The sequence below is a fragment of the Haliotis rufescens genome, unplaced genomic scaffold (genome assembly GCF_023055435.1).
Source record: "Haliotis rufescens isolate VD_foot unplaced genomic scaffold, xgHalRufe1.0.p SCAF_86, whole genome shotgun sequence".
NCBI classification, from domain to species: Eukaryota; Metazoa; Mollusca; class Gastropoda; order Lepetellida; family Haliotidae; genus Haliotis; species Haliotis rufescens.
The window spans coordinates 1,045,237-1,187,335 of NW_025964379.1; the positions used below are offsets into that span (position 1 = coordinate 1,045,237).

Here is a 142,099-nt window from a genome sequence, read left to right on the forward strand (position 1 = left end):
GTCACATCGGCAGTATCTCAGCCATATAGTGACGAGAACAAATTGAAAGATAAATATCTGCCACAAAGGACAGTAAAACATTAGCATGGTATCACAGATTGAAATCTAAGTATTCATAAATGGTTTTCGCAGATATCTTCCTCAGCTAGCATACTGGCCTTATATGTGGCATTCTTTTGCATGACATATACATGCAGTGTTTCTTTTTTTTATGAAAAAAAGATAATGTAGTGATGATGGCTGTGTTATTTAAGACCTTCTCAATAGGAACAACTGCAATCTTGTTATGTAGGGCAGCCAGAATTTGGATGACAGCTGGCTGTGACAGAATGGATGATTACTTACGAAGACAAATAAGGGAGTTGAGTTGTACACTCACATTATCGTGGAGGAGCACCTTGTTTTTACTTCATATGCTTAAAGAAACAGATCCCCAGGAAACCAAATGGCATTAATTCCACTTGTCGCGAATACTTTCTGTGAATATAAAGAAAGTTCTTCCTTGATTGTATTAACGATTGGTCCGTCTTTGAGACCGGGATTTGGTGGTACAGTTGCTGAACCCAACGATATATGTTTTAAGGAGCTTTGGAATCCAGTGCAAAAGAGGAATGGATATATCTTCAGGTTTTAGAGTCAAGTCAAACGTTTGCAGTTCTGATTTATTGTTTTGGCAGATTTCTTCCTAGGTAAACATACTTGCCTTATATAGGGCATTATTTGATAAATCATTTATACCACGTTATTTGATCAAACAATTAATGTAGTGATGCTCACATATAATGGCAGTGGGCACGGGTGGCCCAGTCGTCTAAGGCGCCGCGATTCGCTGTGCAGAGTTGCGTCCCTCAGGCACGCCTAAAAACCTATGATTGTGGGTTCGAATCCCGGTTTGCCCCGATTATGTTTCTAGGTTTGTCAGCACTATACCCGTGCTCGTGGGTTTCACCGAAGCGGTAAACGTCTGAGACCTGCATCACTTCGGGCTTTCCTCCCACATTAAGCTGACACGCCGTGATATGACTGGAATACTGTTAAAAGCGGCGTCAAACCAGACTCACTTACTCACTCACATATAATGGCTATGTTATTTGACGCCTCAGCTAAATGTAGTTCCAGTATCCATGACAATTCATTCTTCTCACACGGTGTAAGACAGCCCCTGTGGTGTTGTGGATCGAGGGCCTTAAAATTAAACATGGACAGGTGGGCTCACAGACGGTACACTGTGGTCAAGCACTATACAATCAGGAAACGTCCGAAGCACGCACACGCACACACGCACGCACACACACACACACACACACACACGCACGCACACACACACTTACATGCATGTCACTATATAATCTTTAACACGACGTCAAACCCCACTAATACAGGCACACACACAGACACACACACACACACACACACACGCACACACTTACATGCAAGTCACTATATAATCTTTAACACGACGTCAAACCCCACTAATACAAGCACACACACACACGCACACACACACACACACACACACACACAGACACACACACACACATCCATACCCCCCCCCCCCTTCTCCCCCCCCCCCCCCCCCCCCCCCCCCCCACACACACACACACACACACACTTACATGCATGTCACTATAGAATCTTTAACACAACGTCAACGTCAAACCCAATTCCCTGTTTTCTGTTTTGAGATGTGAGTAATTTTCTGTCATGTCAACAGAAGATATCAGGTGAGTCAAACGACACATTGTCCTTTTTGATGTTTTTATTTGTTTATCTCACAGTCAGCAACATATCACTTGTATGGCAGTAACATGTGGGTAAACAAATCGGAACGAATAAAACCAGTCCTTGATATGACAAGCTAACCTGCATCGCAAGGCTAAAATCACCGACGCACAGCTTCTCCTTTCTGGCACTTAATACTTCAGTAACTAATATCCGATCTTACAAATGTAGTCGATGAGGCAAACAATTGTCTGGCACTCATACGAGGTCAAACTAACCGTTAAGTCGATTGTTTCAACAAGCACATGCTACTGAGGATCTTTAATGTCCTCGGTTTGTTTTGGTTTGGTTTGTTGTTTTACGCCACACTCAGCAATATTCCAGCTATATGACAGCGGTCTGTAAATAATCGAGTCTGGACCAGACAATCCCATGAGTGATGTCATGAGCATCGTTCCACGCAATTGGGATCGATGACATGCCTCAACCAAGTCAGCGAGCCTGACCACCCGATCCCGTTAGTCGCCTCTTACAACAAGCATAGTCGCCTTTCACGACAAGCATGGGTTGCTGAAGACCTATTCCACCCCGGATCTTTACTGGTCTAATGTCCTTGGATCACCACTCAGTTGTACATGAAACCATGTTGAGACACCTGAGCTGGTTATCTGATTCAAGCTCTGTTAAGGAGCGTTTATTGATTATCTGTCGATCTACTATTTCTTAGATGTAGCAAAATACACTTGTCTAGAAATAGCATTGATGTGGAAAGGCTAATTCACTTGTTTCTGTTATTTTTGGCTGAGATGGGTACATCTTTGGAAGGGACTTTTTTATTTGACTGTTATTGAACGATATTAGATCATGAAGCAACTTTAAGCATGCACCAAATTTCTTGGCTAAATTGCCATATTTTGATTTTGCCAATCCGAGCAAGAGGTCTGACTCGTAAAGAAACAATTGCGAGCGCCATCGGTGTCCATGGAATCAAACCCGACTGAAGACAGTTCTAGAAACAGGATTAATAGGTATAATTGGTCTGGTGGATTGCGAAAGTCATAATCTTATCATAATTCATAATGTACCCGTCCACCCTGGGAGAGCCACTCGTTGAAGATGGCGACAGTTTGTGCCTGAGAGCAGCATTTGGCAGCCGAATGATAATAAATGTGTCCAACGTGTGTTTTTGTGATCTTTGTGTGAATAGAAACACATGAAAGTTACGGCCTTGAGCATATCATGTTAATTCGGAGTTCATTTCTAAAACATGGTAGTTTCGATAGTTAGGATAGGTTCATATGCGCCTGACTACATTCCTGCCATAGATAACAGAGCAGTTGGGTCTAAAAAGATAATCTAACTTACCTTCCTTTTAAGTTTTATCTTCAATGCATATATGTAATCTTCAGATTTTGAGTGTCTGTTGGTTTGTGGTTTAGAGTCGCACAATATTCCAGTTTTTTGTTGGCGGAATGTAAATAATCTAGTCTGAACTGATGAATCCTGATTGATATCATGAGCTACATTCTACGCTGTTGATGTGCGATGGCAAGCCAGTAACCATGTAATCGAACCTGCCCCGCCCAATCCACGAAATCTCTTCTTACGAACAGTTCTAGACTTGGATCCCCAAGGGGATATTCAAATTGAAAACGCACCCTCCTAAGAGGGTCCACATTGGTTTTACAAATGAGCTTCATATTGAAACATACCATCGCGTCATGGTAAGCGAATATTAATTGTGCCACGTCTCAAATTAACATTGTCTGCTTAGTGTAAAGTAAAACGAAAGGAACAAGAGACATGTTCTTGGTCCAACATTTTTATAATGTAAAATTATTAACACATTTGAGACGAAGTTGATTTCGGCTCCCTAGAAAGCTATAGTTGTAAGTGACGGCTAAATGTGTCAGGTGATCTGGCTCGGTGGCTTGTTGACTGTGTTTGATCATACCACGACATCGAGTGAGTTAATGCTTTACGTCACATGGGCAATATATTCAGCCGTATCGTGACGAGAAATTATACATTTTTAATACATATATTTTAACTAAATTAAAACCTGTCATCGATGGACAGTAAATTACTATAATATCACAGATTAATATTTAAAACTAGCATACAACTATAAAAAGATATCATTATAAATAACGGTACAATATGAAAAAGGGCTGTAGATCGCCAGCAGCTGAAGGTAGATCACCATGCTAGGACCACGACATCGAAGAGAGGAGAAAATGTTTTCAAATAAGCTCAGGTCACAAGATATTATTATATCCACGTTAGAATCCTCACAGTAAAGACAAAATGATATCATGCTTTTGATAAGTTTGTGGACAGTGTATCAGCTGAAATGTGCAACATTATGGCGAGTTATCCTATGTTTGGAATAAAATGTGAATTGCTAGGCGTACATGTGAGTACATTGGCCTCCAGAGAGCTCACCTGAAACACGTCTGTATAAAAAACGTAAGTATCGGGTCGATTCTGACAGTAAGAAACTGATTTCCACGGAGGTCTAGTTGAAACTAGAAAAAGGAAAAGTAATCTAAGTCGTTGTCTTTGTTTATTTCCGAAAGTATGATTGTATAGACCTTGTATATACCTTAGACATTGGTAAATACTATCATCTTACTATGTTGAATGAGTGAGGGGGTTGGGTTTAACGCCCCTTTTAACAGTACTCCAGTTAATGTGGGAGGAAAACCTGAAGTGATGCAGATGCAAGAAACCCACGAGCACGGGTATGGTGCTGACAAACCTAGAAACATAATTGGGACGAACCGGGATTCGAACCCACAATCATAGGTTTCTGGCGTGCCCAAGGGACGCAACTCTGCACAGCGAATCGCGGCGCCTTAGACGACTGGGCCACCCGTGCCCCCTTTCAAATTTGAAGGGAACATGTTTAATGCTAAGAATATATTATCTAAGGTTTTAAACGTTCGACTGAACTACTTAATCAAGTGGTTAAAGCGCTCGTTCTTCACTTACAAGGAATGGGTTCATCCCCTACATGGACCTTATGTGCGTTGTTCCTTTCTGGTGTCTCCCGCTGAGATATTGTTGGAATGTTACTAAAAGCTGAGTAAAACCAAATCCACTCATTCGCTGTAAAAACAAGGTTGTTTGCTGTCGCCTCTATGATGCTGATGATATTATTTTAATATATTACAGAACTTCAGATAACGCTTGACTGTCACAGTACGTGGTACATATTTACAATATGTGTGTAAATACTAATAAATCATATGTGGTTCAATTTAGACCGCAATTAGTCATAAGTATGCGATGATCTTGAAACTGTAGAGAGTTACTATTATCTAGGTGTATTGTTAACACAGAACATTAAGATTCCGCTCCTATTGTTAAGGCACCTTCTACTTCAGCCAAATGAGCACTTGGTGTATTAATTACAACGAATACATTTTATTTGGGCTGGAGTGTCGGTGTAGTCTCTTTTTGCCTGCACTTTAATTGGCTATAAGCGGATTAGGATTAACAGTCCAGTGCCTGCAAAATTTTAGTCTTTTCAAGTAAGTGGAGTTCACTCACTGACCACAGTTTACTTAAATGTATATGTAAAAAAAATGTGATAAACTGTACTTTTTGAATTTGTGTATTATGTCATGTATATTTAGTAAATTAAAAATATAAAATGTGTTATATGCAATTAAAACAAAATGTGATAAACATTACTTTTTGTCCCTTATTTGCCTGCATACTTGCATTTAAAATACAGACTATAGCCGTAATCCCCATTGTTCTAGGGATTTAGTACGGGCCACTGATTTTATGAGTATTGGTTGATAACAACATCTGGTGTCACATGACACAAAATAATATGTGTATGCCTGAAGTAGATCATATTTTATTCAGGAAATAATAGCTAGAATTGGTTACCCGAACAGACTAAATGGTTATATTTCCCTTTCATAATCTATTTTTTAAAGTAACCCTCCTTACATTAAAGATAACTATTTAAAGAATATAGTACTTAATGACATTGCAACAAACCGAATAATCAGGGGGGAGACTTTATACTGAGGGGGGAGCGAAATATATCCGCCCGGGGGAGATTTTATTTCAGAACAGATTCGCCGGGGGAGAATCTGTACCGGTATACAATCTCCGGGGGGAGAATTTGTACGGGGGAGAGTTTATACCGGGACACCGGCAAAAAGAGAACACCCCGGAGTGTCGTGGGTTTACAACTTTATATGACTCGAGGGTTTGGAATGTTGGATCCTATATTTAGGGTATTAAGTCTCATGTTTTATTGTTTCAGAGGTTAAACACTTAGTGTTTAATGTGTGTAAACAAGGACGGAAAAGTGCAGTTACGAAACCTGCAGTTTCATCTGACAAGAGAGGTATTGAACTTAGATTGTCTTGCCGTATAGAACACAGTTCACGAGTGTGTTAATTGCCCTTTGTCCCGAGCCAACATCAGCACCACAACAAAGGAAGAGGCACTGCTCCTAAAACGCACATTAAAATGTCACATATAGAAATAGGGTGGTATATTTGTATACAACTGGATAATGGGAAGTGGTTCCATTGTATGAATCTTGCTGGGAATGAGTGCCACGTTGAATAGAATTGTCCTGTTTACAATGTTCAGCGTCGTATACTTTAAAACAGTTGTCTTGATAAGCAGCCTGTGTGATATTGAAATATAATAATTAATTTTGTCTTATGATATTTTATGCCATGTAACTATCATGATACAAACAAGTGCAAAAGTGAGCGTGGCTAACTAATACCCCCGAAAGGCCGAGAAGGAATGAAGCAGCAAACGTGCAAACGTTTTTTTTGTCCGCTTGCCTTGGTTCCACAAATTGTATGCCATTGGGTTTGATTTCTAACCCGCATTTTTCCAACTGTGTCTTCCCTTTCTTTGGAAACTAATGTTTGAATCTGGCGGTAACTGCCCATGTCATTTGAAACAACCGCGTTATCCCGGACATATTTGTTCCGGTTCGTTACAGTCTGATTCTTACTGTTCTTCTCGCCTCTTGCCTTGCTTGACAGGTCCTATAAGCTTTGTTTTGATCCTACTCTCCGTTGATTGGCTGCTGACTTTGTGGGCATGTCAAGTTATGTGCATAAATGAAACAATCGACTACTATTGTAGATAAACAAATATAGAATTGACTTTAACTTTATTTGAGTTATTTGGAGTATGAACCTTCATGGAGTGAGGGCCAAACAAGCTCCATCAAGTATAGTTAAGATACTGTTAACATTCTGTGTCAGTTCTATTAGTTTTTGTGGGACACGGGTGGTCCAGTCGTCCAAGGCGCCGCGATTCGCTGTGCAGAGTTGCGTTCCTTGGACACGCCAGAAACCTATGATTGTGGATTCGAATCGAGGTCGCCACGATTAATTTTCTAGGTTTGTCAGCACCATACCCGTGCTCGTGTTTTTCAACAAAGTGGCAAACGTCTGATCATGAGACCTGCATCACTTCGGGCTTTCCTCCCACATAAAGCTGACATATAACTGGAATACTGTTAAAAGCGGTGTAAAACCAAACCCACTCACTCACTCTATTAGTTTGTAATCACTTGCGACCAGTAAAAAATGCCAATTAAAAAATAAATGCCTCTCCACCTTGACTTGACTTAACCTACAAACGGGCCAGGTTACTGATCACAACTGTCAATGGCTGCAAGTGTTGCTAATGACGGTCTCCGTGCTTCTGACACGTTAAAAGAAGCACCATGACAACCCCGATCTATGATGTGGTTGAACAAGGATACCCCTTTTCAACCAAAAGAAATCCAGCATTCATCAATGTCGAAGTAGAATTGATTATATTCTGGAAGTAATTAGGTAATATAATATTCAAAGTAATATTCATACCATTATGGTTTGGATCCAAAGCTTGTATTAATTTATAGAAGTGGACTGGTCTTTGGGATTTCCATACACCACCTGTTAAGAGAGCATATGACAACTTTGACACGTGGGCGTATAATTATATCCAATATTCATTTTGGCAGTGTTTGTGATAGGCTGGAACTAAATCAGAATCAGATTACATATACATTCTTCAAACCATATTGAATTTGTGACTATTTCAATATCAGTTTACATTGTAATCAATGCAACCCGTGTCATGTTTTTTATGGGAGAAGTGTTATTTATCATATCCGACACAATGTACTGGACAGATTATGGTAAATTTGGAACCAACAAGTATGTTACACCGACACCACTTTCAACTTCTGATTTATTGTCCCCAGTGAGATGACGTCTTTCCACACATGCATATTATCAGTTGTGAAGTTTGGTATTGTATATCTCTTACGTTGACAACCTAATACATAATTTGTATCCCTCTTATAGCATACATACGATATGGAAAGGCGGTTAGATGATGGGAAATGGGGTTTAACGTCGCGTTCAGTATGATTGCACTTCTATAGCGTCGTGCAAACACGTGTTTTTGTGTAGCTAGTAGGGACTAAGGTCGAGTTTATAGTGCTAACATACTCAGATACCATGCCACAGTTTATTATGGACACCCAACTCAGACAAAGCATACTGACTCCAAGCGAATAAGTTCTTGATTTAGCCCCTTAGTGCCGAACGACAGTCAGGGTAACATCAAGTACCATCTTGAAACATTTTTTGTATGACGCGGCCGGGAATCGAACCCCTACCTTCCACTCTCCAGGCAGATTTCTACCACTAGATCACGAAGATGGTCGCAAAGACGCAAAAGTAATAATCTCCTTATCATAAAATGTCATGCTCAAAATGAGTGAATGTTAAGGCACATTGTTATTCACTTTTGTAGCTGTAGCAACCATGTTGGAAAAAAGTCTCAGTCTTAGCCTCATGTATGATATAGTGGCAACTGTTGTACAGCCATGTATTTGCATAATTACTCACATAACAGGAAAACGCTGTCTAATGATTTAGGGAATGCTATGCAGCTTTGGTACAAATATACCCCACATCAATGTCAGCACATCAGCTTATTAAAAGTAGTTCCTGCCAAGTGACGTCATTTGCATGTTTATCTGATCGTTATACAAAATTTACAGGGTTGGATTTCACATCGATGACACTTATATTCACTTGATCAATCTTTTCCTGGTGACTTAAGTAAATGGTATCTTTCAGTTTTGTATCGTGCCTCAGGAACATATATACCAGTGTCCTCTCGTAACATCTCACCCTCTCTTCGTAAAACATTACTCACGTAGGATGTGCATAAAAACAAACAAACCATTGTTTCTAAGAATTTTATCTACTGAAGTTTTCCAGCAACGAGTGCGACGGATGTCACGTGGCCACCGTTTCCATCATAGGTCATGCTGACGGTGTTTGTTGTTTTCATCTGAGAGGGGGGGACCATGAACACCCACACGTTCCATTTTGTTTTCCCCACAATCTTCGAAGCATCAAACAGCATGTAGCTTGTAGACAGCGTGTGGCCATTGAAAACAACACTATGAGGTTTTGCATTGGCATTCTTGTCTCTGCTAGCTCCCACTCTAAGATAAGATGTATGGTAGCCAGAGCTGGGTAGATGGATGGTTGTCTGCGCATGCCCGTTGCTGATGGGGATGAGCATGTCCTTGCCATAGTATGTGATCTCGTTATCCGTGCGTATTCCGTTAAAGTTGTAGTTGGTTTTAAACTTGTAGAAGCAGGTTGAGGATCCGGGGAGACCAACGGTGCCATGAAGCTTAGATCTATCGAAAGAGTAATCGGAATTCATAGTTGGCTTACCGTTTTCGAACAGAATGCATGTTTCTTCACCTGTAGAAGGGTTGATCCAACTGTTTGGAAAGTCAAGTTTTACATTCTCAAATTTGCTGCCATAGTTGTGCAGAAGAACTACCATCTCTTTGGTGTGAGGGTTTGCAAGGGCAAGTGGTGAAACTATTCGCTCCTGTCCATTGTATTCACTTGAAACTCGGAGAAACCTTTGATCATAAACAAAGTTTTTCCAAAACAGGAAGAATTTGGTCATTTCAAGGGGATGACCATCCTTTGTAAATAGGGAATTTCGAAGGGCAGTATGACCCGGGAATTGCTCATTTGAGAGGAGAAAGATTGTAACTCTGTCTATAAACTCTCTCAGGTTAAGGAAAGTAAACATGAAGCCGTTTGGTTGATAAATGGTTTCAAAGTCTGTCATTGCATTTTCAAATTCGCGGTCCACTCCTACCAGGTTATCTAAACCTAATCCAAATTCTGTGTTGACTAACTGAACATTTTTTCCTTTCTTTTGATGAGAGTAATTCTCTACCATGTCAAGAGTAGCAACCAGACGAGCTTCGTTGATGCCAAAGAAGGTGTGGTTTGCACCCGCCATTTGCAAATAGTTGTAGGAATGGAAAGAGAAAAAGTCCAGGTGATCAAGAGACATGTCCAGAAACTTAGCAGTTCTCTTCCAGTAGGCGAAGTTATTTTCATCTCCTTGTCGTAAGGCCATACTGGTGTACGATGGCCCCGCAACTTTCATTCCAAATCTTGATTTCAGCTTGTCGGCGACGGCCTTGTGGAAGTCTATATTCGTTTGTGGGTTAATAATGTTTTCCACCCAATCAGGTTCATTGAGGGCTTCAAACATGTAGGGAAGGCGTCCTGATGTGTAGTCCTTGGCACTCTGAACCATCAGTGACACAAACTCTGACGCAGCGTCAACGTTGTTTGGAAATTTTCCATTGTGGTGAGACTTATCTATCCAGCTGGGCCAGTGCTGACCTGTGAAGATGTAACATATACAATTAGAGAATAAGTCAAACATATTCATTTTGTGTTGAGCTACGTGATGGGTATGTCAATGTGAGTAGATTGGTGACGTTGCAGATATTTACAACTGTTGGTGAAATAAAATAGCATGTGTATTCTGCAGACAGTGAGGTTAGCAGGGAAATAGGATTAGTGACTGAGTGAGTTGGGTTTAACCCCGCTTTTAACAGTATTCCAGTTATATGGCAGCGTGTCAACTTAAAGTGGTGGGAAAGCCCGAAGTGATGCAGGTCTCAGACGTTTACCACTTCGGTGAAACCCACGAGCACGGGTATGGTGCTGACAAACCTAGAAACATAATCGGGGCGAACCGGGATTCGAACCCACAATCATAGGTTTCTGGCGTGTCCAAGGGACGCAACTGTGCACAGCGAATCGCGGCGCCGTAGACGACTGGGCCACCCGTGCCCCCGAAATAGGATTAGCTTCAACGAGGACTGAAACAGTACTTAAAGGCTAAGCCCAGACACCTTTAACACATTTTCTTTGTCTCCAGTTATTTTTGAAAAAATTGTGTCTCTTTTTAAATCCTAAGATTTGATGACTTGTGATACCTTCTATGTTCCAGACCATGTTGTCGATGTAGTTCCCATATTCGTTCAATTGTTGCACATACCATCCGAATGTCTTTGCTTGGAGTGCATGGTCCTGGAGGTAGGCAGGATCTGGGTAACCATGGCGATGTGGGTTTTGAGGCCACTGAATAAAATACAATAATATAGTATAGATTTTCAAGTTTTCCCAATCAACTAATAAATGTTCATTTTGCATGGCTTCCATGTTGGGAGTAAATGATCATACATTATCCCAGAACAGCATTGTTGAAACATTCATTTGTTTTGAGAGGGTCTTCAAATATGTTATTAACAAATAGATTACCATATCGTCATACATTTTGGTAGCTGAACTGCAGTGCTACACTGTATATGTAACATTTAATAATACTGTTATCGCATAATTTTGATGGACCATATCTGTACTCTATATAAGACAAGTAGTGTTTCCAGCCACATCATAACAACAAATATTTATTTATGTTTTTTTTATAAAGAATACATTGATTGTATAAATATCTGCAAGAATATGTTCCAACACTTAACCCATAGACCTATGATTCGTCATTGGTGTCTAAGGGTATTGCTTGCACCATATGCTATTCACATTCATTTTAAAATCATCAGGTGATAAATATAGAGTTGCGTTTCATTGCAAAGCATTTTAAGAGTTGATTTGCTTTACTCTTCATGGGTGTTCATTCAATTCATATATCAAATAATCATGCAGTAACACCCATTTCTGGTGTCCCCCGCCGTGATATTGCTAGAATATTGCTAAAAACGGCGTAAAACTCACTCACTCATGCAGTAACATGTTTGATCTGAGATTGTTTCCTGCTCTTTACAATGTATCAGTGATTGCAGGTATAGACTTTACAGATCTAAGGTTACAGTTGGTGTGGATTTGAAGTGATGCAACTCAGCGATTTTCGGTGTTTGAAACCACTATGCCACTAAACGGCAACCTGAATTCAAAAGTGATTGAAACCAACAAACATTTGCAGTAAAGGGACACATTGAGTGACATAATCTGAACTGCACGGTGAGCATTTATAGATACATTAGCTCACACACTTTAACCATCTCATTCCAGTTTCAAGGTAGGTAGGAATACGGCTCCATACAATGTACCCATTAAAACATACTAGAATACTAAAATCATACATGAATCATATCATTGCATAAAGTTATTTCTGCATTCAAGATGCGTCTTGGGGCGGTCGTGTAGCCTAGTGGTTAAAGCGTTCGCTCGTCACGCCGAAGACCCGGGTTCGAATCCCGACATGGGTACAATGTGTGAAGCCCATTTCTGGTGTCCCCCGCCGTGATATTGCTTGAATATTGCTAAAAGCGGCGTAAAACCATACTCACTCACTCACTCACTCAAGATGCGTCTTACTTCATACGTACATTTGGGAAGAGATCATCTCTCAGGTCTCTGTTTACCCAACGTCCAGGAGCGGCTCCGATAGATTTAATCTTTGGAATGAGGTTCAACTGCGTGAGGCCATTAATTTTGTTCCATCTCTCAACTTCATAATGGAGACGTCCACCCTGGGCGAGCCACTCGTTGTAGATCGTGACGGTTGTGTCAGAGAACGTCTCTCCCCACAGCAACAAGGTGCTCAGAACCAGTAATAACATTCTTCTGTGAAATTATGTTACTTCTGTTCACCTTCATGGACTTTCAAACGTTTTATTTAAGGCTGTAATCTGCGTGTGAAAGCACCATAAGATTATGCTAATTAATTGATAAGGAAATGTGTGTCAAACTCAACAGTCGTTCCCTATGCTCTTTCTACAACATTAGGGGCGGTCGGGTAGCCTAGTGGTTAAAGCGTTCGCTCGTCACGCCGAAGACCCGGGTTCGATTCCCGACATAGGTACAATGTGTGAAGCCCATTTCTTGTGTCCCCCGCCGTGATATTGCTGGAATATTGCTAAAAGCGGCGTAAAACCATACTCAGTCAGTCTGTCTACAACATTAAAGTTTGATATGGAGTTTTCGTTCACTTCTGGAAAAAAAAACCTATAAACATGACCGTAGTGGCAGTAGCATTACATGATATCAAGTTTAGATCATGAAAGATGTTTAAATGGTACATTCTGTTTGCCCGTAGCCAATGCTGCAGTGGCGGCACTATACTACATCAACAGATTGTGACAATATCTGACGACTACAGTCCGAACCATGGATAACTCCACGTACATTCCAAGTTAGTAATGAAACAGTCACCAGGAGAGCACACTATGCTCATTATGTCTCTTCAGGCAGGTTGTAACACAGTATTTTATTACTGGAGAGCCTTATTAGACAGCGAGTGAGTGAGTTATTATTTTACATCGCATCGGGAATATTGCAGCCATATAGCGATGAGAAGAAGTTGACAAAGGACAGTAAAACAGCAAGGTGAATATATCTCACTTAAAACACACCTGATCAAAGAATTGTTCACTCAATAAGTTAATATAAATAAATACCAGGCTTTTGACCACTGGCAATCACAGCTAGACCACCCAAATGGGGGTCATGGGGACTTACGTTGCTTTTGCTTCCTGTATGATTCCCATCAGGATTGATGCCATCACTTTGGTCACCAGTGGTTGTAGGTAATGCTAACGAATATTAAAAATCTACAATCAAGATAACAAAGCACTAGTCACAATTATATACTTCAGTATGGATGGACTCACGTACCACTGTTGGGGGACAACAATTTTACACTACTTTAACCCCCGAGTGGCACTGCGTTCAATAACATCCGTTGATGATAAAATAACACTATTCTAAAATTATTCAAAATTTATCAAATAATTCAATGTCTCTTAAAAAGTCAAAAATTAAACGAACACTGACAAAAGTAAAACGATCCTTTAATGAGATTGAATAACAAAAACTGTCCCTTGCGATAGAACGTCTACACAGTCAACCAAGATATGCTTGACTTATGAGACAGCGTCCGGTTCTTGGGTACATAGTCGGACTTCAATACCTGGAGGCCAGAAGTCTGGATTAATATGTCCTCATAGTTCATGTACACCTGCACACTGTAGGTGTGTCAGTACTTGAAAGATTGATTCTTCTTCATTAGTCGAATAAACGTGGCATCCACAGGCCTATCCTGGGCGAAATCGTACATGATAATTTGACAGAGCCAAATGGTTCATTAGCTTTGAGGTTGTACAAAACTAATCGTTTTGTCTGGAATGTCGGTACATTCTGTCTTTTAGTCAGTGATCTGATGGGATGCAATATCTATTTGTCGTAGGTGAGGTTGTAATCGGCGGGTTCTGCTTCAACTCGAACACAGCTCTGTTTCACGAAACTAATCCTGGTAGGTGAAGTCTTTGTCGTAGGTCAGCTCAGTTAGATCAAGGTAATTGTGTCTTGATTTATCCCTGGTCGCAGCGATGATATCTTGTCTCACATTCACGAAGTTGGGTGTCAGAGTGAGTGAGTGAGTGAGTTGGGTTCCGGGGTAGAATAGGTCTTCAACAACCCATGTTTGCCGTAAAAGGTGACTCTGCTTGTCGTAAAAGGCGACTGACGGGATCGGGTGTTCAGGCTCGCTGACTTGGTTGATGCCTGTCATCGATCCCAATTGCGTGGATCGATGCTCATGATATTAATCACTGGATTGTCTGGTCCAGACTCGATTATTTACAGACCGCCGTCATATAGCTGGAATATTGCTGAGTGCGGCGATAAACAACAAACCAACCAACCAACTTAATCTCCTCATTCGAGCGCATATAAATATCTGATAATCCCCAGTGAGACCATTTCAGTTATTCATACTTCACCTAAATGATAACACATTACATAAAGACAAGTAAAACAACAAGCAATTTCAAAATGCACTGTCATTCACGTCGGGCGATTACCTAGCAATAATAAGTCTCAATGATCTTTATTTTTTAAAACATCATCGCTCCAGTTGTACCAAAAATGAGTGTTGTTCAACGCTGCAATCAACGATTTTCTCGATCTGTAAATAATCCAACAATCCCATATTTTACACTATGGGCATCGATCAAAGCCGGTGCTCAGTTTGAAAATGAAGTGGCCTATGTTGATATGTTGGCATGTTGGTTGTGATTAACTGTTACTTTTTAGTTGTGGTTAGTCTACAGTTGGTGATATGAAGAGGTATATTTGGCTTATTATTTATCATAACACATTTCAAGGTCTGGAACAACTGACGAATGGTACATGTGACGTGTAAGCGCTTGGAGTTGCCACTCTGTATAGGAATACACAATGCCATTTAGAAAGTGGTCAAATGTAACAAATGTTATATTTGGGATAACACTTTCGGCCATGGGAGCCGTGCCAATTTACACTTGTCAGAGGGGTACTCAAAGTACGTGATCTAGACTACCAGTTGTCGGTGGCTGAGTGGGTTAGATCGCTGACTTTGTGTGCTGGCGACTAGGTGCCTCACTCTGGCAAGTGTGGGTTCGAATCCCCGACGGGACTCAACCAAAAAAAAGTACGAGAATCTGTACTTTACTAAGAAAGTGTTATCCCAAATATAACATTTGTTACTCTCTGTATAGGTTAACATATTAGATCTTGAGGACATATAATAAAAACTGCAAACAATAACAAAGACAATGTTGAGTGCAAGTACCATAAAGACTCAATAATAGTCAGTCCTGTTCACTATATTTGCTACGTTAAGTAAGCAACACTTCATTTTCATAAGCAATGCATAGCGGACGGATATGATATCGCAATAAAATTGAGTCTGAATTCCCCAGGTTTCAAATCCTCAAACTGACTTATCAGCAAAGCTCGCTGCCCTACGTTGGACAGATCCGAGAACAAAGACTGCAACTGCAGTCAGAAAAGAATGAAACCTACTGCTTTCTAAAGTTCTAAAGGAAGTGTCTGGTATCGCGTGCGTCAAGGGATAGGCGCATTTATACAAGGCACAACAAAGGTTGGTTGGTTGGTTGGTTGGTTGGCTGGTTTGTTGTTTAACGCCGCACTCAGCAATATTCCAGCTATATGACGGCGGTCTGTAAATAATCGAGTGTGGACCAGACAATCCAGTGATCAACCAAGTCAGCGAGCCTGACCACCCGATCACGACGCTGACAACTTAATCAAATTTACTGATGGTTTCGGACGTTTTTTTCCCGCCAAAGAATAAACATCCAAACACACCCCCCCCCCCCCCCCCCCCCCCCCCCCCCCCCCACACACACACACACACACACATCAACCCACCATCCAAAAAAGCCCTCAAAAACGGACAAAAGGACGGTATCGTGTCTGGAGTGAAAGTTGCAAACTACGATTTTCTGTCCTGGACAATTATTTCTAGCGAACATTGTTGTTCCCCAGAGTACAAAGGGTACTGACAACTACGATGCCAGCGTTGATTCCCAACATGGTGCATTGTTCGAAGCCAGTTCTTAGTGTCCCAGACTTCGAGGTGGATGTGATGTTGCAAAAGCAGCTTTTCAATTTAGTGTAGAAACGTGACCGATTGACACGTGGTTTAAGAGATAAAGCATGTGTGACAATATGGAACTCAACATGTGCGAACAGCGACATTGAAGGAGAAGGTTATGGTGACATGGATCTTCAAGGTCCGAAATGGGGTCGGCAACAAGTTGTTTGCCTGCGTTGGTCATTAATCTGAATTTTTTGCAGGGATGTTTGTTATATAGAAAGATACTACACGAATGTTAGATACCTTTTATCTTACGAGTTAAAGCGATTTAGATACGCTTTGAAACAACGAGTTGTAAGATAAATTGAATCTTACAGGCACGAGTGCAGAAATCTGTTTCTAACATTGCCATTTTAGCATCGAATCGATGCATTTTGTATATTCCTATGATCGCCGGGGCGCATAAATATATACTGAACCAAAGTAAAAACTTCACAATCCTAAAATTTTAACATTGTGACCAGTTATCAATATGGACCCTTATTGTGTATTTAAACACTAATGGCCACGTATTGTCTTCAGATAACACCCGTTTTTGTGCAGGTGAATCGATCAAAATCATGTGCACAGCACTATAGTGGCAAAAGTGTTTATTCACGTGCAACTGGTCACGTGGCCATAATACCGCACGTGTTTTCAGCCATACTTGTTAGCAGTCATTAAAAACGAGAGAAAAATACAAGAAAACAAAAGTCTTTACGGCCATTCGTCATGCCACGCCTTTCAAATGTGCAACGTGAACGTGCCATCGGCATGTTGCAGACGGGAACGTCCGTAGCTGAAGTCGCAAGGACGATGGGTTGTAGTCGACGGACTGTTTATGATTTACAGACGCGTCTACAGCAAACGGGTACCACCGCTGATCGCCCTCGGCCAGGTCGACCACGTGTGACGTCACATGCAGAGGATCGTCAGATTGTCTTACGTCACCTCCGTAACCGATTTTTAACGGCTACACAGACGTCAACGTCATTTGTAGGCACAGCGACACTTACGATGGACTCTGAAGACGACTTTATTCCAATTCCTCTGTGATGAATCCCGATTTAATCTTCGATTTGCTGATGGTAGGGCGAGGGTGTGGAGGCGCCGTCATGCACGTTACGCCCAGTGTTGTGTACAGGAAGTTGACAGATTTCGAGGCGGAAGTGTCATGGTGTGGGTTGGGGTGCTTTCTGTGGCAATGCACGTTCCAGGCTTCTTGTCATCCGTGGCAACCTCAACGCTGCCGCTTACCGCGACCAGGTACTGGCACCAGAACTTCTGCCTTTTATGGAAGCACATGGACCCGGTTTGATCTTCCAACACGACAATGCCAGACCCCACACAGCAATTTTGACAAGGAATTTCCTTCAGAATGCGGGAGTCAACGTCATGGACTGGCCGTCAAGGTCTCCCGACCTCAATCCCATCGAACACGTCTGGGATGCTCTTGGCAGAAATCTGCGCGCTCTCCAGAACCAACCACAGAATTTGCAAGATCATGGCACCATTTTGCAGCAACAATGGCGTCGTCTTCCAAATCATGTGTTCACAAGCATCACAAGGTCCATGCGGAGGCGTTGTTTGGCAGTTGTCAACGCACATGGTGGCCACATACGCTACCGAACTTGTGTGCCATCAGATTCTCGTGCTTGGGACTTATGATTTAAACTGTTGATGTTATTACCGAATACCGTAGGTGCTTGGAACAAATTATGGTTACCACAGTTAATTAAAATCCTTCTTTTGACATTTATGATTAAAAATTACCTTCTCTGATACATTTGTCCGTTGTATATCATATGTGGGATTACTTTTAAAAATGTGAAGTTTTTAATTTGACTCAGTATATAACACAACGGTTATGAGTGACATGGGGCGGTCGGGTAGCCTTGTGGTTAAAGCGTTCGCTCGGCACGCCGAAGACCCGGGTTCGATTCCCGATATGGGTACAATGTGTGAAGCCCATTTCTGGTGTCCCCCGCCGTGATATTGCTGAAATATTGCTAAAAAAACGGCGTAAAACCGTACTCACTCACTCACTCACTCACTATGAGTGACATCATCCGACGTACTGCTTACTACTCATAAATAATGTGACCCTACACGAAAAGGTTTCCGCCATATCCGTGGATTATCAGGGCGATGGTGATAATGCAAACTAGATAAAATCAAAGAACACGCTGGATGCCGAGTTAAAGGTTTTCATCTCAAAGTGAGTGAGTGAGTATGGTTTTACGCCGCTTTATTCCAGCAACATCACGGCGGGGGACACCAGAAATGGGCTTCACACATTGTATCCCTGTCGGGAATCGAACCCGGGTGTTCGGCGTGACGTGCGAACGCTTTAACCACTAGGCTACCCGACCGCCCCTCATCTGAAAGAAAATACCAAAATACAACAATGTTAACTACCGGTGACCGGCTCACAAAATGATGTATTCACTGACAACAGTTCGCGGGATTTTCAGAGGATTTTTGTTGATTGAGGGATCGTATATGCATAAATGGTTTAATGTTAGTAATCAGAAACAATCTGACAATCTGCGTACTGTTATTTGTTTCATGTTTTCAAATGTAAAGATGGGGCACGGGTGGCCCAGTCGTCTAAAGCGCCGCAATTCGCTGTGCAGAGTTGCGTCTCTTCGGCACGCCAGAAACCTATGAATGTGGGTGCGAATTCCGGTTCGCCCCGATTATGTTTCTAGGTTTGTCATCACCATACCCGTGCTCGTGGGTTTCACCGAAGTGGTAAACGTCCGAGACCTGCATCACTTCGGGCTTTCCTCCCAAATTAAGCTGACACGCCGCGATATTACTGGAATATTGTTAAAAGCGGCGTTGGCGGAAAGTGCACTGAAGAATTATCATTTGTGATTTGATGAAATTCAGGTACCCGTGATCCCTAATGCTAGATTTCTAAACACACTGTTAATAACGCTGTGAATGGTGATTTAGTAATGTATAAACATGGCAAGATTTACGATGTACATAATTTTTAGAGGTTACTTTCAGTAATGTTGCTTTGCCTAAATGACAGTGGATGATCACAGAAAAGGGGACTTTCAATTCAAAACTGTGAAATGTATTAGTGTGCATGATGTATTCTAAATTGTATTCGACTTCGAATTGAGGGTTGAAGAGGAGGGACGTATATGTCGCTGTGACATCCCGGGGGGTTAACGCTCCACGAAAAACATAACGTTCAACACAGACGTAGGTGGACACTGACTTGACTTGAATTCGATTTCACACATATGTTTTATACCAGTTATCTCAAATGGGTTTCTGACCACCGTCATATAGCTGGAATATTGCTGAGTGCAGTGTTAAACAACCAACAAACTAACCAAGACATGGTTATGTTTCGTTATTGGCTGACCTAAGAGAAGCATGGGTAGTCATGTTTGTTTGTTTTTTTGTTTGTTGTTTAACGCCGCACTCAGCAATATTCCAGCTATATGACGGCGGTCTGTAAATAATCTAGTCTGGACCAGACAATCCAGTGATTAATATCATGAGCATCGACCCACGCAATTGGGATCAATGACATGCATCAACCAAGTCAGCGAGCCTGACCACCAGATCCCGTTAGTCGCCTTTTACGACAAGCATGGGTTGCTGAAGACCTATTCTATCCCGGAATCTTCACGGGTCGGGTAGTCATGTGATTCTCCCGATAAATATTTAAAAATAATAAGGACACCTTCAGATACTTTCTCACAGTCACTAGGCCATCTAAAATGTTTATAATAAATTCATCCTTGAATCAGCCGATCCTTGAATTTCAGTCTCCGCGATTAGCTGACCAGAACTAGAAAAAAATAAAAAAGAACATGTATTCATAGTGTATGACCTTATTCGGTGAGAATGTAAATACTTGTTCATCCTATCAAACTTGTCTGTATAATCGATTAATTATGACGAAATGGATCTGTTTTTAATGGATATTTTTGTTTGTTTGTTTGTTGGTTAACGCCTCACTCAGCAATATTCGAGCTATATGACGGCGGTCTGTAAAATAATCGAGTCTGGACCAGACAATCCAGTGATTGACATCATGAGCATCGATCCAAGTAATTGGGATCGATGACATGTATCAACCAAGTCAGCGAGCCTGACCACCCGATCCCGTCAGTCGCCTTTTACGACAAGCAGAGTCACCTTTTATGGCAAGTATGGGTTGCTGAAGACCTATTCCACCCCGGAATCTTCACGGGTCTTTTAATGGCTGAGTGTTAAGTGTTGAACCTAGTGGGCACCACGGGCATGTGCATCGTCGTGTGATTTAATATTGTATGTCCTTGTTAACAGGACACCCAGCTTATCTGTCTACCATGACAAGACTCCAAGGTCGTGAGAGTCGCTACACATGGCATGTCACTTTGTGTAACTCAACATGCAGCTCACATGCTACCAAGTATCATGGAGTAGGTGTGTTACAAGAGAGGTGCACCAGATAAGTGAACAGGTTTTGAACCGGAATTTAATTTAATCTGCCCAGCAAAACAAAGTATGTTCTTGAAAATGAACTGACCAAACGCTATCAAAACGTCTGTTGTTTGAAAACAGCCACCGCCACATATATAAACGGACAAGGTGCACAACACAACTGTGTTGCACGTATATAATATATACATCACCATCTATAATCATGCAAGGTTTGTTTCATTTTATCCCGGGGAGGATAAATAAGAATGTGTCCTCAGCACCCAATTGCTGTTGGTTGCGACCTTGTGTCGGGAGGGGAAGGGAGTCTGGTGGTTGAGCCGGTGTCACGAAATATATTCGCCCCCAGAATAAAATCTCCCCCCGGCGAATTTATACCGGTACAGTACCGGTTCAGTAGCCTGTATTAAGTAATATATTTTATATCTTAAATCAGAGTATAACGGACAGCCTGAGCTGGAGGCGGGCGTGGATATGTGGACAGTTTTTACGTAGTTAGTGTTAAAACCGAATGTTTGCGAGGATTAATAAGATTTCTGAATTCAGTTACAACAGTAACCGTACATGTATTTGTCACATTAAGTCATTTTATTCAAATATGTTTGGTGTGATATATGTCTTATTATTATTTTAGGATGGAAGGTACAGTTACCAAATAAAATATGCTGAAATATCAATTCATTATGACCATATTTCATAATCTATTTTTTAAAGTAACCCTCCTTACATTAAAGATATTCATTTAAAGAATATAGTACTTAAAGACATTGCAACAAACCGAATAATCAGGGGGAGACTTTATACTGAGGGGGGCGCGAAATATGTCCGCCCGGGGGAGATTTTATTTCAGAACAGATTCTCCGGGGGAGAATCTGTACCGGTATAAAATCTCCGGGGGGGGGGGGAGAATTTGTACGGGGGAGAGTTTAAACCGGGACACCGGCAATAGTGCTCCTTAGTCCAACACGCCACTTCGACACTTACTTTGCCTAGACGGGCGGTAGAATGGGCCCGATTCTATCATTCGGCTGGTCATGTCATGCTCTGTGCATATACTATTTCACACTAGCGTTTTGTATTTAAAAAAAATAATAATTAAAATGTCTATACCGTATTCGATGTAATAAGCGTCTAGGGCGCTCTCAAAATTAGAAAAAGGGGGCTCTTATTAGAATATAGTTTTGGTAAGTAAAAAAGAGTTGAAAGATCTGTAATATTGTGGTTTATGTTGACAGCCTAATATGATACAAAAGAAAAGTCTGTGCGTATTTTACACGACATATATATTTTCAAGAATTTAAATGCCAATAATTAATGGTGCATATAACACACGAGTGCGTATTATGCGCAAATAGATAAGTCTTGTGTACACTGATCAATCGGAAGGGGTGCTAATTGGGATTGTTCACCAGCCAATATATTAGCAAATATCACCGTGGGCGCTTATTAGAGCAGGGCGCTTATTACGTCGAATACGGTAATATCTGATTGTATCTATAAACTTGTTTAGAGCCCTAGTCTAGAAGGCAGTGGCTCATCGGCCAATCTGGTGATGCTGACCTTCGAATGATATACTCCCCCAATTGATTGTCATGGGCCGAACCAGCCTGGAAGAACAGCTCTTCCAGTTAAAATTTGCTGGAGTATACCACCCCTTCATCTTCGGTCTTTGTAGCTTGGAGATCCGCTGCAGCATAAGACTGTCCTTGTAGACACTTCATGGTGGGTGGGGAAAAGGGGTGCTGAATCTGTTCCTTTCGACATGGCTTCCCGACACCCTGGTTGAAAACGTAGGAACATAGAATCTGACAATTAACCTGACGAAACTACCCCCAACCAATCTGGCCACGTTTTTTGATTATCGAAGCTTGTTCGCGAAAGGGTTCGCTGCCTGTCCGGCATGGCAGAGGATGGAATAGTCAAAAACGCTTGTCCAACAGTCTGTCACAGCTGTCAAACGATTTACTGCATTTTTGCCTTTGTTTGTTGTTTAACGCCGCACTCAGCAATATTCCAGCTATATGACGGCGGTCTGTAAATAATCGAGTCTGAAACAGACAATCCAGTGATGAATGTCATGAGCATCGATCCACGCAATTGGGATACCATGATGTGCATCAACCAAGTCAGCGAGCCTGACCACCCGATCCCGTTAGTCGCCCCTTACGACAAGCATAGTCGCCTTTTACGGCAAGCATGGGTTGCTGAAGACCTATTCTTGTCGTAACAGGCGACTAACGGGATCGGGTGGTCAGGCTCGCTGACTCGGTTGATGCATGTCATCGATCCCAATTGTGTAGATCGATGCTTATGATGTCAATCACCAGATTGTCTGGTCCAAATTCGCTTATTTACCGCCCCCTACCACATAGCTGGCATATTGTTGAGTGCAGCGTTGAACATCAAATAAATTAACAAAAACAAGGGAAAAAGTCCTTGAAGATTTTATCTCAAACAATAATTTATGCATCTTCAATGATTGTATTAAAACATATCTGCATCCTGCCATTGACACATACTCCGCCCTAGATCTCTCACTGACAGATTCAAATAATTTTAATGAATTTGAATGGTCCGCCCATGAGGACCATTGCGGAAGTGACCATTTTCCAACAATACTTACATATATATTAATCCGTCTGATGAACCGTCTTCAACAAGATGGAACTTTACAAAGACCAACTGGTCTCTATTCCAAATACTATGTACTGAAAAACTAACACCTGACAGTTTTAGGAATGTTCCTGTTCCTTTTCAACTTTTTTCAAATATATTAAATGCTATAGGAGACGAAAAATGAGACATTGGTGATGGTAAAATATTTAGTGCTGTAGTATATCCAAAGGTGTTTAGCCTTGTGATTGACGGAAGAGTTTACTTACGCCTTTGTCCAATGTAAAGTGGGGCCCTGGGTTATTCTAGTGATTAAAGTGTTCGTTCGTCAGCCCGAAGGTTCGTACAAGTGAGTAGAGCTCATTTCTTGTGTCCCCTGCTGTGATTTTGCTGTAATATTGCTAAAAGCAGGGTAACGTCATTGTTATTCCCTCGAGGTAAAGTTTAAACAAGGCTGGTTGTTGAACATACATGATTTGTTTCAAGTCGTGTCCGCTGATGACACTGTTGTACAAGTGTTTACTCCCCGGCCGCTTCATACCAAAAAGACGTTAAAAGATGGTACTTGTTGTTACCCTGTCTGGCGCTCGGCATTAACGGGCTAAAACAAGGACTGGTCGGCTCGGAGTCAGTATACTGTGTCTGAGTGGGGTATTCATGTTTAACTGCGGCATGGTATCTCAGTGGGCTAGCACTATAAATCGGCATCAGTCCGGACTAGTACAAGCATCCACACACACGTGCATGCGCGTCGCTATATAAGTGCAATAATCTTGGACGCGACGTTAAACCCAATTTCACCTCACCTCACCTCACTTACGGGTTAACAAAGGACACCCCTTCAATACACAATATAGACAATCAACAACAACAAAAATGAACGAAATACCTGCTACGAAATCTCAATAACAAGGATGAGCGATCAGCTCACATATACATGAGTAAAAACTCATTCCTTCAAGTTGCACATCCTGCTCGGAATGCCAGACTTACTAACAGTATAATAGCCTAGTGGTTAAAGCGTTCGCTCGTCACGCCGAAGACCCGGGTTCGATTCCCGACATGGGTACAATGTGTGAAGCCCATTTCTGGTGTCCCCCGCCGTGATATTGCTGGAATATTGATAAAAGCGGCGTAAAACCATACTCACTCACTCACTCACTCACTACTAACAGTATAAATACAAACACATCTTTAGTAATGGACGACACTGACCATTTCCCGTTGCCCTGGAAATGGGGGTTAAAGACGTGATTACCTGCACAGCCAAGGGAATATTTGGTCAAGAATGTAAATATCATAATGTAAATGACACTAATTAATGAAAAGTGACATCGTTGCACAGGTTGTCTGACATTCTATATTTAATGCAATTGAAATAAGGATTAACAATAGGGAATAGGTCAACGGCCTTTTAATGATGGAGACATATACTTGTCATGGCTATAGGGTAAATAGCCTTTGGAATAGAACGTTCATACGAAACAAAGGTTGTCCTAAATCTGTCGGTGTGACAATACTGTACAGAACCGAGTAAAAAAGGTGATTTTTGGTTAGATAACAACTGCCCGAAACTTGGCTGTAAAAGGGATAGTATATGAATCGCACCTATAATTCGTCAGTAGGGAATGCTGTCAAACTGTTAAAACGTTTTTTTTAAAAATCTAAACCAAGAATCGACCGTGGCATATCCCTCTGGAGAAATGACAAGAAGAAAGAAGAATTTGAAATTTTGCATAAATATTAAACATGCAGAACTTGTTTTGGAACAATTTACACACAAAGCCATTTGGTTTAATTAAGATTTAATAGTTTCAGGGGCTAAACAATCAGCGTCTAATGCGTACAATAATGCATGCAAAAATGTAATTACAAAACCTGCAGGTCCATCAACACCTTAGTGATCAACGTCTGAGACCTGCAAAAAACCTACTAAATTAAGCTGTCATGCCGTGATGTAACACGAATACTGTTAAAAACGGCGTTAAAACCAATTAATTCACTCGGTTATTGTTAATTTGCTGTCTCTCCTCCAACCACCGTCCCACACAAAATGAATTTTCCTAATGTTATGGCATTATATGATAAAGAGGTTATCATGCTTTTGTGTTTTAGGATGGACAATATACTTAATTAGGAACAAACAAAAATGCAATATATATTCCTAATGCGGGATATTTATTATTTGAATACACATTTGCATAATAACCTCTGTTTGTCTTACAATGTCGTGTTTAAAATATTGAATTTTAAGACATATTGATATTCACTGTAGCAACTTTGGAAACCGAATAGAAACAAAGCCTTACGCATCCGGAAACTACCATGTTATGGTTCGGGGAATGTAATGCGGTTTTTTAGCATAAAAAAACACATCGATGTACTGAGCTCACTGAATGTAATTCCTGCCAGGTGACTTCATTTGAATATTTATTGGACCCTGATACCAAGCTAATTGTTTGAGTAAATCCTCCCGTTTGTATCGTGCCTTAGGAACATATCTACAATGTACAGTGAACTACGGTTATAACGAACACGCTTATAACGAACTGACGGATATAACGAACTATGTTTTTGATCCTGTCTATTTGCTGTATATAATCCGTACATTTGCTTATAACGAACTACGGTTATGACGAATTAAAATTAGTGGTCCCTTTGAGTTCGTTATAACCGTAGTTTACTGTAATTGTATTCTCTAATCGAAGATGCTTTGTCAGAAGATCAAAGAAAATCCTGCAATAAAATATAAAACATCGTCCTTTCAATACTGTCAAAGACGATGGCGCAACCTAATCACTAGATTGGTGGGGGCACGGGTGGCCCAGTCGTCTAAGGCGCCGCGATTCGCTGTGCAGAGTTGCGTCCCTTGGGCTCGCCAGAAACCTATGATTGTGGGTTCGAATCCCTGTTCGCCCCGATTATGTTTCTAGGTTTGTCAGCACCATACCCGTGCTCGTGGGTTTCACCGACGTGGTAAACATCTGAGACCTACATCACTTCGGCTTTCCTCCCACATTAAGCTGACACGCCGCGATATAACTGGAATACTGTTAAAAGCGGCGTTAAACCCAACTCACTCACTCACAAGATTGGTTTAATAGTTTCTTTAAACCTTTCGAATAATTGATTAATACTACCTTGAAAGAAATATGGCAAGATGATGTCAACCATCTGTCATGACAGAGGGTTTTCCCAAACATATTTAAACCACTGTGACCAAGCCACAGCAGCCACAAAGTTGTCCGAGACGGCATTTGGTGCACCTAAAAGTATGTCTGTCTTAGTGCTCTTATATTATGTTCAAACTGTCTCTTTGCGTTAGGGTTTAGGCAATTTGGTGGAATGGTCGGTCACGTAGGTCCGTTCGAGGATTTTCAATTTACTGCACAGCATATTACAGATTTAATTTTAAACCATCTCCAACAAAACACAAGGTTAATCTTACATTCTGCATCTCAGTAAATAGCCTTTGGAATAGAATGTTCATACGAAACAAAGGTTGTCCTAAATCTGTCCGCCCGTGAAGATTCCGGGGTAGAATAGGTCTTCAGCAACCCATGCTTGCTGTAAAAGGTGACTATGCTTGTCGTAAAAGGCGACTAACGGGATCAGGTGGTCAGGCTCGCTGACTTGGTTGATGCATGTCATCGATCCCAATTGCGTGGATCGATGATCATGATATCAATCACTGGATTGTCTGGTCCAGACTCGATTATTTACAGACCGCCGTCATATAGCTGGAATATTGCTGAGTGCGGCGTTAAACATGTATCGTGTAATCGTGTAATCAAGTATAGTTTTGCACTGAAGAATAATAACATCAAATCACTCGCACGCAAGCGTCTTCGTTCGTTAACTATAATACTTCCGAGCAAAATTGTACTTTATTTCACAACACTTTTGAGCAGAACATACTATATTTCTTAAATAAGACCCGCTCTTGGAAAATTATTCGGCATATGGGATTTGAATCAAAAGAAACAAAATATTCTTAAAGAGAATTTTATCTACTGAAGTTTTCCAACAACGAGTGCAACCGATGTCACGTGGCCACCATTTCCATCAAAGGTCATGCTGATGGTGTTTGTTGTTTTGACCTGTGATGCAGGGACCATGTATTCCCACACGTTCCATTTTGTTGTCCCCTCAACCTTCATAGCATCAAACAACATGTAGCTTGAAGATAGCGTCTGGCCATTGAACACAACTTTGTGGGGCTTTGTATTGGCGTTCTTGTCTCGGCTAACACCTACTCTAAGATGTGAGGTATGGTATCCAGAGCTGGGGAGATGGATGGTGGTCTGCGCATGTCCGTTGCTGATGGGGATGATCATGTCCTTGCCATAGTATGTGTTCTGGTTGTTTGTGCGTATTCTGGGAAAGTTGTAGTTGGTTTTAAACTTGTAGAAGCAGGTGGATGACCCAGGGAGACCAACAGTGCCATAAGGCTTAGACATGTTGAAATGCTTATTGGGATGAACAGCTGGATTACCATGTTCGAACAGAATACATGTTTCATCACCTGTAGAAGGGTTGATCCAGCTGCTGGGGAAGTCAAGTTTAACATTCTGCCATTTACTGCCATAGTTGTGTAGAAGAACTACCATCTCTTTGGTGTGAGGGTTTGCCAGGGCAAGTGGCACAACCATTCTTTCTTGTCCACTGTATTGACTTGAGACTCGGAGAAACTTTTGATCATAAATAAAATTTTGCCAAAACGTGAAGAATTTCGTCATTTGAAGCGGATGACCATCCTTGGTGAACAAGGAACTTCGAAGGTTTTTATCATTATTTGAGAGGAGAAACACTATGGCTCTTTCAATAAACTCTCTCAAGTTAAGGAAAGTAAACATGAAGCCGTTTGGTTGATAAATGGTTTCAAAGTCTGTCATTCCATTTGTAAAATTGGAGGAAACTCCAAACACGTTGCCTCTTCCAAATTCACTGATAATTAATGGTACATTTTTTCCTTTCTTGAGATGAGAGTAATTCTCCACCATGTCAATTGATGCAACCAGGCGAGCTTCGTTGATGCCAAAGACGGTGTGACTTCCACCCGATACACGCAGGTAGTTGTAGGCATGGAAAGAGAAAAAGTCCAAGTGATCAAGAGACATGTCCATAAACTTTGCAGTTCTTTTCCAGTTGCTGAAGTCATTTTCGTCAGATTTTCTTAAGGCCATACTGGTGTACGTAGGTCCGGCAACTTTCATTCCAAATCTTGATTTGAGCTTTTGGGCGACGACTTTGTGGAAGTCTATATTCGTTTGTGGGTCAATAATCTTCTCCACCCAATCAGGTTCATTGATTACTTCAAATATGTGGGGAATGCGTCCGCCTGTGTAGTCCTTGGCACTCTGGACCATCAGCGACACAAACTCGGATGCAGCATCAAGGTTGTTTGGGAATGTACCTTGATGATGAGACTTATCCATCCAGTCGGGCCACGTCAGATCTGTAAAGAAGTAACGTAAGAAACATTTGAGTCATATAAATTCACCCTGTGTTGAACTGTGTTATACGAAACTGAGTGTGTGTGTGGATATTTCAAGCTGTAGACATTTACAACTTTGGGTAAAATATGAAATCATTGATATTGTGTTGATAGTGATATCTGAGGCAAAATGTTATTCGGCCCAATGACCAATGGAACTGTAATTACTGTTTAAAGGACTCAACGCAATGAGCTGTGGAGTGTCAGACACCAGAACGACCGTTCCGTAACTGCTTTTAGTTTTGTTTCAAAATATATATTTCTCTTAATGTGTAGTTTTATGGAACCTTTCAATTCCCAGACCATGTTGTCAATGACATTCCCGTAGCTATTAAGTTGTATCATATACGACGCCCATGTCCTCGACTGGAGTGAATGGTCCTGGAGATAGGCGGGGTCTGGGTAGCCATGGTGACTAGGGCTTTGATGCCACTGAATAACATAAAATAATATGGTTTGGATTTGGCTAGAAATGTTGCTTCAAACTGTAAAAAAAAGATGTATTCTATTGCAAAATGATTTGAGTGGAGAAAAATTGAGGCTACACATACACATCCACGCTAACGCCCACCTCCCACCCACCCCTCCAAACCAGCACCCCCAATGGGAAACATTTGATACTTTGAGCTGGACATGAGAAACCAGTATTTGAAAGTATGAGCAACGGTGAGCGCGATAATACATTAGAACCTAGCTTTCACCGTCTGATTCCCTTTTTTAAGTTAGGAAGGGGTATGGGGCTCATAACAAAATACCCATCAACTCATAGGTTCATTTAAACATACGATGACTTTAAATTCAAATCAAAATGTTTTCTGTATGCAAAATCTGTTTTATGACATACTTACATTTGCAAACAGATTATTGCTCAGGTCTACGTGAATCCAACGCCCGGCAGCCGTTCCGATAGATTTACACTTTTGAATTAGGTTCGAGTGGGTGAACCCATTGTGTTTGTTCCATCTTTCAACTTCATAATGGACCCGTCCACCCTGAGAGAGCCACTCGTTGTGGATGGTGATTGTTGTGTCCGGGAACACCACTCCAAACAGCAGCAAGGTGCACAAAACCAGTAGCAGCATTCTGCAATGTAATTATGCTTTTTCAGTTCACCAACATGGGCTTTTAAATGTTTTATTCAAGGTTGTAATCTACATGTGAAAGCAACACTTGTCAGTTGCCAGGTAATCTAAAAACATAATTGACGTCAGATTAGACACAGTGGATGATAAGGGGAGGTTTGTAAGGCTAATCAGAGTTCCCTTCTGCTCTTTCAGCAAAATTTAAACGTCAAACAAAAGGCTTGTCGTGTCTTGATGTTTGTTTGTTTGTTTGTTGTTTAACGCCGCACTCAGCAATGTATCAGCTATATGGTCTGTAAATAATCGAGTCTGAACCAGACAATCCAGCAATCGACATCATGACTATGCTTGTCGTAAAAGGAGACTAACGGGATCGGCTGGCCAGGCTTGCTGACTTGGCTGATGCATGTCATCAATCCCAATTGTTTGGATCGATTCTCATGATATTAATCACTGGATTGTCTGGTCCAGACCTGATTATTTACAGACCACCATCATATAGCTGAGATATTGCTGAGTGCAGCGTTAAACAAGAAACCAACCAATCCCCTATTCATAAAAAGGATTTGCCCAGCATTGCCATATCATAATTATCATTGTATCATAATTTAAATACTGGTAAATATATTTTTTAAATCATGCAGATTTTATTGATATCCTGAAAAGGGCTGTACAAAATGTTGATATCTTATAAAAGAAATAAACGACTCGTGGTCGTTGATTGAACAATAAAACATTGCAGTGAAATAACACAGCTATGGGATTATTGTATTGTATCGTTGTTTTTTTCTTAAGTGGAGTTAAGTTTCATTGAATTTTGTATAATTCAAAGTACATATACTTGCATTATTTCTCACCTGAAGAATATATCAGTGTTCAATTAATATACAGCTGTAATAGGCATTGTGTAGTAACATGAACTGCAGACGGGATGGCAAGACTCACAAGAAAAAATGTTTGACATGGAGAGAGTATTTCAATTTTCATTTTTCCATTGTAGTAATGCAAGCATCATTGTATTGTAGAGGTTCAGAGCATCACTACTAAACAACTCATGTTGCAGCATCATCATACAATTCATCCCCGCAGACATTTAGGAGATAAACCCACTGTGTTTTGAAATTTGTTGTAGTCCCACTGTAGAGTAGATACCTCTTTATTTTGGTTTTGAACAGAGTGATTTACATCAAATTTCAAAACACAGTAGGTTTATCTCCATTCTACCATGATGGCAACAACGCTTTGAAAACAGTGCTCTCTTGCAACAATTATTACTAAAGTTCAATATTAAAAACACCATAGTCGTGAGTAGTCAAAAGAAGTTGACAAATAACACTCCAAACTTAGTCCAAAGACAGATGTTGTAATTTTTGCCAACCTGTTGTATACTATTTGGACTGACTGTCAATTCTTGGAATTTTGTGAGAGGTAATTTCTTGGAAATCGAAATCCATCATTTTTATGGTGCTGACAAACCTAGATACATAATTTGGGCGATTCGGGATTCGAACCCACAATCATAGGTTTCTGGCGTGCCCAAGGGATGCAACTCTGCATAGCGAATTGCGGCATCAGAAAGTATGAATTTGATTCCCTGGAAACTGATGCAAGGTGCAATGTGTAAATATTGTGCAAGACACCAAACTGGGCTTCACACAAAATACTCGCGAACGAAACCGAAGGCTTCGTCCAATAGGTTAAAACCAACGCTCCGAAGCATGTCTACTTTATAGTTATTTATTCCGTTTTTCTTAAATTATGGCATGGAAAGTTTGAAGACATAAGCGTTACATATCACAAGATGGAATCTCGTAAATACATGTACCTTTTCCTGTCTTCAGATAATATGACCAAACAAATATTTTGAGAACTATACGCAAAGAAAATAGTTAAGCACACCCCTATTTCTGAACCATGACAAATGCCAATAATCACGGCATTGGATGACTTGACTACAGGAGCTGGGCGAAAAACATCACGGTAACACAGGTACTGTTTTTGATCTCAGACAATACCTCAAAAAAGTATGGAGCTGCAGGATTAAGTAAACAAGTAACGTTTGATGTTTCATGTGAAAATGTTCCTTAAAGTCTCTTCTTGACATGTCACGTAAAACAGATGAGTAGCAGGTATAAACGCCACGTGCCCGGATGACGCATTTCACCCTACGTCTCATGCCTCCAGTGAGACGTTGGATCTGTTGCAACCACTCCTGATGCAATGCTGCTTCCAATTGGCGTAAATCTTGTAGAGGAGGATCTCGTGCCTGTATGCGCCGCCCCAGAATATCCCAAACATGTTCAAGGGGGTTCAATCTGGGCTCATTGCTGGCCGGGGTAGAGTCGTTACTGCAATAGCCCTCATATAATCCACGAATGCATGCGGACATGCATTGTCATCCATGTACTGAGGTCGAGTAGCAAGAGGGTGGTTGTCAAAATGAGGAACGACGACTGGCCTCAAAACGTCCCGGAAGTACTGAGCCCCTGTTAAGTTGCTCCTTATGGTGACCAAATCCAACCTGCAATCATGAGAGATACACCCCCAAACCATTACCGAGGCCCTGCCGTATGCAACAGTCGGTTTAATGTTCATGGGGGTGTAGGCTGTGTGCCGGTGCCTCCAAAATCTTGTCCTTCCATCAGTGACGTGGAGCAGAATGCAACTTTCGTCTGACCAATGGATCCGTCTCCAAGTTCTCAGATTCCAGTTCTATACACCATGCTAAACAAGCAGGATTGTGGTGATCTCTTAACAAGGGACGCTTTATGACTCGTCTAGTCCTGCTGCTTTCAGCCGATTCCTGACGGTTCTGGTGCTGAAATGACAATTGAGCAACCACAGCTGTTTCAGACAAGTATTTGTTAAAAAGGGTTCTTGGCGTATGAGACGAAGAAGGTGTGTCGCGAGGTGTCGTCGCAGGAGGTCTTCCGGATCTGTGAGGGTCACAACATCACAGGTCTGAGCATGTTTCTTGACTAAACGGCTTACCACAGTGTGATGATACCCTTAATTCTGACCAATGGCATTAGAAGACATTTCTACGCTATGCATGCCGAGTATTTGCCATCTTGTGGCGTTTGATATTGGCCTTCATTCCATGGTCACACAATGACTGTTTAAAACCGAGCTTAAGAAAGCAATTTTAACGTTTGGATATACTGCTTTTAGAGATACTCGAGGGTAGCATGATTCACAGGCATATCATGCATGGCACGTGAGCCTTCGTCACGCATGAATGATTACATCATCTCGAGAAAACAATTCTTCCCGTAATTATATCTTTCATGACTGTTACAAACATTGGGATCAAACAATAATGAAATATGAGGGTGTGCTTAACGTTTTTCTTTGTATATTTCAATTATTATTCTGAAGGGATCACTCTGTGTCATTATATACAATGTTTTAATACCTACACAAAAATGAAAGTGACGAAACCATTTTTATGATCATAATATAAAACGTCATCGAGAGTGAACAACCAGTCATCATTGTCTACCGAAATGCATTGCTTTCAGAGTATTGTGAAAAACAGAATGGTGGAGAAGAGTACGCTAATTGTTCACTTTAGATCAGAATCCAAAGTCCATTGTATGATTAAGGCAAGTCAATTGTTCATTAAAAAAACACATGGTACAGGTCAAATATGGCATTACATCGCACAACATTTTGGTCACTCATAGGACACATATGGAAAAATCTCCACATGTCTACCATAACACTTTCTGAAAGATTTACTAATGCTTTGAATATTGTAACCAATTTAGTATGAGGACAAAGCCGGAAGTGATGCAGGTCTCAGATGTTTATCACCTTGGTGACATCCGTGAACATGGGTTTGGTCCTGGCAAACCTAGAAGCATGATCGGGACAAACCATGATTCGAACCCAAAATCATACGTTCCTGGCATGCCCAAGATATCCAACACTGAACAGGCAAACAAACCAAACTAAGATACCAATATCACATACATCACCATCGAATTTGGATTTATTGTTTTTGTTTGTTTTAGCCACCATCAAACATAGGTGTATACTTTCTTTTGCACGGCACTTTTCCAGAGGCTTAAGTTAAACTTTTTGTCCAAATTCCCTTGCCAATTTGAATTTATTCTTATGCATAAAGAAACAGATCAGCAAGGATGGAAGCACCGTTTGTGCCTATGGGGATGCCTACTTCCTGTTGAAACATGTTGCCTTTCTAGGGAGTCCAATACTGCCATGTTTCTGACAAATGTCAAAGAGATAATCGATGTTCATTGTTGGGTTGCCGATTTGGTACTGGAAATATGTTTATTTGCCGGTTTTATTCATGCATTATGAAAGTCCAATTTGACATTTAGCAATGTTTCGCTGTAATTTTAAAGAAGAGCGGCCATCTCCTTCTTTTAAGGATTTGCCACAGCTAATGGTGTACCTGTTCTCTGCCAAACAGCGTGCTTACGGGTCATCCTTAGAAGTTTCTGATCTTTGTAAAAGTTTTGCCAAAACAAGAATTTGGTCATATGGTGGTCATGGGCTTCACGGGATGAATCATAATTGTTGAGAAATCAACCTGAGGCCGTCTGATCTCTGCCGCAATATCGACACATATTTGAAACAATGTTTGTCTCGCACAGATTGATGATATTCCCTCTGACACATTATAACACACACATGAGACAATGCCTGTCACGCGCAGATCAATGATCTGCGCTCTGACACAATATCACACATATGGGACAATGCTTACAGTCAAATATTGATGATCTGCTATCTGCCACACTATCAACATACATATGAGACATAGTATGGTAACCATCACCTTGACACTGTGACATTAACTTCTGATTGCATGCTTATGCGATAACAGGACACATTTTCTTTATAGATGCTGGTTTGGTTTGTCTCGCAGGGAACAATACTTCAGCTTTATGATGGCAACATGAAGGTAATCGAATCTGGATCAGCAAAGCCAGTGATTGATATCAAGAGCAAACTTGAATCGAAATACTACATTCATTGCAACAAGAGGGCACGGGTGGCCCAGTCGTCTAAGGCGCCGCGATTCGCTGTGCAGAGTTGCGTCCCTTGGGCACGCCAGAAACCTATGATTGTGGGTTCGAATCTCGGTTCGTCCCGATTATGTTTTTAGGTTTGTCAGCACCATACCCGTGCTCGTGGGTTTCACCGAAGTGGTAAACGTCTTAGACCTGCATCACTTCGGGCTTTCCTCCCACATTAAGCTGGCACGCCGTGATATAACTGGAATATTGTTAAGAGCGGCGTTAAACCCAACTCACTCACTCACTCATTGCAAAAATGTTATATCACCTGCGAGTGAATGTAGTTGAATGCCTCAGTTACCAATATTCCAATAACAAGCAGTCTGTAGATAGTCGATTCGGGATGAGGCAGACTTTGTCTGAAGGCTTACACAACAATTCACACCATCAAGGCACCATTGCAGACAATGCAAAACTGTTTAGTCTGTTGTTTCTAAAAGCACATGCTACTGAGGACCTTTATTGCCCCAGAACCACCATTTTGATGGTTGTGAATGTATTTGCCAACGTTGATCTACCCTGGTATGAGACAAGAACAACCTATGTGTCTGTCTGTCATGATGTATTCCGCTCTACATCGGCGCCATAACGCCAATTCTCACATTTTCTGGGTCTTAAGCCCTTTGGTGTTTTGGTAGTATGTAGTGGACTGAGCACATACTGACGAGATCCAGTGAACTGATCACACACACTGTTGTGGTGAGCCTGCAGATCGAGGTAGAGACCGTCTTGCGTTTGTCTCTGCTTTTGCACGACCAGCAACATTGTCTGTACACCTAACTTGTGGAGATATGATATGACAGATTAAGTAAATACATCCTCGGTAAATCGTGTTTATTATGTGTCCGTTACATTATAATTATTACCCTCTACAAATTCGCCTTGCTTGCTTGACATGATGATTTCTCTGATAATGAAGGCTGAGTATGCTACTATTAGAATGTCCCAATGACATGCTCCCAATGTACGGCAGATACATGTATGCAATTCTGTGGCACATAACAAATCCTGTCGTTGGAATAGCAACCTGTTAATAACGCTCTCGCAACATATCTTTAAGGTCCGAAAGATGGAATGGTGTCCACAGCCAGTTATTTGTATTTTTTATGTGATCTTTGCAGGAGTGCTTTGCAGATACGTCAGTATGCGGTAAAATATATTAGTGAGTGAGTGAGTGAGCTTTTAACAGTATTCCAGTTATCTCACGGCGTGTCAGCTTAATGTGGGAGGAAAGCCCCAAGTGATGCACGTCTCAGACGTTTACCACTTCTGTGAAACCCACGAGCATGGGTATGGTGCTGACAAACCTAGAAACATAATCGGGGCGAACAGGGACTCGAACCTACAATCATAGGTTGCTGGCGTGCCCAAGGGACGCAACTCTGCACAGCGAATCGCGGCGCCTTAAACGACTGGGTCACCCGTGCCCCCCGGTAATATATATGTTAATGTAAATGTTTCCATCATTATTGCAAGGCACACTGTCTATCATTTTAGTTGAGGAAATATGTCAATACTAATTATGTGATTTTTTCACTGTTTTTTAACGCCACTTCAGCAATTTTCTAGCTACCTGACGACAGCCTGTGAATAATCGCCGATCATGAGCACTGTTCTACGAAACTGGGATACGATGACATGCATCAACCAATTCGGCCAGAATGACCACCCCAGCATGGACTCCTGAAGACCGTTTCTAACCTGGATCTTCTTGGGGTAAATATCTCAGATCTAAGAAAAGCATGTATATTTTGTTGGTTCTCGTGGCCAATACATAATAATGATAAAACACTTTCACGTCGTTTATAACAGTTACCAAGCCATCTGAACTGTTTGTAAAACAATTATAGCCAATCCTTATTTTTTTTAAGTCTATGTATACGTATGTGATAAGATAGTAAGCAGGCAAGAATTTTAAAAACCTTAGGAATGCATAGTCTATGACTTAATTCGGTGAGAATGTAAATGTAAGTACATCCTATAAGACGTGCGTATAATTGAATAAATAAGACACATTATTGCTGTCTTAATGGCTGATTCTTATGGGCTGGGATGAGTGGTGACCACCGACATGTGCATTGCAGTGTGATTCATTCGAAGGTTCTGGTTATCAGAACAGAACATAACAGTTGATTCTCTCAAAACCACCGGCATAGAGTACAAATGAGCACAAAAGAGTAAGCATTTAAACATAAAGTATTAATATGGGATAGTATGTCATGCATGGATATATCATATCTGTTTTGTGTTTTCGTACGTTCTAAAATATTTCATCAATAAATCTCGATAGGATCTTAAGATCTCTAGTGTTTTGACTGAACAATTACCTCTTAAATATATATATAAAAAGACCATGTGAGTGAGTAAGTGAGTATGGTTTTACGCCGCTTTTAGCAATATTCCAGCAATAACACGGCGGGGGACACCAGAAGTTGGCTTCACACACTGTACCCATGTCGGGAATCCAACCCGGGTCTTCGGTGTGACGAGGGAACGCTTTAACCACTAGGCTACCCGACCGCCCCAAATAGACCATGTATTTTGGTCAGCAATTGGTAAGTATACAAATCTATGTTTTGACAGAGCCTGGCATCTAAACAGATAATGAAAATCGTCTGCAACTGAAGGAGAGTTGCACAGTTCACATACACGATCCTCTTTCTTTACATTATTCCAACGGCCGGTTTCAATTGGTAGATTATGGTTACATGTTCTGAATGTTAAGATTGGAATGTACATTTTTTTTGTCATTAAAAGGTATCTTTCTAATTGTGGCTTTTCTGTCAGATACTGATAACAGTAACCTTTACTGCTCAAAGCCATATTTCATCTCCATTCTTGTAGGAATTGATCCTGTAGTACCTCGCCTACCTCAGCAACCAGTGGTATTACAGATAATAGGGTTATAGAATATGTGTGTTAGTCCACGGTTTTTTAAATATAGTTTTAATCGATTCTAGCCATGGATTACTTACATCATGATTCCATTTATAAAAGTGATAAATCATTTATAAAAGTTTCTTATCACACACAGGTGTTGCGATGTTATGCCAGAATTTCATTACACGTTTTGAGACAGTTATGCGTAGAGGTTCCGGGCCTAATTCGCCATGTACCATAAGTTTGGAGTTGATGCTCTTAATCCAGTAGCAAGTTTTAAAACTGTTAAATGAACACTCTCAATAATTTGTAAATTTTCGAATCCTCATATTTCTGAACCATATAACAAGATACGTGATACCATAGAATCAAAAGCCAAGATAAGGTAATCGAGAGGTAAATTAATATTTCTTGCTCTCTTCAGGAGGCAGAACACAGCTTTCTTAGCATAAGAGGCAATAGATTTGATCGTGCTTATCATCCTTCGATTTCTATGGAATGTTATGCCAAGGTAAACATACAGGCAGCTATCTACTATCTCGATGTGTTTTCCACCAAACATAAACTGGAGTTTACTTCGTTTAGCAGGGCCACTGTCAAATATAATAATTTTGTTTTCGAAAATGTTAACATCTAGTTTTTATTTACTGCAGTATATTCTAAATGAGTAAAGGGTTTTCTGTCAATCGGCGGGGCATCTACTAAATAAGACTGTATCATCAGCATACAGTGAAATTAGTACAATTGTAATAATAAGTTTGCCTCATCACCAAGATTCAAATAAACTTTAACACCGTGACGATATGTTCCAATAGAGATTGCTCGAGGTAATTTATGTACAATAGAAATAGTAATGGGGGTAAACGATCTCCTTGCCTAACTCCGGAAAGGCTTGGGAAAAAAAACTGATATTTCATTGTTTACAACAGCACACAATTTAATACTGCTGTACAAGTTTTTAATTAGGATGAGAAATTTACCTCTAACGCCTCTTTTCAACAGTTTGTGCCAAAGACCTATTCTCCACTTTTTGTCAAAAACCTTGGTAAAATCTATAAAAGCATAATACAACTTTTGTTTGCTGTGCTTAAGGCTCTGCATTGACATATTGATGATAAACATGTTGTCTACTGTTGAGTTGTTTTTCCTAAATCCAGCTTGTGCGGGAGACATGGTGTTATTGTTATCAGTGAAAAATGACAATCATTTATTTAGTTTACTCGTAAAAAGTTTCCCCAAGCAACTCAAAATTGTGATTTGTCTGTAAGAGTTCGGATCTAGTGGGTTACCTTTCTTTTTAAATACAGGCTTTTCGTGTGTTTCCGATAGTAAACACAGCATTTTGACAGCTTTGCGTATTTTTTCTATTGTGATATCACTATTAAGCGGTTCATCATCGTGCATAGTAGTATTTGGATATTCTTTATCAATAGTTGTGTCTGTATTCATGTCTTTATTGATATCTTTATAAAATTCATAAAATGTGTTCAATTTCAGGCTCAGTGTTATTTACCTTACTCTTATTTTTGTTCAAAGCTGTCCAGAATTCACGTGGACTGTTTTCGATTGGCTCTGAATAAATTACATAAACAGTTTCTATGTTTCTTGATGTGTTTGTCTAGCCTTTTCGTATATGCCTTCAATTGCTCTCGGAAAAGCTTTCTTTTGTCAGTAGTGTTCGTTTTCTTAAGTTTATTTTTAGCTTTACGGAAGTAGTTCCTTTGTTTTTTTACATTCGTTACCGAACCAAGGTTTTCTATTTTCTCTTCGTGGGAGCGTCCGCATCACGTCGGTAACAAGGTCTTACCCCGAATGTGGCACGTGCAGCGTCGACAATCACATGTGCGATTTCGTTAGCTTTATCATTCATAGTTCTTGGGTCAGCTACTTCCAAACGCGATACTTTGCTAATTTGACAAAACAAATTATCAAAATATATCTGGCTTTGAGTAATCTCAAATCTTTTGGGCTTAGGTTCACAGACCGACTTATTTTTCACTGTTTTTGTAACGGGGTTTTGACTTTGAATGATCTAGAGAAAATCGTACTTGGTAATGTACATCACAAAACAATGAGTAGTAACTTTTAATTTCAAAATCTTTAAATAAAGGAAGACGAAGTCGATGAGATTATGTAATCGATCACACTCTTGTTTTGCAAGATAAATAAGTTCTGATTCTTGCATAGTTCTTTCAATTTTGCACCTGAAGTATCAACTTGTGATGTATCTTTTGACGACCTAACCTTGGAAGAAAAAGGGTTAGGTCGAGTACTGCTTCAGGTTCGAGTTCAGATCTCAAATCACTTATGTCTATGTCCAACTCCTCAAGTATGAATTTCCCTATGGTACAATAGTCACACAAGTTACTAGTTTTAGCGCTGAAATCGCCCATCAATACAACATTATCACTTAAGGATGGAGTGTGTAATATGGATTGTTCAAGTTTATAGTATTCTTCTTCATTAAAGTTTTTAGAGTTTTCGGTTGGAATATATACTACTCCAACATACGGGCCTTGCTCGGTATTAAATAGCTCCTTAGAAATTTTAACCCAGAGAATATACTCACACATTTCCTCAATGGGGTTGGCATATTTCGCATATTTTTCTTTTATTGCAAAACCGACACCTCCTGGACTTCTTAAAGCACTGCTCCTATGTTGGAGATAGACATGACCACCCTCAATTTTTTTTTTCTTGGAAGCCTAGCATATCATTGTTAGCCTTTAGAGGGGACACGGGTGGCCCAGTCATCTAAGGCGCCGCGATTCGCTGTGCAGAGTTGCGTCCCTTGGGCACGCCAGAAACCTATGATTGTGGGTTCGAATCCCGGTTCGCCCCGATTAGGTTTCTAGGTTTGTCAGGACCATACCCGTGCTCGTGGGTTTCACTGAAGAGGTAAACGTCTGAGACCTGCATCACTTCGCGCTTTCCTCCCACATTAAGCTGACACGCCGTGATATAACTGGAATACTGTTAAAAGTGGCGTTATACCCAAATCACTCACTCACTAGCAATTAGATCCATGAATTCAGTACACAATGCTTATCTGGGAACCTTGAATAGACTGACGTCGTGACGGTAGCCACTTTCAAACATGGATGTATTATTTCTTTTGCCCGACAGATTGTATCTGTTGTAGTAGTCTTTCAAATTCGGGTCAAAACAATGTTTCCTAGTGTGGAAGATATGGTACAGAAGTTACAAGAATACAAACATCAAACATTTAGGTAATACATATACGGAAGTAGCTACTTTCAAGATGAAGGCATCACTTGTATACAAAAGGTGGATAAATATATATTTCGTTCGCAGTACATGAAAAACATGTAGGAGGGAATATTTCAGTATGCTTTCTGCATAAAACGTACACAATTGTTCCAATGCGTTAATAAGATCAGATATCAGTATACCATACTGTAAAATCATGCCGTATAAGCGAAGTTGAGTCTCAAAACGCCATAATGCGTTTTGTCAAATATTTCACGCCATGTGATTAAACTGAAGTATATATTTCTTATTGCTGCGTGGGGTTATGGATATTCACACTCTGGATGATTAAATGTCACTTAGCCATAAAGTACACACTTGAGTGGTGTTCTATTATGTTTAAAACGTTCTTCGTCCCTTAACATAAGGGAAGCATTTAGGTGGAACAGCTCTTCACTCAGCCTTGTTCGAGGATTTTCAATTACGGCACCAATTTAATTGTACCATCTCCATTAAAACACAAGGTTAGTCTAAAAATCGACATCTTAGAAAACAAATAGTTTGCTCTACCCCAGTGTGAAGTGTAATTAATTGTATATTTTCCTTAAACTATTATAATGTAAAAGCACTTCTTGCTTTAACTATAATAGCTCAGGGCAAAGCTATCAGTTATTACATGACAAATAGGGGTAGCGCGAACGTTATTTCTGAAATAGCATGTGAACCTCTTTGAATAATTTGCTTCGTGTGGGATTTAAATCAAAAGAATAAAAAAAAAGCTTCAAGATAATTTTATCTACTGAAGTGTTCCAACAACGAGTGCGACGGACGTCACAGTACCTCCGTCTCCATCAAATGTCATGTTGACAGTGTTTGTTGGGTGGACCAGTGATTCGGGGACCATGTACTCCCACACGTTCCAGTTTGTTTTCCCGAGAATCTTCATAGCATCAAAGAGCATGTAGCTTGCAGACAATGCGTGGCCATTGAACACAACTTCCTGGGGTTTTGCATTGGCGTTCTTGTCTCGGCTAACTCCTACTCTAAGACGAGATGTATGATAGCCAGAGCCGGGTAGACTGATGGTTGTCTGCGCATGTCCGTTGCTGATAGGGATCACCATGTCTTTGCCATAGTATGTGATCTGGTTGTCAGTGTGTATTCCGGCAAAGTTGTAGTTGGTTTTAAACTTGTAGAAGCAGGTTGAAGATCCCGGGAGACCAACGGTTCCATTATGCTCAGACATGTTGAAAGGGTAATTGAGATGAACAGCTGGATTACCATTTTCGAACAGAATGCATGTTTCTGTACCAGTAGAAGGGTTGAACCAGCTGTTGTTAAAGTCAAGTTTCACATTCTCATATTTACTGCCATAGTTGTGGAGAAGAACTACCATCTCTTTAGTGTGAGGGTTTGCAAGGGCAAGTGGTGCAACTATTCTCTCCTGCCCATTGTACTGACTTGAGACTCGCAGAAACGTTTGATTAGAATTAAAGTTATGCCAAAAGGTGTAGAATTTGGCTGCTGAAAGGGGATGACCGTCCGTGGTGAACAAGGAATTTCGAAGGGAAGTATGACCTGGGTATTGTTCATTTGCGAGGAGATATGCTGTAACTCTGTCTATAAACTCTCTTAGAGTAAGAAAAGTAAACATGAAGCCGTTAAGTTGATAAATGGTCTGGAAGTCTATTATTCCATTTTCAAAGTTGGGGCTAACGCCTAGATTAAGTAAACCTAATCCAAATTCAGTGTTAACTAACTGAACACCTTTTCCTTTCTTTTGATGAGAGTAATTCTCCACCATATCAAGAGAAGCAACTAGTCGAGCTTCGTTGATACCATAGTAGGTATAATTACTAAAGTTGGTGTGATTTCTGCCTGGTATATGCAGATAGTTGTAGGAATGGAAAGAGAAAAAGTCCAAGTGATCAAGAGACATGTCCAGGAACTTAGCAGTTCTCTTCCAGTAGCTGAAGTCATTTTCATCTGCTTGTCGTAAGGCAAAACTGGTGTACGATGGGCCTGCAACTTTCATTCCAAATCTTGATTTCAGCTTATCAGCGACGGCCCTTTGGTAATCTACATTCGTTTGTGGGTCAATAATCTTTTCGGCCCAATCAGGTTCATTGATGACTTCAAATATGTAGGGAAGGCGTCCTCCTATGTAACTCTTGGCACTCTGCACCATCAGCGACACAAGTTCTGATGCAGCGTCAACGTTGTTGGGGAATCCACCTTGATGATTAGACTTATTCATCCAAATGGGCCAACTCAAACCTAAATATACAACACATTATGTAATGAGAAAAACTGTACATCAAACATGTTCATTCCATGTCAAATGGTTTTCTAGGTAAATGAGTGCGTGCGGATAGGGGAAGCTGCAGACAATTACATTTCTGGTGAATTAATAGATCATGGGTATTCTGCCGAAAGAAAATAAAATATTAGTAGCTAAACGTGATTCTAATCAACGACCAATGAAACAGTAATTACAGACTGATGACTGGACTGCCTTAGGCACTGCAACACATGTACCACATCTGCTTTGTATTGAGTTATCTTTCCAAAACCATGTTCCTCTTTTAATATACTTCTTAAACCTATTTAAGAAATATAAACCTTTCATTTCCCAGACCATGTCGTCGACGACACTCCCATAGCCAGTCAGTTGAAACATGTAGGAACCCCATGTCCTTCTCTGCAGTGCATGGTCCTGAAGATAGGTGGGGTCTGGGTAACCATGGTGACTAGGGTTTTGAGGCCACTGAATAAAAACATAATATAAAGTAGGTATTTGTCAATTTTCTCAGAGACGGAACAACTGGATCATATGTTGATCATATGAATATAGTGTGCAAGAATATATTTTCCCTCACCTAACCCATAGTCCTGAGTTTCACCATTGGTGTTTCAACTTATATGTGTCCTCTCAAATGACAATAGCGAAATATACGATATGTTCTACACACTGACTTTATACGCCATCACGGGATAAATATAGAGTTGCGTGTCATTGTAAAATATTTGATGAGTTTACTGACCACACTTACTGTTCATGGGTCTATAATCACGCAGTGATACATGCCTCATCTGAGGTTGTTTGCCCCTCTTAACAATGATCCACACAAGTGGGATGGGATAACATGCATCAACCAAGTCAGCGAGGCTGACCACCCGATCCCGTTTGTTGACTCTTACGACAAGCATAGTTGCCTTTTAAATCAAGCATGGGTTGCTGAAGACTTGTTCTACACCGGATCTTCAAGGGTACTGGGACATTGAAATTATACATGAATCATTTCATTTCCTAAACTCTTTTTTCTGATTAGAATTTTTTTTTTTCTTCATACATACATTTGCAAAGAGATTCTCCCTCAGGTCTCTGTTCACCCAACGCCCGGGAGCCGTTCCGATAGATTTACAATTAGGAATTAGTGTCCTTTTGTCGAGAGCATTATGTTTGTTCCATCTTTCAGGTTCATAATGGACACGGCCACCCTGGGAGAGCCACTCGTTGTAGATTGTGACGGTTGTGTCAGAGAACGCCGCTCCCCAGAGCAACAAGGTGCACAGAACCAGTAGAAACATTCTTCAGTGAAACTAGGATTTTTCTGTTCAAAAACGTGGTCTTTTAAATGGTATATTCATGGCTGTTATCTACACATGAATGCAGTATGTGACAGCTGCCAGGTAATATGTGAAACATATTTGAGATAAGAGTAGACCATGATAAGGAAAGGCGTGTCAGTCTCGACAGACGTCTCCTCTGCTCTTTCTGCACCATTTACACGTCAGGCAGCCTGAAAACGAAAACGTTTTGCTATTGTTCATTTTACTGTCAATCAGAGTCTGGCACATTCCTATCCTGGGCTGTTCGGTGCGAATTTGACATCAGATATCGCTTCTTAACATGTTTTCGCTGCTGTCTTAATAACTTCTTTCAAAGTAGCAACAGTGTCATCTTCCAGGACAGGGGTGTATATTGTGTCCTTCCTCAATAAATAACTTGTCAAATCATGGATGTACACGTTGTTCCTTTCCCACTGGCTTTGATCAGCATTGGTTTTAGCTTTGCTCATTTCTTTCTCACAGCTTTTTGAGAACTCTGCATTAATCCACATTAATCCTTTTGCTCCAGTACTACATGTCTGTCACTGGTCTTAAGGGTCAAGTCAAACGTTGATAGTACTGTGCCTTTTATGCAAATAAATGTTAAAACAGGGTTGTGTCCAGTAGCAAGTCAGAAGTGCTGTATGTTCTTTGACATGGTTTCAAATACAGATACAAACATCATGCTCAGTGGCACTAAAGCTCAGTTGGTGTAATATTGTTTTTAATGCACGGCCGAGAGACAATTGCAACTTTGTATGATGCTAAAGAGGAAATAAATATGTGATAATTCATAATAGCATATAAAAATCAAATACCAGTTGATTGTTTCTCTAATAATTCCAGTCCAATGCATATGCGTCATGAAGGATCTAAACTAATTGATCCTGCGTCATGTTGCTGTTGATCAGAAGTAGTTCATATTGCAGTAATCATTGACACAATTTGTGGGAAATAATTGAAGAATCCATAGCAATTCATTCGTCATATATAAGCAATGACTGACTACATGGTTTAGTGGCTAGAGAGTTCGCATAGAGAGCTGAGGGTGTATTATCCATGCAGTGTCATCAGAAATGACGCGAGTCCAATCGGTGTCCGTGGGTTCAATACCAAGTGCTGACAGCTCCAGAAATAGGGTTGGTGGACATAATGGCCTGGAGAATCGCGACGTCCTATTCTAATCTCAATTCATAATGGGCACGTTCATCGACGAGAACTATTTGTTGTCGGTGTTGACCCATGTGTCCACGTGCAACCAGCGCAACAGAGTGCACCAATCCTGGGGGCAACATATTTATGTCAGCGAAATTATAAGGAATATGCTCTACTTGTGATGGTGCCCGTGAAGATCCGGGGTAGAATAGGTCTTCAGCAACCCATGCTTGCCGTAAAAGGCGACTAACGGGATCGGGTGGTCAGGCTCGGTGACTTGGTTGATGCATGTCATCGGTCCCAATTGCGTGGATCGATGCTCATGATATCAATCACTGGATTGTCTGGTCCAGATTCGATTATTTACAGACCGCCGTCATATAGCTGGAATATTTGCTGAGTGCGGCGTTAAACAACAAACCAAACCAAACCAAAACTTGTGATAGAGTCTGACCACATTCCTGCAAGAGATACCAAAGAAGTGGGATCTAAAAATATACGTTAACCTCCCGTTACTTTTATCTGAAATACATAGTTGGCACACCTCTTTGTCATATCTTCAGATTTGTGTCTGTCCCTTTGCGTGTGGTTCAAAGTGAAAACGCACCCTTTTAAGAGGGTCCAGATTAGTTTTACTAATGAGTGTCAAAGTCAAAGACACCAACGCAAGCGAATACGATATAATGCTTAGCATCAAATGGAAACTGACTGCTTGTTGTAAAGTAAAACAAACCAACAAGAGACAGGTTCCTGGTCACAAAGTTTTACACTGCATAGCTATTAACACATTTGAAACGTTTATTGTTCCAGGTTAGGAGTCCCCTGGAACTTATGCTTGTATGGGGTGGTCAGGTTAGGTGACTTGGTTCAGTGTGTGCCATCATAACACGAAGGCCTGCGAGGGTGAGCGTAAAATTAATTCCTATTTGTTTCTGATGCAGACTTGATTCTTTATTTGGTGTCATACAGATAACCACAACATCCACTAATCCGCATCTTAAAAGCACAGGTTGATGGGAAACTATTCTTATCCGGAATCCCAACAAGGATATACTAGTGAGAAAGTGTGATGATCTTTTATCTTTTAACTTGCAAGAAGAAAGAAGAATTTATTTCCAAATGAGCTCGTCATAATGTATTACTATATCCAACCATTCCAGGCCAGCTTAATGTTTGAGGAAAGCCCGATGTGATGCAGGACTCAGACGTTTACTACTTTGTTGAAACCCACGAGCACGGGTTTGTTGCTGAAAAACCTAGATACATAATCGGGGCGAACAGGATTCCAATTGGCTCCCAAGGGGCTCAAGTGGGCGACTGAGGCACACTGATGAAATATAATGAGTGGGCACCTTGATGATTATGAACACTGGATGGCTGATGAAAACTATTGTTGTCAACAAATACAGAAAGTCATTTGCAGAAAAAAATAGTTCATTGTTCCTTATAAACTGACCTTGCACTGTTTGCACAGTTGTAAGTCAAGTGTTTAATGACATAATGTTTAGTGATATAATGCCAACGGAATTAAAGTCAGGTTTGTTTACATGATCACCCGACTCGTGAAGATTTTGGGGGTAGAATAGGTCTTCAGCAACCCATGCTTGCCGTAAAAGGTGACTATGCTTGTCGTAAAAGGCGACTAACGGGATCGAGTGGTCAGGCTCGCTGACTGGGTTGATGCATGTCATCGATCCCAATTGCGTGGATCGATGCTCATGATATTAATCACTGGATTGTCTGCTCAAGACTCGATCATTTACAGACCACCATCATATAGAATACTGCTGAGTGCGGCGTTAAAAACAACAAACAAACAAACAAACATAATCAGTCACACATCGGGAAACAGCTACGAAATGATCTGAAATGATCTGATGACCGATAGCACGTTTGGGGCAAGCAAACACCTCATCGATGTGAAGAGGTTTTGTAAAAGAAGTTCCTGCGAGGTAACCTCACTTGCATATTTATCGGATTGAGATAAAAAATGTATTTGACTGGTTCATCACCTCGATAACAATAATCCTTTATTTGTATTCGTGGTAGCTTGAGTATATGGCATCTTTCAATTTGTATTGTACCTCAGAAAAATATATAACTGTATCCTCTAATCACATGCCACCTTCGACCCGTGAAGATTCCGGGGTAGAATAGGTCTTCTGCATCCCATGCTTGCCGTAAAAGGTGACTATGCGTTTCGTAAAAGGCGACTTACGGGATCGGGTGGTCAGGCTCCCTCACTTGGTTGATACATGTCATCGATTCCAATAACGTGGATCGATGCTCATGATATCAGTCATGGATTATCTGGTCCAGACTCGATTATTTACAGACTACCGACATATAACTGGAATTTTACTGAGTGCGGCGTTAAACAACCAACCAACCAACCAACATGCCACCTTCTCTTGGCACATCATTCCTCGTGTAGAACATGAATCAAAACAAACAAACTATTCTTTGAGGGAGTTTTATCTACTGAAGTTTTCCAACAACGAGTGCGACGGATGTCACGTGGCCACCGTTTCCATCAAAGGTCATGCTGACGTCGTTTGTTGTTTTAACCTGTGAGTGAGGGACTAAGAACTGCCACACGTTCCATGTTGTTTTCCCCTTAGTCTTCTCAGCATCAAACAGCATGTAGCTTGTAGACAATGCGTGGCCATTGAACAAAACCCCACGAGGTTTTACATTGGCGTGCTTGTCACAGCTAACTCCCACTCTAAGATGAGATGAATGATAGTCAGAGCTGGTTAGATTGATGGTTGTCTGCGCATGTCCGTTGTTGATGGGGATGACCATGTCCATGCCATAGTATGTGATCTGGTTGTCTGTGTGTATTCCGTCAAAGTTGTAGTTGGTTTTAAACTTGTAGAAGCAGGTTGATGATCCAGGGAGACTGACGGCACCATGAAGCTTAGATCTGTTGAAATGGTAACCGGAATGAATAGCTGGATTACCGTTTTCGAACACAACACATGTTTCTTCACCTGCAGAAGGGTTAATCCAATTGTTTGGGAAGTCGAGTTTTACATTCTCAATGTTACTGCCATAGTTGTGAAGAAGGACCACCATCTCTTTGGTGTGAGGGTTTGCAAGGGTAAGTGGTGCAACTATTCTCTCCTGTCCATCGTATTGACTTGACACTCTGAGAAACTTATGATCATAAATAAAGTTTTTCCAAAACATGTAGAATTTGGCCGCTGGAAGAGAATGACCATCCTTGGTAAATATGGAATTCCGAAGGGAAGTATGACCCGGGTATTGCTCATTTGAGAGGAGATAAGCTGTAACTCTGTCAATAAACTCTCTCAGAGTAAGAAAGGTAAACATGAAGCCGTTTTGTTGATAAATGGTTTCAAAGTCTGTCATTCCATTTTCAAAGTCGGGGCTAACGCCAAGATTAAGTAAACCTAATCCAAATTCAGTGTTAACTAACTGAACATTTTTTCCTTTCTTTTGATAAGAGTAATTTTCCACCATGTCAAGAGAAGCAACCAGATGAGCTTCGTTGATACCCGAGTAGGTGTGACTTTGACCTGTTATATGCAGACGGTTGTAGGAGTGGAAAGAGAAAAAGTCCAAGTGATCAAGAGACATGTCCAGAAATTTGGCAATTATCTTCCAGTTGCTGAAGTTATTTTCGTCTGCTTCTCCTAAGAACATACTGGTATACGTTGGTCCGGCAACTTTCATTCCAAATCTTGACTTCAGCTTATCAGCAACTGCCTTGTGGTAGTTTATATTTGTTTGTGGGTCAATTATATTTGGGAACCAATCAGGTTCATTGATGACTTCAAATATGTGGGGAATTCGTCCTCCAACGTAGTCCTTGGCACTCTGAACCATGAGTGACACAAACTCTGCTGCAGCGTCAACGTTGTTTGGGAATGTACCTTGATGATCAGACTTATTCATCCAGTTCGGCCAGCTCAAACCTATAAAGAAGAACATATACAGTCATAACAAATGTAACTCAAACATATTCATCTGATGTTAAACTACTTCATGCGTAAATGAGTCTGTCTGGAAAGGTGAAGTTGCACACATTTACGACGTTTGGTAGAATAATTGATCATGGGTATTCTTCAGACAGAAATATTAGCAGCTAAACTGGATTCTAGCCAATGGAACATTAATTAAAGGCTTACGGACTGAACTCAGAGAATGTTGGAGCCACAGACACCGCGAATCCTGTTAAGCATATGCTTGGTCTTCAGTTAACTTTCAAAACTTATGCTCCTCTTTTAATATACTACTTAAACCAATTAAATGACTTATAAAACCTTTCATTTCCCAGACCATGTCGTCGATGACATTCCCATAGCCATTCAGTTGAAACATATACGAATCGAATGTCCTTCTCTGGAGTGCATGGTCCTGGAGATAGGCAGGGTCTGGGTAACCAAGGTGATGAGGGTTTTGAGGCCACTGAATAAAATAAGATAAATTAGTATGCATTTGCCAGTTTTCTCTATGAAAGAATGATTGTTATTTTTTGCATGGCTTCCATGTTAGGAGTAAATCAACAAAAATATCCCGAGCCAGCATTGTCAAAACAAACATTTACACTGAATATTTTGATACGAAATAATACTCGTATAAAACATTAATGAAGATTACACGATATCTCATTTGGAACTTATGGTGGAATGCATGTGTGCTATATGTGACATAGCAGTATTTCCAGTCGTGTCATAACAACAAATAGTTAGTTTTGTCTATATTCTGAAAAAAGAAAATATTTGGATCGTATGAACAAGTGCAAGAATAGTTTCCATCCCCTAACCCGTAGTCCTGAGATTCATCCTTGGTGTTTAAGTTTTTTTCTTGCACAGTTTTCCTCTGAAATGACCATTGAGAAATACACTATGTATTCCACCAACAGTTATGCCCCTCTATACAATGCATCAGTTAATGCAGGCATAGACTGAACTGGTCAAGGTTGACATGGTTTGGCGATTTTTTGTTTTTGAAACTAATGTGCTACCAAGTGGCACCCTGAGTTCTACTGGGATTGAAACCAACATTTGCAGTAAAGGAACACATTAAATGATGTAATCTGATCTGTACTGTGAGTATATAAAAATACAATAGCTCACACACTACAACCGCCTCATTCCCATTTCAAGGTATCACAGCAAACAAGAAGACGTCGTTTTTATCCGTATGTTGTCTTTGAACGAAACAACGACGTTTTTGGACGCTTTGTTTCAATCGCTTTTTCATCCAAATAACGTCGTTATTTGACATCTGAATTGACTACGCGAGAACGATGCTATGAAGCTCCTCCCTTAAATGTCAATCAAGCATCATCGTTTACCGTTACTTCTATGTTCTCAGCTTTAAATGGATGCGAAAATGATGTACACACAGCTCTATTTGTTTGAGCAGTTTGCCTGAATGAAGACAAGATAATAACGTTCCTGAGAAGATACGTGTTCGGGACCTGTCTGTCTCACAGTTCCTCTAACATATTATTTTCTTACCAGCCCTTACTGTGATGCTTTAGTTCGGAATTAAGCAACTCAAGATTATCCTGAATCTCCCATCTCACTGCGGCTCCTTTTCAATTTAAATGTAGTTGTTTGTTCCTCTAAAATCATTAGTCTAGCTCACAACCTGTACAGTTTGCAAACATTAACCTGATTGTGGCGCTTTAAACAGTAAATAGATGAAAGTCCCAAGTCTTGTAAGATGCTGTTCGTGAGATCTTTTGTGTGTGTACTATATGGTAAAATAGTGAGGAACTCATTACTCTAACGCCTCCAGTGACTTTGTGTAGATGTTAAGCGTCAACACATGTATAAACGGTAACTGATTGTAAGACCCCCGAAAATACTGACTCGCTGATGCAGTTACAAACTGAAATAAAGCACCGCAACATTCATTCATTTTCACAGACCGCCTTAAAGGTAGCGTGGTGTCTCTTCAGGCACTCGTCCCAGTCACATTCTCTTCATGTGAGCATGCGTTACGATTATTTTGTGACTACTATAATATAAATCAAAGGTGTTTTATTTAACGAGCATGAATATCATATTCCACCAAGCGGTTGGTTCTGCATGAATTGTTCTTCATAAATACTTTAAATTATGAAATTAAGGAGTCACCAAATTAAGTGTCAACCCCCGGTCTTAAATGCGTGATGACATTAAAGCAAGTAGCCCTCCCTCTGAACTATAACAAATCAATCAGCAAACAATAGACGTTCAATTGATACATGTTGTTATTTTCACAAACTTCACTTTAACTGTTGATCTAACTACCATGAAGTCAGCAAGCAAGTTATGCATTATCACAGCATGGTGTCAGTGTAAAACGCTGATTCAAACTGAACAAAAAGGACCGCAACAGATTGCCTGTAGGTAGCGTGGTGTTTCTTCAGGCACTCATCCCAGTCACATTCTCTTCAAGTAATCATTCATTACGTCACATACATGCACATGTAGGAATATTTCTAATCAGTAGCACGAATAATGATAACGATGGTCATGTCAGGGCAATCAACATCGGGGAAATCTCTGTTTTAGAATAGCAGATATATACTGTACACAACAATAGCACCTCAGGTGCAGTTTATAGGGAGGATTGTGTTCACTCAGAGTTAAAATAAAGCTGCTAAATATACAAAAACTAGTTGCACAGTACTTTTAACGTGTACCATAAAAAGCAGAAACATTTCCTGTTTTTCAACAGGATAAATTCTCAGACAACATTTGGCAGTGTCTTTTTGCTAAACCAGTTTTTGCAGATTTGCAGTTACATTTACACCATAAGATAGGAAAGTTAATAGTCTACATCTCTGCATAATGTTATAGCCGTAGGGAGATTCAGTGCTGCGTGAGCGCATTTGTCACACAACCTTCACTTTTTCAAATCTCGGGAAAATGTGCGTCAGAAAAACCAGCATTCACCGTGTTAAACCAATTACCGTTTTTAGGGATACTGGTTGACTTCAAACTCTGATTTTGGATGGTATTTTGCCCCTTTCTGGGGAATCTTCATTTGATGTTTCGGTTTTGTTGGTCAAGGTCGGGGTTGAAGAAACTCTACCTGTTAAAGGTGTAGACTTACTTATTGGGAATCATCTTGAAAAAGAAATTCCAGGTATTTTTCCTTCATGTGTTGTTACAAAGCAAAGTCTTTCTGATAATGATTCCGGCTAAGGTTTGCCAGGCACCTTTATGGATCAATCTCCTGACCTGTCTACATTTTCGATGGAGAGTACTGAACATTCTGACAGTTTGACTCTTCAGGAACCAGTTCTGGATATGGAGCAGTTAGTTAAGTTACAGGGAGTAGACAAACTGATCTAAAACAACAAATAGATTTCTAAAAGAAACTGCACTCCTGAGTAGAGTCCCACTGTTGTTTAGTAACACCAAACACTAGGATTACCAAAAGCAAGAAACATATTAATTATTTACCACACTTATAACTCGACTTAATATGGGAGGGAAATAAGTGTTAAGTCAATGTTATGCTTGAAAACGTGCCACAATGTATCAACTGTGTTTAGATGGATTTATGTGCAATGTGAAATTCATCGGAGCTTGATTGGATATAGGACAATATGTTAGCAATAAATACCAGCCATAAAGTGTTCTTAAATTGTTGTGTGATCTCTGTTTGTTGTGGATGGATCTAAACATACACCTCTCTTCGTATCTGGTAAACGTAAAATTACATAATACACTGATGCAGAAAGATGTTTTGATAACACTGCGCTTCAGGCGATAATAGATAAAAAATAGACTGGTACGTAAAGTTGTGCATAAAGTTCAAGCGAACTGCACTGTCAGAGAAAGTAGATGACGCCCTATGTGTGGTTCTACTGTCCACTGTTGGGAAATTTGTGTTTTTTAATTCCACACTTTAAGGTCTGGAACCATTGGCCAATGTGACGTGAGAGGGCAGAGAGTGGTTTGGATATTCGATCTTAAGGACAGATAATTGCAATGACAAACAATAAAAAAAACAATGTTGAGTGTAAGTACCTGAGTACCTGAAAGTACTGAATCAATAATAGTCTATTCTAATCGCTGTAAGCAACATCTCATATTTCATAAGATTTACTTTCATTTACTGTTGTAACCAAATAATAGGCAACCGATTGTCCGATAGAGTTACATGTGCATAGCGGAGGGAGATGTGTATCAATATACATGGAATTGTGATTTAGTTTAATTTCTCGACGCATGTCTGAATCCCAGTGACAGGTTACAAATCCTAAAACTGACTTACCAGCAAATCTTGCTGTACCGCGCGGGACAGATATTAGAGAACAGCTTGCCCTGGCAGCCACAAATAGGAAACCTGCTACCTCCTTAAGACAGCCGTCGACATCATGTACGTCAGGGGGCTGCCGCAATGTAATAGGCAGTTAACATTTCCGTCTATTTTCCAATTGAAAACTTCGATGTTTTTACGGACACTTTCTGGACGCTCACCAATTAATCAATTTTAATGAATTTGTAGTCGTGTTCTGTCCAATGCCATTATACGAAAACCAACTATGCTACGTGTTTGCTGTGTATGTTGCGATACGACCCCTTGCAATAACAAAAAAACTATTAAAGCATGGATACGGTAGTCAAACTAGGATATTGAAATCATATATGAATGATATCATTTCCTAAAATCTTTCTGCATGGAAGATTCTTTTTACTTCATACGTACATTTGAAAAGAGATCTGCTCTCAGGTCTCTGTTCACCCAACGTCCGGGAGCTGTTCCGATAGATTTACAATTTGGAATTAGGGTCCTTGCGGTGAGCCCATTATGCTTGTTCCATCTTTGGGGTTCATAATGCACTCGTCCATCCTGGGCGAGCCACTCGTTGTGGATTGTCACAGTTGTGTCAGAGAAGGCCTCCTGCCACAGCAACAAGGTGCACAGAACCGGTAGTAACATTCTGCAGTGAAATATGGATACTTCTGTTCAACAACATGGACTTTTATTCAAGGTTGTAATCTACACGTGATCGCAGCACCTGACAGCTTTCGGGGATTTAGTAAATATATTTGTGATAAGCGTAGACAAAGTGAAAGATAAGGAAGTGTGTGTCAGACACAATAGAGGTTCCCTCTACTTTTTCTGCAACAATCATAGGCCAGCCAAGGCTTGTTTCCACTTATACATCATTATGTACATCATCGGGATATTAAACAAAGATAACAACACATGTCATGTCATGAGGGTTGTACTGTGCCATGCTATCGCTGTTCATATTATCAAATATATACTCCTCTTTTTGCCTGGGCCCAACTTGATTAAAGACTGCTGCAAAGTTTTTATATAAATTATATTTTAATAAAAGAGGTATTTTCATTCCTGATAATTATCTTGAAAAATGAAGTACATGTATGACAGCAAATCTACGCTTCATTGAATTTCGTACAATTAAAAAGCCAATGAACATAAAAAGATGACAGTGTTCAATTAACATACAACAGTAAAACATCAAGTGGGGACAGGATCGCTTGACTTTCAACCAAAATATGTTTGACAAGGAGAGTGCATATGAATTCTCACTTTTATATTATAGTAATAATGCAAACATTGTAGTATTGAGAATCAGATAATCATAAATTTAACAAAGCATCATGACAACATTCATTGTCGAAGTCCTTCATTACAGCATCATTCCATAAGCATGATTGTTGTTCCCTGGTCAATTATCAATCATTTTCCAGCGTAAGGGGACAAAATAGCGATGTACATTTATGAAAATCAGAAATCAGAGTCCATTGTGTTCGATTCCAACCATGTTATAAGCATGTGTTTTAAATCACTGTCAAACATGTTATAAAAATGCTGCGTAAACACAATTTAAGCAGCTGAGGTAGGCGGACATACAGAAACATATCTCCGCATTTTCCCCCAAAAAGCGAATTTAACTTACCATGAAATATTGCTTTGCGTGGCGATTCATATATAAAAAACTCAAATGTATGCTAACAACATTAACTTTAAAATTAAAACAATAAGATACAGGGTCGTGTCGCAATGACATAAAATGACATACTGACATTGAAATAAATTTAACACGCTTATCAAAACGGCATATTTTACGCTTGTAAATTTTCTCATGTTCATAGCTCGAAACTATGCTATCTATTTCATGGGATTTGAAACGTAGAATGTGTGAATGTTACATTACTTTCTATTATTAGTAATAAAAGAGAAGATAAGAATTTAAACGTCTCATCACAGACCACGCTCTGTGGTCACGCTCTTGCGAGATTTATAGGACGTAACCGGCTGAGATAGTATTTCTTTTGTAAATTTGACAAGAACACGGTTATATAGATACAGATGTAACGTGTTAGCAGTTAAAACGTTTTGTAGATCTCATTACAAAGAATACAGAATATATATTTCACAACAATACATTATTTTATAGAATGGAAACGACAAATTTCCGACTTTACAATAAGCATGTGTTCAATGTAAAATAGCGACGATACCAGCTATTCGCGGAAAGGTTAGCGCATCCTACCCCATTGGCGGTACATGTAACACGCACATGCAAAGGCAAGTGAACTTTTCCTTGTACAAAAACGGGTGGCCCAGTCGTCTAAGGCGCCGCGATTCGCTGTGCAGAGTTGCGTCCCTGGGGCACGCCAGAAACCTATTATTGTGGGTTCGAATCCCGGTTCGCCCCGATTATGTTTCTAGGTTCGTCAGCACCATACCCGTGCTAGTTGGTTTCACTGAAGTGGTAAACGTCTGAGACCTTCATCTCTTCGGGCTTTCCTCCCACATTAAGCTGACACGCCGTGATATGACTGGAATACTGTAAAAAGCGGCGTTAACCACAACTCACTCACTCACTCACTCACTCACTCACTTAACATGTATACCATTAAACGTATTGAAAGCTTAACTAAAATCTCGGGTGTTGTAACCCTGTTCAAACAGATTTTGCAAATTTCGTAGATTCCCGCTCAAAAGTTGAAAGACTTGAGCTGCTGGAAAATTGCTGGACATCTATGGGAGAGTTGACTATTGGAACCCAGGACAAAAGACGAATTGACATGTCTTCAATGTTTTAGGGTCAAGTCAAAAGATGATAGTTTTGGCAGAATTCTTTCTCTTCTTCGAGACACACAGAAAAAATGCAGACATTCTACCTGAAGTCGTTACATTGACTTAAATGATTTGAGTGATTGCAGTTGCATGAGGTGGTGTTGGTATTATCCTTTATTTCAGAAACCATGTTGTTGATCTTGTTTCCAATTGCATTCCCTTGTTGCATTTGAGAACCACATGTTCTCTTTTCCGTCCATTGTCTGATGGATTATGCGGGTCTTGGTTTCAATGTGCTTTTGATCCTGATGCCACACACAAAACAATAACAAGAGTGAATGTATATCCGATATCACAGGGGAAACCAGCAATCACTTATTGTATCATTGTGGGGAACCACGTGACGAACGAACGATTTCACCTCTTGGCCTGGCCACCCAACCACGCCAAAACCTATAAAATGGCCACGATGATTATCATGATATATGAATGTTACGCGATAAATCTCAAAGAACAATTAAGAACGAAGCAAACATTATTTCACGAGAAGTCATTGTCCGATCATGACATAATTTCTGGAGATTACACAATGCTTTCGTAAATTGATGACGTCTTAAATTGTACGACAGTATGATTGAGAGGGGTGTGTTTAGAGAGTATTACGTGCAGATTTGTTGGGTGACGTCAAACATGCGACATGGTCAAGTAAACAAAAGAAATTGGAAAATAGATCCAGTGAGACAATGACTGTCTGGCGCATGTTCATAATGTGCTCCTTGACACAATATCGACACTCATATGAAACAATGCCCCCCTGGCACAAATTGATTATCTGTTCTCTGACATGTTATCAACACATATTAGACAATGTCTGTCTGGCACAGATTGCTGATCTCCTCTCTGACACAATGTCGGATCACCTTTGACATAATGCCTGTCTGGCACAGATTGCTGATCTCCTCTCTGACACAATGTCGGATCACCTTTTAGATAATGCCTGTCTGGCACAGATTGCTGCTCTTCTCTCTGACACAATGTCGGATCACCTTTGAGACAACGAGTGTCTGGCACAGATTGCTGATCTTCTCTCTGACACAATGTCTGATCACCTTTGAGATAATGCCTGTCTGGCACAGATTGCTGCTCTCCTCTCTGACACAATGTCGCATCACCTTTGAGACAATGTCTGTCTGGCACAGATTGCTGATCTCCTCTCTGACACAATGTCGGATCACCTTTGAGATAAGGCCTGTCTGGGACAGATTGCTGCTCTTCTCTTTGACACAATGTCGGATCACCTTTGAGATAATGCCTGTCTGGCACAGATTGCTGCTCTCCTCTCTGACACAATGTCGGATCACCTTTGAGATAATGCCTGTCTGGCACAGGTTGCTGCTCTCCTCTCTGACACAATGTCTGATCACCTTTCAGATAATGCCTGTCTGGCACAGATTGCTGATCTTCTCTCTGACACAATGTCGGATCACCTTTGAGACAACGAATGTCTGGCACAGGTTGCTGCTCTTCTCTCTGACACAATGTCGGATCACCTTTGAGACAACGAGTGTCTGGCACAGGTTGCTGCTCTTCTCTCTGACACAATGTCGGATCACCTTTGAGCAGCGAGTGTCTGGCACAGATTGCTGCTCTTCTCTCTGACACAATGTCGGATCACCTTTCAGATAATGCCTGTCTGGTACAGATTGCTGATCTCCTCTCTGACACAATGTCGGATCACCTTTGAGATAATGCCTGTCTGGCACAGATTGCTGATCTTCTCTCTGACACAATGTCGGATCACCTTTGAGATAATGCCTGTCTGGCACAGATTGCTGCTCTTCTCTCTGACACAATGTCGAATCACCTTTGAGATAATGCCTGTCTGGCATTTGATTGCTGCTCTTCTCTCTGACACAATGTCGGATCACCTTTGAGATAATGCCTGTCTGGCACAGATTGCTTATAACCGCTCATCTCTTGGACACCGTGATACAACCCTTTCAGGATATGCTTATGCATTCACAGGACACATATTTTCTAATATGCTGTTTCGGTTTGCCTCGTCGTCAGCAATATTTCAGCAATATGGTGGTAATATGTGGGTACTCGTATCTTGACCAACGAAATTTCATCGCAATACTATTTTCATTCCCGTCGTGGTGCTTCTCCTGAATGTGAATATTGTTAAATGCCTCAGTAACCAATATTCAAGGTTAAGCAAAAGGAATCTATAAATAATCGATTCGGGACGAGGTAAACAAATGTCTAAATTCTTGCACTATTGATCCACACCATCATGGCACCATTGCAGGCAATCAGACGAAACTCTTAGTCCGTTGTTTGCGTTGTGCGTTGAGGACCTTTAATGCCCCGGAATCACCAGGCAGTTGTTTATGAAACCAAGACAAGACATCTGAGATGGATAAAATGAAATCAGGAGAAGTGAAGATATTTGACTTAATCCCTTAAACTGTATGTTTAATGCCTTGATTGTCTGTCATAACAGATTTAATGTAGTAATAGACACTTGTCTTGTAATAGCGTTGGTGTGGTAAGGGGAATTCTGAGGTTGGTAAATGATTAGATGGGAATCGTTAGTTTAACAATTATCATGGTCTATAGGATCTTCATCCAATCGTAATTCACAACGGACATGCCATCTCGGGGACAACCACTCGTCGTAGACAGATAGCGACTGTCGTGTCCACGTGCAACCCCCGCAACAACAAGGTGAGCATAACCTGGAGCAACATATGGATCATGAATATGTTCTATTTTATGATGGTTTCCTGTATTCTTGGTGTGAGTAGTGACACATGGACGTTATGGCCTTGAGCATATCATGTTGTTTTGGTGTTCGTGGGTACAAGATATTTCTTTCGCTAGTTAGGAAATGCTCACATAGGTCTGGCTACATTGCTGCCAGAGAAAACAAAGCAGCGGGGGCTAAAAATATTCTCTAACTTTCCGTACTTAACGTTTTATCTTAAGTGCATAGCTGGCACACCTTTATGTCATATCTTCAGGTTATGTCTCGCAGTTTGTTTGTGGTTCAATTTAAAAACACACTCTTTTAAGACCTTCCAGATTTGGAATGAAAGTTGCCAGCCCATCGTACACCATTTTTGCGTTAATAAATTAATAAATTCATCTTCACCTTTGAAGGCTGAGAGGTAACTTATTTTTGTATTATTTCTTGTTCCGGCAAATGAAATTTGCCCTACGTGGAAGACAATTCCAGGATGACGAGGACATAAAGGCTGCCACAGAGGCGTGGTTGGAGCGCCAATCTGCGGATTTCTATAAAAGTGGTATAAAAAGCTTGAAGGACAAATGGAATAAGTGTATTGAAATATAAAAGTGCAAAAGATATTCTGCGACATGGTCTTATATTGAAGTTGCAAAACTTATTGAACACCCCTCGTATATAGTTACCTCTTCACCTTCAAAGGTGAAAAGGGGGCACGGGTGGCCCAGTCGTCTAAGGCGCCGCGATTCGCTGTGCAGAGTTGCGTCCCTTGGCACGCCAGAAACCTATGATTGTGGGTTCGAATCCCTGTTCGCCCCAATTATGTTTCTAGATTTGTCAGCACCATACCCGTGCTCGTGGGTTTCACCGAAGTGGAAAACGTATGAGACCCTCATCACTTCGGGCTTTCCTCCCACATTAAGCTGACACGCCGCGATATGACTGGAATAATGTTAAAAGCGGCGTTAAACCCAACTCACTCACTCACTCACTCAAAGGTGAAAGCAAATGTCATTTACTGAGAAAACTGTCAAATGCTGGACTTATCGTCATCACATTTAGTGGCAAGTGCCTCATGGATCAAGGATTGAAGTTTCTACCAACGTTTGTCGGGTAGGAAAGTGGCATCCAAAATTTTTAAAAAAATGTGGCATAATTGAAATCCTTTGAGTGTTTGAGAATCGTCATGCTATTAATTCCACTTGTCTCAGATATAATCTGTGAATATAAAGAAAGAATTTCTTTCATTGCATAAATGATTATTATCAATCTTTGAAACAGGGAATTGGTAGTATATTTCCTCGACCCAGTAATGTATTTGACTTTTATATATTTATATACATTTGTAAAGAGTTCCTGAATCCAGCATAGTTAATAGCGTTTATTCGGTGTTTTGTAGGCCATCGTCCAATGTACAATTTACGGGGGTAATTTTATCATTTTAATTGAATAGTTTGCTATATCGCATAATATCTGACATAATATAATTTGGTATATACTTATTTGTTATATGTGTATATGCAGTACATTCAAACAGAAAATAGAGTTCATCTTCATTATGATTAAAATCACACATTTTAATACTTGATTTACAGTTTCAGCTTCTGTACTTCTAATATTACACCTGAAGGGTCATTCATGCAATCTGAGCAGACTACAGTTAATAAGGACTTAATGTGTTTCTAATTTAATTGCATAAAGTAACAATAATAATTCGAGTTATTCAGAACCAACAAATATACCCCTACATTCTGTATTTTGTTTAGCATAGTCTGTAATTCAGAAATAAACAGCAAAAAGAAAAGGAATCAAGACACAACATTTCCACTCAAATATTCCAAATATTGATCAACAGAAATATTAGATAGTCTAACTGCCACAAAAAAAGTTTGAATAAATATTTGTTATCTAATGAAATATATGTTACGTTCAATACATATTTAAAATATGGCAATTGATCTTGGTCGTTTGAAACAGTACGGTGCCAGACTTGTTCGTTAGTGATAACATCTTTTCCAAAAACACTTTCTGTCATTAACACTTCCAATGAGTTCCAAAGGTAGATTCTTCATACTTTGTCTTTTTCTGAGGGCATTACACTCTGTAGACGTTTCTAACAGTGTTTTAAAATGATAGTAGATATTACCATTCTGTATCATACCACTTTTCTGTATCTCTGCTAACTGGTAGACGATTATGGTGTTGCAAGATGCAGCACGCGCCTGTAAAGTGCCTGTTAATGTGTCGACAGCGATATTAACATCTTCACTCAAATGTTGAACACACTGATCGAGGCTAAATATTTTATTTATAAAGTACATTAGACATGACGACACTAAATGTATGTCTAATATTGGTATACCATGAACATCTTTGGACATATGTCATGTTTTCATTTTGGGTATCACATATTACCAGGTCATCTTTAATATCACCCTAAACAGGAACATCGAGTGTGGACTCTGAATCCGACATTTTGTCAAACAGGTTGGTTGAACACAGTACATAATACACTAAACATGCCAGAACTATAGTCATTAAAACTTCAAATGCGTGCGTTATAATCGCCGGGTAGAATGGCGTCACAATATGCATACTCATACAACTCTGTTGAAATAATAATCTCTAAATAATCTATCCCTTTTTTAGATCTAGTGTCTGTTACAATAGAAGTCGAATTCAGGGTGAATATAGACGAAACCAACTGAAAGATCTCGCTGAAAACATCATCGACGGCATATACCATGCTCTAATGACGACTGAACATACACTGCCACGTCCCTCACATATCGCTTCTTAACGTGTTTTCGTTGCTGTGTTAACAACTTCTTTCAAAGTAACATCACTGTCATCTTCCAGGACAGGGGTGTATATTGTGTCCTCAATAAATAACTTGTCAAATCATAGATGTACATTTAGGTCTTTTCCCTCTGGCTTCGATCAGCATTGGTTTAAGCTTTGCTCATTTCTCTCTCACAGCTTTTTGAGAACTCTGCATTAATCCACATTTTGGTTCCTTTAATTTTTTTTAGCTGCTGCAAAGATATCACGCCTGTGATTTTTGAGTCGTCTGGTTCTAGTTTCTCTCTCATGATTTTTCTAATGGCAGAGTAACAATCGTCCCTCGTTTCGTTGTGTTCCATTCTATGTACATGGTGAAAAATCACAGCGTCTGCTTTGATTTTCTAAATCCTCCATTTTGCGACCCGTGAAGAACCTGGGGTAGAATAGGTCTTCAGCAACCCATGCTTGCCGTAAAAGGCGACTAACGGGATCGGGTGGTCAGGCTCGCTGACTTGGTTGATGCATTTCATCGATCCCAATTGCGTGGATATCAATCACTGGATTGTCTGGTCCAGACTCGATTATTTACATACCGCCGTCTTATAGCTGGAATATTGCTGATTGCGGCGTTAAACAACAAACCAACCAACCAACCTCCATTTTGCCTCCTAATGTGTAAATATATTCTTTTACCTTTGCATTTTCGCTTTCCATTAATTCACACTTCTCTTTCACAGCTTGTAACTTGGCATTCATATCTTGAATAGAACAATTAATATTGTTCAACTGTGTAGTTCTTTGTTGGATGTTACAACCTCATCGAACTTAATTATTAGTCCACGTGTTGCTTCAAATACAGGGTCACTTTTAGAATGTTTTGGATTTGTGCATGTCAAAAAGTATTTGCTTACTTGCTCCAGTACTACATTTCTGTCGCTGGTCTTAAGGGTCAAGTCAAACGTTGATAGTACTGTGCCTTTTATGCAAATAAATGTTAAAAACAGGGTTGTGTCCAGTAGCAAGTCAGAAGTGTTGTATGTTCTTTGACATTGGTTCGAATACAGATACAAACATCATGCTCAGTGGCACTAAAGCTCAGTTGGTGAAATATTGTTTTCAATTATGCTAATGAGGAAATGATAATCAAAATAATAATAGCATATAGAATTCAAATACCAATTGATTGTTTCTCTAATAATTCCAGTCCAATGCATATGCATCATGAAGGATCTAAACTAATTGATCCTGCGTCATGTGGCTGTTGATAAGAAGTAGTTCATATTGCAGTAATCATTGACACAATTTGTGGGAAATAATTGAAGAATCCATAGCAATTCATTCTTCATATATAAGCAATGACTGACTACATGGTTTAGTGGCTAGAGAGTTTGCATGGAGAGCTGAGGGTGTATTATCCATGCAGTGTCATCAGAAATGACGCGAGCCCAATCGGTGTCTGTGGGTTCAATACCAAGTGCTGACAGCTCCAGAAATAGGGTTGGTGGACATAATGGCCTGGAGGATCGCGACGTCCTAATCTAATCTCAATTCATAATGGGCACGTTCATCCATCGAGAACTATTTGTTGTCCCATGAGTCCACGTGCAACCAGCGCAACAGAGTGCACCCACCCTGGGGACAACATATTTATGTCAGCGAAATTATAATGAATATGCTCTACTTGTGATGGTGCCCGTGAAGATCCGGGGTAGAATAGGTCTTCAGCAACCCATGCTTGCCGTAATAGGCGACTAACGGGATCGGGGGGTCAGGCTCGGTGACTTGGTTGATGCATGTCATCGGTCCCAATTGCGTGGATCGATGCTCATGTTGTCCATCACTGGATTGTCTGGTCCAGACTCGATTATTTACAGACCGCCGACATATAGCTGGAATATTGCTGATTGCGGCGTTAAACAACAAACCAAACCAAACCAAAACTTGTGATGGAGTCTGACCACATTCCTGACAGAGATACCAAAGCAGTGAGATCTAAAAATATACGTTAACCTTCCGTAACGTTTATCTGAAATACATAGTTGTCACACCTCTTTGTCATATCATCAGATTTGTGTCTGTCCCTTTGCGTGTGGTTCAAAGTGAAAACGCACCCCTTTAAGAGGGTCCAGATTAGTTTTACTAATGAGTGCCAAAGTCAAAGACACCAACGCAAGCGAATACGATATAATGCTTAGCATTAAATGGAAACTGACTGCTTGTAGTAAAGTAAATCAAACCAACAAGAGACAGGTTCCTGGTCACAAAGTTTTACACTGCATAGCTATTAACACATTTGAAACGTTTATTGTTCCAGGTTAGGAGTCCCCTGGAACTTATGCTTGTATGGGGTGGTCAGGTTAGGTGACTTGGTTCAGTGTGTGCCATCATAACACGAAGGCCTGCGAGGGTGAGCGTAAGATTAATTCCTTTTTGTTTCTGATGCAGACTTGATTCTTTATTTGGCGTCATACAGATAACCACACCAACCACTAATCCGCATCTTACAAGCACAGGTTGATGGGGAACTATTCTTATCCGGAATCCCAACAAGGATATACTAGTGAGAAAGTGTGATGATCTTTTATCTTTTAACTTGCAAGAAGAAAGAAGAATATATTTCCAAATGAGCTCATGTCATAATGTATTACTATATCCAACCATTCCAGGCCAGCTTAATGTTTGAGGAAAGCCCAATGTGATGCAGGACTCAGACGTTTACTACTTTGTTGAAACCCACGAGCACGGGTTTGATGCTGAAAAACCTAGATACATAATCGGGGCGAACGGGATTCCAATTCCCTCCCAAGGGGCTCAAGTGGGCGACTGGGACACACTGAGGAAATATAATGAGTGGGCACCTTGAACACTGGATGGCTGATGAAAACTATTGTTGTCAACAAATACAGAAAGTCATTTGCAGAAAAAAATAGTTCATTGTTCCTTATAAACTGACCTTGCACTGTTACAGATGTAAGTCAAATGTTTAAAATGTCAAGCTTCTGAGAAAGAGCCTAGGCAGGGAATCTTGGGTGATGAGTGATCTTCACACGAACGCTGGTCGTGATGTAATGACATGTGTTAAGAAATACGAAAGGAAACGCCCTTGCACATGACGCTAGCATATGAATATAGTAACTTCCTCAAAACTGCCTACATTAAATAATACTACATTCCTGACAACTTATCACTGTCCAAACACAATGCAATGGACATATACCGAATCTCAACAGAAACAATGTAATACAGTTAGAATCATTGTTCAGCATTATAACAACGTCATGGCCATAATCAGCTTTTGGAATTTATGATCATTCGGAACAATGGTTGTCCTGACTTGGTCCCTGTGACAATACTGCACAGAACCATGCTAGAAGGTGATATTTGGGTGTGACAAAATATGTCCAAAATATGGTATGGATATATCGATAGTTCTATAGTATCTATAGGTTTATTTTGTAATTAAAATCAAGATTGAATCGCTCAGAACATCTCAATTTGGGGTAATGAGTAGGCGACCAGAAGTAAGGGAAATCTGAATTTTCGCACTTATAACAAACTTTTAGAACCTGGGTTAGGACGCTCTATAGCCCAAGATAATGGGTTTCGCTCATGCTTTATAATTCCGACGAAAACACAAAGTGTTTAATGTGTATAACAATACATATAACGATGCAATTACAAAACCCGCAGGTCCATCTGACAGGAGAGATTATAAACTTAGATTGTATTGTGTAAAACAAGAATACTCTGTTGACGAGTGCGTAATTCACTTTTGCCCCGAGCCAAAGACGCGTCTTAGCAAAATATCTGACACTGTTCACATGAATATATTATAGTATCATACACTGAAATAGGGTAATTCATTAACGAGCTTGACTACACGATCCCGTGAGTCGCCTCTTACGACAAGCATAGTCGCCATTAGACAGGTGAACTAATACCATGCGGAATCTCAAACAATTATATGATTTGCTTGACTCTTAACAATCTCATAAAATAACCAGGTTGAACTATGTCTAAACATTTGACTTTTTAACTTTGTACACCACTGTCTCATTTGAGAAAGTTAAGGACAAACGTTATGTCTTGAGCCATGTGGCTTTTGCTGACTAAACGTGGTGACCATAGGTATAGTTCCATGAATATCCTCATGTTAGGGCCAATTAGTAAAAAGTGAAAGCAAATGTCATTTGAACTTTACTGAGAAAATGCTGAATTGTGAAATGCTGGACTTCCTCATTTATACCACCAATGTAAAATGTGGAGGTAAGACATTTAAGCAAGAGGTAAGCATCCCCATGGGCACCAATTGCGCATCCCTTCTTGCTGATCTGTTACTTTATGCACATGAATCAGAATTTCTGCTGGGATTGGCAAAGTCATAACAAGGTCATACAGCCAAGAAGTTTAACTTAAACTCCAGGTATATCGATGATCTGATATCGTTCAATAAGCATTTAATAGCCGAATCCCTTCCCCTGATTTACCCACCTGAACTACAAGTAAAGGAGACCAGTCATCTCTTTAATATTTAGATCTACGCATAACGATTCAGTGACAGAACGATCTTGTATGACAAGAGTGATAGCTTTAACTTTCCAATAGTCAACTATCCCTCTTATTCAGAAGCTGTCAAATAAAACACTCTTTCCTTTCAGGTTTGAATGTAAAGCTCGTTGTATTCATTAATAGAGGTGGTATGGACTTTGGGAAGGTATTTCCCGCTTAATCATGAGCAACTGATGAACTGCACATTTATCTTGTTGCATGATATTTCATTCTCTGACCAGTTGATTGGGGTCATTCTGTGTTTCTCCATGATAGAACTCAAAACCATGAATTACAACATTGTCCTATCAAACGTGTTGTTGATAATTTACTCATGGCAGTTCCATACATGTTGAAACACTTTGTGTTACAAAAACACAATATTCACTCTGGCAGTGACTGTTAAAAGCCGGTGCAGAATCCGAATAACATTAAATATACCTTCTTCAAGCCATATTGAATTTGTGGGTATTTTTTCAAAATCAATTAACTTAGTAATCAATGCAATATATCTCTCTTACGTATCAGAGTTGTTCTTTTGGGAGAAAGGTATTTATCATATCCCACACAAAACACTAGATCATCGAAGATACGATAAATTTGGAATTAAAAAATATATGTTAAACTAACGGCTCTTTAAACTGTTGATTTATTGTCTCAAGACCAAGTGAGACTAAACTAATCCACATATAGTGAGTGAGTGAGTGAGTGAGTTAATGCTTTACGTCACATCGGCAATATTTCAGCCATATCGTGACGAGAAGTTATACATGAAATATACATATATTTAAACTTTATAAAAATCTGTCATCGAAGGACAGTATGATAACTAGAATATCACAGATAAGATTTAAAACTAGTTGCGGAACATTTAAAAGCATTAAGTAGTAAGGAACAACACACTATAAAACTGGGCTAGAGATCGTCAGTAACTAAAGGGAGATCACCATACCAGGGACCATGGGGACTTACAGTACCTTTGCTTCCTGCATGGACCCTGGCAGGATTTATATCAACCCTTCAGTCACTGGCGATAATTTACCAGTTAAGCCTTATAATAAAATGACAAAAATCCTACGTTTTAAAATTCTGGCATGCACAACAATACTTTGAATGATGTGGGACTTACATACCCTCTTAGGGGGACAATAATTTTACACTACTTTAACCCCCTTCGAGGGTATAGCCACTAACAATCTAAGTTATTAATTAGCACTACCAATATGTAAAATAATACATTAAACACATCAAATTTTTTGAAGAAGTTCGATTTCTTTTAAAAAGCAGAATATTAAACGAGAATTAACATCATTAAAAAGGTCCTTAATTGTTTTAACACTGAAATATTTAACCCTTGTGATGAAAAAATCAATGCAGTCAAGCAGGACATGCTTGACCGTGATTCTTTCATCACAAGGGACACAAAACGGAGGATCCTCACCTTTCAATAAGTATTCATTTGTATATCTTGAGTGGCCAATACGCATAATGACCTCTTCAAATCTGGACTGACAGTCCAAGTAGGTGTAACCGATATTTGGTTTAATTTGATGTAATTTATTGATACCTACTTGGGTGTCCCACTTCTTTTGCATCAGATCAAGAATGTAAGATCTAATTGCAGGTTTATAATCAGTGTAGGGTATGAGAAGTGTTGTCACAGATTTGGTGAGTGCTGCTTTAGCAGCAGCATCGGCCATTGTGTTACCAGTGATACCAACATGGCTTGGTAACCAACAAAAGACGATGTCATATTGGCCAATAGCAAGATCATTAAAAAATTCAAGAATTTGGATTAAAAGTGGATGTTTGGATGACATATTGTTAATCGCCTGAAGGCACGAAAGTGAATCAGAAAAAATAATGAATTGTTTATGTTTAGATTGATGACTGATATATTTTAGTGCTGTAAAAATGGCATGTGCTTCAGCTGTAAATATGGATCTGTTATCGGGTAATCGGGAAGATATTGTTCTGGATCCAATGACAGTGGCTCTAGCAACTGCACCACCATCAATCCACATATAGAGGTTATCAGCTGTGAAGTTTCGTCTTGTAATTCTCATGTGTTGGGTGAAAAAGAATGTGCTATGTGAACGTATTACAATGTGTGTATTCCTGATATGTGATACTTACAATATGGAAAGACATGAATGTAATAATCTCTTTATCATGAAATTTAAAGTTGAAATTGATTGAATTTTAAGGCATATTGATATTCACTTCGTCTTAGTGGACTGCCTCATTTATGATATAATGCCAACGGAATTAAAGTCAGGTTTGTTTACACGATCACTCGACCCGTGAAGATTTCGGGGTAGAATAGGTCTTCAGCAACCCATGCTTGTCGTAAAAGGCGACTAACAGGATCGGGTGGTCAGGCTCGCTGACTTGGTTGATGCATGTCATCGATCCCAATTGCGTGGATCGATGTTCATGATATTAATCACTGGATTGTCTAGTCAAGACTCGATTATTTACAGACCGCCGTTATATAGAATATTGCTGAGTGCAGCGTTAAAAACAAACAAACAAACAAACATAATCACTCACACATCGGGAAACCGCTACCAAATGATCTGATGACCGATAGCACGTTTGGGGCAAGCAAACACCGCATCGATGTAAAGAGGTTTTGTAAACGAAGTTCCTGCGAGGTAACCTCACTTGCATATTTATCAGATTGAGATAGAAAATGTATTTGACTGGTTCATCACCTCGATAACAATAACCATTTATTTTTATTCGTGGTAGCTTGAGTATATGGCATCTTTCAATTTGAATTGTGCCTCAGAAAATATATATCTGTATCCTCTAATCACATGCCACCTTCGACCCGTGAAGATTCCGGGGTAGAATAGGTCTTCAGCAACCCATGTTTGCCGTAAAAGGCGACTATGCTTGTCGTAAATTGCGACTAACTGGATCGGGTGGTCAGGCTCCCTCATTTGGTTGATACATGTCATCGATCCCAATTCCGTGGATCGATGCTCATGATATCAATCATGGATTGTCTGGTCCAGACTCGATTATTTACAGACCGCCGACATATAGCTGGAATATTGCTCAGTGCGGCGTTAAACAACCAACCAACCAATCAACCAACATGCCACCTTCTCTTGGCACACGATTCCTCGTGTAGAATATGAATCAAAACAAACAAACTATTCTTTGAGGGAATTTTATTCACTGAAGTTTTCCAGCAACGAGTGCGACGGATGTCACGTGGCCACCGTTTCCATCAAAGGTCATGCTGACGGTGTTTGTTGTTTTGACCTGTGAGTGAGGGACTAAGAACTGCCACACGTTCCATGTTGTTTTCCCCACAGTCTTCATAGCATCAAACAGCATGTAGCTTGTAGACAATGCGTGGCCATTGAACACAACCCCACGAGGTTTTGCATTGGCGTGCTTGTCTCGGCTAACTCCCACTCTAAGATGAGATGTATGATAGCCAGAGCTGGGTAGATTGATGGTTGTCTGCGCATGTCCGTTGTTGATGGGGATGACCATGTCCTTGCCATAGTATGTGATCTGGTTGTCCGTGTGTATTCCGTCAAAGTTGTAGTTGGTTTTAAACTTGTAGAAGCAGGTTGATGATCCAGGGAGACTGACGGCACCATGAAGCTTAGATATGTCGAAATGGTTACCGGAATGAATAGCTGGATTACCGTTTTCGAACACAACACATGTTTCTTCACCTGTAGAAGGGTTGATCCAATTGTTGGGGAAGTCGAGTTGTACATTCTCAATGTTACTGCCATAGTTGTGAAGAAGGACCACCATCTCTTTGGTATGAGGGTTCGCAAGGGCAAGTGGTGCAACTATTCTCTCCTGTCCATCGTATTGACTTGAGACTCTGAGAAACTTATGATCATAAATAAAGTTTTTCCAAAACATGTAGAATTTGGCCGCTGGAAGAGGATGACCATCCTTGGTAAATATGGAATTCCGAAGGGAAGTATGACCCGGGTATTGCTCATTTGAGAGGAGATACGCTGTAACTCTGTCAATAAACTCTCTCAGAGAAAGAAAGCTAAACATGAAGCCGTTTTGTTGATAAATGGTTTCAAAGTCTGTCATTCCATTTTCAAAGTCGGGGCTAACGCCAAGATTAAGTAAACCTAATCCAAATTCAGTGTTAACTAACTGAACATTTTTTCCTTTCTTTTGATATGAGTAATTTTCCACCATGTCAAGAGAAGCAACCAGAACAGCTTCGTTGATGCCCGAGTAGGTGTGACTTCCACCTGTTATATGCAGACGGTTGTAGGAGTGGAAAGAGAAAAAGTCCAAGTGATCAAGAGACATGTCCAGAAACTTGGCAATTATCTTCCAGTTGCTGAAGTTATTTTCGTCTGCTTGTTCTAAGAACATACTTGTATACGTTGGTCCGGCAACTTTCATTCCAAATCTTGACTTCAGCTTATCAGCAACTGCCTTGTGGTAGTTTATATTCGTTTGTGGGTCAATTATATTTGGGAACCAATCAGGTTCATTGATGACTTCAAATATACGGGGAATCCGTCCTCCTATGTAGTCCTTTGCACTCTGAACCATGAGTGACACAAACTCTGCTGCAGCGTCAACGTTGTTTGGGAATGTACCTTGATGATCAGACTTATTCATCCAGTTCGGCCAGCTCAAACCTATAAAGAACAACATATACAGTCATAACAAATGTAACTCAAACATATTCATTTAATGTTAAACTACTTCATGCGTACATGAGTCTGTCTGGAAAGTTGAAGTTGCACACATTTACGACGTTTGGTGAAATAATTGATCATGGGTATTCTTCAGACAGAAATATTAGCAGCTAAACTGGATTCTAGCCAATGGAACATTAATTAAAGGCTTAAGGACTGAACTCAGAGAATATTGGAGCCACAGACACCGCGAATCCTGTTAAGTATATGCTTGGTCTTCAGTTAACTTTCAAACCTTATGCTCCTCTTTTAATATGGTACTTAAACCAATTAAATAACTTATAAAACCTTTCATTTCCCAGACCATGTCGTCGATGACATTCCCATAGCCATTCAGTTGAAACATATACGAATCGAATGTCCTTTTCTGGAGTGCATGGTCCTGGAGATATGTTGGGTCTGGGTAACCATGGTGATGAGGGTTTTGAGGCCACTGAATAAAAAAAGATAAAATAGTATGGATTTGCCAGTTTCTCTATGAAAGAAATAATGTTATTTTTTGCATGGCTTCCATGGTTGGAGTAAATCAACAAAAATTATCCAAGGCCAGCATTGTCAAAACAAACATTTACACTGAATATTTTGAAATGAAATAATACTCGTATAAAACATTAATGAAGGTTACATGATATCTCATTTGAAACTTATGGTGGAATGCATTGTGCTATATGTGACATAGCAGGATTTCCAGTCGTGTCGTAACAACAAATAGTTAGTTTTGTCTATATTCTGAAAAAAGAATATATTTGGATCGTATGAACATGTGCAAGAATAGTTTCCATCCCCTAACCCGTAGTCCTGAGATTCATTATTGGTGTTTAAGTTTTTTTCTTGCACAGCTTTCCTCTGAAATGACCATTGAGAAATACACTATGTATTCCACCAACATTTATGCCCCTCTATACAATGCATCAGTTAATGCAGGCATAGATTGAACTGGTCAAGGTTGACATGGTTTGGCGATTTTTTGTTTTTGAAACTAATGTGCTACGAAGTGGCACCCTGAGTTCTACTGGGATTGAAACCAACATTTGCAGTAACGGAACACATTAAATGATGTAATATGATCTGTACTGTGAGTATATAAAAATACAATAGCTCACCCACTACAACCGCCTCGTTCCCATTTCAAGGTATCACGGCAAACAAGAAGACGTCGTTTTTATCCGTATGTTGTCTTTGAACGAAACAACGACGTTTTGGGACGCTTTGTTTCAATCGCTTTTTCATCCAAATAACGTCGTTATTTGACATCTGAATTGACTACGAGAGAACGATGCTATGAAGCTCCTCCCTTAAGTGTCAATCAAGCATCATCGTTTACCGTTACTTCTATGTTCTCAGCTTTAAACGGATGCGAAAATGATGTACACACAGCTCTATTCTGTTTGAGCAGTTTGCCTGAATGAAGACAAGATAATAACGTTCCTGAGAAGATACGTGTTCGGGACCACATTTCCTGTAACATATTATTTTCTTACCAGCCCTTATTGTGATGCTTTAGTTCGGAATTAAGCACCTCAAGATTATCCTGAATCTCCCATCTCACTGCGGCTCCTTTTCAATTTAAATGTAGTTGTTTGTTCCTCATTAGTCTAGCTCACAACCTTTACAGTTTGCAAACATTAACCTGATTGTGGCGCTTTAAACAGTAAATAGATGAAAGTCCCAAGTCTTGTAAGATGCTGTTTGTGAGATCTATTGTGTGTGTACTATATGTTAAAATAGTGAGGAACACATTACTCTAACGCCTCCAGTGACTTTGTGTAGATGTTAAGCGTCAACACATGTATAAACGGTAACTGATTGTAAGACCCCCGAAAATACTCACTCGCTGATGCAGTTACAAACTGAAATAAAGGACCGCAACATTCATTCATTTTCACAGACCGCCTCAAGGTAGCGTGGTGTCTCTTCAGGCACTCGTCCCAGTCACATTCTCTTCATGTGAGCATGCGTTACGATTATTTTGTGACTACTATAATATAAATCAAAGGTGTTTTATTTAACGAGCATGAATATCATATTCCACCAAGCGGTTGGTTCTGCATGAATTGTTCTTCATAAATACTTTAAATTATGAAATTAAGGAGTCACCAAATTAAGTGTCAACCCCCGGTCTTAAATGCGTGATGACATCAAAGCAAGTAGCCCTCCCTCTGAACTATAACAAATCAATCAGCAAACAATAGACGTTCCATGAAGTCAGCAAGCAAGTTATGCATTATCACAGCATGGTGTCAGTGTAAAACGCTGATTCAAACTGAACAAAAAGGACCGCAACAGATTGCCTGTAGGTAGCGTGGTGTTTCTTCAGGCACTCATCCCTGTCACATTCTCTTCATGTAATCATTCATTACGTCACATACATGCACATGTAGGAATATTTCTAATCAGTAGCACGAATAATGATAACGATGGTCATGTCAGGGCAATCAACATCGGGGAAATCTCTGTTTTAGAATAGCAGATATATACTGTACACAACAATAGCACCTCAGGTGCAGTTTATAGGGAGGATTGTGTTCACTCAGAGTTAAAATAAAGCTGCTAAATATACAAAAACTAGTTGCACAGTACTTTTAACGTGTACCATAAAAAGCAGAAACATTTGCTGTTTTTCAACAGGATAAATTCTCAGACAACATTTGGCAGTGTCTTTTTGCTAAACCAGTTTTTGCAGATTTGCAGTTACATTTACACCATAAGATAGGAAAGTTAATAGTCTACATCTCTGCATAATGTTATAGCCGGAGGGAGATTCAGTGCTGCGTGAGCGCATTTGTCACACAACCTTCACTTTTTCAAATCTTGGAAAAATGTGCGTCAGAAAAACCAGCATTCACCGTGTTAAACCAATTAGCGTTTGGAGGGATACTGGTTGACTTCAAACTCTGATTTTGGATGGTATTTTGCCCCTTTCTGGGGAATCTCCATTTGATGTTTCGGTTTTGTTGGTCAAGGTCGGGGTTGTAGAAACTCTACCTGTTAAAGGTGTAGACTTACTTATTTGGAATCATCTTGAAAAAGAAATTCCAGGTATTTTTCCTTCATGTGTTGTTACAAAGCAAAGTCCTTCTGATAATGATTCCGGCTAAGGTTTGCCAGGCACCTTTATGGATCAATCTCCTGACCTGTCTACATTTTCGATGGAGAGTACTGAAAATTCTGACAGTTTGACCTTTCAGGAACAAGTTCTGGACAGGGAGCAGTTAGTTAAGCTACAGGGAGTAGACAAACTGATCTAAAACAACAAATAGTTATGGGAGATTTCTAAAAGAAACTGCACTCCTGAATAGAGTCCCACTGTTGTTTAGTAACACCAAACACTAGGATTACCAAAAGCAAGAAACATATTAATTATTTACCACACTTATAACTCGACTTAATATGGGAGCGAAATAAGTGTTAAGTCAATGTTATGCTTGAAAATGTACCACAATGTATCAACTGTATTTAGATTGATTTATGTGCAATGTGAAATTCATCGGAGCTTGATTGGATATAGGACAATATGTTAGCAATAAATACCAGCCTTTAAGTGTTCTTAAATTGTTGTGTGCTCTCTGTTTGTTGTGGATGAATGGTGTGTTATGAAATGATGTGATGAAATTTGTGTTTTTTAATTCCACACTTTAAGGTCTGGAACCATTGGCCAATGTGACGTGAGAGGGCAGAGAGTGGTTTGGATATTCGATCTTAAAGACAGATAATTGCAATGACAAACAATAAAAAAACCAATGTTGAGTGTAAGTACCCAAAGTACTGAATCAATAATAGTCTATTCTAATCGCTGTAAGCAGCATCTCATATTTCATAAGATTTACTTTCATTTACTGTTGTAACCAAATAATAGACAACCGATTGTTCGATAGAGTTACATGTGCATTTGATGTGTATCAATATACATGCAATTGTGATTTAGTTTAATTTCTCGACGCATGTCTGAATCCCAGTGACAGGTTACAAATCCTAAAACTGACTTACCAGCAAATCTTGCTGTACCGCGCGGGACAGATATTAGAGAACAGCTTGCCATGGCAGCCACAAATAGGAAACCTGCTACTTCCTTAAGACAGCCGTCGACATCATGTACGTCAGGGGGCTGCCGCAATGTAATAGGCAGTTAACATTTCCGTCTATTTTCGCATTGAAAACTTCGATGTTTTTACGGACACTTTCTGGACGCTCACCAATTAATCAATTTTAATGAATTTGTAGTCGTGTTCTGTCCAATGCCATTATACGAAAACCAACTATGCTACGTGTTTGCTGTGTATGTTGCGATACGACCCCTTGCAATAACAAAAAACTATTAAAGCATGGATACGGTAGTCAAACTAGGATATTGAAATCATATATGGATGATATCATTTCCTAAAATCTTTCTGCATGGAAGATTCTTTTTACTTCATACGTACATTTGCAAAGAGATCTGCTCTCAGGTCTCTGTTCACCCAACGTCCGGGAGCTGTTCCGATAGATTTACAATTTGGAATTAGGGTCCTTGCGGTGAGCCCATTATGCTTGTTCCATCTTTGGGGTTCATAATGCACACGTCCATCCTGGGCGAGCCACTCGTTGTAGATTGTGACGGTTGTGTCAGAGAACACCGCTCCCCAGAGCAACAAGGTGCACAGAACCAGTAGTAACATTCTGCAGTGAAATATGGATACTTCTCTTCAACAACATGGACTTTTATTCAAGGTTGTAATCTACACGTGATCGCAGCACCTGACAGCTTTCGGGGATTTAGTAAATATATTTGTGATAAGCGTAGACAAAGTGAAAGATAAGGAAGTGTGTGTCAGACACAATAGAGGTTCCCTCTACTTTTTCTGCAACAATCATAGGCCAGCCAAGGTTTGTTTCCACTTATACATCATTATGTACATCATCGGGATATTAAACAAAGATAACAACACATGTCATGTCATTAGGGTCGTACTGTGCCATGCTATCGCTGTTCATATTATCAAATATATACTCCTCTTTTTGCCTGGGCCCAACTTGATTAACGACTGCTGCAAAGTTTTTATATAAATTATATTTTAATAAAAGAGGTATTTTCATTCCTGATAATTATCTTGAAAAATGAAGTACATGTATGACAGCAAATCTACGCTTCATTGAATTTCGTACAATTAAAAAGCCAATGAACATAAAAAGATGACAGTGTTCAATTAACATACAACAGTAATAACATCAAGTTGGGACAGGATCACTGGACTCACAACCAAAATATGTTTGACAGGGAGAGTGCATATGAATTCTCACTTTTATATTATAGTAATAATGCAAACATTGTAGTATTGATAATCAGATAATCACAAACATAACAAAGCATCATGACAACATTCATTGTCCAAGTCCTTCATTACAGCATCATTCCATAAGCATGATTGTTGTTCCCTGGTCAATTATCAATCATTTTCCAGCGTAAGGGAGCACAATAGCGATGTACATTTATGAAAATCAGAAATCAGAGTCCATTGTGTTCGATTCCAACCATGTTATAAGCATGTGTTTTAAATCACTGTCAAACATGTTATTAAAATGCTGCGTTAACACAATTTCAGCAGCTGAGGTAGGCGTACATACAGAAACATATCTCCGCATTTTCCCCCCAAAAGCGAATTTAACTTACCATGAAATATTGCTTTGCGTGGCGATTCATATATAAAAAACTCAAATGTATGCTAACAACATTAACTTTAAAATTAAAACAATAAGATGCAGGGTCGTGTCGCAATGACATAAAATGACATACTGACATTGAAATAAATTTAACACGCTTATCAAAACGGCATATTTTACGCTTGTAAATTTTCTCATGTTCATAGCTCGAAACTATGCTATCTATTTCATGGGATTTGAAACGTAGAATGTGTGAATGTTACATTACTTTCTATTATTAGTAATAAAAGAGAAGATAAGAATTTAAACGTCTCATCACAGACCACGCTCTGTGGTCACGCTCTTGCGAGATTTATAGGACGTAACCGGCTGAGATAGTATTTCTTTTGTAAATTTGACAAGAACACGGTTATATAGATACAGATGTAACGTGTTAGCAGTTAAAACGTTTTGTAGATCTCATTACAAAGAATACAGAATATATATTTCACAACAATACATTATTTTATAGAATGGAAACGACAAATTTCCGACTTTACAATAAGCATGTGTTCAATGTAAAATAGCGACGATACCAGCTATTCGCGGAAAGGTTAGCGCATCCTACCCCATTGGCGGTACATGTAACACGCACATGCAAAGGCAAGTGAAATTTTCCTTGTACAAAAACGGGTGGCCCAGTCGTCTAAGGCGCCGCGATTCGCTGTGCAGAGTTGCGTCCCTGGGGCACGCCAGAAACCTATTATTGTGGGTTCGAATCCCGGTTCGCCCCGATTATGTTTCTAGGTTCGTCAGCACCATACCCGTGCTAGTTGGTTTCAATGAAGTGGTAAACGTCTGAGACCTTCATCTCTTCGGGGTTTCCTCCCACATTAAGCTGACACGCCGTGATATGACTGGAATACTGTAAAAAGCGGCGTTAACCACAACTCACTCACTCACTCACTCACTCACTTAACATGTATACCATTAAACGTATTGAAAGCTTAACTAAAATCTCGGGTGTTGTAACCCTGTTCAAACAGATTTTGCAAATTTCGTAGATTCCCGCTCAAAAGTTGAAAGACTTGAGCTGCTGGAAAATTGCTGGACATCTATGGGAGAGTTGACTATTGGAACCCAGGACAAAAGACGAATTGACATGTCTTCAATGTTTTAGGGTCAAGTCAAAAGATGATAGTTTTGGCAGAATTCTTTCTCTTCTTCGAGACACACAGACAAAATGCAGACATTCTACCTGAAGTCGTTACATTGACTTAAATGATTTGAGTGATTGCAGTTGCATGAGGTGGTGTTGGTATTATCCTTTATTTCAGAAGCCATGTTGTTGATCTTGTTTCCAATTGCATTCCCTTGTTGCATTTGAGAACCACATGTTCTCTTTTCCGTCCATGGTCCGATGGATTATGCGGGTCTTGGTTTCAATGTGCTTTTGATCCTGATGCCACACACAAAACAATAACAAGAGTGAATGTATATCCGATATCACAGGGGAAACCAGCAATCACTTATTGTATCATTGTGGGGAACCACGTGACGAACGAACGATTTCACCTCTTGGCCTGGCCACCCAACCACGCCAAAACCTATATAATGGCCACGATGATTATCATGATATATGAATGTTACGCGATAAATCTCAAAGAACAATTAAGAACGAAGCATACTTTATTTCACGAGAAGTCATTGTCCGATCATGACATAATTTCTGGAGATTACACAATGCTTTCGTAAATTGATGACGTCTTAAATTGTACGACAGTATGATTGAGAGGGGTGTGTTTAGAGAGTATAACGTGCAGATTTGTTGGGTGACGTCAAACATTCGACATGGTCAAGTAAACAAAAGAAATTTGAAAATAGATCCAGTGAGACAATGACTGTCTGGCGCATGTTCATAATGTGCTCCTTGACACAATATCGACACTCATATGAAACAATGCCCCCCTGGCACAAATTGATTATCTGTTCTCTGACATGTTATCAACACATATTAGACAATGTCTGTCTGGCACAGATTGCTGATCTCCTCTCTGACACAATGTCGGATCACCTTTGACATAATGCCTGTCTGGCACAGATTGCTGCTCTTCTCTTTGACACAATGTCGGATCACCTTTGAGACAACGAGTGTCTGGCACAGATTGCTGATCTTCTCTCTGACACAATGTCTGATCACCTTTGAGATAATGCCTGTCTGGCACAGATTGCTGCTCTCCTCTCTGACACAATGTCGGATCACCTTTGAGATAATGCCTGTCTGGCACAGATTGCTGCTCTCCTCTCTGACACAATGTCGGATCACCTTTGAGATAATGCCTGTCTGGCACAGATTGCTTCTCTTCTCTCTGACACAATGTCGGATCACCTTTGAGATAATGCCTGTCTGGCACAGATTGCTGCTCTCCTCTCTGACACAATGTCGGATCACCTTTGAGATAATGCCTGTCTGGCACAGGTTGCTGCTCTCCTCTCTGACACAATGTCGGATCACCTTTGAGATAATGCCTGTCTGGCACAGGTTGCTGCTCTCCTCTCTGACACAATGTCTGATCACCTTTCAGATAATGCCTGTCTGGCACAGATTGCTGCTCTTCTCTCTGACACAATGTCGGATCACCTTTGAGACAACGAGTGTCTGGCACAGATTGCTGATCTTCTCTCTGACACAATGTCTGATCACCTTTGAGATAATGCCTGTCTGGCACAGATTGCTGCTCTCCTCTCTGACACAATGTCGGATCACCTTTGAGATAATGCCTGTCTGGCACAGATTGCTGCTCTCCTCTCTGACACAATGTCGGATCACCTTTGACATAATGCCTGTCTGGCACAGGTTGCTGCTCTCCTCTCTGACACAATGTCGGATCACCTTTGAGATAATGCCTGTCTGGCACAGATTGCTGCTCTCCTCTCTGACACAATGTCGGATCACCTTTGAGATAATGCCTGTCTGGCACAGATTGCTGCTCTCCTCTCTGACACAATGTCGGATCACCTTTGAGATAATGCCTGTCTGGCACAGATTGCTGATCTTCTCTCTGACACAATGTCGGATCACCTTTGAGACAACGAGTGTCTGGCACAGGTTGCTGCTCTTCTCTCTGACACAATGTCGGATCACCTTTGAGACAACGAGTGTCTGGCACAGGTTGCTGATCTTCTCTCTGACACAATGTCGGATCACCTTTGAGCAGCGAGTGTCTGGCACAGGTTGCTGCTCTTCTCTCTGACACAATGTCGGATCACCTTTCAGATAATGCCTGTCTGGTACAGATTGCTGCTCTCCTCTCTGACACAATGTCGGATCACCTTTGAGATAATGCCTGTCTGGCACAGATTGCTGATCTTCTCTCTGACACAATTTCGGATCACCTTTGAGATAATGCCTGTCTGGCACAGATTGCTGCTCTTCTCTCTGACACAATGTCGGATCACCTTTGAGATAATGCCTGTCTGGCATTTGATTGCTGCTCTTCTCTCTGACACAATGTCGGATCATCTTTGAGATAATGCCTCTCTGACACTGATTGCTTCTCTTCTCTCTGACACAATGTCGGATCACCTTTGAGATAATGCCTGTCTGGCACAGATTGCTTATAACCGCTCATCTCTTGGACACCGTGATACAACCCTTTCAGGATATGCTTATGCATTCACAGGACACATATTTTCTAATATGCTGTTTTGGTTTGCCTCGTCGTCAGCAATATTTCAGCAATATGGTGGTAATATGTGGGTACTCGTATCTTGACCAACGAAATTTCATCGCAATACTATTTTCATTCCCGTCGTGGTGCTTCTCCTGTATGTGAATATTGTTAAATGCCTCAGTAACCAATATTCAAGGTTAAGCAAAAGGAATCTATAAATAATCGATTCGGGACGAGGTAAACAAATGTCTAAATTCTTGCACTATTGATCCACACCATCATGGCACCATTGCAGGCAATCAGACGAAACTCTTAGTCCGTTGTTTGCGTTGTGCGTTGAGGACCTTTAATGCCCCGGAATCACCAGGCAGTTGTTTATGAAACCAAGACAAGACATCTGAGATGGATAAAATGAAATCAGGAGAAGTGAAGATATTTTACTTAATCCCTTAAACTGTATGTTTAATGCCTTGATTGTCTGTCATAACAGATTTAATGTAGTAATAGACACTTGCCTTGTAATAGCGTTGGTGTGGTAAGGGGAATTCTGAGGTTGGTAAATGATTAGATGGGAATCGTTAGTTTAACAATTATCATGGTCTATAGGATCTTCATCCAATCGTAATTCACAACGGACATGCCATCTCGGGGACAACCACTCGTCGTAGACAGTTAGCGACTGTCGTGTCCACGTGCAACCCCCGCAACAACAAGGTGAGCATAACCTGGAGCAACATATGGATCATGAATATGTTCTATTTTATGATGGTTTCCTGTATTCTTGGTGTGAGTAGTGACACATGGACGTTATGGCCTTGAGCATATCATGTTGTTTTGGTGTTCGTGGGTACAAGATATTTCTTTCGCTAGTTAGGAAATGCTCACATAGGTCTGGCTACATTCCTGCCAGAGAAAACAAAGCAGCGGGGGCTAAAAATATTCTCTAACTTTCCGTACTTAACGTTTTATCTTAAGTGCATAGCTGGCACACCTTTATGTCATATCTTCAGGTTATGTCTCGCAGTTTGTTTGTGGTTCAATTTAAAAACACACTCTTTTAAGACCTTCCAGATTTGGAATGAAAGTTGCCAGCCCATCGTACACCATTTTTGCGTTAATAAATTAATAAATTCATCTTCACCTTTGAAGGCTGAGAGGTAACTTATTTTTGTATTATTTCTTGTTCCGGCAAATGAAATTTGCCCTACGTGGAAGACAATTCCAGGATGACGAGGACATAAAGGTTTCCACAGAGGCGTGGTTGGAGGGCCAATCTGCGGATTTCTAAAAAAGGGGTATAAAAAGCTTGAAGGACAAATGGAATAAGTGTATTGAAAAATAAAAGTGCAAAAGATATTCTGCGACATGGTCTTATATTGAAGTTGCAAAACACCCCTCGTATATAGTTACCTCTTCACCTTCAAAGGTGAAAGGGGGGCACGGGTGGCCCAGTCGTCTGAGGCGCCGCGATTCGCTGTGCAGAGTTGCGTCCCTTGGGCACGCCAGAAACCTATGATTGTGGGTTCGAATCCCGGTTCGCCCCGATTATGTTTCTAGATTTGTCAGCACCATACCCGTGCTCGTGGGTTTCACTGAACGGTAATTCATGCAATCTGAGCAGACTACAGTTAATAAGGACTTAATGTGTTTCTAATTTCATCGCATAAAGTAACAATAATAATTCGAGTTATTCAGAACCAACAAATATACCCCTACATTCTGTATTTTGTTTAGCATAGTCTGTAATTCAGAAATAAACAGCAAAAAGAAAAGGAATTAAGACACAACATTTCCACTCAAATATTCCAAATATTGATCAACAGAAAAATTAGATAGTTTTACTGCCACAAAAAAGTTTGAATAAATATTTCTTATCAAATGAAATATATGTTAAGTTCAACACATATTTAAAATATGGCAATTGATCTTGGTCGTTTGAAACAGTACGGTGCCAGACTTGTTCGTTAGTGATGATATCTTTTCCAAAAACACTTTCTGTCATTAACACTTCCAATGAGTTCCAAAGGTAGATTCTTCATACTTTGTCTTTTTCTGAGGGCATTATATTATACTCTGTAGACATTTCTAACAGTGTTTTAAAATGATAGTAGATATTACCATTCTGTATCATACCACTTTTCTGTATCTCTGCTAACTGGTAGACGATTATGGTGTTGCAAGATGCAGCACGCGCCTGTAAAGTGCCTGTTAATGTGTCGACAGCGATATTAACATCTTCACTCAACAGTTGAACACACTGATCGAGGCTAAATATTTTATTTATAAAGTACATAAGACATGACGACACTAAATGTATGTCTAATATTGGTATACCATGTACATCTTTGGACATATGTCATGTTTTCATTTTGGGTATCACATATTACCAGGTCATCTTTAATATCACCCTAAACAGGAACATCGAGTGTGGACTCTGAATCCGACATTTTGTCAAACAGGTTGGTTGAACACAGTACATAATACACTAAACATGCCAGAACTATAGTCATTAAAACTTCAAATGCGTGCGTTATAATCGCCGGGTAGAATGGCGTCACAATATGCATACTCATACAACTCTGTTGAAATAATAATCTCTAAATAATCTATCCCTTTTTTAGATCTAGTGTCTGTTACAATAGAAGTCGAATTCAGGGTGAATATAGACGAAACCAACTGAAAGATCTCGCTGAAAACATCATCGACGGCATATACCATGCTCTAATGACGATTGAACATACACTGCCACGTCCCTCTACAGTTAGTATAATGCAATAATCGGGGAAGGCAAGGTCTATCCTTTCCTTGGCACAATTCTGCAAAACCTCAAGAAAACCTCCTATGTCATTCTTAGAAAAAGAATTGTTTAAAATCGTTTTACATCAGTTTGCTTTGTATGCCGTTCACATTCCAGCACAACAACGAAAACGTTTTGCCATTCTTCATTTTACTGTCAATCAGAGTCGGGCACATTCCTATGCTGGGCTGTTCGGCGCGAATTTAACATCACATATCGCTTCTTAACGTGTTTTCGTTGCTGTGTTAACAACTTCCTTCAAAGTAACATCACTGTCATCTTCCAGGACAGGGGTGTATATTGTGTCCTCAATAAATAACTTGTCAAATCATAGATGTACATTTAGGTCTTTTCCCTCTGGCTTCAATTAGCATTGGTTTAAGCTTTGCTCATTTCTCTCTCACAGCTTTTTGAGAACTCTGCATTAATCCACATTTTGGTTCCTTTAATTTTTTGTTAGCTGCCGCAAAGATATCACGCCTGTGATGATCGTCATTCTGTGTGCTCGGTTTTAAGATTTTTGAGTCGTCTGGTTCTAGTTTCTCTCTCATGATTTTTCTTATGGCAGAGTAACAATCGTCCCTCGTTTCATTGTGTTCCATTCTATGTACATCGTGAAAAATCACAGCGTCTGCTTTGATTTTCTAAATCCTCCATTTTGCGACCCGTGAAGAACCTGGGGTAGAATAGGTCTTCAGCAACCCATGCTTGCCGTAAAAGGCGACTAACGGGATCGGGTGGTCAGGCTCGGTGACTTGGTTGATGCATTTCATCGATCCCAATTGCGTGGATATCAATCACTGGATTGTCTGGTCCAGACTCGATTAGTTACATACCGCCGTCATATAGCTGGAATATTGCTGAGTGCGGCGTTAAACAACAAACCAAACCAAACCAAAACTTGGAGTCTGACCACATTCCTGCCAGAGATACCAAAGCAGTGGGATCTAAAAATATACGTTAACCTTCCGTAACGTTTATCTGAAATACATAGTTGGCACACCTCTTTGTCATATCTTCAGATTTGTGTCTGTCCCTGTGCGTGTGGTTCAAAGTGAAAACACACCCTTTTAAGAGGGTCCAGATTAGTTTTACTTATGAGTGTCAAAGTCAAAGACACCAACGCAAGCGAATACGATATAATGCTTAGCATCAAATGGAAACTGACTGCTTGTTGTAAAGTAAAACAAACCAACAAGAGACAGGTTCCTGGTCACACAGTTTTACACTGCATAGCTATCAACACATTTGAGCGTTCATTGTTCCTTATAAACTGACCTTGCACTGTTACAGATGTAAGTCAAATATTTAAAATGTCAAGCTTCTGAGAAAGAGCCTAGGCAGGGAATCTTGGGTGATGAGTGATCTTCACACGAACGCTGGTCGTGATGTAATGACATGTGTTAAGAAATACGAAAGGAAACGCCCGTACACATGACGCTAGCATATGTATATAGTAACTTCCTCAAAACTGCCGACATTAAATAGTACTACATTCCTGACAACGAATCACTGTCCAAGCACAATGCAATGGATATATACCGAATCACAACAGAAACAATGTAATACAGTTAGAATCATTGTTCAGCATTATAACAATGTCATGGCCATAATCAGCTTTTGGAATTTATGATAATTCTGAACAATGGTTGTCCTGACTCGGTCCTTGTGACAATACTGCACAGAACCATGCTAGAAGGTGATAATTGGGTGTGACAAAAAATGTCCAAAATATGGAATGGATATATCGATAGTTCTATAGTATCTATAGGTTTATTTTGTAATTAAAATCAAGATTGAATCGCTCAGAACATCTCAATTTGGGGTAATGAGTAGGCGACCAGAAGTAAGGGAAATCTGAATTTTCGGACTTATAAGAAATTTTTAGAACCTGGGTTAGGACGCTCTATAGCCCAAGATAATGGGTTTCGCTCATGCTTTATAATTCCGACGAAAACACAAAGTGTTTAATGTGTATAAAAATGCATATAACGATGCACTTACAAAACTCGCAGGTCCATCTGACAGGAGAGGTAATAAACTTAGGTTGTATTGCCGTGTAAAACAAGAATACTCTGTTGACGAGTGCGTAATTCACTTTTGCCCCGAGCCACAGACGCGTCTTAGCAAAATATGTGACACTGTTCACATGAATATATTATAGTATCATACACTGAAATAGGGTTATTCATTAACGAGCTTGACTACACGATCCCGTGAGTCGCCTCTTACGACAAGCATAGTCGCCTTTAGACAAGTGAACTAATACCATGTGGAATCTCAAACAATTATATGATTTGCTTGACTGTTAACAATCTCATAAAAGAACCAGGTTGAACTATGTCTAAACATTTGCCTTTTAACTTTGTACACCACTGTCTCATTTGAGAAAGTTAAGGACAAACGTTATGTCTTGAGCCATGTGGCTTTTGCTGACTAAACGTGGTGACCATAGGTATAGTTCCATGAATATCCTCATGTTAGGGCCAATTAGTAAAAAGTGAAAGCAAATGTCATTTGAACTTTACTGAGAAAATGCTGAATTGTGAAATGCTGGACTTCCTCATTTATACCACCAATGTAAAATGTGGAGGTAAGACATTTAAGCAAGAGGTAAGCATCCCCATGGGCACCAATTGCGCATCCCTTCTTGCTGATCTGTTACTTTATGCACATGAATCAGAATTTCTGCTGGGATTGGCAAAGTCATAACAAGGTCATACAGCCAAGAAGTTTAACTTAAACTCCAGGTATATCGATGATCTGATATCGTTCAATAAGCATTTAATAGCCGAATCCCTTCCCCTGATTTACCCACCTGAACTACAAGTAAAGGAGACCAGTCATCTCTTTAATATTTAGATCTACGCATAACGATTCAGTGACAAAACGATCTTGTATGACAAGAGTGATGGCTTTAACTTTCCAATAGTCAACTATCCCTCTTATTCAGAGGCTGTCCAATAAAACACACTTTCCTTTCAGGTTTGAATCTAAAGCTCGTTGTATTCATTAATAGAGATGGTATGGTCTTTGGGAAGGTATTTCCCGCTTAATCATGAGCAACTGATGAACTGCACATTTTTCTTGTTGCATGATATTTCATTCTCTGACCAGTTGATTGGGGTCATTCTGTGTTTCTCCATGATAGAACTCAAAACCATGAATTACAACATTGTCCTATCAAACGTGTTGTTGATAATTTACTCATGGCAGTTCCATACATGTTGAAACACTTTGTGTTACAAAAACACAATATTCACTCTGGCAGTGACTGTTAAAAGCCGGTGCAGAATCCGAATAACATTAAATATACCTTCTTCAAGCCATATTGAATTTGTGGGTATTTTTTCAAAATCAATTAACTTAGTAATCAATGCAATATATCTCTCTTACGTATCAGAGTTGTTCTTTTGGGAGAAAGGTATTTATCATATCCCACACAAAACACTAGATCATCGAAGATACGATAAATTTGGAATTAAAAAATATATGTTAAACTAACGGCTCTTTAAACTGTTGATTTATTGTCTCAAGACCAAGTGAGACTAAACTAATCCACATATAGTGAGTGAGTGAGTGAGTGAGTTAATGCTTTACGTCACATCGGCAATATTTCAGCCATATCGTGACGAGAAGTTATACATGAAATATACATATATTTAAACTTTATAAAAATCTGTCATCGAAGGACAGTATGATAACTAGAATATCACAGATAAGATTTAAAACTAGTTGCGGAACATTTAAAAGCATTAAGTAGTAAGGAACAACACACTATAAAACTGGGCTAGAGATCGTCAGTAACTAAAGGGAGATCACCATACCAGGGACCATGGGGACTTACAGTACCTTTGCTTCCTGCATGGACCCTGGCAGGATTTATATCAACCCTTCAGTCACTGGCGATAATTTACCAGTTAAGCCTTATAATAAAATGACAAAAATCCTACGTTTTAAAATTCTGGCATGCACAACAATACTTTGAATGATGTGGGACTTACATACCCTCTTAGGGGGACAATAATTTTACACTACTTTAACCCCCTTCGAGGGTATAGCCACTAACAATCTAAGTTATTAATTAGCACTACCAATATGTAAAATAATACATTAAACACATCAAATTTTTTGAAGAAGTTCGATTTCTTTTAAAAAGCAGAATATTAAACGAGAATTAACATCATTAAAAAGGTCCTTAATTGTTTTAACACTGAAATATTTAACCCTTGTGATGAAAAAATCAATGCAGTCAAGCAGGACATGCTTGACCGTGATTCTTTCATCACAAGGGACACAAAACGGAGGATCCTCACCTTTCAATAAGTATTCATTTGTATATCTTGAGTGGCCAATACGCATAATGACCTCTTCAAATCTGGACTGACAGTCCAAGTAGGTGTAACCGATATTTGGTTTAATTTGATGTAATTTATTGATACCTACTTGGGTGTCCCACTTCTTTTGCATCAGATCAAGAATGTAAGATCTAATTGCAGGTTTATAATCAGTGTAGGGTATGAGAAGTGTTGTCACAGATTTGGTGAGTGCTGCTTTAGCAGCAGCATCGGCCATTGTGTTACCAGTGATACCAACATGGCTTGGTAACCAACAAAAGACGATGTCATATTGGCCAATAGCAAGATCATTAAAAAATTCAAGAATTTGGATTAAAAGTGGATGTTTGGATGACATATTGTTAATCGCCTGAAGGCACGAAAGTGAATCAGAAAAAATAATGAATTGTTTATGTTTAGATTGATGACTGATATATTTTAGTGCTGTAAAAATGGCATGTGCTTCAGTTGTAAATATGGATCTGTTATCGGGTAATCGGGAAGATATTGTTCTGGATCCAATGACAGTGGCTCTAGCAACTGCACCACCATCAATCCACATATAGAGGTTATCAGCTGTGAAGTTTCGTCTTGTAATTCTCATGTGTTGGGTGAAAAAGAATGTGCTATGTGAACGTATTACAATGTGTGTATTCCTGATATGTGATACTTACAATATGGAAAGACATGAATGTAATAATCTCTTTATCATGAAATTTAAAGTTGAAATTGATTGAATTTTAAGGCATATTGATATTCACTTCGTCTTAGTGGACTGCCTCATTTATGATATAATGCCAACGGAATTAAAGTCAGGTTTGTTTACATGATCACTCGACCCGTGAAGATTTCGGGGTAGAATAGGTCTTCAGCAACCCATGCTTGTCGTAAAAGGCGACTAACGGGATCGGGTGGTCAGGCTCGCTGACTTGGTTGATGCATGTCATCGATCCCAATTGCGTGGATCGATGTTCATGATATTAATCACTGGATTGTCTAGTCAAGACTTGATTATTTACAGACCGCCGTTATATAGAATACTGCTGAGTGCAGCGTTAAAAACAAACAAACAAACAAACATAATCACTCACACATCGGGAAACCGCTACCAAATGATCTGATGACCGATAGCACGTTTGGGGCAAGCAAACACCGCATCGATGTAAAGAGGTTTTGTAAAAGAAGTTCCTGCGAGGTAACCTCACTTGCATATTTATCGGATTGAGATAGAAAATGTATTTGACTGGTTCATCACCTCGATAACAATAACCATTTATTTTTATTCGTGGTAGCTTGAGTATATGGCATCTTTCAATTTGAATTGTGCCTCAGAAAAATATATATCTGTATCCTCTAATCACATGCCACCTTCGACCCGTGAAGATTCCGGGGTAGAATCGGTCTTCAGCAACCCATGCTTGCCGTAAAAGGCGACTATGCTTGTCGTAAAATGCGACGAACTGGATCGGATGGTCAGGCTCCCTCATTTGGTTGATACATGTCATCGATCCCAATTCCGTGGATCGATGCTCATGATATCAATCATGGATTGTCTGGTCCAGACTCGATTATTTACAGACCGCCGACATATAGCTGGAATATTGCTCAGTGCGGCGTTAAACAACCAACCAACCAATCAACCAACATGCCACCTTCTCTTGGCACACGATTCCTCGTGTAGAATATGAATCAAAACAAACAAACTATTCTTTGAGGGAATTTTATTCACTGAAGTTTTCCAGCAACGAGTGCGACGGATGTCACGTGGCCACCGTTTCCATCAAAGGTCATGCTGACGGTGTTTGTTGTTTTGACCTGTGAGTGAGGGACTAAGAACTGCCACACGTTCCATGTTGTTTTCCCCACAGTCTTCATAGCATCAAACAGCATGTAGCTTGTAGACAATGCGTGGCCATTGAACACAACCCCACGAGGTTTTGCATTGGCGTGCTTGTCTCGGCTAACTCCCACTCTAAGATGAGATGTATGATAGCCAGAGCTGGGTAGATTGATGGTTGTCTGCGCATGTCCGTTGTTGATGGGGATGACCATGTCCTTGCCATAGTATGTGATCTGGTTGTCCGTGTGTATTCCGTCAAAGTTGTAGTTGGTTTTAAACTTGTAGAAGCAGGTTGATGATCCAGGGAGACTGACGGCACCATGAAGCTTAGATCTGTCGAAATGGTTACCGGAATGAATAGCTGGATTACCGTTTTCGAACACAACACATGTTTCTTCACCTGTAGAAGGGTTGATCCAATTGTTGGGGAAGTCGAGTTGTACATTCTCAATGTTACTGCCATAGTTGTGAAGAAGGACCACCATCTCTTTGGTATGAGGGTTCGCAAGGGCAAGTGGTGCAACTATTCTCTCCTGTCCATCGTATTGACTTGAGACTCTGAGAAACTTATGATCATAAATAAAGTTTTTCCAAAACATGTAGAATTTGGCCGCTGGAAGAGGATGACCATCCTTGGTAAATATGGAATTCCGAAGGGAAGTATGACCCGGGTATTGCTCATTTGAGAGGAGATACGCTGTAACTCTGTCAATAAACTCTCTCAGAGAAAGAAAGCTAAACATGAAGCCGTTTTGTTGATAAATGGTTTCAAAGTCTGTCATTCCATTTTCAAAGTCGGGGCTAACGCCAAGATTAAGTAAACCTAATCCAAATTCAGTGTTAACTAACTGAACATTTTTTCCTTTCTTTTGATATGAGTAATTTTCCACCATGTCAAGAGAAGCAACCAGAACAGCTTCGTTGATGCCCGAGTAGGTGTGACTTCCACCTGTTATATGCAGACGGTTGTAGGAGTGGAAAGAGAAAAAGTCCAAGTGATCAAGAGACATGTCCAGAAACTTGGCAATTATCTTCCAGTTGCTGAAGTTATTTTCGTCTGCTTGTTCTAAGAACATACTGGTATACGTTGGTCCGGCAACTTTCATTCCAAATCTTGACTTCAGCTTATCAGCAACTGCCTTGTGGTAGTTTATATTCGTTTGTGGGTCAATTATATTTGGGAACCAATCAGGTTCATTGATGACTTCAAATATACGGGGAATCCGTCCTCCTATGTAGTCCTTTGCACTCTGAACCATGAGTGACACAAACTCTGCTGCAGCGTCAACGTTGTTTGGGAATGTACCTTGATGATCAGACTTATTCATCCAGTTCGGCCAGCTCAAACCTATAAAGAACAACATATACAGTCATAACAAATGTAACTCAAACATATTCATCTAATGTTAAACTACTTCATGCGTACATGAGTCTGTCTGGAAAGTTGAAGTTGCACACATTTACGACGTTTGGTGAAATAATTGATCATGGGTATTCTTCAGACAGAAATATTAGCAGCTAAACTGGATTCTAGCCAATGGAACATTAATTAAAGGCTTAAGGACTGAACTCAGAGAATGTTGGAGCCACAGACACCGCGAATCCTGTTAAGCATATGCTTGGTCTTCAGTTAACTTTCAAAACTTATGCTCCTCTTTTAATATACTACTTAAACCAATTAAATGACTTATAAAACCTTTCATTTCCCAGACCATGTCGTCGATGACATTCCCATAGCCATTCAGTTGAAACATATACGAATCGAATGTCCTTTTCTGGAGTGCATGGTCCTGGAGATATGTTGGGTCTGGGTAACCATGGTGATGAGGGTTTTGAGGCCACTGAATAAAAAAAGATAAAATAGTATGGATTTGCCAGTTTTCTCTATGAAAGAATTAATGTTATTTTTTGCATGGCTTCCATGGTTGGAGTAAATCAACAAAATTTATCCAGAGCCAGCATTGTCAAAACAAACATTTACACTGAATATTTTGATATGAAATAATACTCGTATAAAACATTAATGAAGGTTACATGATATCTCATTTGAAACTTATGGTGGAACGCATTGTGCTATATGTGACATAGCAGGATTTCCAGTCGTGTCGTAACAACAAATAGTTAGTTTTGTCTATATTCTGAAAAAAGAAAATATTTGGATCGTATGAACATGTGCAAGAATAGTTTCCATCCCCTAACCCGTAGTCCTGAGATTCATTATTGGTGTTTAAGTTTTTTTCTTGCACAGCTTTCCTCTGAAATGACCATTGAGAAATACACTATGTATTCCACCAACACTTATGCCCCTCTATACAATGCATCAGTTAATGCAGGCATAGATTGAACTGGTCAAGGTTGACATGGTTTGGCGATTTTTTGTTTTTGAAACTAATGTGCTACGAAGTGGCACCCTGAGTTCTACTGGGATTGAAACCAACATTTGCAGTAACGGAACACATTAAATGATGTAATATGATCTGTACTGTGAGTATATAAAAATACAATAGCTCACCCACTACAACCGCCTCGTTCCCATTTCAAGGTATCACAGCAAACAAGAAGACGTCGTTTTTATCCGTATGTTGTCTTTGAACGAAACAACGACGTTTTTGGACGCTTTGTTTCAATCGCTTTTTCATCCAAATAACGTCGTTATTTGACATCTGAATTGACTACGAGAGAACGATGCTATGAAGCTCCTCCCTTAAATGTCAATCAAGCATCATCGTTTACTGTTACTTCTATGTTCTCAGCTTTAAACGGATGCGAAAATGATGTACACACAGCTCTATTTGTTTGAGCAGTTTGCCTGAATGAAGACAAAATAATAACGTTCCTGAGAAGATACGTGTTCGGGACCACACTTCCTGTAACATATTATTTTCTTACCAGCCCTTACTGTGATGCTTTATCACTGCAAAAAAAATCCATATATACAAGCTTGTATATCCTTTGGAAAGATGATATTTCCAAAGGATATACAAGATTGGAATGATGATATATACATAAATATACAAGTTTGTATATACGACATATACAAAAATATACAAATTTGTATATATGGTTTATCCAAATTTGTTTTCTTTGTATATATTGGTAAAGGGAGATAATTGTTATGTATTTGTGTATAATTATTATATAATTATGCAAATTGAAGTGTTTAAAGTTGAGCACTGTGTTTCTTTGTATATGTTTGTAAAGGAGGATAATTGTTTTGTATGTGCAAAATAGTATCAGCAAGTTACAAAAAAACTGATATAGTGGCGTGTAACATTACTGGAATGTTTAATTAGTACTCCACATTGTTAGTGGGAGTACATACTCTCCTTGCAATGATATACACAGAAATTGTTAATAATCCAATAATGACTTCTTTTATGATAAAGTTGTCTTTTATAAGTGAATGAGATGTTTTACAGTTGTTCATGTGAAAAAACTATGAATGTTTATTCAGCGTCCGAAAACCCATAACACGGGGATATATGTTGTATTAATGTTTTATGTTTTACAAAAGATAATAAGTACAAAGGTATGCTTTTCTCAATATGCATCAACATGGGGAAAGGGACATTGCACGTTTGTGGCAGTATTGCTCCCAGGTGGCGTCCTCGTCCACTAATGCCTACATCCACTAATGCCTACGGCCTACAATAAACAAAGTCATGCACCAGTGATTTTCAGCGACACCTACTGTCAGTGCATCATTTCTGCATCATTAGCAGATATTTGCCGATTTCAAAAAAATTTCAAAGGGTTTATTCCTAGCATGGGTATGTTGTTTTCATTGTGTAGGATTTATTCCACACTGTTTTATTTATTTGTAGGTAAAAGTGGACTTAGGCATTAGTGGCTGGAACCCAGGTGGCCGGAAGCCAAGAAACTATTCCCGATTTTTTAAAAGTACTGATTTTACATCCGCCATCTTTGTTTCTTTTTCTTTTGCCACTGTTACATTTGTTGGTATGAATATTGTCCAGACGGCACAAAATTGCTTAAAATGCAATCAAATGTTCAAAACATTTCTTGGGGCTCAGTCTAATATTGTTAGAAAAGTCAACAAACTACGACCATAAATGTAATGTTCAACAGGCGCAAGAAAATTAAAAAAAATTCTTACAAATACAAATGATAAGAAGTCGAATATGAATACTTATACCTGTACTTTTTAGAACAAGAAATTGACACATCGACGTATTCAGATTAAATTGATATGTTCTTTACTTATGTAAATGCAAATGATAAAAAAATAATTAACAGTGAGATACTATCGCTATTGTGCAAAGCATCTAGTCCCAATGAAAGTGAACAGCATGCCGATGTTATACAAAGCAATCATATAACATATCGCGACTGATAGTTCTAAACAATCAGGCAATCAACATAATGACGGTATCAGTGGGCACATCGTGATATTTGAAGATAAAAAATGATAACACATGTCATCAGTCTGGGAAGTAATACACAGCATCTTGACAATGAACAAAAAGAAGAAGAAGAATAGTTTATTAAAGTGTCACTATTTAAACAACCAACCATTTTGGCTTTTGAGACAAAATACGCATCACCCCCCCCCCCCCCCCCCCCCCCCCCCCACACACACACACACACACACACACACACACATCCGCAAATTCAGTCACTAACCCACCCACATATATTACGTTACACAGACCACACCACACCACACCACGGGATTCCATACTCGGTATTGACCCATGACATATCCTTTCTTCATGTCAGGGAATGGGGTTTTGGATGGTGGTCAACGGACACGTCTTGCCTTAGGGAAAGTTGCTGTACTGTCCAGCTTCTTAATGTATGTCTCATCTGCGAGCCTCTTCGCCATCTGCAGTTCCGTCGACACGCAGTTCTTTGGTCGTACTGTAAAAAATCTGTATGCCATCCTAGTCATAGTTGCTTTCCTCGGAGGGCATCAACTGAGCTATCTTTAATGCGTCCTCGTACCTCTGTTTCTTCTGGACGGGAAGGTTGCGATGGCGTATCCCGAGGACTCGGTTACGACTCTTCTGAAGAAAAACAACAACTTTATTTACAATTGCATTTCAAATTTATAATGCATATGTATGTATATCCATGTATATGCTCATGAGCAATGGAGGAGAATATGTGAAAATCAAATTCAAATTTATTCCGATAACCCTTAAGCAACGTGTCAGTATTATAGCTTGATGTATTAGAACAACACTATTTGGGAATGCCAGGTGCTACTGGTAGTGTTGGGTATGCTTACCCTTTTTGAAGATTCACTCGTTGTAATTCGACATCAAACGGATTACATCACACTCTGAGTAAACAATCTCATTTAACCCTTAATTAGTTAATTAATCTGCAGTATTGTGTATCACTTAGTATTGCCTTAACTAGGAGTAATCCCTTGTCAGTTGTTGGTGAGTGATCAATTTATGTCTGGAGAAAGGGATTAGCCTTACTCACAATAAATTAACATTTCACACTGCAACAGAAGAGATTATCGATCATTATGCCTTTATAAGAAAGTGAGAAAGATAAAGATTGAATGATACATAACGGGCCGTGCCTGCATTATATAGCCTGCAAGAATCGTCACTGTAAACTAATAGAGGATTAATTTCAATTTTAGAGAATATTCAACTGCTAAGTATATGATAAAGTGTTGAAGTAGCATTAGATATGTTTGAGATTACAGTTTTCAATTAACTGTATAATGTAGCTTGCTGTCTTTGAGAGAGTCAGTATCTGTAGAGCTGGCTTGGTCTAATTGGTATTCAGTCCCTGGGACACAAATATTGTTTAATAGCATTGTTTTGTGAGCAGCCGGATGCGTAAATGATATGTAATATATTTCCGTATTATATTTTATAGTACTTGTTGTTTTAATATTGTTAACAACAGAGAGAACGAAGATTTTTTTTTGAAAAACCATAACAGCATGCATATGTTCTAGCAAAAGGAAACTTGATAAATATTCATGTTGCTTAATTTCTACTTTGGAAAACTTATTTGGAGCTCTGAAAGCTTGACGCTGTATAATTTGGGACGCGCACGGTTGGATGCAAACTAAATGTTTAATTCTCGCAAATTAAGACACCAGCGGCGGTATAGGAGCATATATCTAATGTCATTCAATACAGAATAATACATGAAGATGTTTCAATGTTAAGATTAAATATATCTAACGATATGGAAATTAAATCTTGATAACTGTTTTTAATCTTTGATCTTTGGGGAAAATAATAGTGGAACTGGTTGAGTGACTGACGTATTCTACATTAAAAAGTGACAGATACGTTATTTACATCATTAAAATTTAAAGTGATACAGTGATACAATTATAAGTGAGGGTTGTGATTTATTTAGGAACGAAGTCAGTATTTGGGGATTTAACTTGCGCTTTCCGACATTATGCGTATTTCGCACACGATTAAGAAAATAATGTAATTCATTTATTTATATGAAGTACAAATGCATCAATCCTTAATCACCCGACTTGTTGAATGTTATTTCGTGAATACACAAATTGCATAACACATTCCCCGAGGACAAACCCAAAAGGCCTGTCCCTTTGTGACAGGTGTTAATTAGAGAATGTATTGCCACCACATTATGTCCCGGCACTTTTATGACATGTAATGAACCTAGTCGGTCCCTGAATCTGTAACAACAACATTGGTCTTATAAAATCAAAGTAGCATAAATGTTACGTAATTCGTATTAAAAAATTGACTGATAAATATAACATGAATATAATTGCCCTTTTGGGGATAACATAATATTGGGAAAATATACTTAAAAGCACATGATTAAAGAATTTCAGAATCAACTGTTTCTTGTATTTATGACCGACTTCACACAAACTGAATAATTAAACATATGTTTATATAGCTATAATTACATGCATGACACCTACATTATCATGAAATAATAATGTTGGTCATGCTTGTTAATTTGTACATTTCGTTGTTATTGGTATCCTGGGGATGTTGTAATTGTACACGTGTTCTGATCTTATTTGACGTAGAATTCATGAAAAACGATTGGTCAACAGTATGCTGCGGTCGATGGAAAGGTGTTCAATTACTAAGAAAAGCTATTTAAATGTTTAATACTTAAAACGTGTCTTAAAATATGAATTAATTCTTAAGTTATAACATTAGTGCAAATTCACCCGAACGTAGGATTTACATGGACCGATTTCAAAATAGCTAAATTGACAAATTGTTTCCCATAAACCACTGAATATAAACTCACTTAGCCTTTAGAATAGAAAGGCGAATCATTTCTTAATATATTGTCTTTTAAGCCGATGGAAGTTTAAATCACTACAACCGAGTCCGAGGCGATAAAGGATTATGTGACAAAATCTGGTATCATGGCTTAACTGTATATAAGTCACACTGTCCAAGTTTAATAGTCCTCTATATCAGATGACTATTCCAATTATTAATGGTATCAGGTAGGAATAACTTGGCAAAGCATTCTGTTCTACAACATATAGCCTGTATATTGCTTTGATTTCTATAAATGTAATTACTAACAGCAAAGATGTTTTCCATCTTGTAAAAAGGTGTTATGGCTGTGTTAGTTTCTCTATATATTTTCTCGTGGCCTGTATCCCTTATCGCCCCACAAATAGTCCGTATAGTCCGTATTGAGTGAGTAAGTTAAAATTTAACGTCTCATCGGCAATTTTTCAGCGTCTGGAATGAATCTTAGTGGAAACATTCTAGGATTAATTCTTGTTCTTGGTACAATTATCCCAAATATGGGCATTATATGCTTGTTCATAACTTCTAACGATTTATGTGAAAGGAGTTATTTAACTGAGTGAATGAGTATGGTTTACGGCGGGGGACACCAGAAAGGTATCTAAGACTTCTAAGGCAATTAATCATAGGGATTTCCTTTTTAACTCGTCAATATCAGAATCTGACTGAAATATTATTCCCAAAGTCATAAATATTAATACCTTTCATTTTAAGATTAGGTTTTGCACTTGGGAAGACTTTAATTTAACGTGAAATAGAAAGCTTCTGTTTTCTCTGGATTCAATTTTACTTACTTTCATCCATTTGGTAATTTTCTCCAAATCAGCATTAATATTTTACCCAGTAGTATTTGGAATTGTCCCTTTAGGGAATTGTCCGGACCCCACCGCAAACACAGTAAACAGAAATTCCAATGTGAATAATATGTACAATAGTTTGTTGGCTCGAAATGCAAGACTCCAAAATTTTAGTTATAATGTAAAACTCATGGTAATATTAAATTATATTTAAAACAAATAATTAATGTATTTTACATGGGAGACGAAGCGACACACATTGTATTTTATAATAATGCACAATTTTGAATGCTTTAAACCTGTTGCATTAAACAAATACTGGATTTGATGTAGTCATATAGTGAATCAATATGTGTCTAGTCTTCCAAATGTTCTATTGCGAACACATATAGTGTCAGCGCTCATGATCGCCATATCTATGAATGAATAAAAATATCATCATTAATAAACTCACCTGAGCTCACTGTGTGTTCTGAAGACAAATCGCTGTTAGGCATCCTGCACGGCTTCGTTCACGTTCACCCTCAAATGTACCATAGAAATCTGCGATTGTGCGTGTTCAATGTTCGAATGCATTTTTGCGACAGGCGTTCGTTTATTTATTAAAATTCCACTAATTCATTAATCACATTGAGTTGCTCGCCTCTTCTCCAGTTGCTCACACTCTCAACTGATGTAGCTGCCTTGATTAACTGGAGTCCGGATGTACCTAATTACAAACTCTGTTCTAATTATGCTAATCGTGGAAGTGCATTATACTGGATGCCAAACTTAGTAATCCTTTCACACTAATGATCCTTGTTTACAATGAACGCATGCCAATTGACTAAACAAACATCCTTAAGTAGAAGTATCACAATGGACAGTGTGTACAACTGTTTGACAAACAATATCAACCAATATTTCATATTTAGAATCACCATTACATGAAATCACAGAAACATATATATTAAATTTTACTTTGAAAACTCCAGAACTAATGTCGTGAACGTAATATAATAGGAATTTATTCCAACGATGTGTTTCCTATATATGTTTCCTTGTACAATTTTGAATTCATGGATTTTTTATCTATTATTTTGCAATGATCGTGACAATCGCTAAAAGGCTACTCTCTTGCTATTCCGTTTAGTGGTTATTCTTGTTCAGACAGCGACAGCCTCTCGTTATACAACCAGTGCTTTTCTAACCCCGATTTAGTTAAGACAGCGGCAGCCTTTCGTTATACAAACAGTGCTTTTCTAACCCCAATTAAGTTTATACAGCGGCAGCCTTTCGTTAAACAAACAGAGCTTTTCTAACACCGACCTAGTTAAAACAGCAGCAGCCTTTCGTTATACAAACAGTGATTTTTCAAACCGCGATCTAATTAAGACAGCGGTATTTTTTACATTATCTGTTACTAAAATCTGCACAAATGTTCTATTTTTTATGTAAAATGCTGTCAACATAAAGAAATAAAAATTATTTCATAACACTCCAAATATAGTTGCCATAATGAAATAGTATTAACGGGTTATTGTCACGTGCAAAAATACTGTTCGGTAACATTAGTTTCAAACCCCAAGAAAACCTCTTACGAGTTCAAAAAATTCAATGAAGCAGTGGAGAATCTCTCCATATATACAAAATTGTATAGTTTTGGAAATACCAACTATACAAAATTGTATATTTTGGAAATACCAAATATACAAAATTGTATATTTTGTATATATGGGTATTTTTTCTTGTGTTAGTTCGGAATTAAGCCCCTCAAGATTATCCTGAATCTCCCATCTCACTGCGGCTCCTTTTCAATTTAAATGTAGTTGTTTGTTCCTCTAAAATCATTAGTCTAGCTCACAACCTGTACAGTTTGCAAACATTAACCTGACTGTGGCGCTTTAAACAGTAAATAGATGAAAGTCCCAAGTCTTGTCAGATGCTGTTCGTGAGATCTATTGTGTGTGTACTATATGTTAAAATAGTGAGGAACACATTACTCTAACGCCTCAAGTGACTTTGTGTAGATGTTAAGCGTCAACACATGTAAAAACGGTAACTGATTGTAAGACCCCCGAAAATACTGACTCGCTGATGCAGTTACAAACTGAAATAAAGGACCGCAACATTCATTCATTTTCACAGACCGCCTCAAGGTAGCGTGGTGTCTCTTCAGGCACTCGTTCCAGTCACATTCTCTTCATGTGAGCATGCGTTACGATTATTTTGTGACTACTATAATATAAATCAAAGGTGTTTTATTTAACGAGCATGAATATCATATTCCACCAAGCGGTTGGTTCTGCATGAATTGTTCTTCATAAATACTTTAAATTATGAAATTAAGGAGTCACCAAATTAAGTGTCAACCCCCGGTCTTAAATGCGTGATGACATCAATGCAAGTAGCCCTCCCTCTGAACTATAACAAATCAATCAGCAAACAATAGACGTTCAATTGATACATGTTGTTATTTTCACAAACTTCACTTTAACTGTTGATCTAACTACCATGAAGTCAGCAAGCAAGTTATGCATTATCACAGCATGGTGTCAGTGTAAAACGCTGATTCAGACTGAACAAAAAGGACCGCAACAGATTGCCTGTAGGTAGCGTGGTGTTTCTTGAGGCACTCATCCCAGTCACATTCTCTTCATGTAATCATTCATTACGTCACATACATGCACATGTAGGAATATAAAGCGAAGATGGTTTGCTTAGTGTTTCTAATCAGTAGCACGAATAAGGATAACGATGGTCATGTCAGGGCAATCAACATCGGGGAAATCTCTGTTTTAGAAGAGCAGATATATACTGTACACAACAATAGCACCTCAGGTGCAGTTTATAGGGAGGATTGTGTTCACTCAGAGTTTAAATAAAGCTGCTAAATATACAAAAAATAGTTGCACAGTACTTTTAACGTGTACAATAAAAAGCAGATATATTTGCTGTTTTTCAAGAGGATAAATTCTCAGACAACATTTGACAGTGTCTTTTTTCTAAACCAGTTTTTGCAGATTTGCAGTTACATTTACACCATAAGATAGGAAAGTTAATAGTCTACATCTCTGCATATTGTTATAGCCGGAGTGAGATTCAGTGCTGCGTGAGCGCATTTCTCACACAACCTTCACTTTTCAAATCTTGGGAAAATGTGCGTCAGAAAAACCAGCATTCACCGTGTTCAACTAATTACCGTTTTTAGGGATACTGGTTGACTTCAAACTCTGATTTTGGATGGTATTTTGCCACATTCTGGGGAATCTCCATTTGATGTTTCGGTTTTGTTGGTCAAGGTCGGGGTTGTAGAAACTCTACCTGTTAAAGGTGTAGACTTACTTATTGGGAATCATCTTGAAAAAGAAATTCCAGGTATTTTTCCATTCTGACAGTTTGACTCTTGAGGAACCACTTCTGGATAGGGAGCAGTTAGTTAAGTTACAGGGAGTAGACAAACTGATCTAAAACAACAAATAGTTATGGGAGATTTCTAAAAGAAACTGCACTCCTAAATAGAGTCCCACTGTTATTTAGTAACACCAAACACTAGGATTACCAAAAGCAAGAAAGATATTAATTATTTACCACACTTATAACTCGACTTCAAAAGGGAGGGAAATAAGTGTTAAGTCAATGTTAAGCTTGAAAATGTACCACAATGTATCAACTGTATTTAGATGGATTTATGTGCAATGTGAAATTCATCGGAGCTTGATATGATATAGGACAATATGTTAGCAATAAATACCAGCCATAAAGTGTTCTTAAATTGTTGTGTGATCTCTGTTTGTTGTGGATGAATAGTGTGTTATGGATCTAAACATACAACTCTATTCGTATCTGGTAAACGTAAAATTACATAATACACTGATGCAGAAATATGTTTTGATAACACTGTTGTAGAACTGCGCTATAGGCGATAATAGATAATAGATGTACTGGTACGTAAAGCTGTGCATAAAGTTCAAGCGAACTGCACTGTCAGAGAAAGTAGATGACGCCCTATGTGTGGTTCTACTGTCCACTGTTGGGAAATTTGTGTTTTTTAATTCCACACTTTAAGGCCTGGAACCATTGACCAATGTGACGTGAGAGAGCAGAGAGTGGTTTGGATATTCGATCTTAAGGACAGGTAATTGCAATGACAAACAATAAAAAAACAATGTTGAGTGTAAGTACCTAAAGTACTGAATCAATAATAGTCATTCTAATTGCTGTAAGCAAGATCTCATATTTCATAAGATTTACTTTCATTTACTGTTGTAACCAAATAATAGACAACCGATTGTCCGATAGAGTTACATGTGCATAGCGGAGGGAGGTGTGTATCAATAAACATGGAATTGTGATTTAGTTTAATTTCTCGACGCATGTCTGAATTCCAGTGACAGGTTACAAATCCTAAAACTGACTTACCAGCAAATCTCGCTGTACCGCGCGACAGATATTAGAGAACAGCTTGCCATGGCAGCCACAAATAGGAAACCTGCTACTTCCTTAAGACAGCCGTCGACATCATTTATGTCAGGGGGCTGCCGGCAGTTAACATTTCCGTCTATTTTCGCATTGAAAACTTCGATGTTTTTTACGGACACTTTCTGGACGCTCACCAATTAATCAATTTTAATGAATTTGTAGTCGTGTTCTGTCCAATGCCATTTTACGAAAACCAACTATGTTACGTGTTTGCTGTGAATGTTGCGACACGACCCCTTGCAATAAAAAAACCCTTTTAAAGCATGGATACGGTAGTCAAACTAGGATATTGAAATCATATATGAACTATTTCATTTCCTAAAATCTTTCTGCATGGAAGATTCTTTTTACTTCATACGTACATTTGCAAAGAGATCTGCTCTCAGGTCTCTGTTCACCCAACGTCCGGGAGCTGTTCCGATAGATTTACAATTAGCAATTAGGGCCCTTGCGGTGAGCCCATTATGTTTGTTCCATCTTTGGGGTTCATAATGGACACGTCCATCCTGGGCGAGCCACTCGTTGTGGATTGTCACAGTTGTGTCAGAGAAGGCCTCCTCCCACAGCAACAAGGTGCACAGAACCAGTAGTAACATTCTGCAGTAAAATATGGATACTTCTCTTCAACAACATGGACTTTTATTCAAGGTTGTAATCTACACGTGATCGCAGCACCTGACAGCTTTCGGGTATTAAGTAAATATATTTGTGATAAGCGTAGACAAAGTGAAAGATAAGGAAGTGTGTGTCAGACACAATTAGAGGTTCCCTCTAATCTTTCTGCAACAATCATAGGCCAGCCAAGGTTTGTTTCCACTTGTTATAAAAATACATCATTATGTACATCATCGGGATATTAAACAAAGATAACAACACATGTCATGTCATTAGGGTCGCACTGTGCCAAGCCATCGCTGCTCATATTATCAAATATATACTCCTCTTTTTGCCTTGGCCCAACTTGATTAAAGACTGCTGCAAAGTTTTTATATAAATTATATATTAATAAAAGAGGTATTTTCATTTCTGATAATTTTCTTGAAAAATGAAGTACATGTATGACAGCAAATCTACGCTTCATTGAATTTCGTACAATTAAAAAGCCAATGAACATAAAAAGATGACAGTGTTCAATTAACATACAACAGTAATAACATCAAGTGGGGACAGGATCGCTTGACTTTCAACCAAAATATGTTTGACAGGGAGAGTGCATATGAATTCTCACTTTTATATTATAGTAATAATGCAAACATTGTAGTATTGAGAATCAGATGATCACAAATTTAACAAAGCATCATGACAACATTCATTGTCGAAGTCCTTCATTACAGCATCATTCCATAAGCATGATTGTTGTTCCCTGGTCAATTATCAATCATTTTCCAGCGTAAGGGAGCACAATAGCGATGTACATTTATGAAAATCAGAAATCAGAGTCCATTGTGTTCGATTCCAACCATGTTATAAGCATGTGTTTATAAATCACTGTCAAACATGTTATAAAAATGCTGCGTTAACACAATTTCAGCAGCTGAGGTAGGCGTACATATCTCCGCATTTTCCCAAAAAAGCGAATTTAACTTACCATGAAATATTGCTTTGCGTGGCGAAAAACTCAAATGTATGCTATCAAGATTAACTTTAAAATTAAAACAATTAGATACAGGGTCGTGTCGCAATGACATGAAATGACATGCTGACATTAAAATACATTTAACACGCTTATCAAAACGGCGGATTTTACGCTTGTAAATTTTCTCATGTTCATAGCTCGAAACTATGCTATCTATTTAGTGGAATTTGAGACGTAGAATGTATGAATGTTACATTACTTTCTATTATTAGTTATCAAAGATAAGATAAGAATTTAAACGTATCATCACAGTTTATGCAACGCTCTTGCGAGATATATAGGACATAACCGGCTGAGATAGCATTCCGTTTGTAACTTTGTCAAGAACACGACTATAACAGATACAGATGTGACGTATTAGCAGTTAAAACGTATTGTAGATCTCATTACAAAGAATACAGAATATATATTTCACAACAATACATTTTTTTATAGAATAGAAACGACAAAATTCCGACTATACAATAAGCATGTGTTCAATGTAAAATAGTGACAATACCAGCTATTCGCGGAAAGGTTAGCGCATCCTACCCCATTGGAGATACATGTAACAAGCACATGCAAAGGCAAGTGAACTAATCCCTTTACAAAAACACAGAATGGTCCAAGTCAATTTCAGCAGGCATCATTTTTAAGTGATTCGTCAATTTGGAAATATCCTTTACATATATACCGGGGGCACGGGTGGCCCAGTCGTCTAAGGCGCCGCAATTCGCTGTGCAGAGTTGCATCCCTTGGGCACGCCAGAAACCTATGATAGTGGGTTCGAATCCCGGTTCGCCCCGATTATGTTTCTATTTTTAATTATAAATTATATAAATTAATTAATTAAATTATTATATAAAATGTTTCTAGGTTTGTCAGGACCGTGCTAGTTGGTTTCACTGAAGTGGTAAACGTCTGAGACCTGCATCACTTCGGGCTTTCCTCCCACATTAAGCTGACACGCCGTGATATGACTGGAATACTGTTAAAAGCAGCGTAAACCACAACTCACACACTCACTCACTTTACATGTATACCATTAAACGTATTGAAAGCTTAACTGAAATCTCGGGTGTTGTAACCCTGTTGAAACAGCTTTTGCAAATTTCGTAGATTCCCGCTCAAAAGTTTTGAATGTTGACTCCAAAGACTTGAGTTGCTGGAAAAATGCTGGAAATATATGGGAAAGTTGACTATTGGAATCCTGTACAAAAGACGAAATGACTAGGTTCAATGTTTAAGGGTCAGGTCAAATATTGATGCATAGAACTGATGCATGGTTTTGGCAGATTTCGTTCTCTTCTTCGAGACACACAGACAAAATGCAGACATTCTACCTGAAGTCGTTACATTGACTTAAATGATTTGAGTGATGTGGTGTTGGTATTATCCTTTATTTCAGAAACCATGTTGTTGATCTTCCAATTGCATTCCCTTGTTGCATTTGAGAACCACATGTTCTCTTTTCCGTCCATGGTCCGATGGATTATGCGGGTCTGGGTTTTCAATGTGCCTTTGATCCTGATGCCACACACAAAACAATGACAAGAGTGAGTGTATATCCGATATTACGGGGGAAAGACACACACTACAACCAGCAATCACTTATTGTATCGTTGTGGGGAACCGCGTGACGAACGAACGATTTCACCTCTTGTCCTGGCTACCCAACCACGCCAAAACCTATATAATGGCCACGATGATTATCATGATATTTCAGTGAGTGAGTGAGTGAGTTGGGTTTAACGCGGCTTTTAACATTATTCCAGTTTTATCGCGGCGTCTCAGCTTAATGAGGGAGGAAAGCCCGAAGTGATGCAGGTATCAGACGTTTACCACTTCGGTGTATGGTGCTGACAAACCTAGAAACATAATCGGGGTTAACCGGGATTCGAACCCACAATCATAGGTTTCTGGCGTGTCAAGGGGACGCAACACTGAACAGCGAATCGCGGCGCCTTAGACGACTCCCTGACACAATATCGACACTCATATGAAACAATGGCACAAATTGATTATCTGTTCTCTGACATGTTACCAACATATATTAGACAATGTCTGTCTGGCAGAGATTAATAATATGCTCCCCCGTACACAATATCAACACAGATATGAGACAACGACTGTCTGGCACAGATTGCTGATCTCCTCTCTGACACAATGTCGGATCACCTTTTAGATAATGCCTGTCTGGCACAGATTGCTGCTCTCCTCTCTGACACAATGTCGGATCACCTTTGAGATGATGCCTGTCTGTCATAGATTGCTGTTCTCCTCTCTGACACAATGTCGGATCACCTTTGGGATAATGCCTGTCTGGCACAGATTGCTGATATGCTCTTTTTTTACACAATGTCGGATCACCTTTGAGATAATGCCTGTCTGGCACAGATTGCTGCTCTTCTCTCTGACACAATGTCGGATCACCTTTGAGATAATGCCTGTCTGGCACAGATTGCTTGTAACCGCTCATCTCTTGGACACCGTGATACCACCCTTTCAGGATATGCTTATGCATTCTCAGGACACATATTTTCTAATATGCTGTTTTGGTTTGCCTCGTCGTCAGCAATATTTCAGCAATATGGTGGTCATATGTGGGTACTCGTACCTTGACCAACGAAATTGCATCGCAATACTATTTTCATTCCCGTCGTGTTGCTTCTCCTTGGTGTGAATATTGTTAAATGCCTCAGTAACCAATATTCAAGGTTAAGCAAAAGCAATCTTTAAATAATCGATTCGGGAAGAGGTAAACAAATGTCTGAATTCTTGCACTATTGATCCACACCATCATGGCACCATTGCAGGCAATCAGACGAAACTCTTAGTCCGTTGTTTGCGTTGTGCGTTTAGGACCTTTAATGCCCCGGAATCACCAGGCAGTTGTTTATGAAACAAAGACGAGACATCTGAGATGGATAAAATGAAATCAGGAGAAGTGAAGATATTTGACTTAATCCCTTATACTGTATTTTTAACGCCTTGATTGTCTGTCATAACAGAGTTAATGTAATAATAGACACTTGTCTTGTAATAGCGTTGGTGTGGTATGGGGAATTCTGAGGTTGGTAAATGAGTAGATGGGGATCGTTAATTTTACAATTATCATGGTCTGGAGGATCTTCATCCAATCGTAATTCACAACGGACATGCCATCTCGGGGACAACCACTCGTCATAGACAGTTAGCGACTGTCGTGTCCACGTGCAACCCCCGCAACAACAAGGTGAGCATAACCTGGAGCAACATATGGCTCATGAATATGTTCTATTTTATGATGGTTTCCTGTATTCTTTGTGTGAGTAGTGATACATGGACGTTATGGCCTTGAGTATATCATGTTGTTTTGGTGTTTGTGGGTACAAGATATTTCTTTCGCTAGTTAGGAAAGGCTCACATAGGGATGGCTACATTCCTGCCAGAGATAACAAAGCAGCGGGGGCTAAAAATATTCTCTAACTTTCCGTACTTAACGTTTTATCTTAAGTGCATAGCTGGCACACCTTTATGTCATATCTTCAGGTAGTGTCTCGCAGTGATCTATTATTAAATTCACAAGACGAAATGCGAAAATGTTTTCAAACATCTCACAAGATATTATTACATACAACTTAAAATCTCCACATAAATCCTGCTGGGGAGTCATGCAGGAAGCATAGGTACTGTAAGTCCCCATGATCTCCAGTAAGGTGGTCTAACTTTGGTTATTAGTGGTCTATAGCCTTGTTTTAATTGATAGGACTTAATCTATTATTGCTTTATGTTTTTTAAATGCAATTATGATCTAGTTTGTTTTATTAAAAACTGTGATATACCTTACTATTTTACTGTCCTTTGTCGACAGATCTTTTAGATTTAATACCTAGTTCCCATCGCTATATGGCTGAAATATTGCCGATGCGATGTAAAATTTAACTCACTCACTCACTCCACAGTGAAGACAGAACTAAATAGATCATGACAAGTTTGTGGAGACTGTTTTCGCTGAAATGTACAACACTCTCTTAAAAACTATTTGGTAATTAGCTTTTGGAAATAGATGTTTATTCGAAACAACGAATGTCTTGACTCGGTCGCTGTGTCAATAGTGCACAGAACCGTGTAACAAAGAAGATATTTGGGATATACTATTTCCCAACTTGGCTTTAGATGAGAATATGATTCATTGTTTGAGAGGCATTACTTAGACGTTGACGGATGAGACAGCCTTGCTTGGCAACGATATTAGGATCTATACCGAAACGTCGCCTCTACAATATTAAAGAAGTTGTTATCCTTAAATTGTGTCTACTTTGTAATATGAATCATGCCTATAGTTCGTCATAGGGAAGTGCTGTTATATTGTGCTCATGTTTCGGAAATCTTAATCAAGATCGAATCGCTCGTAAAATCTTCATCTAGAGTAATGACCAGGGGGGCAGAGTTTTCGAACTCATAATTTACTTGTAGAACGTTGTTTGGAACACGTTTATTCGCCCAGACAATGGTTTGAATTTATGTTTTACAGTTCCGAGGTAAAACACTTAGTTTTTGATGTGTGTAACAATGAATCCAAAAATGCAATTACAAAACCTGCACGTGCATCTGACGGGTAGGTAAACAACTGGCTTTGTATTGCTGTGTATGAATATATGCTGTTGACGAGTGTGTTACTCGTCCTTTTCATCGAGCCGACAGACGCGTCTTGGCAAAAGAAGCGGCACTGCTCCAAAATATGTATATATTGAAAGAGGATAATACATTATTATACAACAAGATGATGTAAATTGTATAAATATCATTAAAGATTAGTGCCACGTTGTAATGTATTGTCCTGTTTACAGTGCTGAGCGTCATAGACGTTTAAACAGTGGTTAAACATCAAGTGTGATATTGAAAAAAAACCACAACATTTTATAATATGCCATGCAAACGTCACATTTTACAAAACGATATGTGTTATACATGTATTGGCCGCGATATTGTGCTACTATCTATAGATGTGATCATTATATTTCTTCATGTATTTATTCAAAACACAATCTTTCATGCATTTATTAGTCATTATTTGACATTTGCCAAACGTGAGTGTCAACTATATGTATGTCTGCCATGACGTGTTGCGCTCTACATCGGCACCATTACAACTATTCTCACATTTTCTGGCTGTTAAGCTGCACTAAAATATATCAGTAACCAATCTAAACATAAACAATTCATAATTTTTTCAGGTTCTGTTTCGTGCCTTCAGGCAATTAAAAATATGTCATCCAAACATCCACTTTTAATCCAAATTCTCGAATTAATTAATGATCTTGCTACTGGCCAATATGACATCGTCTTTTGTTGGTTACCAAGCCATGTTGGTATCATTGGTAACACAATGGCTGATGCTGCTGCAAAAGCAGCACTCAACAAATATGTGACACCACTTCTGATCCCATACACTGATTTTAAACCCGTGATTAGATCTAACATCCGAGATCTAATGCAAAAGTGTGACGCCCAAGTAGGTATCAATAAATTACATGAAATTCAGCCAAATACCGGTTACACCTACTTGGGCTGTCAGTCCAGATTGGAAGAGGTCATTTCACGGCGATGTCGTATTGGCCACTCGAGATATACCCATGAGTATTTGTTAAAAGGCGAGGATCCTCCGTTTTGTGTCCCTTGTGATGAAAGAATCTCGGTCAAGCATGGCCTGCTTGACTGTATTGATTTTTCCATCACAAGGGATAAATATTTCAATGTTAAAACAGTGAAGGACCTTTTTAGCAAAGTTCATTGTCATTTAATACCATGTTTTTTTTAAAGAAAAAGACCTTATTCATAAATTTAAATGTACTTACTGTATTGTTTTAAAAATTGGTAGTGCAATTTCATAACTTAGATTGTTAGTGGCTGTACCCTCGAGGGGGGTTGAAGTAGCGTAAAATTATTTGTCCCCCTAAGAGGGTATGTAAGTGCCATATCATTCGAAGTATTTTTCTGCATACCAGGTTTTTAAACGTAGTATATTCGTTATTTTAATCTAAGACTTAACTGGTACACTGTCGCCAGTGACTGAAGGGATGATATAAATCGCGCCGGGGTCCATGCAGGAAGCAAAGGTACTGTAAGTCCCCATGGTCCCCAGTATGGTGATCTCCCTTCAGTGGTTGACGATTTCTAGCCAATTTATATATTGTGTTGTTCATTAATGCTTACTGTTTTTTTAATATTCTCAACTAGTTTTAAATCAAGTCTGTGATATTCTAGTTATTCTACTGGCCATCGTTGACAGCTTTTTATTTAGCCTAAAGATATGTATCATAAATGTGTCATAAATGTATGTATCATCAATGTGTCATAAATGTATACCTTCCCGTCACGATATGGCTGAAATACTGCCCATGTGACGTTAAATAATAAATCGCTCGCTGGCTGTTAGGCCGGTTTGTATTTTGGTGGTATGTTGTGGACTGAACACATACTGACGAGATCCAGTGAACTGATCACACACACTGTTGTGGTGAGCCTGCAGATCGAGGTAGAGACCGACTTGCGTTTGTCTCTGCTTTTGTACGACCAGCAACATTGTCTGTACACCTAACTTGTGGAGATATGATAAGATAGTTGAAGTTACTCATCCTCGGTAAATCCTGTTAATGATGTGTCGGTTAAATCATAACAATTACCCTCGACAAATTCGCATCCCTTGTTTCGTCACTGGCCATCAGAATCACCACATCCTACCAAGGCCCAGTCACTCATCAGATTTACCGCCTCTTCAAGAACAAGGCCAACATAGATGTCACCTTTTTTAGTGGCAAGTCCATCAAGACCCATCTACAAGCCAGTGGCAGGGGCACAAGCAGAGTAAGTCCCAACCCCCGAGGATGTATATATAGGATTTCCTGCAACTGTGCCCATCAACTGGAACCCTCAGAACCCTCAACACCAGTCTCAAAGAACATCAGATTTCTGTCAACAAACTAAACCTGAAATCCGCATTTCCGAACACATCCTGACTGACTGACTGACTGAGTATGGTTTTACGCCGCTTTTAGCAATATTCCAGCAATATCACGGCGGGGGACACCAGAAATGGGCTTCACACATTATACCCATGTCGGGAATCGAACCCGGGTCTTCGGCGTGACGAGCGAACGCTTTAACCACAAGGCTACCCGACCGCCCCTCCGAACACATCCTGAAGAACCAAGACCATAATTATATAACATCAGAAATCCTCTCTACTACCAACAACTGGCGACAAAGAAAACTACAAGAAGCCATTGACATCAGGAGACACCAGCCAGCCATGAACCGTGACAAGGGAATATATCTGCCTTGTGCTTGAGACTTATTGATTTGATCTTTGTCGGTGCCAGTTATCTTACTGGCTTCCATTTGCCCATTGCTATTTCTATTCCTTTACCTATCAGTACTAAATAACCCCAGCCTCCCGTTTACCTATCAGTGCTAATTTATCCCGGCCTACCATTTGCCCATTTTCCATTGACATTTACCAATCAGTGATAATTTAGTCCTGGCTTCCAGTTTTTAAGTGATTGAGTGAGTGAGTTTATGCTTTACGTCACATCGGCAGTATTTAAGGCTCTAGTTTTTAAGTTATCTGTTTTCTTTTGGCTTCCCTTGTTAGATTTCCACCATTTGTTATCTTATCACTTTTGTTGGCCTTACATATATATATATATGCTCTCTGCCTCATATCATTCATTCACCTCGTGAAAAAGGTAACATCCATAAATTCTCTTCCAGATGTGTGTCACTTGTAAATGCCTTTCAAAGACGTCATGTTCAATTGTGTCAAAACATTTGATTTTTTAACTTTTTACACAACTATCTCACATGACAAACTTAAGGAAACACTTCATTCCTTGATCAATGTGGCTTTTGTGACAAAGAGTGGTGACCATAGACACAGTAACATATCTATCTTCAGAGGTTAAGGTCAAATATGTGAAATGCTGGACATCCAAGGCCTTAGAAAAGCTTCCATAACCTTTTTAAGGTAGACATGTAGAGAACATTATCAATTTTGACACATCAGGTAAAAATTTGACGTGCACCATATATTCCCCTCTCTTTTCTGGTGAAAAATTGACTTGTCTCTGCATGTATTTGTGACAGGCGCCACCGATGGGGCAGGATACTCTCACCTTTTCGAACAAGAACACTTATCTCTATTTCATAGTGATTCATAAACACATGCTCATGATATAGTCGGGATTGTACAATCGACTCGGTTTTGGACCTTTGGAAGGGAGCAGCGTTGTAAACAACATGTTCTGATGAAAATTATGTTGAGCAGAAACAATTTGCATATTGTTTAGTTTTCTCTGGCAGTGATTGTTCAAGGCTGGTGCTGAATCAGAATCAGAATATATGTACCTTCGTCAAGCTAAATTGAATTTGTGACTTCAAAATCAATTAACATTGTAATCAAATCAATCTACCTCTACTGTTTCAGAGTTGTTGTTGTCTGAGAAAGTTATTTATTATATCCCAAACAATGCACGAGATAATCGAATTTTTTTTAAAATTTGGAAGACACTAACACCTTATTCTACCGCTGATTTATTGTCCGAAGACAAAGTGAGACTGGGATATTCCACAGATAGAGATTATCAGTTGTGAAGTTTCGTACTAGGGCTGGTCAAAACTTTCTAAGCCTCACTAACTTTCAAGAAAGTGATCTGGTCAATTTAGTACATTGTTTGAGTACAGTAGTGTTACATTGCAAGGCTATTTGGTCTGTTGAGACCGTTTGAATATAAGTGACAGCTAGTTGAACGTGACAATGGTCCAAATGAACATAGAAATGGAAAAGAACGAGTACCGAGCAGTCATCAAGTTTTTGACTGTTGAGAAAAGTACTCCCTAAGAAATTCATGACCGCATGTCACACGTGTATGGAGATAAGTGCCATAGCTATTTTATTGTTAAACGTTGGGCAGCTTTGTTTAAGGCTTGGAGAACAAGCCTTGATGATGACGTCCAACTTCCATGAAAGAAGATTCAATCAAGGAGAGAGAAAAGCTATACAGCCATATGTACGTATTACCATTGCTGAACTTGAGGATTACACAGGTCTGAGCCATCACGCTATTATTCATGAACATTTACAGATGAATAAGATGTCTGCTCGTCGGGTGCCAAAGTTTCTAAATCCTGATCTTAAGGTAAAAGCATTGACATTGCTGGAAAAAAGTAAGAGCTGATTGAGGTGGATTTCGTAAAATTCAAAAAGAGATTAGTAATGGGTGATGAAACATGGGTCTCTAATACTATGATCCCGAGTCAAAAAGTAAATCCATGGAATGGCATCATTCCACTTCTCTGGCACCAAGTCTTTAAGATCACTGAAGAAAGTTATGACCAGTGTTTGATTACTTAGAAAATCAAAAGACGATAACCAGTGCCTACTATGCTGATTTGCTTCATCATCTGAGTAATTCTTTCAAAGAAAGATGCGGCGAGGAATGCTGACTGCTGGAGTTCTAATACTCCATGACAATGCCTCTTCTCACATGTCTCAACTTGCAATGGCTGCTGTGTGGCAATGTGGATTTGAAGATCTTTCTCACACTCCATACTCGCTGGACCTGGCACCAAGTGATTTCCACATGTTTCCTGAACTGAAAGAACATCTTCGTGGAAAGCATTATGACGACACCGATGACCTCAAAGCTGCCGTGAATGGGTTTTTCAGGGTGGCTTCTGAAAACTCCTTCCTGACAGGAATTGAAAAGCTTCAGTATAGCTATGTGGAGAATATGAAAACTACAAGGAGATTATATTGAAAAATATAATTAAAACACTTTCACTTTTGTTGTTTTTGTTTGTTTGGCTTAGACCATTTTGACTAGCACTCGTACTGTAAAACATATCTTGGGAACAAAAAAGTGAAATTACAATACGGAAAGTCACGAAGGTGATGTTCAAGATGATTAAAAGTTAAGACGTATTTATATTCACTTTGTCTGAGTGGAGTGCTATATTTATGATTTAATGCCAATTGATTTGTAGCCAGGTTTGTTCACATGAACAGTTACCTAATCATATATCGAATGCTATGCACATTTTGGGCAAGGACAAACTGCATTAAGAGCTTACTCAAAATTCCTGCTAAGTGCATATTTATTGGATTGTGATACAAAATATATCTCAAAAACACTAACCATCTATTCCAGATGGCTTTAGAAAATGGTATCATTCAATTTGTATAGTGGAACATATCTATCTGTATCCTCAAATCACCTTCTCTTGGCATATCATTTCTCAAGTAGAATTTGAATCAAAACAAACAATATATCCGTTCAGATAGTTTTATCTACTGTAGATTACCAACAACGAGTGCGACGGATGTCACGTGGCCACCGTTCCCATCAAAGGTCATGCTGACGGTGTTTGTTGTCTGGCCTTGTGATTCAGGGACCATGTACTGCCACACATTCCATTTTGTTTTCCCCACAGTCTTCTCAGCATCAAACAGCATGTAGCTTGAAGACAATGCGTGGCCATTAAATACAACCCCGCGAGGTTTTGCATTGGCATTCTTGTCACGGCTAACTCCCACTCTAAGATGAGATGTATGATAGCCAGAGCTGGGTAGATGGATGTTGGTCTGCGCATGTCCGTTGATGATGGGGATGACCATGTCCTTACCATAGTATGTGTTCTCGTTGTCCGTGTGTATTCCGTCAAAGTTGTAGTTGGTTTTAAACTTGTAGAAGCAGGTTGATGATCCAGGGAGACTGACGGCACCATGAAGCTTAGATCTGTTGAAATGGTAACCGGAATGAATAGCTGGATTACCATTTTCGAACACAACACATGTTTCTTCACCTGTAGAAGGGTTGATCCAATTGTTGGGGAAGTCGAGTTTTACATTCTCAATTTTACTGTCAAAGTTGTGAAGAAGGACCACCATCTCTTTTGTATGAGGGTTTGCAAGGGCAAGTGGTGCAACTATTCTCTCCTGTCCATCGTATTGACTTGAGACTCTGAGAAACTTATGATCATAAATAAAGTTTTTCCAAAACATGTAGAATTTGGCCGCAGGAAGAGGATGACCATCCTTGGTAAATATGGAATTCCGAAGGGAAGTATGACCCGGGTATTGCTCATTTGAGAGGAGGTACGCTGTGACTCTGTCAATAAACTCTCTTAGAGTAAGGAAAGTAAACATGAAGCCGTTTTGTTGATAAATGGTTTCAAAGTCTGTCATTCCGTTTTCAAAATCGGGGCTAACTCCAAGATTAAGTAGATCTAATCCAAATTCAGTGTTAACTAACTGAACATTTCTTCCTTTCTTTTGATAAGAGTAATTCTCCACCATGTCAAGAGAAGCAACCAGACGAGCTTCGTTGATGCCCGAGTAGGTGTGACTTTGACCTGTTATATGCAGACGGTTGTAGGAGTGGAAAGAAAAAAAGTCCAAGTGATCAAGAGACATGTCCAGAAACTTGGCAATTCTCTTCCAGTTGCTGAAGTTATTTTCGTCTGCTTGTCGTAACAACATACTTGTGTACGATGGTCCGGCAACTTTTATTCCAAATCTCGACTTCAGCTTATCAGCGACGGCCTTGTGGTAGTTTATATTCGTTTGTGGGTCAATTATCTTTGGGGACCAATCAGGTTCATTGATGACTTCAAATATACGAGGAATTCGTCCTCCTATGTAGTCCTTGGCACTCTGAACCATAAGTGACACAAACTCTGTTGCAGCGTCAACATTGTTTGGGAATGAACCTTGATGATCAGACTTATTCATCCAGTTCGGCCAGCTCAAACCTATAAAGAATCTTTACATGTACAATCATGACAAATGTGACCCAAACATATTCATCCCGTGTTAAACTACTTATAAATGAGTGTGTGTGGATAGGTTTAGTTGCACACATTAACAACACATTTGGAGAAAATATAGGTCATGGTTATCCTGCGACAGAAATATTAGGAGCTAAACTAGATTCTAACCAACGACCAATGGAACAGTATTGCCAGATGCCAGTTCCGCATCAGCTTCGTCTTACAGTTATCTTTTAAACTTTATCCTCCTCTGTACACTTCTTTAACCCATTAAATGACTCCTAAGACCTTTCATTTCCCAGACCATGTTGTCGATGGCACTTCCATAGCCACTCAGTTGAAACATATAGGTATCCCATGCCCTTTTCTGGAGTGCGTGGTCCTGGAGATAGGCAGGGTCTGGGTAACCATGGCGATGAGGGTTTTGAGGCCACTGAATAAAATAATAATAATATAGTATGGATTTGCCAGTTTTCCCTATGAAAGAATAAATCTTCATTTTTTGCATGGCTTCCATGTTGGGAGTAAATTAACATAAGTTATCGCAAGCAGCATTTTCGAAGTAATACTGGTATGAACATCGATGATGATTACGTGATAATTCATTTTTGATGTAACGTATATGTATATGTGTTACATATGACAAGAAGACTTTCCAGTCACTTCATCACAGCGAATAGTTATTGATGCCTTTATTTTGAAAAGAGTACATTGATGGTATGAATATGAGTCCTGTGATTCATTATTGTTGTTTAAGTGTAATGACCATTGAGAAATACACAATATGTTCTAACAAGTCAATTTATATGTTGTCACCTGATGAATGTCAAGTTGCATTTCTTTGCAAACCATTTGACAAGTTTACTTACAAGTTTGCATGCATATAATATATTCGTACACTGATACATGCCTGATCGCAGATTGTTTTACATTCTTTACACTGCATCAGTGAACGCAGGCACAGCGCAGATATCGTTGCACAGGTCAAGGTTAATGTATTTTTTGGTAAAGTGACGCCTTTCGGCGATATTCCGTTTTTGAACTAATGTGCCAATATGTGACACCCTGAATTCTACTGGGATTAAAACCTACATTTGCAGCAAAGGAACACATTTGAAAATGTAATCTGATCTGCACTGTGAGCATATATAAATATAATAGCTCGCACATTCCAACCGCCTTATTAACATTTCAATACGCCTCCTCGCAATATGCCAATTTAAGCAAGGATCGATGGGCACACGGGGATATTGAAATCATAATATTTGAATGATATTTCCTGAAATCCTTCTGCATGGAAGATGTTTTTTACTTCATACGTACATTTGCAAAGAGATTATATCTCAGGTCACTGTTCACCCAACGCCCGGGAGCTGTTCCGATAGATTTACAATTCGCAATTAGGGCTCGTGCGGTGAGCCCATTATGTTTGTTCCATCTTTGGGGTTCATAATGGACACGTCCACCCTGGGCGAGCCACTCGTTGTGGAATGTGACGGTTGTGTCAGAGAAGGCCTCCTCCCACAGCATCAAGGTGCACAGAACCAGTAGAAACATTCTGCAGTAAAATATGGAAACCTCTGTTCAACAACAAGGACTCTTACATGTTTTATTCAAGGTTGTAATCTAGACGTGATAGCAGCACTTGACACCTGTCAGGTTATTAATAAAATACATTTGTGATAAGCGTAGACAAAGTGAATGTCGAATGATAAGTACATTCCATACCATCGGTACAGGGCCATTTTGAGATGCCATCGAATGACATGCTGACATTAAAATACATTTAACACTCTTATGAACACGGCATATTGTACTATTGTAAATTGTCCCAAGTTTATAGCTCGAAACAGTGCTGTTTGTTTCATGAGATTTGAAACGTGCCGCGTTGAAGATTGTGTGAAGTTGCAGTACTTTCCACTTTTTGTTAGCAAAAGTAAGAATTTAAACGGCCCATCAAATTTATATCACGATCCTATGAGATTTATAGGACATAACCCGGCGAGACAGTTTTCCTTTTGTAAATTTATCAAGATAAATGCTCCAACCGACAAAGATGTCGTTTATAAGCAGTTAAAGGTTTTGTAGATTTTATTACAAAGAATACAGAACATATACACTGAACAACAAAAGTTCCCGTGACATTGAATAAGATTTAATGCAAGTTATGTTTTTTACCAAATCTGAAACAATTTCGGTTTGCAACAGATAAAAGACTCCTGTGAGTGTTCAAATGGTTTAATTTGCCATACTGACTACAGAAAATGCGTCTTTCATAAAAAAAACATGAACATGCCAAAATGTCAATTTAGAAATCAATAGCGTGTGTGTCCACCTCTGGTTGCGATGGAAGCAACACATCTTCGTCTCATGGAATTGACCAGGCGTCGCACAAAGTCCTGTTGGATATCTGTCCATATCTGCTGGAGCATGTTTCGAAGTTCCTGGAGTGTCTGTGGGACACGTGGTTGACGTCGAAGGCGCCGATCCACCTCACCCCACATATGTTCGATTGGTGAGAGATCAAGGGAGCGAGCCGGCCAGGGCATGACATTCACGTTGTTTTGTTGAAGAGGATCCTGAACAAGTCGAGCAATTAGAGGCTGGGCGTTGTCATGTTGAGTGAGTGAGTGAGTGAGTTAAAATTTAAATTCACATCGGCAACATTTCAGCCATATCGTGACTATCAAGGGTTAGATTTTATAAATACTATTAAACTTATATAAAAACCAGTAAACAAAGGACAGTAAAAGAACAAGACTTATCACAGAAAAAAAGATTTAAGAACTAGTATGGAATCATATAAAAAAAAACATTTATACATAACAATAACATGATAAAAACGGGCTATAGATCGCCAGCCCCTGAAGGGAGATCACCATACCTTTGCTACCTGCATGGACCCCAGCAGGATTTACATAATATCTTCAAGTGTTGGCGATTATTGGCAGAGTTAGCCTTACATCTTAAAATAACACATATTCTACGGTTAAAAACACGGTAGTTCTAAATTTACTTTGAAAGAAGTGGAACTTACGAACCCTCTCAGGAGAACAATAATTTTAGAGTACTTTAACCCCCCTCGAGGAGACAGCCAATAACAATCCCAGTTGCTAATTTAATCTACCAATCATAAAACATTTATATTTTACAAGACAAAATAACAATTTTGCAAACAACTCTATTTCCTTTAAAAAAAACAATGATTAAACGAGAATTGATACTACAAAAAAGATCCTTAATAGATGACGATTTGAAATATTTATCCCTTGTGATTGCAAAATCAATACATTCAAGCAGGATATGCTTGACTGTGATTCTCTCATCACAAGGGATACACAATGGAGGATCCTCACCTTTCTAGAGATATTCATGAGTATACCTGCTATGGCCAATACGATATCGTTGTATTATGACCTCTTCAAATCTGGACTGACATCCCAAGTAGGTGTAACCAATAGTTGGTTTTATTTCATGTAATTTATTTATACCTACTTGGGTGTCCCACTTCTTTTGCATCAGATCACGAATATAGGATCTAATCACTGGCTTGTAATCAGTGTATGGGAGCAAAAGTGGTGTCAGCAGCATCGGCTATTGTGTTACCGACATGGCTGGGTAACCAACAGAAAACGATGTCATATTGGCCAGTAGCAACATCATTAAACAATTCAACAATTTCTATTAAAAGTGGATGCGTGGAAGACATGTTTTAAATAGCTTGAATGCAAGAAAGAGAGTCTGAAAAAAGAATGAACTGTTTTTGTTTATTTTGGTTGTGGATGTATTTTAGAGCTGTTAAAATAGCATTTGCCTCTGCTGTGAAATTAGAACATTTATCTGGTAATCTGGTTGAGATAGTTCTGGATCCAATGACAGTGGCGCTGGCAACAGTGTCACCATCCTTGGTTCCATCTGTAAATATAGATTTATGAGTATCATACGTGCTTCGTAATTCATTAAATTGCTGTTGATAAATTAGTTTATTTGTGTCGGATTTATTGAGTTTACTTCATGTTATGTCCACCCCTGGCTTCACTAACTACCATGGCGGAGAAGTGAACAGCCGGGTGGGGGCTATGGTTTCAAGATTGATTTGGGCAGCAGAAACATCAGATTGTATTCTTATTCCAAGTGGTGGAATAAGAGATGTCTTTATTTTGTAGAGATTATTGTACAGAGGATTAAAACACAGTCATATGCTGGATTTGATTTAGTAGAACGTAATTTAGAGATATACTGTAAAGATAATTTAATGCGTCGGTGTTAAAGGGATGGCTCATCAGCCTCCACATATAAACTGTGAATAGGTGAAGTTCGGAAGGCTCCAAGACAAAGCCTCAGGCCTTGGTGATGAATGGTGTCTAATAATTTTTAATTGCTCTTATGAGCCCCACCATAGATGGTGGAGTTGTGATCAAGTTTAGAGCGTATAAGAGCTTGGTATAGTTTGAGGAGGGTTTTCTGATCCCCTCCCCACTTGAAATTAGAGAAAACTTTTAACAAATCTAGGGCTTTCAGACATTTATTCTCTAAGTATTTTATATGTGGTAAAAAGGTTAAATGATGATCTAAAATTATACCAAAAAACTTTGCTTCTTTTACAACTTAATGGGGGTGTTATCTAATATTAGTTCTGGGTCTTTGTGAGGTTTATATTTTTCTGCAAAAATGAACACAGTTAGTTTTAGATTTGGAAAATTTAAAGCCATTTTCTTGACACCATTTTTGGATTTTATTTAAAGACAATTGCATTTGCCTCTCAATCGTATGCATGTTCTCATCACGGCAAGAGAAATTAAAGTCATCCACAAACAACGATCCATCAATTGAATTGTTTAAAAACTTTGCTAAACTGTTGGTTTTGATGCTAAACAAAGTGACAGACACAATACTGCCTTGTGGGACACCCTGATCCTGATTATAATGATCTGATAGGGTGGACGCCATGCGGACTTGAAATTGCCTGTCAGTTAAAAACTTGGATATAAATTGAGGCAAACGGCCTCGCAATCCAAAATCATGTAAATCTTTTAAAATACCGTACTTCCATGTAGTGTCATATGCCTTTTCTAGATCGAAAAAGATCGACACTGCATATTGTTTGTTTATAATGGCATTCTTAACGAATGACTCCAATCGAACTAAATGGTCGATGGTACTGCGATTTTTACGAAATCCATATTGAATATTTGTGATTAAGTTATTTGAATTCTAAGAACCGAGTTAATCTATTATTGACCATGCATTCCATGGTTTTGCAAACGCAGCTAGTCAATGAAATGGGTCGATAATTGGAAGGATCAGTTTGATCACGTGCAGATTTAGGTATGGGAACAATGATAGCTTAACGCCATGAAGAAGGAATTTCTCCTGACGTCCAGATTTTATCAAATATTATCAAAAGGGTTTCTACAGGATTGTGGTAAATGTTTTAAGAGTTGATAATGAATATTATCAGACCCTGCAGCAGTGTCATGAGCCTGCTCAAGTGCAGTATGGAGCTCATGAATGGAAAAGACATCATTGTAATCTTCACCGTTATCAGAATTGAAATGTTAAGGTTTCTTTTCCTGCAGCTTTTTGTATTTTTGAAATTGAGGGACATAATTAGAAGAGGAAGAATGGTGAGCCAGAGTTTCACCAAGTTTATTTGCAATATCTGATGAATCAGTTAATAATTGATCCCCATCTTTGAGATGGTGGATGCTTGATTTAGTACCCTTACCTTTTATTTTCTGAATCATGTTCCATACCTTGGACATTGGCGTCCGTGAATTTATCTTGGATACATAATTTTGCCAAGATTGACGTTAGCCAAGATTGACGCCGGGTTTTAGCATTTACAATTTTAAATTTATTGAGATTATGGACCATTGGATGGCGTCGGAAATATTGCTCAGCTTTTTTCCGTGCCTTCCTAGCTTGTTTGCTATCATTGTTGAACCATGGTTTACGTATGTGAGGATTTGAAGAGGACTTTGGAATACATTCATCAGCTATTTTAGTAAGTTCATCAGAGAACAGTTGTATAGAGTCGGGAACATCAATAAAAACTTCAGGTTTAAGTTTGTTAGAACAAAGGACTTCATATAATGCCCAGTTGGCTTTAGTAAAATTGAAGATGGAGGAACATCAGAAGGTGTAACAGATTTTAAAATGGTAGGAAAATGGTAACTTCCACAGAGGTCATCGTGGACTGACCATTCAAATTCATTAAGTAACTTAGAATCTACAACTGACAAGTCCAGACAAGAGTATGTTCCATTAGCAGGATGTAGATATGTATGAGAACCATCATTAAAAATGCACAGATCGTTATTTAAGAAAAAATCTTCAAGCAATTTTCCTTTAGTGTTGCAGTCACTACTACCCCAAACCAGGTTATGGCCATTCAAATCTCCCATGATAACACCGGGTTTAGGGAGTTGGTCATAAAGTGCCTGAAGATTAGACTGTCTGAGAGGGTACGATGGTGGTATGTACAATGAACACACAGTAAAAAAAATACTTAACGTTATACGTACTACAACATCCGGAAGAGGAACAGGACAATGAATGACGCCCTGCCTCGCCATAACAGATGATCCCCCAGTTGCTTTATCACCTGGAGGGGAAAAGCAATGGTAAGACTCGTACTGTCGTAAATCAAAATTATCTGTGGTTTTGAGGAAGGTTTCCTTGAAGACAAAATGCAGATGGGTTTGAAATCCTGAATTAATAGCTGAAGATCATTAAAATTGTTCCGAAGTCCTCTACAATTCCATTGTATTAAAGAGGGAGAGCAACTCATGGAGGTTCAATTGGAGATCGTGAGCGGGGGGAAGGTCCTCTATGCTGTAATGACAGCGATGGAGTGACCTCGATATCTAGAGGTTCAAAGGGGTTATGAACCTCTAAGGGATCTATCAATGAAGCAGGCACCTCGATATGCTTAAGGCCCTTTGTTTCTTTTCTTTTTTGTTGTTTTCTTTCTTTTTTAGTTGAACGAACATTTGTTGTTGGTTTAGTACGGGATTCTGGCAAAGATTCAGATTCTGGATCAGGGTCTGGAGAGAGGTCTGCTGGCTGAGACTGAGAGGAAGATGGTGGATCAGTCTGAGTTTCAGTTGTTGATACAGTCATCTCAAGTGGGAACAGCATTGTTTGTTGGTCTTTAACCCAGCTAATTGCTGTCTGACATTCACTATTTACCCTTTGGATAGAAGAAGAGACTGCGACAGAGTATGGTTTCGAAAATGGAGTAGTTGGAGCCTGGTCTGCTATCAATTTATTGGCATCAGAGAAAGAAATATTATTGGTGTATTTGATTTTATCAATTTTTGATTGTCGCTAAAGTGTTGGACATGACTTGGAATATGACATGTGGTCACCATTGCAGTTTTCACACATGATGGCATTAGTGCAATTGGTCTTATCATGTTTACCACTACAGCGGGGGCATATTGGAGAGGAGGTACAAGACTTGGCTCCATGTCCAAAACGTTGACACTTGAAACAACGGAGGGGAGTTGGCATTTTTACTACTCTGGGAGTGTTACTACTCTATCATTATCTTTTCTGGTAAATCGTTTGACCTAAGACACCCTTTGAGATTTCAGTTCTATTGGAATCTCCTCTTCAGACATGTCAGACAGACATTTAGCTCAATCACAAACAATGCCTCTGCAAGAATTTAGTGACTTGCGTTCTGAGACAACAATCTAAGTATCTGCAAAATGATGTGCCTTGTGCGGATTAAGAGACTGTTGTCTCTTGGCGCATTCTATTAGCAGAGAACCCGACCCTAAACGAATGACGTTCTTAACATCACAACATATACCTTGAACAGCTTTTGAAGCAACAAAAGGGTTTATCTTGAAAAGCAGGCCATTAACACCTTCCACAAACAGAAATCGAGGCCATGAATCTACATTTGTAACAGAAGTTTCATCATCAGAAGATGAAACTAAATCAACGTGTCTTCTCTTTTTTTTGGAACGGGAACCAGTGATTTGTGGGGAATCCATGATGAAAGAAAATAAATTCAACACCCCCACTCCCCACCCACCATCGAGTGACAACAAGGACAGTGTTGCAGTGGAAACCGACGACAAACACTAGGGTTACAGGGGTGCTTTACTCAAGCAATACCAACACATGTAGCTAAGAATGCCAAACAGAATAAAAGTCAGGTTGGTTTTGCCCTATACAGTTATCTGAAGGCTGTTAGAACCTGGAGGTCAGTAATGCCAAATTGGCCCCTGCCCCCGCCTTCTGGCATAGGACTCTAGGCAAAGTTGTAATATATTCAGAATGTAATGTTCTGTACAGTGTGGAATACACTTAAATATTCAAATTGAGGGCGACCATACACAGGGCATGGCGTGACCATCCGATTGATAAAACCGGGCCCATTCAACCACCCGTCTAGGTGAAGTTCGGGTCAAAGTGGTGTGTTGGACAAAAGGAACACTGTTCCTGGTTCCACTGCTCTCAACCACAAGACTCCTTTCCTCCACCGACACAGGGACGCAACCCACGACAAACAGGCTGCCCAATTTAGTCGCCTCATACAACAAGCAATGGGGTGCTGTGGACACATTCTACCCCGGTTCCACACGGAGTAAGAGCTATTAGTGTTACCCAGCACTCACTACGTGGAGGTTGCTCTTCATGAGTGCCGTTTTCATGTTGAAAGGTAATGCCTTGGCCATGACGACGCAAAAACGGTAGAACAACAGGGCCGGTGATCTCGTCGCGGTAGCGCTGTCCATTGAGGTTTCCCTCTACCACTATCAAACGGGTCCTCTGTCTTGCTGTAATCCCACCCAATACCATAACGCTGCCGCCCCCGGACTGATCTTCTTCCATGACACAATGATTGACGTAACGTTCACCGCGACGTTGGTACACTCGAGTCCGTCCATCGCTGTGGCTGAGGTGAAAACGAGACTCGTCAGTGAATAGAAACTTGTCCCCACTGCATGGCCGTAGACTGTAGACGTGCTTCACGGTGGTTTCCTGTCAAAACGGGACGTCTGGCGGGTCCTCTGGCGACAATCCCTGCACATCTGAGTCGGCGACGTACGGTTTGTGAAGATATTCGTCGAAGGCCAGGGATGCTTCTTGCAGTCACTGATTTCGAAGGTGTGTTGCTCGAATCCAGTTGTCTTGTCGATTATTGGTTACGCGTGGCCTGCCACTTCGAGGATGGTCTCTGACTTCATTCGTCTATTGCCAACGTTGCAATTAACACCAAATGGTGTTTCTGTGGACGTTAAATTCTCTTGCAAAATCACGCTGACTTGATCCTGCTTCAAGCATACCAATGGCTCGCAGACGCTCATTTTCAGACAGGCGTGGCATTTCGTAATGTTGAAAAATTGCGTAATTTTGTTGTTTTTGTGATTGGTTGTTGTCAGCACGATGCTAAACAATACATATGGAATCCCGTTAATGCACAAGTTTTTATACCCATTCTTGGATAGTGAAATGCATGGGGCTTGCATGAAAGTCAACTTTTGCAAGGAATGCATGCTTTTCTGTAGCAGTTTCGTTTGAAAGCTAAACTTTACTTGTTTGAATAATACACTAAATTATTGGTGACACCGAAACTTTTGTTGTTGAGTTTATTTCACAGCAGGACATTACTTTGTGGAATAGAAACGTTAAAACTATATCCATAGCCATAAGAAATACCATTCATTGCGGGATTTCGGCTGTATCATAAGCATGTAAAATAGTGACGGTTCCGGGTATTCGAGATAAGGTGAGCATATCTTTCCCCACTGGAGGTACCTGTAACAAACGCATGCAAATACAAGTGAACTGTTCACTTGAGAAAAAACACAGAATGCCGCAAGTCAACTGCATCGGACATAATATTTGAGTGATGCGTCAAATTTGGAAGTATCCTCCACATATCTGGCAATCTTTTCTGAGACCACGAGTATTGTAACCCGGCTCAAGCAGCTTTTGAAAAAAAATAATGGAATCTCCACGCAGTTGTTTATGACACAAGGCCGAGACATCTTAGCTGTATGAAATGAGAAGTAAAGATATTTGACACAATCCTTTCAAATCCTATTTGAGGATCGTAGGGAATGATGACTTACAATTATTTAATATAATGATAGACATTTATCTTGTAATAACATTGATGTGGGAAGGGAAATTAACGTGTCCATTCGTTTTAGGTTAAGGTGGCTAAAAAGTCGAAGGGAATCGTCTATTTTACTGTTATAGAACGATATCAGATGATAAATCTACCTGAAGCTTAAGCATTCCAATGCCTTGGTTTTGCAAAAACGGCAGAAACTCTGATGAGCAAAGAAACAAATAAGAAAGATAATCGGTGTTGGTTCAAATCCAACTGTTGCCACTTCAAAAATAGGGTTTATAGATACAATGGTCTGGAGAATCGTAACGGCTTAATTCAATTTTAATTCCCGCTCTCCCCGTGCCCACCCTGGGAGAGCAACCCACTGTAGATGTGTCGATGGTAACAGTCGTGTCCGCATGCACAAGAAATCCTGGCGTAGGTACAGCAACGTGTTAATAACCCTCTAGCATCACAGCTTACAGAAATCGTGTGAATGTATCTCATGTAACTACTCCTTTTGACGAACTATTACATTCTCTGTTACAGTTGGTTGTTGTATGGCTGTCGGTGTAAACGTGAAAGCACACACACTAAATGAAATTGTGTCATACATCCCTCACTCTGTGAAGGATCATACTCCAATGAACTCACTGGTACTTTTCCGGAACAGACAACCCAGTAACTGACATCATGAGCATCGATCCACGCAATCAGTGCCAGATAATGATTTTTTCTAGTATATGTTATATATTGTATCGTAGAGCAGCCCTTGAATTTGTGTCAGACGAACATCGTCTCACATGTGTGTTGTTATTGTGCTGGAGAGCAGATCAGTAATATGTGCAAGACAGACATTGACGAATAATGTGCGTTGATATAGTTTCAATGAGAACATCATCAATATGTGCCAGGCATGCATAGTCTCATATGTGTGCCAATATTCTGTCAGATAGCAGACAGTCAACTGAACAGTTCTCAACAAGTTTCATAATGTTTGCATTATGTGATGATGTTGCATGTGACACGTTACAAAAAGTATTTGAATGTTTGTTTTTAGTAATTAGGGATGAAGTTATAAATGAAATGTTGTATGTCTGGGATTCACAGAGTGTATCTAATTACCAGATATTCTTAATTATTAAGCGTGATCGGCATTTGACTAAAATCTACATACATTGGATCATTAATATACGTCCGGTACTTGCCAAGGCATTCTATTTCAAAGCAGATGTCATCTTCACCTCATTAAGAAGTTTTAGAATAGTTTTTGCTCGGTTTGAATAAGTTTGCTGAGTGAACGTTGTCAAACTGTATATCACTAGTTTAAATGACTATGGTCAACATACAGTTTTGCCAATTTGTTGGTTGAAAATTATGTTTATCACATAACCAATCATATCAATAAATCTGAGGAACAGAAATACTCAGTGTCTTTTCGTCCCATACAGGTCTGAACTGGATGGCCGAATTGGATGGATAAACCTTATTATGAAAGTCGATTCCCGAAACCCTTTGATGCTGCTGTAGACGCTTTCCCAAATATTTGAAGTCATCAATGGATATGATTGGTTGGAAAACATAATAAATCAGCTACCTAACTTAGAGTTCCACAGGGTAGTGGCGCAAAAATCAATTCACGATTCGGAAAATAGTTTGGAGGACATATGAGTGCAGCCATGCAAAAAGCAGACAACGATGAATTTAGCAACTGGAAGCGAACTGTTAAGGTTATGAACATGTCCCTCGTGTACTTGGAAATTTTGTCTTTCAATGCTTTCAACAATTTCTGCCTCTCCTGTGGGAGCAATGCATCTTTTGGCATCAAAGTGGCTCGTCTCACAGCAAAAAAATGCAGTTTCCGGTATCCGGATATCTTCCGGATACCACCGGACACTTACCCAAAACGCGTCCGGGTATCTGGTGGCAGATACCTTGCCGGATACCAGATACGTGGTATCCGGTATGGACACCTCACCGGAAAATATGTCACCTGGAATCCGGGTATCCGGCACCGGATACCTCACCGGATACCTCAATCTGGGTGTCCAGGGATCCGGCACCGGATACCTCATTCTGAGTTTACAAAAACATGTCACAATTTGGGGGGGGTGCATTTTGTTCAATTAAGTGTGAAACACCTAAAAATATATTGGAAACTAACCAAGAAAATTGAACATTGCTGAAGGTATCCGGCAGGTATCCGGCAGGTGTCCGGATGCAATTTTTGGAGATGTCTTTCTCCTAGTAAATACTGTTAGCCTGGGCATAGCAGATAGCTGTAGTAATATTCTGTGTTATTTTGGTTGTAAATATCCCCTTAAAGTTGAGATCTATGGGCATGTACTTTTGGTGAAAACATTTTTCAAGTTCATATATATTTCATTTTAGATGTTCAGCGTATTAAATGAAAAGCATTCAGTCCTGGTATGATGGTATCCTTACATTTCATCTTCATATTCCCAGTTGGTTCTAGCCTAGTGGTTGAAGCGTTCGATTCACCACATCGGTACATTGCTTGGTGTCACCCATCATGATATTGTTGGAATTTTGCTCATAAAGTGGCATAACACCATACTCACTCTGACAAAAAAATGAAAGTTAAAGGCTATGTGCTCACTTGGGCCTTTGTTCCTGGTGAGATTAAAAGATTATTTTGGAACTGTATCAGTACTTGTTACATCTTGACAGACGAGTTTCATTGAATTTTTAAACAGAATATCATTAACACAAATGGGTGCATAAGACTAATGGCATCCACAGAAAACACCTAACAAAGTACCGGTACATAAAAATATCAATGTAATTTTTCTACTGACATGGAACTAAAAACTTTGTTCAGTGAGCTGTATTAATTGTAGGAAAACATTCAGGGCATTAGTATATTTGATATATGTTAGCACCTATGTTAAAAAATTGTTAAGATAAAAAAATCATATTTATTGATTTATGACATTTCATTGGTTCAGTAACCAGAGGTGTTTGCAAGAACATTCAAAAACAGAAACAGATGCTTCAATGCCATTTTCTTAATAAACAAATTAGTCAAATCTCAGAAGAATTTCAAGGTAGAAGAATATCTAAAGTCAGTTATGTTTGTGCAGTAAACCACAAAAGTCATTCAGATTTGTATAGTCAGCGTCAGTGTACACCATATAAATATAGTCTCACTGCTGTGGTATTAATTCCTTTAGACTTGATTAATGTCGTAATAAAACAACCTACAGAATCACACTGATGTGGCATTATTCATTCAGAATCATCACTTTCTGAGGTGATACTGTTAGTTGTTCTGGGGAGGATTATTCATCATCCGGAGAGTCCTTTGTATGACTTGTCTGATCTGGTGTCATTGTGAAATCCAGGTACCTGAAACAATTTATAACATCTTTAAAAGCTTGTTATTAAAAATATAAGAAACACATATATATTGACAAAGGTTAAAAAGTTGGTTTCTCAATGAGTAAGGTAATGACAATTTATCAAGCAACTGTTAACCAAACCATGTTAACCAATGTAAAAAAGCCATAGCAAACAGTACATTTTACAGAAAATACAAAATTGTAATTGATCTCCTGAAAACAATTCCTGTAGTGCCATAAGGCTCACCTGAATTTTTTTCAAATGTTTGCATTACATCAAAATATAAGGAAGGGTAAACAAGGCAATGCAAAATTGCATAAAATAGGTTCTTATACATAAAAACAGAACTACCGTATGTGACGTAATAAGCGCCTCGCTCTAATAAACGCCCACGGGAATATTTGCTAATATATTGGCTAGTGAACAATCCAAATTGGCACCCTTTCCAATTGATCAATGTATACAAGACTTATTTATTTGCGTATAATACACACTCGTGTGTGATATGCACCCTTAATTATGGGGAATTTAATTCTTGAAAATTATATTTGTCGTACATAAACATTTCAGGCTGCCAGCATAAACCACGAGAACGTGACCTCTTTTGCCTTTTGCCACTATTTTTCCTGAATAAATTATAAAGAGGCATAATGGCTTTCGACGCCTGAACAGCTAATTGCTTACATGACATAGACCATGACAATCTAGAGGAGAACATAACACCAAAATATTTATAGTAAGTGACTACACTCAACACTTTACAGAATTGCAAAAAATTACAACATCATCAGCTAAGAGAAGGAGCATAATGTCCATTATTTCTTGTGTTACAAATATCCCAACTTGACAACTATTTTGCAACTCTATAGCAAGGTAATTTATGAAAAATATAAACATCAACGGACTAAAAACACAACCCTGTCGTACACCGGAGGATGTTGTAAACTAGTCCGTACGTTCATTATTGACCTTTGCATATTGACCTTTGACTTCATTGCATGGGGATGGCACATGATGCATTGACGGTGCTTACCAATGCAGACAGATCAGCCTGCAACACTTCAATAGACAATAAATGATTATTCGATAGATGTGTATTTGATACGGGGCTCATTGTTGTGTTTTTGGCCTTAAGTTTGCACAATGTTGGTGACTGTTTTCTAGAAACGTTTTCATATCAATTGGTCAAAACTAAGTTTCAAGTGTATACTTTCTTTGCTGGACAATTTATGTCACATTCCTTGAACACCTGTTATATGACACACCTGCCTATTATCACTTGATAGCATGTGAGTTGCATGCGGAGTTACACATTCTGACATACACTGTGTAGTTACTGTCACGACTTGCAAGTCTATCCAATGTTCACAGATAAGCTTGGTGTAGCGTCATCCAGCACATATTACAGACTCACACAGCCTTGAAACATGTCTTTGGTCCCCACTCAACTCAACCACTACCACTCATCAATTAAGACAACCATAGTTAAGTCTTATTTGAAAAATGTTACGGACAATCGTTATGTGACATACTAATATTTACATTCTAACCAAACAAAGCCAAAGACTAAGAATTCATATTCTTTTTAAATTGTCTAACTCTGCCTGCTTGCCATCTACAGAGACTGAAAATCAAGGATCGGCTACAGTTTTTACAAGCGATACAGATAGCCTGGAAACTGTAAAAGACAACGCGAACGTGTCTTGTCCTAATTACACATTTATTATGAGAACCGCCTAACATGAATATGCAAAAGTGTCCTTTAGATCAGTCGTAAAAGAATTACAATTGTGACAGATGTCTGTGTGTTTGTTTATCTGTGTGTTTGTTGTTTAACGCTGCACTCAGCAATATTTCAGCGATATGACAGAGGCCAGTTATTAATCTAGTGATCAATATCATGAGCAACTATCCACCACGCCGGAGTTAGATGACACGCAATCAACCAAGTCCCTGATCCTGACCCTCCGATCCATAATGGGGGCGGTGGTGTAAACTTGTGATTGGTCTTGTGGTAGAGCGTCCGCCCGGAGAGCGGAAGGTCCAGGGTTCGATCCCGGGCCGCGTCATACAAAAAGACGTTAAAAGATTGTACTTGTTGTTACCCTGTCTGGCGCTCGACATTAAGGGGCTAAAACAAGGATTGGTCGGCTCGGAGTCAGTATACTGTGTCTGAGTGGGGTATTCATGTTAAACTGCGGCATGGTATCTCAGTGAGCTAGCACTATAAATCGGCATCAGTCCGGACTAGTACAAGCAGCCACACACACACACATACATAAGTGCAATAATCTTGGACGCGACGTTAAACCCAATTTCACCTCACCTCGTTCGTCAGGCCCGGGTTCGAGCTCATTTCTGACATTGATATTGTTGGAATATTGCTAAAAGCTGCGTCAAACCAACGCACGCACTCATTATGTCTCCTCTTACGACAAGCATAGGTTGATGCGAGGAGCAATTAATTTTAGGCCAGCATCCCCACTTGGTAGATGTTTTGTTTATTTGTTGTTTAACGCCTTACTCAGCAATATATATTCCGGCTATATGACGGTGGTCTGTAAATAATGGAGTCTAGACCAGACAATCCAGTGATTGACATCATGAGCATCAATCCACACAAATGGCCGTTCTCAATTCGGAGAATCTATCTTAAGTCCATGCGGTATGATGAACATCTTCTCGTGATTATTTGTCACCACTGGTGGATATTAAAAATGTACACGTCAGTGTAGATCCTGTGATATTCTTTGGCGCAATACACATGTACAGAATAGTTATCGTTGTGGTACGTAACATTTAGAGGTTCGGTTTTATTTATTGTAAGAAAAAACTAACTTCATGTAGTTTCGTTATTCGACCACTTCCATTCATATGCCCATACGCATACATTAGCTTGTTTTTATGTTGAGGGCCTCTACGAAATCTGTTTTCGTGCGTCGGGCTCTTTTTTCAACAGGAAGATATCATGATGATCAGATGTAGCCTCGTTGCTGTAACACACAAAAGAGACACTTCATGTCATGAATTCATGGTCGGCTTTGTATACGTGAATGGAAATTGCACATTGATGATATTGCAAGGAAATGTTGTCCTCTGGCTAATGTTTGAGAAGTCATAAATATCGTCTATCTCGAACTACCTTAGAAACTATGTACAAATAATTTATTTTACCATTTTTTACTATTGTTGTCATATTTGGGACAGCTGTACTAATGAACATGCTAATTCATTGGAAAAATAAACTTAGATGCTCTTAGAACCATATGTGGCGTTATACGGGGTACGAGTCATCAACAGATTTACAGTAAAACAAATTGTAAGTCACTAAAAGACCGAAGATACAATTACAAAATGAATAATCATTTCTCCCCGGAATATCTTTGCAGGTTTATTCCTAAAAAAATCGGAAAACACAAATTATAACTTTAGGGATAAAACTAATCTTCAAACAGTGAAGTGTATATCAATAGCTTATGCAGATTCATTTATACCAGCTACAACTCAACAAATATGTTACCTGAAAACCTAACGGGGGCAGAGATGTAGACACAAATGTAGAATTTGCTTCACGTAAGGAGAGATAAATAAATGGTACACACTGGGATTAAAATTATGGAAACTGGTTATATCAAACTTGTCAGTCGCCTCAAGCTAGGCTGCAGCGATCGTAACGCAGATCAGTATGATAGATATATTTTGGATACAAAAATTTGTTCCTAAGGACATCGGGGCGGTCGGGTAGCCTAGTGGTTAAAGCGTTTGCTCGTCACGCTGAAGACCCGGGTTCGATTCCCGACATGGGTACAATGTGTGAAGCCCATTTCTGGTGTCCCCCTACGTGATATTGCTGGTATATTGCTAAAAGCGGCGTAAAACCATACTCACTCACTCCAAAGGATATCATACCGAAGATGCTTTACACTTCTTTTTTGTGTGTACATGTTACAATGTTCTTTGAAATTAAATGCATTTTTACCAACATGGTTATTCTTTACAAACAGTGCTATGCGTAAATTATCATTTGAGTAGGGAAGGGCAAATCCAAACTTTAGATTCTATTCAAAGCTGGCAGATTTTCAATTGAATGAATTGTTTAATATAAACTGCAAATATATTTATTATATATACACACCAAGCTTGGCGTGTACAATTCTTTTGTTACATCTAACCTTCATTGATGTATTGTATTGTATCATGTCTTATGTGTAATGTAGCGGTACTAACATAAGCGCTTCGCTTATTTACCAATTCATTTTCCCATTTTTGTGACAATAAGTTTGTTCAAATCATTCGGTGGATATTGCTTAACGTGGTATGAAGCAGATAACACACACTTATTCAGTTTTCTTTTCGTACGTTCTACAATCATCAATAAGTCGTAGATATAAAGTCCTAAAGTATAACGAACCAATAAACCTAGTTCAGTCACATAGTATTGTCTGCGAACAGTTTAATACAATAAACAGGTCTTTTATTTAGAAATGGTACCTAAGATAATAGGTTTGAAGCTGTCTTATACATAAGTGTGGTCTTTGTGTGAATAGTAGCACATGGAGGTTGTGGCCTTGGGTATATCATGTCAATTTGGTGTCCTTGTGTACAAGATAGTTCTTTCGATAGTTAGGCTAGGTCGACAGGAGCGTGGCAACATTCCTGCATAGATAACAAGGCAGTTGGATCTAAAAATATACTCTGACCTACCGTCCTTTAGGTTTGTTATGAAATACATAGTCAGTACACGTCAATATGATTTTCAGATTGTATCTTTCCGTCCGTTTTACAAATTGAAAACCCACCCGTTCAAGGGGGTTCAGACTGGTTGCACTAATAAGTGTCATATTAAAAAACACCATATGAAATATGAAATAATGCTGTTTGTTGTAAAGTTGAACAAAAATAACAACATACAGGTTCTTGCTCCGACACGTTTACCGTGCATAAGAATTGACACATTTGTGGAGGTAGTGATTCCGGGCAAGGGGTCCCCAGCAACCCCTAAACTAAACATATCAGGTGGTCAGGTTCGTTGGCTTGGTTGATTGTGTGTAATCATACCACGACGGCGTTGGAGGGTTCAGTCAAATTAATTCCTATTTGTTTTTGGTGCAGACTTTATTCAACATTTCATATACATGTAGCTTACAACACCATCCATTAGGCCACCTCTTACGACAAGCACAGATTGAAGGGGAACTAATTTACTATTTTCCCACAGGATTGGATTGGATTGGATTGTTGTTTAACGCCGCACTCAGCAATATTCCAGCTATAGGACGGCGGTCTGTAAATAATCGAGTCTGGACCAGACAATCCACTGATTAATATCATGGGCATCGATCCACGCAATTGGCATCGATGACATGTATCAACCAAGTCAGCGAGCCTAACCACCCGATCCCGTTAGTCGCCTCTTACGGCAAGTATGGGTTGCTGAAGACCTATTCTACCCCGGAATCTTCACGGGTCCGACAATTGTTCAGAAAAAGTTCCAAGAGGTACTACATGCCTACATATTGTGGGACCTCACCCCTACAACATGATTGATTAAACACAATTGTGGAATATGCAAGTCGGAGACTGTCTGCTCTCTGACACAACATCTACACAGATATGAGACAATATATGTCTGGCGCAAATTGTTGATATGCTCTCTGACGCACTATCACCACACATACGAGACACTGCCTATCTGACACCAAAAAATATGATATGCTCTATGACATAATATCACCACACATATGAATAAAGGTCTGTATGGCAAATATTGATGAGCAGCTTTCTGACACAACGGAATCTCAGAAAGCTCACCTAAAACAAGACCATGTAAAGAAAGAGTAAATACAGTAATCTACCGTGCCCGTTATAACGAACCCAAATGGGCCACTAATTTTAGTTCGTTATAACCGTAGTTCGTTATAAGCATACATACAACATCGATACAGCAAATGGCCGGGACCAAAATTTAAGCTCGTAGTATGCGTTTGTTCGTTATAAGCGTGTTAGTTCAGTTAATGCAGATAATTGCAGAAACTGATACGATGCCATTATCGGAAGACTACTGAACTACACCGGCTGATAGGTAATTTCAACATGGTCGTACCCGTGAAGATTCCGGGGTAGAATAGGTCTTCAGCAACCCATGCTTGCCGTAAAAGGCGACTAACGGGATCGGGTGGTTAGGCTCGCTGACTTGGTTGATACATGTCATCGGTCCCAATTGCGTGAATCGATGCTCATGATATTAATCACTGGACTGTCTGGTCCAGACTCGATTATTTACAGACCGCCGTCATATAGCTGGAATATTGCTGAGTGAGTCGTTAGACAACAAACCAACCAACCAACCAAAATCAACATGGTCGCACATGGAACAGCTGCCTAAAGAAATCCGAGAAACAGAAAATCGAACTTTGAAAAGACACTCAAAACCTGTCTCTTCAAGAAAGCCTTTGTCAAGTGCAAACATGGTCTTCACGCATTTGAGCTGCTGTTGATTGAAAAATGCGATATACAAACCTTGATTGTAATTTAATTTAATATGGAGAAATTTGAATGCGAAACTGACAAAATGGAGAATAGGCAACTGTAACATCAGTGCAGATTCCACATAACAGACTTGGCATAAGAAGTAGCACACATCCTGCAAAGTATGTCTGTATAATCGAATAAATAAGATAACCAATCGGTTGAGAGAATCAGCAATGAGTCAGGTAATTCTGTTGGGATATTGGCAGGTTATGCAAGGTCAGCAATTGGACGTCCATTTAGGTTAGTTCTTTTGGCAAGAGACACAGATACTAGTAGAAAAAGCCCGACAAGAGCCTCAGCGTGGAAGTATATAGATGTCCTTTTAAATGAGTCTTAGGGGTTGTGTTGAGTGGAGACCATGTACCATGCCCTTTGATTCATTCGTTTGTGCTTGTTAACAGTACACCAAGCGTATCTGTCGACCTTGGATAGACAGACAAGTCGTGACAGCAGCTACACATTGTATGTCAGTATGTGTAACTCCGAATGCACCACACATGTAATCAAGTATGAAGTAACAGGTGTGTAATAGTACATGTGCCGCCTGAAAATTGAAGACCTTTTGTTCCTGGAATTCTCGATAAATTGCCCAACAATAGGAAATATACACTGGAATATTAGATTTGACCAAACCATTACGATCGTTAACAAAACGTTTATATCCTGAAACTGTCACCGAAACGCTGCAAACTTATGGTCCAATAGGGGGCATGGGTGGCCCAGTCGTCTAAAGCGCCGTGATTTGCTGTGCAGAGTTGCGTCCCTTGGGCACGCCAGAAACCTATGATTGTGGGTTCGAATCCCGGTTCGCCCCGATTATGTTTCTAGGTTTGTCAGCACCATACCCGTGCTCGTGGGTTTCACCGAAGTGGTAAACGTCTGAGACCTGCATCACTTCGGGCTTTCCTCCCACAATAAGCTGACACGCCGTGATATAACTGGAATACTGTTAAAAGCGGCGTTAAACTCAACTCACTCTATCACTATGGTCCAATACCGTGTAGTATGCAGAGTTCAGAAAGGGAGTAACAAGCACACAGACAGCAAACATGCAGGTACTGGATACCAACCATAAATCAAATGCTCAACGACTTTACATTTCGTCAGGTGTACATGGCTAGGCATGCAGGTAGGAATATATTGTTATACTTTCTGTATAATACGTACACACTAGTTTCCAAAACGTAAACAAAACTTGACTTTTGTAAACCATATCGTAAAGCCTTGGTAGAAGGTTGTATCTTTTATTTATTCCTATAAAAAATGTATGCATCATGCATTATCTATTTCGAGTCAACCCCGATTCCATTTCATAGTAAGCACGTAAATGTTTCACATTGCAAATTACTTGTGATTTTCCCTGCTATAAATTTGGGGGTATATATCATTTAGCGTAACCTTTATAATACAACGGGATAACCATCACCAAACTCCACCTATCTGGTAAACGTTGTTAGCTTGTTAATACATTTCGGAATGTACACCTGGAGGTGTGTTTACGTCATTTAAGCCCCAAAAAGATTCATCGCTTATTACAATCTCGAAAAGCCAATACGTTTAGTGTTAAGCTATGTATAATGGACTACACAATATCATTTGTACTTCAAGCAGCAGTGAAACAGACCCTCTAACAGGGTACACACATTAAATTAACTCCAGTCTTGTAATATTAGAATACGTCTCTTGTTTTACCTACAAACAAAAATCTGTATCGGGTGGACGGCGTGCTGCTTTTAATGTCCTTAACTGGATTGTCTGATCAAGACTCGATTATTTACAGGCCGCCATCAAATTGTCGGATTATTGATCAGAGTGGCGTGAAACAATAAACAAACCAACACAAAAGCAAACAAATAAATAGATAAAGTTGTAGACATTTACAACTCGTGGTGTATTTAAAGACTAAAAGACTCAACTCAAAGATACCGGAACACCCGTTCTGATTTATCTTCAGTTATCATTCAAAATCTATATCCATCAAACACCTATAAAAGCAAACACCGCTTTGTCGAACTTGAAGGGACCTAATACATATTTCGAGTTATCCGAGATTCGACACCACCGACAATGATGAATAGAGATGGAATAAGCAAGGACCAAACTTTTACTTCGACACAACAGTACTTCTTGAATCCATTTAGGGACTTACAAAACCTGTTAATTCCCAGAACATGTCGTCGATGACACTCCCATTTAGTTGTTGCATATAGGACGTCCATACCCTGGTCTGGAGTGCGTGGTGCCTGAGGTACCACTTTGTCATCCGTCAACTTCTAAGTAATGCCAATCAAACCATTGGTCCCTGGGGTGAGCGGGGCCACTAAATAACATTAAATAATATAGTTTGGATTTGTCAAGCTTTGTTTGAAGAATACATGACATTGTTGAAATTTGCATGAATTCCACGTCATGATTAAATGAACGTGAATGTTCAAATGACAGATTGTCGAAACAGAGGTTTGTTTTTGAAAATGTGTTCAAATATGAGCTTATCAAATAGGTTATTATTTCCAGTCACATCAGAACAACGAATAGTTATTTATGCCTTTATCCTGAAACTACTTTTTTGAATGAAGATGTGCAAGAATGTGTTACAACTTATAACCTATGTGATTCATATTGATTCATATGGTTTAGCCCCTCACTTTATAAGTCTTTGTAAACGTAAAATATGTAGTTTGAAAGCGTTATAAACATCTGCGTTAGAGATTTTCTTTTGTCTTTAATTATGCTTCAGAATGTTGGAAAAAAGACATTGTCTGTCACAAAATGATACATAGTTGCAAGAACATATTTTTGTTTTCCCTCGGCACTTTCTGCAATATTCAACGTTAGCCAATTAGCGGCTTGAAGGATTGATATCCACACTAATGGCTTGTGAAAACACGTCACCAAACCAATATTAGGGCACAGGCAAAAATTTCGATGTGTGTAGATATGATAACATGCTTTTGAATTATTATTATGATTGTTAGATTGACGGACTGTTATTGCCTTGACGCAGCCTAATTAAAGGCTTTTACAGTGTAAGTGGTATTTTGGTAAAAGAGAAAGTACTTTCAAATCTGATACTTTTCTAGCATAATTAAAGTACATGTAAATTTAGGTTTCACTGACTTTTTTACAATTAGAAGCACATGAATTTACATAGACCATAGCCTGATGAAGATACCAGTGTTGGGTACTAAACAACTGTAATACACATTGTGTAGCTAAAAGCGACAGAACCCATTCCGTATTCATAAGAAATATCTGCCCCAAACAGAGTCGATTGTACGATTCCGACTATCTCATGAGTATGTGTTTATGAATCACTTTCAGATAGTGATGATGCCAGGTGTTTGCGAAAGGTGGGCGTATCCTGCCCCACCAGTTCTACTCGTCACAAACACATGCAAAGACAAGTCAATTGTTCACCTGAAAACACACGGGAGCATACGGAACAAGCCAAAATAGGGAATTGCATCGGACATCATTATTGAAACTGATGTATCAAATTTACATGTCACAAGAAGTCAATGCACAGCGTGCATGTAACCTACCAAGGTGTGCGATTGTGATTGCATGTTCATTTCTTTTATTGACATGTTGTCATGCACACTCGTAGAATAGCAATAATTCTTTGAAGTAAAGGATGATTGTACATATTGGTTAGACACAGATTGATGATCTGCTCTCTGACAGGGTGAGGTGAGGTGAAATGGGGTTTAACGTCGCGTCCAAGATTATTGCACTTATATAGCGACTTGCATGCACGTGTATGTGTGTGTGTGGCTGCTTGTACTAGTCCGGACTGATGCCGATTTATAGTGCTAGCACACTGAGATACCATGCCGCAGTTTAACATGAATACCCCACTCAGACACAGTATACTGACTCCGAGCCGACCAGTCCTTGTTTTAACCCCTTAATGCCGAGCGCCAGACAGGGTAACACTCTGACAGGGTATCGACTCACGTGAGACAATGCCTGTCTGACATATGGTGACGTTCTGCTCCCTGACACAACATCAACACTCATATATGAGACAATCACTGTCGGGGTGGTCGGGTAGCCTAGTGGTTAAAACGTTCGCCCGGCCCGCCGAAGACCCGGGTTCGAATCCACATGGATACAATGTGTGAAGCCCATTTCCGGTGTCCCCCGCCGTGATATTGCTGGAATATTACTAAAAGCGGCGTATAACCTACTCGTTCATTCTTTCAATCACTGTCTGGCGCAGATTGATTACTGATCTGCTCTCACACATGCTAGTGTTGGCTACAAACGTTACTGTGGAGTATTGCATAACCGATTCAGTGTTGTTTGGAGTCTTACTCGCTGATTGAGGACATCCAGAAAGGTTTCAGGAGAGGCCGATCTACCAAGAAACATGTTCATAATCATGGTCATAGACTGTCATCTGACAATGCTGTGGGTAAAATGTTTAATGCTGTTGTATATATATATAAACAAATGTTCAGTGTTTTGTTGGACGGAACGGTTTATTCACACCTTGGTTCCATGTACAGTTTGGTATTTAACAAGGCTGCGTTTTGCCATCACTGTTATTTAAGATGCACATTTTTCTGTTACCTGCCAGTTGGTCCCTAGTTGTGTCTTTTGATGACACAAATATGTTAGATTATGCTTATGATATTTTCTTAATATGTCTTGAAACTGAGACATATAATAATATAACGCCTGACTGTACTTGGCGTAGTGTTACCAAGATGTGTGTAAATAGTAATAAATAAAAGGTGTTTCTGTTTTGGGACCTAGCATTGGATATTCTGGGAGGGTCATGAGATTTTATGCCCGCCACAAAAATTACATTGTTGCATTTACCAATTTCAGGATCAACATCTTAAATAAAAGAATAACCTGTTGTGTAGCTGTAGCTGAAACATATGTCATCTCGAAAAAAATCAAAGCACACAACCCGGGTTTTCGGCGTGACGAGCGAACGCTTTAACCACTAGGCTACCCGACCGCCCTCATAATTTTGGAATTACTGTTACTGTTATCAACATGTATGTGTATTGTTAACTGAACATTAAGATTACACCCGCATGGCAAAGGCATCTGCTGTTTCAGCCAGCACTTGGTTAATTAATATCAAAGAATACATTATTAGGTGGGATGGAGTGTCGTGCATTTACACCTTTATATGACAATACTCTTTAATCTGCTGTAAAAATTGCTCCTGTATTTGGCGTATGTACAGCAAGCCTTGTACTAAAGCTGTAAGGAACCGGTAGGGGCGGAAAAAAAGTATCCTAACTTGGCTGTAAAGGGAATATTGTATGGATTCCAACTATAATTTGTCGGTGAGGAGATGTTGTCGGATTGTATAAATGTGTTTTTTTGTGCTCGGAACAAAGATCGAATCGCCCGTAAAATGTCCATGCGCAGTAACCGCTGGGCAACCAGAACAATTTTGAACCTGAATTATGGTTTGGAATACTGTATTCCTCCAGACAATGTTTTTTTGGCTCATGTTTTATAGTTTCAGAGTTTTGTACATACCAGCATTTAATATGTAAAGAAATGGCATGGGAAAATACAAATAAAAAAAGTTCATCTGGCAGATGAGATAATACACTTGGACAGCATTGCCGTGTAAAACAAGAATGCACTGTTGACAAGTACGTAAATCGCCCTATGGCACAATTTATGACAAATAGGGCGGAAAAGCATACACGAGTGGATGATAGGAACTGCTTCCATAATGTGAATTAAAATGTAATATTGTTTATGGAGCAAATGTTTGAATCTTTGTATTTTTTCATTGATTTATTCATATTTTAGCACAGTCTCACACGACTCCCTATTGAGTTGCCCATGTTATCTAGTTTAGATTTTGTTTGTCCTGAACCTTTTCTTCAAACAGAGTGCCAGTAGGTTGCGAAATAGTAACCTGTGCCCGGTCAGAACAAAACACTTTTATACGTGGCCCTGAAAGGACACAAAGTACAAGGACAACACGCATTCAGTAAAAGTTGTCTTACTGTCTTCTAAAGCGAACTCCAGACTTATTAAGTTTGGCTGTATTA

General features: G+C 39.4%; 6 protein-coding genes across 7 annotated transcripts; all 6 read right to left on the reverse strand.

Annotated features, from left to right (window-relative positions):
- Positions 1 to 8,966: 8,966 nt before the first annotated feature.
- On the reverse strand, positions 8,967 to 12,757 carry LOC124115191. The gene is made up of 3 exons (XM_046476105.2): positions 12,467 to 12,757; positions 11,054 to 11,198; positions 8,967 to 10,451 (listed from the first exon to the last, which is right to left on the reverse strand). The coding sequence occupies exons 1-3, from the start codon at positions 12,698 to 12,700 to the stop codon at positions 8,986 to 8,988; spliced, it is 1,845 nt and encodes a 614-aa protein (XP_046332061.1). The 5' UTR covers positions 12,701 to 12,757; the 3' UTR covers positions 8,967 to 8,985.
- Positions 12,758 to 27,554: 14,797 nt separating this feature from the next.
- On the reverse strand, positions 27,555 to 30,183 carry LOC124115210 (beta-porphyranase A-like). The gene is made up of 3 exons (XM_046476123.2): positions 29,911 to 30,183; positions 29,350 to 29,494; positions 27,555 to 29,023 (listed from the first exon to the last, which is right to left on the reverse strand). The coding sequence occupies exons 1-3, from the start codon at positions 30,142 to 30,144 to the stop codon at positions 27,576 to 27,578; spliced, it is 1,827 nt and encodes a 608-aa protein (XP_046332079.2). The 5' UTR covers positions 30,145 to 30,183; the 3' UTR covers positions 27,555 to 27,575.
- An 11,874-nt stretch (positions 30,184 to 42,057) lies between these two features.
- Positions 42,058 to 44,938, reverse strand: LOC124115211. The gene is made up of 3 exons (XM_046476124.2): positions 44,640 to 44,938; positions 43,905 to 44,049; positions 42,058 to 43,559 (listed from the first exon to the last, which is right to left on the reverse strand). Exons 1-3 carry the CDS (start codon positions 44,871 to 44,873, stop codon positions 42,079 to 42,081), a joined length of 1,860 nt encoding a protein of 619 aa, XP_046332080.2. The 5' UTR covers positions 44,874 to 44,938; the 3' UTR covers positions 42,058 to 42,078.
- A 3,570-nt stretch (positions 44,939 to 48,508) lies between these two features.
- LOC124115193 lies at positions 48,509 to 76,582 on the reverse strand. 2 transcript variants are annotated; one of them, XM_046476108.2, is made up of 3 exons: positions 76,298 to 76,582; positions 50,339 to 50,483; positions 48,509 to 49,990 (listed from the first exon to the last, which is right to left on the reverse strand). In XM_046476108.2, exons 1-3 carry the CDS (start codon positions 76,529 to 76,531, stop codon positions 48,528 to 48,530), a joined length of 1,842 nt encoding a protein of 613 aa, XP_046332064.2. In that variant the 5' UTR covers positions 76,532 to 76,582; the 3' UTR covers positions 48,509 to 48,527. The 2 variants fall into 2 exon arrangements, with proteins under 2 accessions (XP_046332064.2, XP_048246150.1); XM_048390193.1 differs by lacking the exons at positions 48,509 to 49,990; positions 50,339 to 50,483 and adding exons at positions 70,335 to 71,816; positions 72,165 to 72,309 and having other exon boundaries at positions 76,298 to 76,581.
- Positions 76,583 to 90,006: 13,424 nt separating this feature from the next.
- On the reverse strand, positions 90,007 to 103,307 carry LOC124115194. Its single transcript, XM_046476109.2, has 3 exons — positions 103,026 to 103,307; positions 91,837 to 91,981; positions 90,007 to 91,488 (listed from the first exon to the last, which is right to left on the reverse strand). The coding sequence occupies exons 1-3, from the start codon at positions 103,257 to 103,259 to the stop codon at positions 90,026 to 90,028; spliced, it is 1,842 nt and encodes a 613-aa protein (XP_046332065.2). The 5' UTR covers positions 103,260 to 103,307; the 3' UTR covers positions 90,007 to 90,025.
- Positions 103,308 to 114,589: 11,282 nt separating this feature from the next.
- LOC124115222 lies at positions 114,590 to 117,688 on the reverse strand. The gene is made up of 3 exons (XM_046476135.2): positions 117,413 to 117,688; positions 116,378 to 116,522; positions 114,590 to 116,071 (listed from the first exon to the last, which is right to left on the reverse strand). The coding sequence occupies exons 1-3, from the start codon at positions 117,644 to 117,646 to the stop codon at positions 114,609 to 114,611; spliced, it is 1,842 nt and encodes a 613-aa protein (XP_046332091.2). The 5' UTR covers positions 117,647 to 117,688; the 3' UTR covers positions 114,590 to 114,608.
- Between the last annotated feature and the right edge of the window lie 24,411 nt (positions 117,689 to 142,099).

Excerpts from the sequence above, each read along its gene's own strand:
- LOC124115191 (XM_046476105.2), bottom strand. The coding sequence starts at position 12,700 with ATGTTATTACTGGTTCTGAGCACCTTGTTGCTGTGGGGAGAGACGTTC. Across the intron at positions 11,199-12,466 it reads GAGATGATCTCTTCCCAAAT|TGGCCTCAAAACCCACATCG; the intron begins GTACGTATGAAG and ends TATTTTATTCAG. Across the intron at positions 10,452-11,053 it reads CATGGTCTGGAACATAGAAG|GTCAGCACTGGCCCAGCTGG; the intron begins GTATCACAAGTC and ends ACATCTTCACAG.
- LOC124115222 (XM_046476135.2), bottom strand. The coding sequence starts at position 117,646 with ATGTTTCTACTGGTTCTGTGCACCTTGATGCTGTGGGAGGAGGCCTTC. Across the intron at positions 116,523-117,412 it reads GATATAATCTCTTTGCAAAT|TGGCCTCAAAACCCTCATCG; the intron begins GTACGTATGAAG and ends TATTTTATTCAG. Across the intron at positions 116,072-116,377 it reads CATGGTCTGGGAAATGAAAG|GTTTGAGCTGGCCGAACTGG; the intron begins GTCTTAGGAGTC and ends GATTCTTTATAG.
- LOC124115193 (XM_046476108.2), bottom strand. The coding sequence starts at position 76,531 with ATGTTACTACTGGTTCTGTGCACCTTGTTGCTCTGGGGAGCGGTGTTC. Across the intron at positions 50,484-76,297 it reads GAGCAGATCTCTTTGCAAAT|TGGCCTCAAAACCCTCATCA; the intron begins GTACGTATGAAG and ends TATTTTATTCAG. Across the intron at positions 49,991-50,338 it reads CATGGTCTGGGAAATGAAAG|GTTTGAGCTGGCCGAACTGG; the intron begins GTTTTATAAGTC and ends TCTTCTTTATAG.
- LOC124115211 (XM_046476124.2), bottom strand. The coding sequence starts at position 44,873 with ATGTTTCTACTGGTTCTGTGCACCTTGTTGCTCTGGGGAGCGGCGTTC. Across the intron at positions 44,050-44,639 it reads GGGAGAATCTCTTTGCAAAT|TGGCCTCAAAACCCTAGTCA; the intron begins GTATGTATGAAG and ends GTTTTTATTCAG. Across the intron at positions 43,560-43,904 it reads CATGGTCTGGGAAATGAAAG|GTTTGAGTTGGCCCATTTGG; the intron begins GTTTATATTTCT and ends TTGTATATTTAG.
- LOC124115210 (XM_046476123.2), bottom strand. The coding sequence starts at position 30,144 with ATGCTGCTACTGGTTTTGTGCACCTTGCTGCTGTTTGGAGTGGTGTTC. Across the intron at positions 29,495-29,910 it reads GCAATAATCTGTTTGCAAAT|TGGCATCAAAGCCCTAGTCA; the intron begins GTAAGTATGTCA and ends TATGTTATTCAG. Across the intron at positions 29,024-29,349 it reads CATGGTCTGGGAATTGAAAG|ATCTGACGTGGCCCGACTGG; the intron begins GTTCCATAAAAC and ends ACTTCTTTACAG.
- LOC124115194 (XM_046476109.2), bottom strand. The coding sequence starts at position 103,259 with ATGTTACTACTGGTTCTGTGCACCTTGTTGCTGTGGGAGGAGGCCTTC. Across the intron at positions 91,982-103,025 it reads GAGCAGATCTCTTTGCAAAT|TGGCCTCAAAACCCTCATCA; the intron begins GTACGTATGAAG and ends TTTTTTATTCAG. Across the intron at positions 91,489-91,836 it reads CATGGTCTGGGAAATGAAAG|GTTTGAGCTGGCCGAACTGG; the intron begins GTTTTATAAGTC and ends TGTTCTTTATAG.